Genomic DNA, 144179 nt, shown 5'->3' with positions numbered 1-144179 from the left:
ATCAACACTTTGAAGGTCCACAGATTACAGAATTCCTCCAGATGTGCATCGGTTACTACAACTGGTCTTCCAGGGAACGATCAAAGCGTAGACTGTTTGAGACATAACTCCCATGGAGGAACGTGCGCATTGTGAATGTTGTATTCAATCCCGATGCAATTTCTGTGTTTCATCAACACTCTGATAGTAAACAGACTACAGAATGCCTCTAGATGAGCATCGGAAACTACTACTGGTATTGCAGGGAACGATCAAAGCGTAGATCGTTTGAGACATTACTCCCATGGAGGAAAGTGTGCATGGTGACAGTTGTATTCAATCCCGATGCAATTTCTGTATTTGATCAACACTTTGAAGGTCCACAGATTACAGAATGCCTCCAGATGTGCATCGGAAGCTACTACTGGTCTTCCAGGAAACGATCAAATCGTAGACTGTTTGAGACAATACTCCCATGGAGGAAAGTAAGCATGGTGACTGTTGCATTCAATCCCGATGCAATTTTTGTGTTTCATCAACACTCTGATAGTCCACACATTACAGAATGCCCCCAGATGTGCATCGTAAACTACTACTGGTCTTGCAGGGAACGATCAAAGCGTAGACTATTTGAGACATTACTCCCATGGAGGAAAGTGCGCATGGTCCCTGTTGTATTCAATCCCGATGCAATTTCTGTGTTTCATCAAGACTCTGATAGTCCACACATTAATAATGCCCCCAAATGTGCATCGTAAACTACTACTGGTCTTCCAGGGAACGATCAAAGCGTAAACTGTTTGAGACATTACTCCCATTGAGGAAAGTGCGCATGATGAATGTTGTTTTCAATCCCGACTCAATTTCTGTGTTTCATCAGCATTCTGATATTCCACAGATTAGAGAATGCCTCCAGATGTCCATCGGAAACTACAATTTGTCTTCCAGGGAACGATCAAAGCGTAGACTGTTTGAGACATTACACCCATGGAGTAACATGCGCATGGTGACTGTTGTATTCAATCCCGATGCAATTTCAGTGTTTCATCAACACTCTGATAGTCCACAGATTACAGAATGCCTCCAGATGTGCATCGGAAACTACTACTGGTCTTGCAGGGAAAGATCAAAGCGTAGACTGTTTGAGACTTTATTCCCATGGAGGAAAGTACGCATGGTGGCTGTTGTATTCAGTCCCGAGGCATTTTCTGTGTTTCATCAACATTTTGAAGGTCCACAGATCACAGAATTCCTCCAAATGTGCATCATAAACTACTTCTGGTCTTGCAGGGAACGATCAGACCGTAGACTATTTGAGACATTACTCCCATGGAGGAACGTGCGCATGGTGCCTGTTGTATTCAATCCCGATGCAATTTCTGTGTTTCATCAACACTCTGATAGTCCACACATTACTGAATGCCCCCAGATATGCATCGTAAACTACTACTGGTCTTCCAGGGAACGATCAAAGTGTAAACTGTTTGAGACATTACTCCCATGGAGGAAAGTGCGCTTGGTGACTGTTGTATTCAATCCCGATGCAATTTCTGTGTTTCATCAACATTCTGATATTCCACAGATTAGAGAATGCCTCCAGATGTGCATCGGAAACTACAATTGGTCTTCCAGGGAACGATCAAAGCGTTGACTGTTTGAGACATTACACCCATGGAGGACATGCGCATGTTGACTGTTGTATTCTATCCCGATGCAATTTCTGTGTTTCATCAACACTTTGAGGGTCCACAGATTACAGAATTCCTCCAGATGTGCATCGAAAATTACAATTGGTCTTCCAGGGAACGATCAAAGCGTAGACTATTTCAGACATAACTCCCATGGAGGAACGTGCGCATGGTGACTTTTGTATTTAATCCCGATGCAATTTCTGTGTTTCATCAACACTATGAAGGTCCACAGATTACAGAATTATCCAGATGTGCATCGGAAACTACAACTGGTCTTCCAGGGAACGAGCAAAGCGTAGACTGTTTCAGACATAACTCCCATGGAGGAACGTGCGCATGGTGTATGTTGTATTCAACCCCGATGCAATTTCTGTGTTTCATCAACACTCTGATAGTAAACAGACTACAGAATGCCTCTAGATGAGCATCGGAAACTACTACTGGTTTTGCAGGGAACGATCAAAGCGTAGACTGTTTGAGACATTACTCCCATGGAGGAAAGTAAGCATGGTGACTGTTGCATTCAATCCCGATGCAATTTCTGTGTTTCATCAACACTCAGATAGTCCACAGATTACAGAATGCCTCCAGATGTGCATCGGAAACTACTACTGGTCTTGCAGGGAAAGATCAAAGCGTAGACTGTTTGAGACTTTACTCCCATATAGGAAAGTGCGCATGGTGGCTGTTGTATTCAGTCCCGAGTTAATTTCTGTGTTTCATCAACATTTTGAAGGTCCACAGTTTACAGAATTGCTCCAGATGTGCATCGGAAACTACTACTGGTCTTCCAGGGAACGATCAAAGCGTAGACTGTTAGAGACATTACTCCCATGGAGGAAAGTGCGCATGGTGCCTGTTGTATTCAATCCCGATGCAATTTCTGTGTTTCATCAAGACTCTGATAGTCCACACATTACAGAATGCCCCCAGATGTGCATCGTAAACTACTACTGGTCTTCCAGGGAACGATCAAAGCGTAAACTGCTTGAGACATTACTCCCATGCAGGAAAGTGCGCATGGTGACTGTTGTATTCAATCCCGATGCAATTCCTGTGTTTCATCAACATTTCGAAGGTCCACAGATTACAGATTCCTCCAGATGTGCATCGGAAAGTACTACTGGTCTTCCAGGAAACGATCAAAGCGAAGACTGTTTGAGACATTACTCCCATGGAGGAAAGTGCGAATGGTGACTCTTATATTCAATCCCGATGCAATGTCTGTGTTTCATCAACACTTTGAAGGTCCACAGATTATAGAATTCCTCCAGATGTGCATCGGAAACTACTACAGGTCTTGCAGGGAATGATCAAAGCGTAGACTATTTGAGACATTACTCCCATGGAGGAAAGTGCGCATGGTATCTGTTGTATTCAATCCCGATGCAATTTCTGTGTTTCATCAACTCTCTGGCAGTCCACACAATACGGAATGCCCCCAGATGTGCATCGTAAACTACTACTGGTCTTCCAGGGAACGATCAAAGCGTAAACTGTTTGAGACATTACTCCCATGGAGGAAAAAGCGCATGGTGACTGTTGTATTCAATCCAGATGCAATTTCTGTGTTTCATCAACATTCTGGTATTCCACAGATTACAGAATGCCTCCAGATGTGTTTCGGAAACTACTACTGGTCTTCCAGGGAACGATCAAAACGTAGACTGTTTGAGACATTACTGCCATGGAGGAAAGTTTTCATGGTGACTGTTGTATTCAATCCCGATGCAATTTCTGTGTTTCATCAACACTCTGATAGTCCACAGACTACATAATGAGTCCAAATGTGCATCGGAAACTACTACTGGTCTTGCAGGGAACGATCAAAGCGTAGAATATTTGAGACATTACTCGCAAGGAGGAAAGTAAGCATGGTGACTGTTGTATTCAATCCCGATGCAATTTCTGTTTTTCAACAACACTCTGATAGTCCATAGATTACAGAATGCCTCCAGATGTCCATCGGAAACTACAACTGGTCTTAAAGGGAAAGATCAAAGCGTAGACTGTTTGAGACTTTACTCCCGTGGAGGAAAGTGCCAATGGTGACTGTTGTATTCAATCCCGATGCAATTTCTGTGTTTCATCAACACTTTGCAGGTCCACAGATTATTGAATTCCTCCAGATGTGCATCGGAAACTACTACAGGCCTTGCAGAGAATGATCAAAGCGTAGACTGTTTGAGACATTAGTCCCATGGAGGAAAGTGTGAATGGTGACAGTTGTATTCAATCCCGAAGCAATTTCTGTGTTTGATCAACACTTTGAAGGTCCACAGATTACAGAATGCCACCAGATGTGCATCGGAAACTACTACTGGTCTCCCAGGGAACGATCAAAGCGTAGACTGTTTGAGACATTACTCCCATGGAAGGGAAATGCGCATGGTGACTGTTGTATTCTATCCCGATGCAATATCTGTGTTTCATCAACACTTTGAAGGTCCACAGATTACAGAATTCCTCCAGATGTGCATCGGTTACTACAACTGGTCTTCCAGGGAACGATCAAAGCGTAGACTGTTTGAGACATAACTTCCATGGAGGAACGTGCGCATTGTGAATGTTGTATTCAATCCCGATGCAATTTCTGTGTTTCATCAACACTCTGATAGTAAACAGACTACAGAATGCCTCTAGATGAGCATCGGAAACTACTACTGGTATTGCAGGGAACGATCAAAGCGTAGATTGTTTGAGACATTACTCCCATGGAGGAAAGTGCGCATGGTGACAGTTGTATTCAATCCCGATGCAATTTCTGTGTTTGATCAACACTTTGAAGGTCCACAGATTACAGAATGCCTCCAGATGTGCATCGGAAGCTACTACTGGTCTTCCAGGAAACGATCAAATCGTAGACTGTTTGAGACATTACTCCCATGGAGGAAAGTGCGCTTGGTGACTGTTGTATTCAATCCCGATGCAATTTCTGTGTTTCATCAACATTCTGATATTCCACAGATTAGAGAATGCCTCCAGATGTGCATCGGAAACTACAATTGGTCTTCCAGGGAACGATCAAAGCGTTGACTGTTTGAGACATTACACCCATGGAGGACATGCGCATGTTGACTGTTGTATTCTATCCCGATGCAATTTCTGTGTTTCATCAACACTTTGAGGGTCCACAGATTACAGAATTCCTCCAGATGTGCATCGGAAACTACAATTGGTCTTCCAGGGAACGATCAAAGCGTAGACTATTTCAGACATAACTCCCATGGAGGAACGTGCGCATGGTGACTTTTGTATTTAATCCCGATGCAATTTCTGTGTTTCATCAACACTATGAAGGTCCACAGATTACAGAATTCCTCCAGATGTGCATCGGAAACTACAACTGGTCTTCCAGGGAACGATCAAAGCGTAGACTGTTTCAGACATAACTCCCATGGAGGAACGTGCGCATGGTGTATGTTGTATTCAACCCCGATGCAATTTCTGTGTTTCATCAACACTCTGATAGTAAACAGACTACAGAATGCCTCTAGATGAGCATCGGAAACTACTACTGGTATTGCAGGGAACGATCAAAGCGTAGACTGTTTGAGACATTACTCCCATGGAGGAACATGCGCATGGTGACTGTTGTATTCAATCCCGATGCAATTTCTGTGTTTCATCAACACTCTGATAGTAAACAGACTACAGAATGCCTCTAAGTGTGCATCGGAAACTACTACTGGTATTGCAGGGAACGATCAAAGCCAAGACTGTTTGAGACATTACTCCCATGGAGGAAAGTGCGCATGGTGACTGTTGTATTCAATCCCGGTGCAATTTCTGTGTTTGATCAACACTTTGAAGGTCCACAGATTACAGAATGCTTCCAGATGTGCATCGGAAACTACTACTGGTCTTCCAGGAAACGATCAAATCGTAGACTGTTTGAGACATTACTCCCATGGAGGAAAGTACGCATGGTGACTGTTGCATTCAATCCCGATGCAATTTCTGTGTTTCATCAACACTCTGATAGTCCACAGATTACAGAATGCCTCCAGATGTGCATCGGAAACTACTACTGGTCTTGCAGGGAAAGATCAAAGCGTAGACTGTTTGAGTCTTTACTCCCATATAGGAAAGTGCGCATGGTGGCTGTTGTATTCAGTCCCGAGGCAATTTCTGTGTTTCATCAACATTTTGAAGGTCCACAGATTACAGAATTCCTCCAGATGTGCATCGGAAACTACTACTGGTCTTGCAGGGAACGATCAAAGCGTAGACTGTTAGAGACATTACTCCCATGGAGGAAAGTGCGCATGGTGCCTGTTGTATTCAATCCCGATGCAATTTCTGTGTTTCATCAAGACTCTGATAGTCCACACATTACAGAATGCCCCCAGATGTGCATCGTAAACTACTACTGGTCTTCCAGGGAACGATCAAAGCGTAAACTGCTTGAGACATTACTCCCATGGATGAAAGTGCGCATGGTGACTGTTGTATTCAATCCCGATGCAATTCCTGTGTTTCATCAACATTTCGAAGGTCCACAGATTACAGATTCCTCCAGATGTGCATCGGAAACTACTACTGGTCTTATAGGAAACGATCAAAGCGAAGACTGTTTGAGACATTACTCCCATGGAGGAAAGTGCGAATGGTGACTGTTATATTCAATCCCGATGCAATGTCTGTGTTTCATCAACACTTTGAAGGTCCACAGATTATAGAATTCCTCCAGATGTGCATCGGAAACTACTACAGGTCTTGCAGGGAATGATCAAAGCGTAGACTATTTGAGACATTACTCCCATGGAGGAAAGTGCGCATGGTATCTGTTGTATTCAATCCCGATGCAATTTCTGTGTTTCATCAACTCTCTGGCAGTCCACACAATACGGAATGCCCCCAGATGTGCATCGTAAACTACTACTGGTCTTCCAGGGAACGATCAAAGCGTAAACTGTTTGAGACGTTACTCCCATGGAGGAAAAAGCGCATGGTGACTGTTGTATTCAATCCAGATGCAATTTCTGTGTTTCATCAACATTCTGGTATTCCACAGATTACAGAATGCCTCCAGATGTGCTTCGGAAACTACTACTGGTCTTCCAGGGAACGATCAAAGCGTAGACTGTTTGAGACATTACTGCCATGGAGGAAAGTTTGCATGGTGACTGTTGTATTCAATCCCGATGCAATTTATGTGTTTCATCAACACTCTGATAGTCCACAGACTACATAATGAGTCCAAATGTGCATCGGAAACTACTACTGGTCTTGCAGGGAACGATCAAAGCGTAGAATATTTGAGACATTACTCGCTAGGAGGAAAGTAAGCATGGTGACTGTTGTATTCAATCCCGATGCAATTTCTGTTTTTCAACAACACTCTGATAGTCCATAGATTACAGAATGCCTCCAGATGTCCATCGGAAACTACAACTGGTCTTAAAGGGAAAGATCAAAGCGTAGACTGTTTGAGACTTTACTCCCGTGGAGGAAAGTGCCAATGGTGACTCTTGTATTCAATCCCGATGCAATTTCTGTGTTTCATCAACACTTTGCAGGTCCACAGATTATAGAATTCCTCCAGATGTGCATCGGAAACTACTACAGGCCTTGCAGAGAATGATCAAAGCGTAGACTGTTTGAGACATTAGTCCCATGGAGGAAAGTGTGAATGGTGACTGTTGTATTCAATCCCGATACAATTTGTGTGTTTCATCAACACTCTGATAGTCCACACATTACAGAATGCCCCCAGATGTGCATCGGAAACTACTACTGGTCTTCCAGGGAACGGTCAAAGCGTAGACTGTTTGAGACACTACTCCCATGGAGGAAAGTGCGCATGGTGAATGTTGTATTCAATCCCGATGCAATTTCTGTGTTTCATCAACACTTTCAAGGTCCACAGATTACAGAATGCCTCCAGATGTGCATCGGAACCTACTACTGGTCTTCCAGGGAACGATCAAAGCGTAGACTGTTTGAGACATTACACCCATGGAGGAACATGCGCATGGTGACTGTTGTATTCTATCCCGATGCAATTTCTGTTTCATCAACACTTTGAAGGTCTACAGATTACAGAATTCCTCCAGATGTGCATCGAAAAACTACAATTGGTCTTCCAGGGAACGATCAAAGCGTAGACTATTTGAGACATAACTCCCATGGAGGAACGTGCGCATGGTGACTGTTGTATTCAATCCCGATGCAATTTCTGTGTTTCATCAACACTCTGATAGTCCACAGATTACAGAATGCCTCCAGATGTGCATCGGAAACTACTACTGGTCTTGCAGGGAAAGATCAAAGCGTAGACTGTTTGAGACTTTATTCCCATGGAGGAAAGTGAGCATGGTGGCTGTTGAATTCTGTCCCGAGGCAATTTCTGTGTTTCATCAACATTTTGAAGGTCCACAGATTAGACAATGCCTCCAGATGTGCATCGGAAACTACAATTGGTCTTCCAGGGAACGATCAAATCGTAGACTGTTTGAGACATTACTCCCATGGAGGAAAGTAAGCATGGTGACTGTTGCATTCAATCCCGATGCAATTTCTGTGTTTCATCAACACTCTGATAGTCCACAGATTACAGAATGCCTCCAGATGTGCATCGGAAACTACTACTGGTCTTGCAGGGAAAGATCAAAGCGTAGACTGTTTGAGACTTTATTCCCATGGAGGGAAGTGAGCATGGTGGCTGTTGAATTCTGTCCCGAGGCAATTTCTGTGTTTCATCAACATTTTGAAGGTCCACAGATTAGAGAATGCCTCCAGATGTGCATCGGAAACTACAATTGGTCTTCCAGGGAACGATCAAAGCGTTGACTGTTTGGGACATTACACCAATGGAGGACATGCGCATGGTGACTGTTGTATTTTATCCCGATGCAATTTCTGTGTTTCATCAACACTCTGATAGTAAACAGATTACAGAATGCCTCCAGATGTGCATCGGAAACTACTACTGGTCTTCCAGGAAAGGATCAAACCGTAGACTGTTTGAGACATTACTCCCATTGACGGAAGAAAAGCATGGTGACTGTTGTATTCAATCCCGATGCAATTTCTGTGTTTCAACAACACTCTGATAGTAAACAGTTTACAGAATGGCTCCAGATGTGCATCGGAAACTACTACTGGTCTTGTAGGGAAAGATCAAAACGTAGACTGTTTGAGACTTTATTCCCATGGAGGAACGTGCGCATGGTGACTGTTGTATTCAGTCCCGAGGCAATTTCTGTGCTTCATCAACACTTTGAAGGTCCACAGATTACAGAATTCCTCCAAATGTGCATCGGAAACTACTACTGGTCTTGCAGGGAACGATCAGATCGTAGACTATTTGAGACATTACTCCCATGGAGGAAAGTGCGCATGGTGCCTGTTGTATTCAATCCCGATGAAATTTCTGTGTTTCATCAACACCCTGATAGTCCACACATTACTGAATGCCCCCAGATGTGCATCGTAAACTACTACTGGTCTTCCAGGGAACGATCAAAGTGTAAATTGTTTGAGACATTACTCCCATGGAGGAAAGTGCGCATGGTGACTGTTGTATTCAATCCCGATGCAATTTCTGTGTTTCATCAACATTCTGATATTCCACAGATCAGAGAATGCCTCCAGATGTGCATCGGAAACTACAATTGGTCTTCCAGGGAACGATCAAAGCGTTGACTGTTTGAGACATTACACCCATGGAGGACATGCGCATGGTGACTGTTGTATTCTATCCCGAAGCAATTTCTGTGTTTCATCAACACTCTGATAGTAAACAGGTTACAGAATGCCTCCAGATGTGCATCGGAAACTACTACTGGTCTTCCAGGGAACGATCAAAGCGTAAACTGTTTGAGACATTACTACCATGGAGGAAAGTGCGCCTGGTGACTGTTGTATTCAATCCCGAGGCATTTCTGTGCTTCATCAACACTTTAAAGGTGCACAGACTACAGAATGCCTCCAGATGTGCCTCGGAAACTACTACTAGTCGTGCAGGGAACGATCAAAGCGTAGACTGCTTGAGACATTACTCCCATGGAGGAAAGTGCGCATGGTGACTGTTGTATTCAATCCCGATGACATTTCTGTATTCATCAACACTCTGATAGTCCACACATTACAGAAGGCCCCCAGATGTGCATCGGAAACTACTACTGGTCTTGCAATTAAAGATCAAATCGTAGACTCTTTGAGACGTTACTCCAATGGAGGAAAGTGCGCATGGTGACTGTTGTATTCAATCCCGAGGCAATTTCTGTGTTTCATCAACACTTTAAAGGTCCACAGATTACAGAATGCCTACAGATGTGCATCGGAAACTACTACTGGTCGTGCAGGGAACGATCAAAGCGTAGACTGCTTGAGACATTACTCCCATGGAGGAAAGTGCGCATGGTGACTATTGTATTCAATCCCGATGCAATTTCTGTGTTTCATCAAGACTCTGATAGTCCACAGATTACAGAATGACACCAGATGTGCATCGGAAACTACTACTTGTCTTCCAGTGATCGATGAAATTGTAGACTGTTAGAGACATTACTCACATGGAGGAAAGTGAGCATGGTGACTGTTGTATTGAATCCAGATGCAATTTCTGTGTTTCATCAACACTTTGAAGGTCCACAGATTACAGAATGAGTCCAGATATGCATCGGAAACCACTACTGGTCTTCCATGGAACGATCAAAGGGTAGTCTGTTTGAGACATTACTCACATGGAGGAAAGTGCGCATGGTGACTGTTGTATTCAATCCCGATGCAATTTCTGTGTTTCATCAACACTCTGATAGTCCACAGATTACAGAATATCCCCAGATGTGCATCGGAAACTACTACTGGTCTTCCAGGAAACGATCAAAGCGTGGACAGATTGAGACATTACTCCCATGGAGGAAAGTGCGCATGGTGACTGTTGTATTCAATCCCGATGACATTTCTGTATTCATCAACACTCTGATAGTCCACACATTACAGAAGGCCCCCAGATGTGCATCGGAAACTACTACTGGTCTTGCAGTTAAAGATCAAATCGTAGTCTCTTTGAGACATTACTCCCATGGAGGAAAGTGCGCATGGTGACTGTTGTATTCAATCCCGATGCAATTTCTGTGTTTCATCAACACTCTGATAGTCCACAGATTACAGAATGCCCCCAGATGTGCAACGGTAACTACTACTTGTCTTCCAGGGACCGATCATAGCGTAAACTGTTTGAGACATTACTCCCATGGAGGAAAGTGCGCATGGTGACTATTGTATTCAATCCCGATGCACTCTCTGTATTTCATCAACACTCTGATAGTCCACACATTAGCGAATGCACGTACATGTGCATCGGTAACTACTACTGGTCTTCCAGGGAACGATCAAAGCGTAAACTGTTAGAGACATTACTACCATGGAGGAAAGTGCGCCTGGTGACTGTTGTATTCAATCCCGAGGCATTTCTGTGTTTCAGCAACACTTTAAAGGTCCACAGACTCCAGAATGACTTTAGATGTGCATCGCAAACTACTACTGGTCTTCCAGGGAACGATCAAACCGTGATCTGTTTGAGACATTACTAACATGGAGGAAAGTGCGCATGGTGACTGTTGTATTCAATCCCGATGCAATTTCTGTGTTTCAACAACACTCTGATAGTCCACAGATTACAGAATGCCTCCATATGTGCATCGGAAACTACTACTGGTCTTCCAAGGAGTGATCAAATCGTAGACTGTTTGAGACATTACTCTAATGGAAGAAAATTGCGCATGGTGACTGTTCTTTTCAATCCCGAGGCAATTTCTGTTCTTCATCAACACTTTAAAGGTCCACAGGTTACAGAATGCCTCCAGATGTGCATCGGAAACTACTACTGGTCGTGCAGGGAACGATCAAAGCGTAGACTGCTTGAGACATTACTCCCATGGAGGAAAGTGCGCATGGTGACTGTTGTATTCAATCCCGATGACATTTCTGTATTCATCAACACTCTGATAGTCCACACATTACAGAAGGCCCCCAGATGTGCATCGGAAACTACTACTGGTCTTGCTAGGAAAGATCAAATCGTAGACTCTTTGAGACATTACTCCCGTGGAGGAAAGTGCGCATGGTGACTGTTGTATTCAATCCCGATGCAATTTCTGTGTTTCAACAACACTCTGATAGTCCACAGATTACAGAATGCCTCCAGATGTGCATCGGAAACTACTACTGGTCTTCCAGTGAATGATCAAAGCGTAGACTGTTTGAGACATTACTCTTATAGAAGAAAATTGCGCATGGTGACTATACTTTTCAATCCCTATGCAATTTCTGTGTTTCAACAACACATAGATTGTCCACACATTACAGAATGCTTCCAGATGTTCATCGGAAACTACTACTGGTCTTCCAGGGAACGATCAAAGGGTATACTGTTAGAGACATTACTCCCATGGAGGAAAGTGCGCTTGGTGACTGTTGTATTCAATCCCGAGGCAATTTCTGTGTTTCATCAACACTTTAAAGGTCCACAGATTACAGAATGCCTACAGATGTGCATAGGAAACTACTACTGGTCGTGCAGGGAACGATCAAAGCGTAGACTGCTTGAGACATTACTCCCATGGAGGAAAGTGCACATGGTGACTATTGTATTCAATCCCGATGCAATTTCTGTGTTTCATCAAGACTCTGATAGTCCACAGATTACAGAATGACACCAGATGTGCATCGGAATCTACTACTTGTCTTCCAGTGATCGATCAAATTGTACACTGTTAGAGACATTACTCACATGGAGGAAAGTGAGCATGGTGACTGTTGTATTGAATCCCGATGCAATTTCTGTGTTTCATCAACACTTTGAAGGTCCACAGATTACAGAATGAGTCCAGATATGCATCGGAAACCACTACTGGTCTTCCATGGAACGATCAAAGGGTAGTCTGTTTGAGACATTACTCACATGGAGGAAAGTGCGCATGGTGACTGTTGTATTCAATCCCGATGCAATTTCTGTGTTTCATCAACACTCTGATAGTCCACAGATTACAGAATGCCCCCAGATGTGCATCGGAAACTACTACTGGTCTTCCAGGAAACGATCAATGCGTGGACAGATTGAGACATTACTCCCATGGAGGAAAGTGCGCATGGTGACTGTTGTATTCAATCCCGATGACATTTCTGTATTTATCAACACTCTGATAGTCCACACATTACAGAAGGCCCCCAGATGTGCATCGGAAACTACTACTGGTCTTGCAGTTAAAGATCAAATCGTAGACTCTTTGAGACATTACCCCATGGAGGAAAGTGCGCATGGTGACTGTTGTATTCAATCCCGATGCAATTTCTGTGTTTCATCAACACTCTGATAGTCCACAGATTACAGATTGCCCCCAGATGTGCAACGGTAACTACTACTTGTATTCCAGGGAACGATCATATCGTAAACTGTTTGAGACATTACTCCCATGGAGGAAAGTGCGCATGGTGACTATTGTATTCAATCCCGATGCAATTTCTGTGTTTCATCAAGACTCTGATAGTCCACAGATTACAGAATGATACCAGATGTGCATCGGAAACTACTACTTGTCTTCCAGTGATCGATCAAATTGTAGACTGTTAGAGACATTACTCACATGGAGGAAAGTGAGCATGGTGATTGTTGTATTGAATCCCGATGAAATTTCTGTGTTTCATCGACACTTTGAAGGTCCACAGATTACAGAATGAGTCCAGATGTGCATCGGAAACCACTACTGGTCTTCCATGGAACGATCAAAGGGTAGTCTGTTTGAGACATTACTCACATGGAGGAAAGTGCGCATGTTGACTGTTGTATTCAATCCCGATGCAATTTCTGTGTTTCATCAACACTCTGATAGTCCACAGATTACAGAATGCCCCCAGATGTGCATCGGAAACTACTACTGGTCTTCCAGGAAACGATCAAAGCGTGGACAGATTGAGACATTACTCCCATGGAGGAAAGTGCGCATGGTGACTGTTGTATTCAATCCCGATGACATTTCTGTATTTATCAACACTCTGATAGTCCACACATTACAGAAGGCCCCCAGATGTGCATCGGAAACTACTACTGGTCTTGCAGTTAAAGATCAAATCGTACACTCTTTGAGACATTACCCCATGGAGGAAAGTGCGCATGGTGACTGTTGTATTCAATCCCGATGCAATTTCTGTGTTTCATCAACACTCTGATAGTCCACAGATTACAGAATGCCCCCAGATGTGCAACGGTAACTACTACTTGTATTCCAGGGAACGATCATAGCGTAAACTGTTTGAGACATTACTCCCATGGAGGAAAGTGCGCATGGTGACTATTGTATTCAATCCCGATGCAATTTCTGTGTTTCATCAAGACTCTGATAGTCCACAGTTTACAGAATGACTCCAGATGTGCATCGGAAACTACTACTTGTCTTCCAGTGATCGATCAAATTGTAGTCTGTTAGAGACATTACTCACATGGAGGAAAGTGAGCATGGTGATTGTTGTATTGAATCCCGATGAAATTTCTGTGTTTCATCGACACTTTGAAGGTCCACAGATTACAGAATGAGTCCAGATGTGCATCGGAAACCACTACTGGTCTTCCATGGAACGATCAAAGGGTAGTCTGTTTGAGACATTACTCACATGGAGGAAAGTGCGCATGGTGACTGTTGTATTCAATCCCGATGCAATTTCTGTGTTTCATCAACACTCTGATAGTCCACAGATTACAGAATACCCCAGATGTGCATCGGAAACTACTACTGGTCTTCCAGGAAACGATCAAAGCGTGGACAGATTGAGACATTACTCCCATTGCGGAAAGTGCGCATGGTGACTCTTGTATTCAATCCCGATGTAATTTTTGTGTTTCAACAACACTCTGATAGTCCATAGATTACAGAATGCCTCCAGATGTGCATCAGAAGCTACTACTGGTCTTCCAGGGAACGATCAAAGCGTAGTCAGTTTGAGACATTTGTCCCATGGAGGAAAGTGCGCATGGTGAGTGTTGTATTCAATCCCGATGCAATTTCTGTGTTTCATCAACACTCTGATAGTGCATACATTAGACAATGCACCCACATGTGCATCGGAAACAACTTCTGGTCTTCCAGGGAACGATCAAAGAGTAAACTGTTTGAGACATTACTCCCATGGAGGAAAGTGCGCATGGTGACTGTTGTATTCAATCCCGATGCAAGTTCTGTGTTTCAACAACACTCTCATTGTCTACAGATTACAGAATGCCTCCAGATGTGCATCGGAAACTACTACTGGTCTTCCAAGGAATGATCAAAGCGTAGACTGTTTGAGACATTACTCTTATGGAAGGAAATTGCGCATGGTGACTGTTCTTTTCAATCCCGAGGCAATTTCTGTGCTTCATCAACACTTTAAAGGTCCACAGATTACAGAATGCCTCCAGATGTGCATCGGAAACTACTACTGGTCGTGCAGGCACCGATCAAAGCGTAGACTGCTTGAGACATTACTCCCATGGAGGAAAGTGCGCATGGTGACTGTTGTATTCAATCCCGATGACATTTCTGTATTCATCAACACTCTGATAGTCCACACATTACAGAAGGCCCCCAGATGTGCATCGGAAACTACTACTGGTCTTGATAGGAAAGATCAAATCGTTGTCTCTTTGAGACATTACTCCCATGGAGGAAAGTGCGAATGGTGACTGTTGTATTCAATCCCGATGCAATTTCTGTGTTTCATCAACACTCTGATAGTCCACAGAGTACAGAATGCCCACAGATGTGCATCGGAAACTACTACTGGTCTTCCAAGGAACGATCATAGCGTAAACCGTTTGAGACATTACCCCCATGGAGGAAAGTGCGCTTGGTGACTATTGTATTCAATCCCTATGCAATTTCTGTGTTTCATCAACACCCTGATAGTCCACAGATTACAGAATGACACACGATGTGCATCGGAAACTAGTACTAGTCCTCCAGGAAACGATCAAAGCTTAGACTGTTTGAGACATTACTCCCATGGAGGAAAGTGCGCATGGTGACTGTTGTATTCACTCCCGATGCAATTTCTGTGATTCATCAACACTCTGATAGTCCACATATTACAGAATGCCCCCAGATGTGCATCGGTAACTGCTACTGGTCTTCCATGGAACGATCGAAGGGTAGTCTGTTTGAGACATTACTCCCATGGAGGAAAGTGAGCATGGTGACTGTTGTATTTTATCCCCTTGAAATTTCTGTGTTTCATCAACACTCTGATAGTCCACACATTAGAGAATGCACCCACATGTGCATCGGAAACTACTACTGGTCTTCCAGGGAACGATCAAAATGTAAACTGTTTAAGACATTACTCCCATGGAGGAGAGTGCGCATGGTGGCTATTGTATTCAATCCCGATGCAATTTCTGTGTTTCATCAACACCTTGCAGGTCCACAGATATCAGAATGCCTCCAGATGTGTATCAGAAACTTCTACTAGCCTTCCAGGAAACGATCAAAGCGTAGACTGTATGAGACATTACTCCCATGGAGGAAAGCGCGTATTGTGACTGTTGTAACCAATCCCGATGCAATGTATGTGTTTCAACAACACTCTGATAGTCCACAGATTACAGAATGCCTCCAGATGTGCATCGCAAACTACTACTGGTGTTCCAGGGAACAACCAAAAGCGTAGACTGTTTGAGACATTACTCCCATGGAGCAAAGTGCGCATGGTGACTGTTGTATTCAATCCCGATGCAATTTCTGTGTTTCAACAACACTCTGATAGTCCACAGATTACAGAATGCCTCCAGATGTGCATCGGAAACTACTACTGGTCTTCCAGGGAATGATCAAAGTGTAGACTGTTTGAGACATTACCCTTATGGAAGAAAATTGCGCATGGTGACTGTACTTTTCAATCCCTATGCAATTTCTGTGTTTCAACAACACATGGATAGTCCACACATTGCAGAATGCCTCCAGATGTTCATCGGAAACTACTACTGGTCTTCCAGGGAACGATCAAATCGTAAACTGTTAGAGACATTACTCCCATGGAGGAAAGTGCGCTTGGTGACTGTTGAATTCAATCCCGAGGCAATTTCTGTGTTTCATCAACACTTTAAAGGTCCACAGATTACAGAATGACACCAGATGTGCATCTGAAACTACTACTGGTCGTGCAGGGAACGATCAAAGCGTAGACTGCTTGAGACATTACTCCCATGGAGGAAAGTGCGCATGGTGACTCTTGTATTCAATCCCAATGAAATTTCTGTATTCATCAACACTCTGATAGTCCACACATTACAGAAGGCCCCCACATGTGCATCGGAAACTGCTACTGGTCTTGGAGGGAAAGATCAAATCTTAGACTGTTTGAGACATTACTCCCATGGAGGAAAGAGCGCATGGTGACTGTTGTATTGAATCCCGATGCAATTTCTGTGTTTCATCAACACTCTGATAGTCCACACATTACAGAATGACACCAGATGTGCATCGGAAACTACTACTTGTCTGCCAGGGATCGATCAAATTGTAGACTGTTAGAGACATTACTCACATGGAGGAAAGTGAGCATGTTGACTGTTGTATTGAATCCCGGTGCAATTTCTGTGTTTCATCAACACTATGAAGGTTCACAGATTACAGAATGCCTCCACATGTTCATCGGAAACTACTAGTGGCCATCCACGAAAAGATCAAAGCTTAGACGTTTAGAGACATTATTCCCATGGAGAAAGTGCGCATGGTGACTGTTGTATTCAATCCCTCGGCAATATCTGTGTTTCATCAACACATTGATTGTCCACACATTACAGAATGCTTCCAGATGTTCATCGGAAACTACTACTGGTCTTCCAGGGAACGATCAAAGCGTAAACTGTTAGAGACATTACTACCATGGAGGAAAGTGCGCCTGGTGACTGTTGTATTCAATCCCGATGCAATTTCTGTGTTTCATCAACACTCTGATAGTCCACAGATTACAGAAAGAAACCAGATGTGCATCGGAAACTACTACTGGTCTTCCAGGGAACAACCAAAGCGTAGACTGTTTGAGACATTACTCAAATGGAGGAAAGTGCGCATGGTGACTGTTGTATTCAATCGCGATGCAATTTCTGTGTTTCAACAACACTCTGATAGTCCACAGATTACAGAATGCCTCCATATGTGCATCGGAAACTACTACTGGTCTTCCAAGGAATGATCAAATCGTAGACTGTTTGAGACATTACTCTAATGGAAGAAAATTGCGCATGGTGACTGTTCTTTTCAATCCCGAGGCAATTTCTGTTCTTCATCAACACTTTAAAGGTCCACAGGTTACAGAATGCCTCCAGATGTGCATCGGAAACTACTACTGGTCGTGCAGGGAACGATCAAATCGTAGACTGCTTGAGACATTACTCCCATGGAGGAAAGTGCGCATGGTGACTGTTGTATTCAATCCCGATGACATTTCTGTATTCATCAACACTCTGATAGTCCACACATTACAGAAGGCCCCCAGATGTGCATCGGAAACTACTACTGGTCTTGCTAGGAAAGATCAAATCGTAGACTCTTTGAGACATTACTCCCGTGGAGGAAAGTGCGCATGGTGACTGTTGTATTCAATCCCGATGCAATTTCTGTGTTTCAACAACACTCTGATAGTCCACAGATTACAGAATGCTTCCAGATGTTCATCGGAAACTACTACTGGTCTTCCAGGGAACGATCAAAGGGTATACTGTTAGAGACATTACTCCCATGGAGGAAAGTGCGCTTGGTGACTGTTGTATTCAATCCCGAGGCAATTTCTGTGTTTCATCAACACTTTAAAGGTCCACAGATTACAGAATGCCTACAGATGTGCATAGGAAACTACCACTGGTCGTGCAGGGAACGATCAAAGCGTACACTGCTTGAGACATTACTCCCATGGAGGAAAGTGCACATGGTGACTATTGTATTCAATCCCGATGCAATTTCTGTGTTTCATCAAGACTCTGATAGTCCACAGATTACAGAATGACACCAGATGTGCATCGGAATCTACTACTTGTCTTCCAGTGATCGATCAAATTGTACACTGTTAGAGACATTACTCACATGGAGGAAAGTGAGCATGGTGACTGTTGTATTGAATCCCGATGCAATTTCTGTGTTTCATCAACACTTTGAAGGTCCACAGATTACAGAATGAGTCCAGATATGCATCGGAAACCACTACTGGTCTTCCATGGAACGATCAAAGGGTAGTCTGTTTGAGACATTACTCACATGGAGGAAAGTGCGCATGGTGACTGTTGTATTCAATCCCGATGCAATTTCTGTGTTTCATCAACACTCTGATAGTCCACAGATTACAGAATGCCCCCAGATGTGCATCGGAAACTACTACTGGTCTTCCAGGAAACGATCAATGCGTGGACAGATTGAGACATTACTCCCATGGAGGAAAGTGCGCATGGTGACTGTTGTATTCAATCCCGATGACATTTCTGTATTTATCAACACTCTGATAGTCCACACATTACAGAAGGCCCCCAGATGTGCATCGGAAACTACTACTGGTCTTGCAGTTAAAGATCAAATCGTAGACTCTTTGAGACATTACCCCATGGAGGAAAGTGCGCATGGTGACTGTTGTATTCAATCCCGATGCAATTTCTGTGTTTCATCAACACTCTGATAGTCCACAGATTACAGAATGCCCCCAGATGTGCAACGGTAACTACTACTTGTATTCCAGGGAACGATCATATCGTAAACTGTTTGAGACATTACTCCCATGGAGGAAAGTGCGCATGGTGACTATTGTATTCAATCCCGATGCAATTTCTGTGTTTCATCAAGACTCTGATAGTCCACAGATTACAGAATGACACCAGATGTGCATCGGAAACTACTACTTGTCTTCCAGTGATCGATCAAATTGTAGACTGTTAGAGACATTACTCACATGGAGGAAAGTGAGCATGGTGATTGTTGTATTGAATCCCGATGAAATTTCTGTGTTTCATCGACACTTTGAAGGTCCACAGATTACAGAATGAGTCCAGATGTGCATCGGAAACCACTACTGGTCTTCCATGGAACGATCAAAGGGTAGTCTGTTTGAGACATTACTCACATGGAGGAAAGTGCGCATGTTGACTGTTGTATTCAATCCCGATGCAATTTCTGTGTTTCATCAACACTCTGATAGTCCACAGATTACAGAATGCCCCCAGATGTGCATCGGAAACTACTACTGGTCTTCCAGGAAACGATCAAAGCGTGGACAGATTGAGACATTACTCCCATGGAGGAAAGTGCGCATGGTGACTGTTGTATTCAATCCCGATGACATTTCTGTATTTATCAACACTCTGATAGTCCACACATTACAGAAGGCCCCCAGATGTGCATCGGAAACTACTACTGGTCTTGCAGTTAAAGATCAAATCGTAGACTCTTTGAGACATTACCCCATGGAGGAAAGTGCGCATGGTGACTGTTGTATTCAATCCCGATGCAATTTCTGTGTTTCATCAACACTCTGATAGTCCACAGATTACAGAATGCCCCCAGATGTGCAACGGTAACTACTACTTGTATTCCAGGGAACGATCATAGCGTAAACTGTTTGAGACATTACTCCCATGGAGGAAAGTGCGCATGGTGACTATTGTATTCAATCCCGATGCAATTTCTGTGTTTCATCAAGACTCTGATAGTCCACAGTTTACAGAATGACTCCAGATGTGCATCGGAAACTACTACTTGTCTTCCAGTGATCGATCAAATTGTAGTCTGTTAGAGACATTACTCACATGGAGGAAAGTGAGCATGGTGATTGTTGTATTGAATCCCGATGCAATTTCTGTGTTTCATCGACACTTTGAAGGTCCACAGATTACAGAATGAGTCCAGATGTGCATCGGAAACCACTACTGGTCTTCCATGGAACGATCAAAGGGTAGTCTGTTTGAGACATTACTCACATGGAGGAAAGTGCGCATGGTGACTGTTGTATTCAATCCCGATGCAATTTCTGTGTTTCATCAACACTCTGATAGTCCACAGATTACAGAATACCCCAGATGTGCATCGGAAACTACTACTGGTCTTCCAGGAAACGATCAAAGCGTGGACAGATTGAGACATTACTCCCATTGCGGAAAGTGCGCATGGTGACTGTTGTATTCAATCCCGATGTAATTTTTGTGTTTCAACAACACTCTGAAAGTCCATAGATTACAGAATGCCTCCAGATGTGCATCAGAAGCTACTACTGGTCTTCCAGGGAACGATCAAAGCGTAGTCAGTTTGAGACATTTGTCCCATGGAGGAAAGTGCGCATGGTGAGTGTTGTATTCAATCCCGATGCAATTTCTGTGTTTCATCAACACTCTGATAGTGCATACATTAGACAATGCACCCACATGTGCATCGGAAACAACTACTGGTCTTCCAGGGAACGATCAAAGAGTAAACTGTTTGAGACATTACTCCCATGGAGGAAAGTGCGCATGGTGACTGTTGTATTCAATCCCGATGCAAGTTCTGTGTTTCAACAACACTCTCATTGTCTACAGATTACAGAATGCCTCCAGATGTGCATCGGAAACTACTACTGGTCTTCCAAGGAATGATCAAAGCGTAGACTGTTTGAGACATTACACTTATGGAAGGAAATTGCGCATGGTGACTGTTCTTTTCAATCCCGAGGCAATTTCTGTGCTTCATCAACACTTTAAAGGTCCACAGATTACAGAATGCCTCCAGATGTGCATCGGAAACTACTACTGGTCGTGCAGGGAACGATCAAAGCGTAGACTGCTTGAGACATTACTCCCATGGAGGAAAGTGCGCATGGTGACTGTTGTATTCAATCCCGATGACATTTCTGTATTCATCAACACTCTGATAGTCCACACATTACAGAAGGCCCCCAGATGTGCATCGGAAACTACTACTGGTCTTGATAGGAAAGATCAAATCGTTGTCTCTTTGAGACATTACTCCCATGGAGGAAAGTGCGCATGGTGACTGTTGTATTCAATCCCGATGCAATTTCTGTGTTTCATCAACACTCTGATAGTCCACAGATTACAGAATGCCCACAGATGTGCATCGGAAACTACTACTGGTCTTCCAAGGAACGATCATAGCGTAAACCGTTTGAGACATTACCCCCATGGAGGAAAGTGCGCTTGGTGACTATTGTATTCAATCCCTATGCAATTTCTGTGTTTCATCAACACCCTGATAGTCCACAGATTACAGAATGACACCAGATGTGCATCGGAAACTAGTACTAGTCCTCCAGGAAACGATCAAAGCTTAGACTGTTTGAGACATTACTCCCATGGAGGAAAGTGCGCATGGTGACTGTTGTATTCACTCCCGATGCAATTTCTGTGATTCATCAACACTCTGATAGTCCACATATTACAGAATGCCCCCAGATGTGCATCGGTAACTGCTACTGGTCTTCCATGGAACGATCGAAGGGTAGTCTGTTTGAGACATTACTCCCATGGAGGAAAGTGAGCATGGTGACTGTTGTATTTAATCCCCTTGAAATTTCTGTGTTTCATCAACACTCTGATAGTCCACACATTAGAGAATGCACCCACATGTGCATCGGAAACTACTACTGGTCTTCCAGGGAATGATCAAAGCGTAGACTGTTTGAGACATTACCCTTATGGAAGAAAATTGCGCATGGTGACTGTACTTTTCAATCCCTATGCAATTTCTGTGTTTCAACAACACATGGATAGTCCACACATTGCAGAATGCCTCCAGATGTTCATCGGAAACTACTACTGGTCTTCCAGGGAACGATCAAATCGTAAACTGTTAGAGACATTACTCCCATGGAGGAAAGTGCGCTTGGTGACTGTTGAATTCAATCCCGAGGCAATTTCTGTGTTTCATCAACACTTTAAAGGTCCACAGATTACAGAATGACACCAGATGTGCATCTGAAACTACTACTGGTCGTGCAGGGAACGATCAAAGCGTAGACTGCTTGAGACATTACTCCCATGGAGGAAAGTGCGCATGGTGACTCTTGTATTCAATCCCAATGAAATTTCTGTATTCATCAACACTCTGATAGTCCACACATTACAGAAGGCCCCCACATGTGCATCGGAAACTGCTACTGGTCTTGCAGGGAAAGATCAAATCTTAGACTGTTTGAGACATTACTCCCATGGAGGAAAGAGCGCATGGTGACTGTTGTATTGAATCCCGATGCAATTTCTGTGTTTCATCAACACTCTGATAGTCCACACATTACAGAATGCCCCCAGATGTGCATCGGTAACTACTACTTGTCTTCCAGGGAACGATCATAGCGTAAGCTCTTTGAGACATTACTCCCATGGAGGGAAGTGCGCATGGTGACTATTGTATTCAATCCCTATGCAATTTCTGTGTTTCATCAACTCTCTGATAGTCCACAGATTACAGAATGACACCAGATGTGCATCGGAAACTACTACTTGTCTGCCAGGGATCGATCAAATTGTAGACTGTTAGAGACATTACTCACATGGAGGAAAGTGAGCATGTTGACTGTTGTATTGAATCCCGGTGCAATTTCTGTGTTTCATCAACACTATGAAGGTTCACAGATTACAGAATGCCTCCACATGTTCATCGGAAACTACTAGTGGCCATCCACGAAAAGATCAAAGCTTAGACGTTTAGAGACATTATTCCCATGGAGAAAGTGCGCATGGTGACTGTTGTATTCAATCCCTCGGCAATATCTGTGTTTCATCAACACTTTGAAGGTCCACAGATTACAGAATGAGTGCAGATGTGCATCGGTAACAACTACTGGTCTTCCATTTAACGATCAAAGGGTAGTCTGTTTGAGACATTACTCACATTTAGGAAAGTGCGCATGGTGACTGTTGTATTCAATCCCGATGCAATTTCTGTGTTACATCAACACTCTGATAGTCCACAGATTACAGAATGCCCCCAGATGTGCATCGGAAACTACTACTGGTCTTCCAGGAAACGATCAAAGCGTGGACAGATTGAGACATTACTCCCATGGTGGAAAGTGCGCATGGTGACTGTTGTATTCAATCCCGATGAAATTTCTGTATTCATCAACACTCTGATAGTCCACACATTAGAGAATGCACCCACATGTGCATCGGAAACTACTACTTGTCTGCCAGGGATCGATCAAATTGTAGACTGTTAGAGACATTACTCACATGGAGGAAAGTGAGCATGTTGACTGTTGTATTGAATCCCGATGCAATTTCTGTGTTTCAACAACACTCTGATAGTCCACAGATTACAGAATGCCTCCAGATGTGCATCGCAAACTACTACTGGTGTTCCAGGGAACAACCAAAAGCGTAGACTGTTTGAGACATTACTCCCATGGAGGAAAGTGCGCATGGTGATTGTTGTATTCAATCCCGATGCAATTTCTGTGTTTCAACAACACTCTGATAGTCCACAGATTACAGAATGCCTCCAGATGTGCATCGGAAACTACTACTGGTCTTCCAGGGAATGATCAAAGCGTAGACTGTTTGAGACATTACCCTTATGGAAGAAAATTGCGCATGGTGACTGTACTTTTCAATCCCTATGCAATTTCTGTGTTTCAACAACACATTGATAGTCCACACATTGCAGAATGCCTCCAGATGTTCATCGGAAACTACTACTGGTCTTCCAGGGAACGATCAAAGCGTAAACTGTTAGAGACATTACTCCCATGGAGGAAAGTGCGCTTGGTGACTGTTGTATTCAATCCCGAGGCAATTTCTGTGTTTCATCAACACTTTAAAGGTCCACAGATTACAGAATGCCTACAGTTGTGCATCGGAAACTACTACTGGTCGTGCAGGGAACGATCAAAGCGTAGACTTCTTGAGACATTACTCCCATGGAGGAAAGTGCGCATGGTGACTGTTGTATTCAATCCCGATGAAATTTCTGTATTCATCAACACTCTGATAGTCCACACATTACAGAAGGGCCCCACATGTGCATCGGAAACTGCTACTGGTCTTGCAGGGAAAGATCAAATCGTAGACTGTTTGAGACATTACTCCCATGGAGGAAAGAGCGCATGGTGACTGTTGTATTCAATCCCTCGGCAATATCTGTGTTTCATCAACACTTTGAAGGTCCACAGATTACAGAATGAGTCCAGATGTGCATCGGTAACAACTACTGGTCTTCCATGGAACGATCAAAGGGTAGTCTGTTTGAGACATTACTCACATGGAGGAAAGTGCGCATGGTGACTGTTGTATTCAATCCCGATGCAATTTCTGTGTTACATCAACACTCTGATAGTCCACAGATTACAGAATGCCCCCAGATGTGCATCGGAAACTACTACTGGTCTTCCAGGAAACGATCAAAGCGTGGACAGATTGAGACATTACTCCCATGGAGGAAAGTGCGCATGGTGACTGTTGTATTCAATCCCGATGACATTTCTGTATTTATCAACACTCTGATAGTCCACACATTACAGAAGGCCCCCAGATGTGTATCGGAAACTACTACTGGTCTTGCAGTTAACGATCAAATCGTAGACTCTTTGAGACATTACCCCATGGAGGAAAGTGCGCATGGTGACTGTTGTATTCAATCCCGATGCAATTTCTGTATTTCATCAACACTCTGATAGTCCACAGATTACAGAATGCCCCCAGATGTGCAACGGTAACTACTACTTGTATTCCAGGGAACGATCATAGCGTAAACTGTTTGAGACATTACTCCCATGGAGGAGAGTGCGCATGGTGACTATTGTATTCAATCCCGATGCAATTTCTGTGTTTCATCAAGACTCTGATAGTCCACAGTTTACAGAATGACTCCAGATGTGCATCGGAAACTACTACTTGTCTTCCAGTGATCGATCAAATTGTAGTCTGTTAGAGACATTACTCACATGGAGGAAAGTGAGCATGGTGATTGTTGTATTGAATCCCGATGCAATTTCTGTGTTTCATCGACACTTTGAAGGTCCACAGATTACAGAATGAGTCCAGATGTGCATCGGAAACCACTACTGGTCTTCCATGGAACGATCAAAGGGTAGTCTGTTTGAGACATTACTCACATGGAGGAAAGTGCGCATGGTGACTGTTGTATTCAATCCCGATGCAATTTCTGTGTTTCATCAACACTCTGATAGTCCACAGATTACAGAATACCCCAGATGTGCATCGGAAACTACTACTGGTCTTCCAGGAAACGATCAAAGCGTGGACAGATTGAGACATTACTCCCATTGCGGAAAGTGCGCATGGTGACTGTTGTATTCAATCCCGATGTAATTTTTGTGTTTCAACAACACTCTGATAGTCCATAGATTACAGAATGCCTCCAGATGTGCATCAGAAGCTACTACTGGTCTTCCAGGGAACGATCAAAGCGTAGTCAGTTTGAGACATTTGTCCCATGGAGGAAAGTGCGCATGGTGAGTGTTGTATTCAATCCCGATGCAATTTCTGTGTTTCATCAACACTCTGATAGTGCATACATTAGACAATGCACCCACATGTGCATCGGAAACAACTACTGGTCTTCCAGGGAACGAACAAAGAGTAAACTGTTTGAGACATTACTCCCATGGAGGAAAGTGCGCATGGTGACTGTTGTATTCAATCCCGATGCAAGTTCTGTGTTTCAACAACACTCTCATTGTCTACAGATTACAGAATGCCTCCAGATGTGCATCGGAAACTACTACTGGTCTTCCAAGGAATGATCAAAGCGTAGACTGTTTGAGACATTACTCTTATGGAAGGAAATTGCGCATGGTGACTGTTCTTTTCAATCCCGAGGCAATTTCTGTGCTTCATCAACACTTTAAAGGTCCACAGATTACAGAATGCCTCCAGATGTGCATCGGAAACTACTACTGGTCGTGCAGGGAACGATCAAAGCGTAGACTGCTTGAGACATTACTCCCATGGAGGAAAGTGCGCATGGTGACTGTTGTATTCAATCCCGATGACATTTCTGTATTCATCAACACTCTGATAGTCCACACATTACAGAAGGCCCCCAGATGTGCATCGGAAACTACTACTGGTCTTGATAGGAAAGATCAAATCGTTGTCTCTTTGAGACATTACTCCCATGGAGGAAAGTGCGCATGGTGACTGTTGTATTCAATCCCGATGCAATTTCTGTGTTTCATCAACACTCTGATAGTCCACAGATTACAGAATGCCCACAGATGTGCATCGGAAACTACTACTGGTCTTCCAAGGAACGATCATAGCGTAAACCGTTTGAGACATTACCCCCATGGAGGAAAGTGCGCTTGGTGACTATTGTATTCAATCCCTATGCAATTTCTGTGTTTCATCAACACCCTTATAGTCCACAGATTACAGAATGACACCAGATGTGCATCGGAAACTAGTACTAGTCCTCCAGGAAACGATCAAAGCTTAGACTGTTTGAGACATTACTCCCATGGAGGAAAGTGCGCATGGTGACTGTTGTATTCACTCCCGATGCAATTTCTGTGATTCATCAACACTCTGATAGTCCACATATTACAGAATGCCCCCAGATGTGCATCGGTAACTGCTACTGGTCTTCCATGGAACGATCGAAGGGTAGTCTGTTTGAGACATTACTCCCATGGAGGAAAGTGAGCATGGTGACTGTTGTATTTAATCCCCTTGAAATTTCTGTGTTTCATCAACACTCTGATAGTCCACACATTAGAGAATGCACCCACATGTGCATCGGAAACTACTACTGGTCTTCCAGGGAATGATCAAAGCGTAGACTGTTTGAGACATTACCCTTATGGAAGAAAATTGCGCATGGTGACTGTACTTTTCAATCCCTATGCAATTTCTGTGTTTCAACAACACATGGATAGTCCACACATTGCAGAATGCCTCCAGATGTTCATCGGAAACTACTACTGGTCTTCCAGGGAACGATCAAATCGTAAACTGTTAGAGACATTACTCCCATGGAGGAAAGTGCGCTTGGTGACTGTTGAATTCAATCCCGAGGCAATTTCTGTGTTTCATCAACACTTTAAAGGTCCACAGATTACAGAATGACACCAGATGTGCATCTGAAACTACTACTGGTCGTGCAGGGAACGATCAAAGCGTAGACTGCTTGAGACATTACTCCCATGGAGGAAAGTGCGCATGGTGACTCTTGTATTCAATCCCAATGAAATTTCTGTATTCATCAACACTCTGATAGTCCACACATTACAGAAGGCCCCCACATGTGCATCGGAAACTGCTACTGGTCTTGCAGGGAAAGATCAAATCTTAGACTGTTTGAGACATTACTCCCATGAAGGAAAGAGCGCATGGTGACTGTTGTATTGAATCCCGATGCAATTTCTGTGTTTCATCAACACTCTGATAGTCCACACATTACAGAATGCCCCCAGATGTGCATCGGTAACTACTACTTGTCTTCCAGGGAACGATCATAGCGTAAGCTCTTTGAGACATTACTCCCATGGAGGGAAGTGCGCATGGTGACTATTGTATTCAATCCCTATGCAATTTCTGTGTTTCATCAACTCTCTGATAGTCCACAGATTACAGAATGACACCAGATGTGCATCGGAAACTACTACTTGTCTGCCAGGGATCGATCAAATTGTAGACTGTTAGAGACATTACTCACATGGAGGAAAGTGAGCATGTTGACTGTTGTATTGAATCCCGGTGCAATTTCTGTGTTTCATCAACACTATGAAGGTTCACAGATTACAGAATGCCTCCACATGTTCATCGGAAACTACTAGTGGCCATCCACGAAAAGATCAAAGCTTAGACGTTTAGAGACATTATTCCCATGGAGAAAGTGCGCATGGTGACTGTTGTATTCAATCCCTCGGCAATATCTGTGTTTCATCAACACTTTGAAGGTCCACAGATTACAGAATGAGTGCAGATGTGCATCGGTAACAACTACTGGTCTTCCATTTAACGATCAAAGGGTAGTCTGTTTGAGACATTACTCCCATGGAGGGAAGTGCGCATGGTGACTGTTGTATTCAATCCCGATGCAATTTCTGTGTTACATCAACACTCTGATAGTCCACAGATTACAGAATGCCCCCAGATGTGCATCGGAAACTACTACTGGTCTTCCAGGAAACGATCAAAGCGTGGACAGATTGAGACATTACTCCCATGGTGGAAAGTGCGCATGGTGACTGTTGTATTCAATCCCGATGAAATTTCTGTATTCATCAACACTCTGATAGTCCACACATTAGAGAATGCACCCACATGTGCATCGGAAACTACTACTTGTCTGCCAGGGATCGATCAAATTGTAGACTGTTAGAGACATTACTCACATGGAGGAAAGTGAGCATGTTGACTGTTGTATTGAATCCCGATGCAATTTCTGTGTTTCAACAACACTCTGATAGTCCACAGATTACAGAATGCCTCCAGATGTGCATCGCAAACTACTACTGGTGTTCCAGGGAACAACCAAAAGCGTAGACTGTTTGAGACATTACTCCCATGGAGGAAAGTGCGCATGGTGATTGTTGTATTCAATCCCGATGCAATTTCTGTGTTTCAACAACACTCTGATAGTCCACAGATTACAGAATGCCTCCAGATGTGCATCGGAAACTACTACTGGTCTTCCAGGGAATGATCAAAGCGTAGACTGTTTGAGACATTACCCTTATGGAAGAAAATTGCGCATGGTGACTGTACTTTTCAATCCCTATGCAATTTCTGTGTTTCAACAACACATTGATAGTCCACACATTGCAGAATGCCTCCAGATGTTCATCGGAAACTACTACTGGTCTTCCAGGGAACGATCAAAGCGTAAACTGTTAGAGACATTACTCCCATGGAGGAAAGTGCGCTTGGTGACTGTTGTATTCAATCCCGAGGCAATTTCTGTGTTTCATCAACACTTTAAAGGTCCACAGATTACAGAATGCCTACAGTTGTGCATCGGAAACTACTACTGGTCGTGCAGGGAACGATCAAAGCGTAGACTTCTTGAGACATTACTCCCATGGAGGAAAGTGCGCATGGTGACTGTTGTATTCAATCCCGATGAAATTTCTGTATTCATCAACACTCTGATAGTCCACACATTACAGAAGGGCCCCACATGTGCATCGGAAACTGCTACTGGTCTTGCAGGGAAAGATCAAATCGTAGACTGTTTGAGACATTACTCCCATGGAGGAAAGAGCGCATGGTGACTGTTGTATTCAATCCCTCGGCAATATCTGTGTTTCATCAACACTTTGAAGGTCCACAGATTACAGAATGAGTCCAGATGTGCATCGGTAACAACTACTGGTCTTCCATGGAACGATCAAAGGGTAGTCTGTTTGAGACATTACTCACATGGAGGAAAGTGCGCATGGTGACTGTTGTATTCAATACCGATGCAATTTCTGTGTTACATCAACACTCTGATAGTCCACAGATTACAGAATGCCCCCAGATGTGCATCGGAAACTACTACTGGTCTTCCAGGAAACGATCAAAGCGTGGACAGATTGAGACATTACTCCCATGGAGGAAAGTGCGCATGGTGACTGTTGTATTCAATCCCGATGCAATTTCTGAGTTTCATCAACACTCTGATGGTCCACAGATTACAGAATGCCTCCAGATGTGCATCGGAAGCTACTACTGGTCTACCAGGGAACGATCAAAGCATAGTCAGTTTGAGACATTAGTCCCATGGAGGAAAGTGCGCATGGTGACTGTTGTATTCAATCCCGATGCAATTTCTGTGTTTCATCAACACTCTGATAGTCCACACATTACAGAATGCGCCCAGACGTGCATCGGAAACTACTACTGGTCTTCCAGGGAACAACCAAATCGTAGAATGTTTGAGTCATTACTCCCATGGAGGAAAGTGCGCATTGTGACTGTTGTATTCAATCCCGATGCAATTTCTGTGTTTCAACAACACTCGGATAGTGCACAGATTACAGAATGCCTCCAGATGTGCATCGGAAACTACTACTGGTCTTCCAGGGAACGATCAAAGCGCAAACTGTTTGAGGCATTACTCCCATGGAGGAAAGTGCGCATGGTGACTGTTGTATTCACTCCCGTTGCAATTTCTGTGTTTCATCAACACTCTGATAGTCCACAGATTACAGAATGCCCCCAGATGTGCATCGGAAACTACTACTGGTCTTCCAGGGAACGATCAAAGCGCAAACTGTTTGAGGCATTACTCCCATGGAGGAGAGTGCGCATGGTGGCTATTGTATTCAATCCTGATGCAATGTCTGTGTTTCATCAACACCTTGAAGGTCCACAGATTACAGAATGCCTCCAGATGTATATCGGAAACTACTACTGGCCTTCCAGGAAACGATCAAAACGTAGACTGTTTGAGACATTACTCCCATGGAGGAAAGCGCGCATTGTGACTGTTGTAATCAATCCCGATGCAATGTATGTGTTTCAACAACTCTCTGATAGTCCACAGATTACAGATGCCTCCAGATGTGCATCGGAAACTACTACTGGTCTTCCAGGGAACAACCAAAGCGTAAACTGTTTGAGACATTACTCCCATGGAGGAAAGTGCGCATGGTGACAGTTGTATTCAATCACGATGCAATTTCTGTGTTTCAACAACACTCTGATTGTCCACAGATTACAGAATGCCTCCAGATGTGCATCGGAAACTACTACTGGTCTTCCAAGGAATGATCAAAGCGTAGACTGTTTGAGACATTACTCTTATGGAAGAAAATTGCGCATGGTGACTGTTCTTTTCAATCCCGATGCAATTTCTGTGTTTCATCAACACTCTGATAGTCCACAGATTACAGAATGCCCCCAGATGTGCATCGGAAACTACTACTGGTCCTCCAGGAAACGATCAAATCATAGTCTTTTAGAGTCATTACTCCCATGGAGGAAAGTGCGCATGGTGACTGTTGTATTCAATCCCTCGGCAATATCTGTGTTTCATAAACACTTTGAAGGGCCACAGATTACAGAATAAGTCCAGATGTGCATCGGAAACAACTACTGGTCTTCCTTGGAACGATCAAATTGTAGTCTGTTTGAGACATTACTCCCATGGAGGTAAGTGCGCATGGTGACTGCTGTATTCAATCCCGATGCAATTTCTGTGTTTCATCTACACTCTGATAGTCCACAGATTACAGAATGCTCCGAGATGTGCATCGGAAACAATACTGGTATTCAAGGGAACGTTAAAAGCGTAAACTGTTTGAGACATTTCTCCCATGGGGAAAAGTGCGCATGGTGACTGTTGTATTCACTCCCAATGCAATTTCTGTGTTTCATCAACACTTTGAAGGTCCACAGATTACAGAATGACACCAGATGTGCGTAGGAAACTACTACTGGTCCTCCAGGAAACGATCAAAGCTTAGACAGTTTGAGACATTACTCCCATGGAGGAAAGTGCGCATGGTTAATGTTGGATTCACTCCCGATGCAATTTCTGAGTTTCATCAACACTCTGATAGTCCACAGATTACAGAATGCCCCCACATGTGCATCGGAAACTACTACTGGTCTTGCAGGGAAAGATCAAATCGTAGACTCTTTGAGACATTACTCCCATGGCGGAAAGTGCGCATGGTGACTGTTGTATTCAATCCCGATGCAATTTCTGTGTTTCATCAACACTCTGATAGTCCACAGATTACAGAATGCCCCCAGATGTGCATCGGTAACTACTACTTGTCTTCCAGGGAACGATCATAGCGTAAACTGTTTGAGACGTTACTCCCATGGAGGAAAGTGCGCATGGTGACTATTGTATCCAATCCCGATGCAATTTCTGTGTTTCTTCACCACTCTGATAGTCCACAGATTACAGAATGACACCAGATGTGCATCGGAAACTACTACTTGTCTTCCAGGGATCGATCAAATTGTAGACTGTTTGAGACATACTCCCATGAAGGGAAGTGCGCATGGTGACTGTTGTATTGAATCCCGATGCAATTTCTGTGTTTCAACAACACTCTGATAGTCCACAGATTACAGATTGCCTCCAGATGTGTATCGGAAACTACTACTGGTCTTCCAGGGAACGATGAAAGCGTAGTCTGTTTGAGACATTAGTCCCATGGAGGAAAGTGTGCATGTGGACTGTTGTATTCAATCCTGATGCAGTTTCTGTGTTTCATCAACACTCTGATAGTCCACACATAAGAGAATGCACCCACATGTGCAACGATAACTACTACTGGTCTTCCAGGGAGCGATCAAAGCGTAAACTGTTTGAGACATTACTACCATGGTGGAAAGTGCGCCTGGTGACTGTTGTATTCAATCCCGAGGCAATTTGTGTGTTTCATGAACACTTTAAAGGTCCACAGACTACAGAATGCATTTAGATGTGCATCGGAAACTACTACTGGTCTTGCAGGGAACGATCAAAGCGTAGACTGTTTGAGACATTACTCCCATGGAGTAAAGTGCGTATGGTGACTGTTGTATTCAATCCCGATGCAATTTCTGTGTTTCATCAACACTCTGATAGTCCACAGATTACAGAATGCCCCCAGATGTGCATCTTAAACTACTACTTGTCTTCCATCGAACGATCATAGCGTTAACTGTTTGAGACATTACTCCCATGGAGGAAAGTGCGCATGGTGACTATTGTATTCAGTCCCGATGCAATTTCTGTTTTTCATCAACACTCTGATAGTCCACAGATTACAGAATGACACCAGATGTGCATCGGAAACTACTACTAGTCCTCCAGGAAACGATCAAAGCTTAGACTGTTTGAGACATTACTCCCATGGAGGAAAGTGCGCATGGTGACTGTTGTATTCACTCCCGATGCAATTTCTGTGTTTCATCAACACTCTGATTGTCCACAGATTACAGAATGCCCCCAGATGTGCATCGGAAACTACTACTGGTCTTCCAGGGAGCGATCAAAGCGCAAACTGTTTGAGACATTATTCCCATGGAGGCGAGAGCTCAAGGTGACTATTGTTTTCAATCCCGATGCAATTTCTGTGTTTCATCAACACTCTGACAGTCCACAGATGACAGAATGACACCAGATGTGCATAGGATACTACTACTTGTCTTACTGGGAACGATCAAAGCGTAGACTGTTTGAGACATTACTCCCATGGAGGAAAGTGATCATGCTGACTGTTGTATTGAATCCCGATACAATTTCTGTGTTTCATCAAAACTTTGAAGGTCCACAGATTACAGAATTCTTCCAGATGTGCATCGGAAACTACTACTGGTCCTCCAGGGAACGATCAAAGCGTAGACTGTTTGAGACATTACTTCCATGGAGAAAAGTGCGCATGGTGATTGTTGAATTAAATCCCAATGCAATTTCTGTGTTTCATCAACACTTTGTAGGTCCACAGATTACAGAATTTTTCCAGATGTGCATCGGTAACTACTACTGGCCTTCCAGGAAACGATCAAAGCGTAGACTGTTTGAGACATAACTCCCGTGGAGGAAAGTGCGCATGGTGACTGTTGTATCCAATCCCGATGCAATTTCTGTGTTTCATCAACACTCTGATAGTTCACACATTGCAGAATGCACCCAGATGTCCATCGTAAACTACTACTGGTCTTCCAGGGAACGTTAAAAGCGTAAACTGTTTGAGACGTTACTCCCATGGAGAAAAGTGCGCATGGTGACAGTTGTATTCACTCCCAATGCAATTTCTGTGTTTCATCAACACTTTGAAGGTCCACAGATTACAGAATGCCTACAGATGTGCATCAGAAACTACTACTGGTCTTCCAGGAAACGATCAAAGGGTAGACTGTTTGAGACTTTACTCCCATCGAGGAAAGTGCGCATGGTGACTGTTGTATTCAATCCTTATGCAATTTCTGAGTTCCATCAACACTCTGATAGTCCACACATTACAGAATGCCTCCAGATGTGCATCGGAAACTACTACTGGTCTTCCAGGGAACGATCAAAGCGTAGACTGTTTGAGACATTACACACATGGAGTAAACTGCGCATGGTGAATGTTGTATTCAATCCCGAATCAATTTCTGTGTTTCATCAACACTTTGAATGTCCACAGATGACAGAATTCTTCCAGATGTGCATCGGAAACTACTACTGGTCTTCCAGGAAACGATCAAAGCGTAGTCAGATTGAGACATTACTCCCATGGAGGAAAGTGCGCATGGTGACTGTTTTATTCAATCCCGATGCAATTACTGTGTTTCAACAACACCCAGATAGTCCACAGATTACAAAATGCCCCCAGATGTGCATCGCAAACTACTACCGGTCATCCAGGGAACGATCAAAGCGTAGCCTGTTTGAGACATTAGTCTCATGAAGGAAAGTGTGCATGGTGACTGTTGTACTCGATCCCGAAGCAGTTTCTGTGTTTCATCAACACTCTGATAGTCCACACGTTAGAGAATGCCTCCACATGTGCATCGGAAAATACTACTGGTCTTCCAGGGAACGATCAAAGCGTAAACTGTTTGAGACAATACTCCCATGGAGGAAAGTGCGCATGGTGACTGTTGTATTCAATCGCGATACAATTTCTGTGTTTCATCAACACTCTGATAGTCCACATATTACAGATTGCCCCCAGATGTTAATCGGAAACTACTACTGGTCTTCCAGGGAACGATCAAAGCGTAGCCTGTTTGAGACATTAGTCCCATGGAGGAAAGTGCGTATGGTGACTATTGTATTCAATCCCTGATGCACTTTCTGTGTTTCATCAACACTCAGATATTCCACACATTACAGAATGCACCCAGATGTGCATCGGAAACTATTACTATTCTTCCAGTTTACGCTTTGATCGTTCCCTGGAAGACCAATTGCAGTTTCCGATGCATATCTGGGGGCATTCTGTAATTTGTGGATTATCAGAGTGTTTATGAAACACAGAAATTGCATCGGGATTGAATACAACAGTCACCATGCGCACTTTCTTCCAAGGGTGTAATGTCTCAACACTCTATGCTTTGATCGTTTCCTGGAAGACCAGTAGTAGTTTCCGATGCACATCTGTTGGCATTCTGTAATCTGTGGACTATCAGAGTGCTGATGAAACACAGAAATTGCATCGGGATTGAATACAACAGTCACCATGCGCAGTTTCCTCCATGGGAGTAATGTCTCAAAGAGTCTACGCTTTGATCTTTCCCTGCAAGACCAGTAGTAGTTTCTGATGCACATCTGGGGGCCTTCTGTATTGTGTGGACTATCAGAGTGTTGATGAAACACAGATATTTCATCGGGATTGAATACAACAGTCACCATGCGCACTTTCCTCCATGGGAATAATGTCTCAAACAGTCTACGCTTTGATCGTTCCCTGCAAGACCAGTAGTAGTTTCCGATGCACATCTGGAGGCATTCTGTAATCTGTGGACTATCAGAGTATTGGTGAAAGACAGAAATTGCATCGGGATTGAATACAACAGTCACCATGCGCAGTTTCGTCCATGGGAGTAATTTCTCAAACAGTTTACGCTTTGATCGTTCTGTGGAAGACCAGTAGTATTTTCCGATGCACTTCTTTGGGTATTCTGTAATGTGTAGACAATCAAAGTGTTGATGAAACACAGAAATTGCATCAGGATTGAATACAACAGTCACCATGCGCACTTTCCTCCATGGGAGTAATGTCTCAAGCAGTCTACGATTTGATCGTTCCCTGCAAGACCAGTAGTAGTTTCCGATGCACATCTGGGGGCATTCTGTAATCTGTGGACTATCAGAGTGTTGATGAAACACAGAAATTGCATCGGGATTGAGTACAACAGTCACCATGCGCACTTTCCTCCATGGGAGTAATGTCTCAACCTGTTTAAACTTTGATCGTTTCCTGGAAGACCAGTAGTAGTTTCCGATGCATATCTGGAAGAATTCGGTAATCTGTGGACCTTCAAAGTGTTGATGAAACACAGAAATTGTATCGGGATTCAATACAACAGTCACCATGCGCACTTTCCTCCATGGGAGTAATGTCTCAAACAGTCTACGCTTTGATCGTTCCCAGTAAGACAAGTAGTAGTATCCTATGCACGTCTGGTGTCATTCTTTCATCTGTGGACTGTCAGAGTGTTGATGAAACACAGAAATTGCATCGGGATTGAATACAATAGTCACCTTGAGCACTCGCCTCCATGAGAATAATGTCTCAAACAGTTTGCGCTTTGATCGTTCCCTGGAAGACCAGTAGTAGTTTCCGATGCACATCTGGGGGTATTCTGTAATCTGTGGACTATCAGAGTGTTGATGAAACACAGAAATTGCATCGTGATTGAATACAACAGTCACCATGCGCACTTTCCTCCATGGGAGTAATGTCTCAAACAGTCTACGCTTTGATCGTTCCCTGCAAGACCAGTAGTAGTTTCCGATGCACATCTAAAGGCATTCTGTAGTCTGTGGACGTTTAAAGTGTTGATGAAACACACAAATTGCCTCGGGATTGAATACAACAGTCACCAGGCGCACTTTCCACCATGGTAGTAATGTCTCAAACTGACTACGATTTGATCGTTCCCTGGAAGACCAGTAGTAGCTTCCGATGCACATCTGGACGCATTCTGTTATCAGTGGACTATCAGAGTGTTGTTGAAACACAGAAATTGCATCGGGATTGAATACAACTATCACCATGCGCACTTTCCTCCATGGGAGTAATGTCTCAATATGGTGACTGTTGTATTCACTCCCGATGTAATTTCTGTGTTTCATCAACACTTCGAAGGTTCACAGATTACAGAATGATTCCAGATGTGCATCGGAAACTACTACTGGTCTTCCAGGGAACGATCAAAGTGTAGACCGTTTCAGACATTACTCCCATGGAGGAAAGTGCGCATGGTGACTGTTGTATTCAATACCGAGGCAATTTCTGTGTTTCATCAACACTTTGAAGGGCCACAGGTTACAGAATGCCTCCAGATGTGCATCGGAAACTACTACTGGTCTTCCAGGGAACCATCAAAGCGTAGACTGTTTGAGAATTACTCCCACGGAGGAAAGTGCGCATGGTGACTGTTGTATTCAATCCTAAAGCAATTTCTGCGTTCCTAAACACTCTGATAGTCCACAGATTACAGAATGCCTCCAGATGTGCATCGGAAGCTACTACTGGTCTTCCAGGGATCGATCAAACCGTAAACTCTTTGAGTCATTAATCCCATGGGAGAAAGTGCCCATGGAGACTGTTGTATTCAATCCCGATGCATTTTCTGTGTTTCATCAACACTCTGATAGTCCACAGATTACAGAATGCCTCCAGATGTGCATCGTAAACTACTACCGGTCTTCCAGGGAACGATCAAAACGTAGACTGTTTGAGGCATTACTCCCATTGAGGAAAGTGCGCTTGGTGACTATTGTATTCAATCCCGATGCAATTTCTGTGTTTCATCAACACTCTGACAGTCCACAGATTACAGAATGCCTCCAGATGTGGATCGGAAACTACTACTGGTCTTCCAGGGAACGATCAAAGCATAGACTGTTTGAGACATTACTCCCATGGAGGAAAGTTCTCATGGTGGCTGTTGTGTTCAATCCCGTTGCAATATCTGTGTTTCATCAGCACTCTGAGAGTCCACAGATTACAGAATACCTCCAGAAGTGCATCGGAAACTACTACTGGTCTTCCTGGGAGCGATCAAAGCGTAGACTGTTTCAGACATTACTCCCATGGAGGAAAGTGGGCATGGTGACTGTTGTATCCTATCCCGATGCAATTTCTGTGATTCAGCAACACTTTGAAGGTCCACAGATTACAGAATGCCACCAGATGTGCATCGGAAACTACTACTGGTCTTCCAGGGAACGATCAAAGCGTAGACTGATTCAGACATTACAGGTCGTCATATTTGCCATTCTTCTCTCTCTAACTACTGTATTTATCGTGTGCAAAGCTATGTCGCATGCTGTGGTATGTGGAGACACTCTACGCACCATAGTAGAACACAGAAGAAGCTTCTAAATTGATGTAGTAGCCAGTAAGTGGCAGCACAACTCATGTTGTAGTTATCGATTATTGACTTTTTAGACGGCATTGGTGCCTTGGACAAGAGCTAGGACCTTACCATTCTGCATGAAGTGAGGTTTAGCACCCACGTGGCATGGGAGAATGTGAAAAGTGTTCATATGTAGTAATATCCTGAGAAATCCGCACATTGTCGTCATTTGTATCTAATCAACTTCATGCCAGGTCGTCACATTTACCGCTCTTATCTCTGAAACTATCATATTTATCGTGTGCAAAGCTATGTCGCGTGCTGTGGTATGCGGAGACACTATACGCACCATAGTGGAACACAGAAGAAGCTTCTAAGTTGACGTAATAGCTAGTAAGAGGCAGTACAATTCAAGTTTTAGTTATCGATTATTGACTTTTGAGCCGGCTATGGCTTCTTTGACATCAGCTAGGAACTTACGAATTTGCATGAAGGGAGGTATAGAAGCCACGTTGCATGGGAGAATGTGAAAAGTGTTTACTTGTAGTAAAAACCTCAGAAATCCACACGTTTTCGACATTTGCTATCGAATCAACTTCATGCAAGATCGCCACATTGGCCGCTCTTCTCTCTGAAACGTTTATATTTATCGTGTGCAAGGCTATGTCGCGTGCTGTGGGATGAGAAGACACGACACGCACCATAGTAGAACACAGAAGAAGCTTCTAAGTTGATGTAATAGCCAGTAAGCAGCAGTACAATTCATGTTTTAGTTATCGATGGTTGACTTTTTAGACGGCATCGGTGCCTTGGACATGAGCTAGGACCTTACGATTTTGCATGAAGTGAGGTATAGCACCCAGGTTACGGGAGAATGTGAAAAGTATTTACTTGCAGAAAAAACCTGAAAAATCCGCTCGTTTTCGTCATTTGCTATCGAATCAACATCATGCCAGGTCGTGACATTTGCCGCTCTTCTCTCTGAAACGATTATATATATCGTGTGCAAAGCTATGTCGCGTGCAGTGGAATGCGGACACACTATACACACTATAGCAAAACACAGAAGAAGCTCCTAAGCTGATGTAATAGCCAGTAAGCAGCAGTACAATTCATGTTTTAGTTATCTATTATGTTATTTTTAGACGGCTATGGAGTCTTGGACATTTGCTAGGACATTAAGATTCTGCTTGAACGGAGGTCTAGCACCCAAGCATCATGGGAGAATGTGAAAAGTGTTTATATGTAGTGAAAACCAGAGAAATCCGCATGTTTTCGTCGTTTGCTGTCGAATCAACTTAATGACTGATCGTCACATTTGCCGCTCTTCTCGCTCAAACTATTATATTTATGGGTTGCAAAGCTATGTCGCGTGCTGTGGTATGCGAAGACACTATACGCACCATAGTAGAACACAGAAGAAGCTTCTAAGTTGATGTAATAGCTAGTAAGCAGCAGTACAAATCAAGTTTTAGATATCGATTATTGAATCGTTATACGGCTTTGGTGCCTTGGACATTAGCTAGGACCTTAAGATTTTGCATGAAGGGAGGTCAAGCACCCACGTTGCATGGGAGAATGTGGAAAGTGTTCATATGTAGTAAAAACCTGAGAAATCCTCACGGTTTCCTCATTTGCTATCGAATCAACTTCCTGCCAAGTCGTCACATTTGCCACTCTTCTCTTTGAGACGATTATATTTATCGTGTTCCAAGCTATGTCGCATTTGGGGTATGCGGAGACACTATAGGCACAGTAGTACAACACAGAAGAAGCTCTAAGTTTAGGTAATAGCCAATAAGAGGCACTACAATTGAAGTTTTAGTTGTCGTTTATTGAATTTTTTGCAGGGTTTGGTGCCTTTGACATGAGCTAGGACCTTACGATTTTGCATGAAGGGAAGTCTAGCTCAAACGTTCCACGGGAGAATGTGAAAAGTGTTCATATGTAGTAAAAACCTGAGAAATCCGCACGTTTTCGTCATTTGCTATCGAATCAGCTTCCTGCCAGGTCGTCACATTTGCCGCTACTCTCACTAAAATAAATTATATTTATCGTGTGCAAAGCTATGTCGCGTGCTGTGCTATGCGGAGACACTATTCGCACCATAGTAGAAAACAGAAGAAGCTTCTAAGTTGATGTAAGATCCAGTAAGCAGCAGTTCAATTCAAGTTTAAGCTATCGATTATTGACTTTTTAGACGGCTTTGGTGCATTGGACATGAGCTAGGACCTTAAGATTTTGCATGAAGTGAGGTCTAGTACCCACGTTGCATGTGAGAATGTGAAAAGTGTTCATATGTAGTAAAAACCTGAGAAATCTGCTCGTTTTCGTCATTTGCTATGGAATCAGCTTCCTGCCAGGTCGTCACGTTTGCCGCTCCTCTCACTAAAATGATTATATTTATCGTGTGCAAAGCTATGTCGCGTGCTGTGCTATGCGGAGACACTTTACGCACCATAGTAGAACCCAGAAGAAGCTTCTAGGTTGATGTAATAGACATTAAGCAGCAGTAGAATTCAAGTTTTAGTTATCGATTATTGACTTTTTAGACGGCTTTGGTGCCTTGGACATTAGCTACAACCTTAAGATTTTGCATGAAGTGAGGTCTAGCACAAACGTTTCACTGGAGAATGTGAAAAGTGTTAACTTGTAATAGAAACCTGAGTAATCCGCACGTTTTCGTCATTTGCTATCGGATCAACTTCATGCCAGGTCGTCACAATTGCCGCTCTTCTCTCTGAAACAATTATATCTGTCGTGTACAAAGCTATGTCGCGTGCTGTGGTATGCGAAGACACTATACCCACCATAGTAGAACATAGATGAAGCTCTAAGTTGATGTAATAGAAAATAAGTGGCAGTACAACTGAAGTTTTAGTTGTCGATTATTGACTTTTTTGCAGGCTTTGGTGCCTTGGACATGAGCTACGACCTTACGATTTTGCATGAGGGGAGGTTTAGCACCAACGTTGCATGGGAGAATGCGAAAAGTATTCATATGTTGTAAATACCTAAGAAATCCGCACGTTTTCGTCATTTGTATCGAATCAACTTCCTGCCAGGTCGTCACATTTGCCGCTCCTCTCACAAAAAAGATTATATTTATCCTGTACAAAGCTATGTCGTTTGCTGTGGTATGCGGAGACACCAACACACCGTAGTAGAACCCAGAAGAAGCTTCTAAGTTGATGTAATTGACAGTAAGCAGCAGTACAATTCAAGTTTAAGATATCGTTTATTGACTTTTTAGACGCCTATGGTCCTTGGACATGAGCTAGGACCTTAAGATTTTGCATGTAGGGAGGTCTAGCACCTTCGTTGCACGGGAGAATGTGAAAAGTGTTCATATGTAGTAAAAACCTGAGAAATCCTCAAGTTTTCGTCATTTGCTATCGAATCAACTTCATGCCAGGTCGTCACATTTGCCGCTCTTCTTTTTGAAACGATTATATTTATCTTGTGCAAAGCTGTGTCGCATGCTGTGGTATGCGGAGACACTATACGCACCATAGTTGAACACAGAAGAAGCTTCTAAGTTTAAGTAAGATCCAGTAAGCAGCAGTACGATTCAAGTTTTAGTTATCGATTATTGACTCTTTAGATGGCTTTGGTGCCTTGGACATGAGATAGGACCTTAAGATTTTGCATCAAGGGAGGACTAGTACCCACGTTGCATGAGAGAATGAGGAAAGTGTTCATATGTAGTAAAAACCTGAGAAATCCGAACGTTTTCGTCATTTGATATCGAATCAACTTCCTGCCAGGTCGTGACATTTGCCGCTCTTCTCTTTGAGACGATTATATTTATCGTGTTCCAAGCTATGTCGCATTTGGGGTATCCGGAGACACTATACTCACCATAGTAGAACACAGAAGAAGCTTCTAAGTTGAAGTAAGATCCAGTAAGCAGCAGTACGATTCAAGTTTTAGTTATCGATTAATGACTTTTTAGACGGCTTTGGTGCCTTGGACATGAAATAGGACCTTAACAATTTGCATGAAGGGAGTTCTAGCGCCCACGTTGAACGGGCGAATGTGAAAAGTGTTCATATGTACCAAAAAACTTGAGTAAAACGCACGTTTTCGTCACTTGCTATCGAATCAACTTCATAACATTTCGCCATATTTGCCGCTCTTCTCACTGAAACGATTATATTTATCGTGTGCAAAGCTATGTCCCGTGCTGTGGTATGTGGAGACACTATACGCACCATAGTAGAAGACAGAAGAAGCTTCTAAGTTGATGTAATAGCCAGTAAGCCGCAGTAAAGTTCAAGTTTTAGTTATCGATTATTGAATTTTTAGACGGCGTTGGTGCCTTGGACATAAGCCAGGATCCTAAGTTTTTGCATAAAGTGAGGTCTAGCGCATACGTTGCATAGGAGAATGTGAAAGGTGTTCATATGTAGCAAAAACTTGAGAAATACGCACGTCTTCGTCATTTGCTATCGAATCAACTTCATGCCAGATCGCCACATTTCCCGCTCTTCTCTTTGAAACGATTATATTTATCGTGTGCAAAGCTATGTCGCGTGCTGTGGTATGCGGAGACACTATACGCACCATAGTAGAACACTGAAGATACTTCAAAGTTGATGTAATATAAAGTAAGAGGCAGTACAATTCAAATTTTAGTAATCGATTATTGACTTTTTACACGGCTTTGGTGCTTTGGACATGAGCTAGGACCTAAAGATATTGCATGAACGCAGGTCTAGCACCCACGTTGCATGGGAGAATGTGAAAAGTGTACATATGTAGTGAAAACCTGAGAAATCCCCACGTTTTCGTCATTTTCTATCGAATCACCTTCATGCCAGATCGTCACATATGCCGCTCTTCGCTCTGAAACGATTATATTTATCGTGTGCAAAGCTATGTCGCGTGCTGTGGTATGGGGAGACACTATACGCACCATAGTAGAACACAGAAGAAACTTCTAAGTTGAGTTGATGTAATAGCCAGTAAGCAGCCGTACAATTCAAGTTTTAGTTATCGGTATTGAGTTTTTAGACGGCTTTGGTGGCTTTGACATGAGCTAGGACCTTACGATTTTTGATTAAGGGAGGTCTAGCACACACGTTGCACGGAAGATTGTGAAAGTGTTCGTATTTAGTAAAAACCTGAGAAACCCGCACGTTTTCGTCATTTCCTGTCGAATCAACTTCATGCCAGATCGTCACATTTGCCGCTTGTCACTCTGAAACGATTATATTTATCGTGTGCAAAGATATGTCGCGTGCTGTGGTATGCGGAGACACTATACGCACCATAGTAGAACACAGAAGCTTCTAAGTTGACGTAATAGCTAGTAAAATGCAGTACAATTCAAGTTTTAGTTATCGATTATTGACGTTTTAGCCGGCTTTGGTGCCTTGGACATGAGCTAGGGCCTCAAGATATTGCATCAAGGGAGGTCTTGCGCCCACGTTACATGGGAGAATGTGAAAAGTTTTCATACGTAGTAAAAACCTGAGAAATACGCACGTTTTCGACATTTGCTCTCGAATCAACTTGATGCCAGGTCGTCACATTTGCCGCTCCTCTCACTGAAACGATTGTATTTATCGTGTGCAAAGCTATGTCGCGCGCTGTGTTATGCGGAGACACTATACGCACCATAGTAGAACACAGAAGAAGCTTCTAAGTTGACGTAGTAGATAGTAAGCAGCAGTATAATTCAAGTTATAGTTTTCGATTATTGACTTTTTAGAAAGCTTTTCTGTCTTGGACATGAGCTAGGACCTTACGATTTTCCATGAATGGAGGTCTAGCACCCACGTTGCATGGGAGAATGTGAAAGGTGTTCATATGTCGTAAAAATCTGAGAAATCCGCACGTTTTCGTCATTTGCTATCGCATCAACTTCATGCAAGGTCGCTACATTTGCCGCCCTTCTCCCTGAAACGATTATATTTATCGTGTGCAAAGCTATGTCGAGTGATGTGGTATGCGGAGACACCATACGCCCCATTGTAGAACACACTAGAAGCTTGTAAGTTGATGTAATAGCCAGTAAGCAGCAGTACAATTCAAGTTTTAGTTATCGATTGTTGACTTTTTAGACGGCTTTGGTGATTTGGACATGAGCTAGGACCTAAAGATATTGCATGATGGCAGGTATAGCACCCACGTTGCATGGGAGAATGTGAAATGTGTTCATATGTAGTAAAAACCTCAGAAATCCGCACATCTTCGTCACTTGCAGTCGAATCAACATCATGCCTGATCGCCACATTTGAAGCTCTTCTCTCTGAAACGATTATATTTATGGTGTTGAAAGCTATGTCGGGTGCTGTGGTATGCGGAGACACTATACGCACCATAGTAGAACACAGAAGAAACTTCTAAGTTGACGTAATAGCTAGTAAAATGCAGTACAATTCTAGTTTTACTTATCGATTATTGACTTTTTAGCCGGCTTTGGTGCCTTGGACATGAGCTAGGACCTTAGGATTTTGCATCAAGGGAGGTCTAGCGCCCACGCTACATGGGAGAATGTGAAAAGTGTTCATATGTCGTACAAAACCTGAGAAATCCGCACGTTTTCGTCATTTGCTATCGAATCAACTTCATGCCAGGTCGTCACAATTGAAGCTCTCCTCTCTGAAACGATTATATCTGTCGTGTACAGAGCTATGTCGCGTGCTGTGGTATGCGGAGACCTATACGGACCATAGTAGAACACACTAGAAGCTTGTAAGTTGATGTAATAGCCAGTAAGCAGCAGTACAATTCAAGTTTTAGTTATCGATTATTGACTTTTTAGACGCCTTTGGGCCTTGGACATGAGCTAGGACCTGACGATTTTGCATGTAGGGAGGTCTAGCGGCCACGTTGCACGGGAGAATGTGAAAAGTGTTCATATGTCGAAAAAACCTGTGAAAAAGGCACGTTTTCGTCGTTTGCTATCAAATCAACTTCATGCCAGGTCGTACCATTTGACGCTGCTCTCACTGAAACGATTATATTTATCGTGTGCAAAGCTATGTCGCTTGCTGTGGTATTCGGAGACACTGTACGCAAAATAGTAGAACACACTAGAAGCTCATAAGTTGATGAAATAACTAGTAAGCAGCAGTACAATTCAAGTTTTAGTTATCGATTATTGACTTTTTAGACGGCTTTGGTGCCTTAAACATTAGCTAGAACCTTAAGATTTTGCATGAAGTGAGGTCTAGCACAAACGTTTCACTGGAGAATGTGAAAAGTGTTCACTTGTAGTAGAAACCTGGGTAATCCGCATGTTTTCGTCATTTGCTATCGGATCAACTTCATGCCAGGTCGTCACAATTGAAGCTCTCCTCTCTGAATCGATTATATCTGTCGTGTACAAAGCTATGTCGCGTGCTGTGGTATGCGGCGACACTATACGCACCATAGTAGAGCACAAAAGAAGCTCTAAGTTGATGTAATAGCCAATAAGAGGCAGTACAATTGAAGTTTTAGTTGTCGATTATTGACTTTTTTGCCGGCTTTGGTGCCTTGAACATGAGCTAGGACCGTACGATTTTGCATGAGGCGACGTCTAGCACCAATGTTGCATGGGAGAATGTGAAAAGTGTTCATATGTAGTAAAAACCTCAGAAATACTCTCGTTTTCGTCATTTGCTGCCGAATCAACTTAATGGCAGGTCGTCAAATTTGCCGCTCTTCTCTCTGAAACGATTATATTTATCGTGTGCAAAGCTATTTCGCGTGCTGTGGTATGCGGAGACACTATACGCACCATAGTAGAACACAGAAGAAGCTTCTAAGTTAATGTAATAGACGGTAAGCAGCTGTACAATTAAAGTTTTAGTGATCGATTATTGAGTTTTTAGACGGCTTTCGTGCCTTGGACATGAGCTAGGACCTTAAGATTTTGCATGAAGGGAGGTCCAGCACCCGTGTTGCCAGGGAGCATGTGAAAAGTGTTCATATGTAGTAAAAACCTGAGAAATCCGCACGTTTTCGTCACTTGCTATCGAATCAACTTCATGCCAGATCGTCACATTTGTCGCTCATCTCTCTGAAACGATTATATTTATCGTGTGCAACGCTACGTCGCGTGCTGTGGTATGCGGAGACACTATACCCACCGTAGTAGAACACAGAAGAGGCTTCTAAGTTGATGTAATAGCCAGTAAGAGGCAGTACAATTCAAGTTTTAGTTATCGGTTATTGAATTTTTAGACAAGTTCGGTGGCTTGGACATGAGCTAGGACCGTAAGATTTTGCATCAAGGAAGGTCTAGCGCCCACGTTGCCCGGGAGAATGTGAAAAGTGTACATATGTAGTAAAAACCTGAGAAATCCGCACTTTTTCGTCATTTGCTATCGAATCAACTTCATGCCAGGTCGTCACATTTGCCGCTCCTCTCACTGAAACGAATATATTTATCGTGTGCAAAGCTATGTCGCGTGCTGTGGTATGCGGAGACACTATACGCACCATAGTAGAACACAGACGAAGCTTCTAAGTTAATGTAATAGACAGTAAGCAGCTGTACAATTAAAGTTTTAGTGATCGATTATTGAGTTTTTAGACGGCTTTCGTGCCTTGGACATGAGCTAGGACCTTAAGATTTTGCATGAAGGGAGGTCCAGCACCCGTGTTGCCAGGGAGCATGTGAAAAGTGTTCATATGTAGTAAAAACCTGAGAAATCCGCACGTTTTCGTCACTTGCTATCGAATCAACTTCATGCCAGGCCGTTAAATTTGCAGCTCTTCTCTCAGAAACGATTATATTTATCGTGTGCAAAGCTATGTCCCGTGCTGTAGTATGCGGAGTCACTATACGCACCATAGTAGATCACAGAAGAAACTTCTAAGCTGATGTAATAGCCAGTAGACAGCAGTACAATTCAAGTTTTAGATGTAGATTATTGACTTTTTAGAAGGCGTTGGTGCCTTGGACATAAACCAGGACCTTATGTTTTTGCATGAAGGGAGGTCTAGCACCCACGTTGCACGGGAGAATGTGAAAAGTGTTCATATGTAGTAAAAACCTGAGAAATCCGCAAGTTTTAGTCACTTGCTATTGAATCAACTTCATGCCAGGCCGTTAAATTTGCCGCTCTTCTCTCTGAAACGATTATATTTATCATGTGCAAAGGTATGTCGCGTGCTGTGGTGTGTGGAGAACACTATACGAACCATAGTAGAACACAGAAGATGTTCTAAGTTGATGTAATAGCCAGTAAGAGGCACTACAATTCAGGTTTTACCTATCGATTATTGACTTTTTAGACGGCTTTGGTGCCTTGGACATAAGCTAGGACGTTAAGATTTTGCATGAAGTGAGGTCTAGCACAAACGTTTCACTGGAGAATGTGAAAAGTGTTCACTTGTAGTAGAAACCTGGGTAATCCGCATGTTTTCGTCATTTGCTATCGGATCAACTTCATGCCAGGTCGTCACAATTGAAGCTCTCCTCTCTGAATCGATTATATCTGTCGTGTACAAAGCTATGTCGCGTGCTGTGGTATGCGGAGACACTATACGCACCATAGTAGAGCACAAAAGAAGCTCTAAGTTGATGTAATAGCCAATAAGAGGCAGTACAATTGAAGTTTCAGTTGTCGATTATTGACTTTTTTGCCGGCTTTGGTGCCTTGAACATGAGCTAGGACCGTACGATTTTGCATGAGGCGAGGTCTAGCACCAATGTTGCACGGGAGAATGTGAAAAGTGTTCATATGTAGTAAAAACCTCAGAAATACTCTCGTTTTCGTCATTTGCTGCCGAATCAACTTAATGGCAGGTCGTCAAATTTGCCGCTCTTCTCTCTGAAACGATTATATTTATCGTGTGCAAAGCTATTTCGCGTGCTGTGGTATGCGGAGACACTATACGCACCATAGTAGAACACAGAAGAAGCTTCTAAGTTAATGTAATAGACGGTAAGCAGCTGTACAATTAAAGTTTTTGTGATCGATTATTGAGTTTTTAGACGGCTTTCGTGCCTTGGACATGAGCTAGGACCTTAAGATTTTGCATGAAGGGAGGTCCAGCACCCGTGTTGCCAGGGAGCATGTGAAAAGTGTTCATATGTAGTAAAAACCTGAGAAATCCGCACGTTTTCGTCACTTGCTATCGAATCAACTTCATGCCAGATCGTCACATTTGTCGCTCATCTCTCTGAAACGATTATATTTATCGTGTGCAACGCTACGTCGCGTGCTGTGGTATGCGGAGACACTATACCCACCGTAGTAGAACACAGAAGAGGCTTCTAAGTTGATGTAATAGCCAGTAAGAGGCAGTACAATTCAAGTTTTAGTTATCGGTTATTGAATTTTTAGACAAGTTCGGTAGCTTGGACATGAGCTAGGACCCTAAGATTTTGCATCAAGGAAGGTCTAGCGCCCACGTTGCCCGGGAGAATGTGAAAAGTGTACATATGTAGTAAAAACCTGAGAAATCCGCACTTTTTCGTCATTTGCTATCGAATCAACTTCATGCCAGGTCGTCACATTTGCCGCTCCTCTCACTGAAACGAATATATTTATCGTGTGCAAAGCTATGTCGCGTGCTGTGGTATGCGGAGACACTATACGCACCATAGTAGAACACAGAAGAAGCTTCTAAGTTAATGTAATAGACAGTAAGCAGCTGTACAATTAAAGTTTTAGTGATCGATTATTGAGTTTTTAGACGGCTTTCGTGCCTTGGACATGAGCTAGGACCTTAAGATTTTGCATGAAGGGAGGTCCAGCACCCGTGTTGCAAGGGAGCATGTGAAAAGTGTTCATATGTAGTAAAAACCTGAGAAATCCGCACGTTTTCGTCACTTGCTATCGAATCAACTTCATGCCAGGCCGTTAAATTTGCAGCTCTTCTCTCAGAAACGATTATATTTATCGTGTGCAAAGCTATGTCGCGTGCTGTAGTATGCGGAGTCACTATACGCACCATAGTAGATCACAGAAAAAAATTCTAAGCTGATGTAATAGCCAGTAGACAGCAGTACAATTCAAGTTTTAGATGTAGATTATTGACTTTTTAGAAGGCGTTGGTGCCTTGGACATAAACCAGGACCTTATGTTTTTGCATGAAGGGAGGTCTAGCACCCACGTTGCACGGGAGAATGTGAAAAGTGTTCATATGTAGTAAAAACCTGAGAAATCCGCAAGTTTTAGTCACTTGCTATTGAATCAACTTCATGCCAGGCCGTTAAATTTGCCGCTCTTCTCTCTGAAACGATTATATTTATCATGTGCAAAGGTATGTCGCGTGCTGTGGTGTGTGGAGAACACTATACGAACCATAGTAGAACACAGAAGATCTTCTAAGTTGATGTAATAGCCAGTAAGAGGCGCTACATTTCAGGTTTTACCTATCGATTATTGACTTTTTAGACGGCTTTGGTGCCTTGGACATAAGCTAGGACGTTAAGGTTTTGCATGAAGTGAGGTCTAGCACAAACGTTTCACTGGAGAATGTGAAAAGTGTTCACTTGTAGTAGAAACCTGGGTAATCCGCATGTTTTCGTCATTTGCTATCGGATCAACTTCATGCCAGGTCGTCACAATTGAAGCTCTCCTCTCTGAATCGATTATATCTGTCGTGTACAAAGCTATGTCGCGTGCTGTGGTATGCGGAGACACTATACGCACCATAGTAGAACACAGAAGAATCTTCTAAGTTAATGTAATAGACGGTAAGCAGCTGTACAATTAAAGTTTTAGTGATCGATTATTGAGTTTTTAGACGGCTTTCGTGCCTTGGACATGAGCTAGGACCTTAAGATTTTGCATGAAGGGAGGTCCAGCACCCGTGTTGCCAGGGAGCATGTGAAAAGTGTTCATATGTAGTAAAAACCTGAGAAATCCGCACGTTTTCGTCACTTGCTATCGAATCAACTTCATGCCAGATCGTCACATTTGTCGCTCATTTCTCTGAAACGATTATATTTATCGTGTGCAACGCTACGTCGCGTGCTGTGGTATGCGGAGACACTATACCCACCGTAGTAGAACACAGAAGAGGCTTCTAAGTTGATGTAATAGCCAGTAAGTGGCAGTACAATTCAAGTTTTAGTTATCGGTTATTGAATTTTTAGACAAGTTCGGTGGCTTGGACATGAGCTAGGACCGTAAGATTTTGCATCAAGGGAGGTCTAGCAACCAAGTTGCCCTTGAGAATGTGAAAAGTGTACATATGTAGTAAAAACCTGAGAAATCCGCACTTTTTCGTCATTTGCTATCGAATCAACTTCATGCCAGGTCGTCACATTTCCGCTCCTCTCACTGAAACGAATATATTTATCGTGTGCAAAGCTATGTCGCGTGCTGTGGTATGCGGAGACACTATACCCACCGTAGTAGAACACAGAAGAGGCTTCTAAGTTGATGTAATAGACAGTACGTGGCAGTACAATTCGAGTTTTAGTTATCGGTTTTTGAATTTTTAGACAAGTTCGGTGGCTTGGACATGAGCTAGGACCGTAAGATTTTGCATCAAGGGAGGTCTAGCGCCCACGTTGCCCGGGAGAATGTGAAAAGTGTACATATGTAGTAAAAACCTGAGATATCCGCACTTTTTCGTCATTTGCTATCGAATCAACTTCATGCCAGGTCGTCACATTTGCCGCTCCTCTCACTGAAACGAATATATTTATCGTGTGCAAAGCTATGTCGCGTGCTGTGGTATGCGGAGACACTATACGCACCATAGTAGAACACAGAAGAAGCTTCTAAGTTAATGTAATAGACGGTAAGCAGCTGTACAATTAAAGTTTTAGTGATCGATTATTGAGTTTTTAGACGGCTTTCATGCCTTGGACATGAGCTAGGACCTTAAGATTTTGCATGAAGGGAGGTCCAGCACCCGTGTTGCAAGGGAGCATGTGAAAAGTGTTCATATGTAGTAAAAACCTGAGAAATCCGCACGTTTTCGTCACTTGCTATCGAATCAACTTCATGCCAGGCCGTTAAATTTGCAGCTCTTCTCTCAGAAACGATTATATTTATCGTGTGCAAAGCTATGTCGCGTGCTGTAGCATGCGGAGTCACTATACGCACCATAGTAGATCACAGAAGAAACTTCTAAGCTGATGTAATAGCCAGTATACAGCAGTACAATTCAAGTTTTAGATGTCGATTATTGACTTTTTAGAAGGCGTTGGTGCCTTGGACATAAACCAGGACCTTATGTTTTTGCATGAAGGGAGGTCTAGCACCCACGTTGCACGGGAGAATGTGAAAAGTGTTCATATGTAGTAAAAACCTGAGAAATCCGCAAGTTTTAGTCACTTGCTATTGAATCAACTTCATGCCAGGCCGTTAAATTTGCCGCTCTTCTCTCTGAAACGATTATATTTATCGTGTGCAAAGGTATGTCGCGTGCTGTGGTGTGTGGAGAACACTATACGAACCATAGTAGAACACAGAAGATGTTCTAAGTTGATGTAATAGCCAGTAAGAGGCACTACAATTGAGGTTTTACCTATCGATTATTGACTTTTTAGACGGCTTTGGTGCCTTGGACATAAGCTAGGACCTTAAGATTTTGCATGAAGGGAGGTCTAGCACAAACGTTTCACTGGAGAATGTGAAAAGTGTTCACTTGTAGTAGAAACCTGGGTAATCCGCATGTTTTCGTCATTTGCTATCGGATCAACTTCATGCCAGGTCGTCACAATTGAAGCTCTCCTCTCTGAATCGATTATATCTGTCATGTACAAAGCTATGTCGCGTGCTGTGGTATGCGGAGACACTATACGCACCATAGTAGAGCACAAAAGAAGCTCTAAGTTGATGTAATAGCCAATAAGAGGCAGTACAATTGAAGTTTCAGTTGTCGATTATTGACTTTTTTGCCGGCTTTGGTGCCTTGAACATGAGCTAGGACCGTAAGATTTTGCATGAGGCGAGGTCTAGCACCAATGTTGCACGGGAGAATGTGAAAAGTGTTCATATGTAGTAAAAACCTCAGAAATACTCTCGTTTTCGTCATTTGCTGCCGAATCAACTTAATGGCAGGTCGTCAAATTTGCCGCTCTTCTCTCTGAAACGATTATATTTATCGTGTGCAAAGCTATTTCGCGTGCTGTGGTATGCGGAGACACTATACCCACCGTAGTAGAACACAGAAGAGGCTTCTAAGTTGATGTAATAGCCAGTAAGAGGCAGTACAATTCAAGTTTTAGTTATCGGTTATTGAATTTTTAGACAAGTTCGGTGGCTTGGACATGAGCTAGGACCGTAAGATTTTGCATCAAGGAAGGTCTAGCGCCCACGTTGCCCTTGCGAATGTGAAAAGTGTACATATGTAGTAAAAACCTGAGAAATCCGCACTTTTTCGTCATTTGCTATCGAATCAACTTCATGCCAGGTCGTCACATTTCCGCTCCTCTCACTGAAACGAATATATTTATCGTGTGCAAAGCTATGTCGCGTGCTGTGGTATGCGGAGACACTATACCCACCGTAGTAGAACACAGAAGAGGCTTCTAAGTTGATGTAATAGCCAGTACGTGGCAGTACAATTCGAGTTTTAGTTATCGGTTTTTGAATTTTTAGACAAGTTCGGTGGCTTGGACATGAGCTAGGACCGTAAGATTTTGCATCAAGGGAGGTCTAGCGCCCACGTTGCCCGGGAGAATGTGAAAAGTGTACATATGTAGTAAAAACCTGAGAAATCCGCACTTTTTCGTCATTTGCTATCGAATCAACTTCATGCCAGGTCGTCACATTTGCCGCTCCTCTCACTGAAACGAATATATTTATCGTGTGCAAAGCTATGTCGCGTGCTGTGGTATGCGGAGACACTATACGCACCATAGTAGAACACAGAAGAAGCTTCTAAGTTAATGTAATAGACGGTAAGCAGCTGTACAATTAAAGTTTTAGTGATCGATTATTGAGTTTTTAGACGGCTTTCATGCCTTGGACATGAGCTAGGACCTTAAGATTTTGCATGAAGGGAGGTCCAGCACCCGTGTTGCAAGGGAGCATGTGAAAAGTGTTCGTATTTAGTAAAAACCTGAGAAACCCGCACGTTTTCGTCATTTCCTGTCGAATCAACTTCATGCCAGATCGTCACATTTGCCGCTTGTCACTCTGAAACGATTATATTTATCGTGTGCAAAGATATGTCGCGTGCTGTGGTATGCGGAGACACTATACGCACAATAGTAGAACACAGAAGCTTCTAAGTTGACGTAATAGCTAGTAAAATGCAGTACAATTCAAGTTTTAGTTATCGATTATTGACGTTTTAGCCGGCTTTGGTGCCTTGGACATGAGCTAGGGCCTCAAGATATTGCATCAAGGGAGGTCTTGCGCCCACGTTACATGGGAGAATGTGAAAAGTTTTCATACGTAGTAAAAACCTGAGAAATACGCACGTTTTCGACATTTGCTCTCGAATCAACTTGATGCCAGGTCGTCACATTTGCCGCTCCTCTCACTGAAACGATTGTATTTATCGTGTGCAAAGCTATGTCGCGCGCTGTGTTATGCGGAGACACTATACGCACCATAGTAGAACACAGAAGAAGCTTCTAAGTTGACGTAGTAGATAGTAAGCAGCAGTATAATTCAAGTTATAGTTATCGATTATTGACTTTTTAGAAAGCTTTTCTGTCTTGGACATGAGCTAGGACCTTACGATTTTCCATGAATGGAGGTCTAGCACCCACGTTGCATGGGAGAATGTGAAAGGTGTTCATATGTCGTAAAAATCTGAGAAATCCGCACGTTTTCGTCATTTGCTATCGCATCAACTTCATGCAAGGTCGCTACATTTGCCGCCCTTCTCCCTGAAACGATTATATTTATCGTGTGCAAAGCTATGTCGAGTGATGTGGTATGCGGAGACACCATACGCCCCATAGTAGAACACACTAGAAGCTTGTAAGTTGATGTAATAGCCAGTAAGCAGCAGTACAATTCAAGTTTTAGTTATCGATTGTTGACTTTTTAGACGGCTTTGGTGATTTGGACATGAGCTAGGACCTAAAGATATTGCATGATGGCAGGTATAGCACCCACGTTGCATGGGAGAATGTGAAATGTGTTCATATGTAGTAAAAACCTCAGAAATCCGCACATCTTCGTCACTTGCAGTCGAATCAACATCATGCCTGATCGCCACATTTGAAGCTCTTCTCTCTGAAACGATTATATTTATGGTGTTGAAAGCTATGTCGGGTGCTGTGGTATGCGGAGACACTATACGCACCATAGTAGAACACAGAAGAAACTTCTAAGTTGACGTAATAGCTAGTAAAATGCAGTACAATTCTAGTTTTACTTATCGATTATTGACTTTTTAGCCGGCTTTGGTGCCTTGGACATGAGCTTGGACCTTAGGATTTTGCATCAAGGGAGGTCTAGCGCCCACGCTACATGGGAGAATGTGAAAAGTGTTCATATGTCGTACAAAACCTGAGAAATCCGCACGTTTTCGTCATTTGCTATCGAATCAACTTCATGCCAGGTCGTCACAATTGAAGCTCTCCTCTCTGAAACGATTATATTTGTCGTGTACAGAGCTATGTCGCGTGCTGTGACCTATACCTGTGCGGAGACCTATACGGACCATAGTAGAACACAGAAAAAGCTTCTAAGTTGATGTAATAGCCAGTAAGCAGCAGTACAATTCAAGTTTTAGTTATCGATTATTGACTTTTTAGACGCCTTTGGGCCGTGGACATGAGCTAGGACCTGACGATTTTGCATGTAGGGAGGTCTAGCGGCCACGTTGCACGGGAGAATGTGAAAAGTGTTCATATGTCGAAAAAACCTGTGAAAAAGGCACGTTTTCGTCGTTTGCTATCAAATCAACTTCATGCCAGGTCGTACCATTTGACGCTGCTCTCACTGAAACGATTATATTTATCGTGTGCAAAGCTATGTCGCTTGCTGTGGTATTCGGAGACACTGTACGCAAAATAGTAGAACACACTAGAAGCTCATAAGTTGATGAAATAACTAGTAAGCAGCAGTACAATTCAAGTTTTAGTTATCGATTATTGATTTTTAGACGGCTTTGGTGCCTTAAACATTAGCTAGAACCTTAAGATTTTGCATGAAGTGAGGTCTAGCACAAACGTTTCACTGGAGAATGTGAAAAGTGTTCACTTGTAGTAGAAACCTGGGTAATCCGCATGTTTTCGTCATTTGCTATCGGATCAACTTCATGCCAGGTCGTCACAATTGAAGCTCTCCTCTCTGAATCGATTATATCTGTCATGTACAAAGCTATGTCGCGTGCTGTGGTATGCGGAGACACTATACGCACCATAGTAGAGCACAAAAGAAGCTCTAAGTTGATGTAATAGCCAATAAGAGGCAGTACAATTGAAGTTTTAGTTGTCGATTATTGACTTTTTTGCCGGCTTTGGTGCCTTGAACATGAGCTAGGACCGTACGATTTTGCATGAGGCGACGTCTAGCACCAATGTTGCACGGGAGAATGTGAAAAGTGTTCATATGTAGTAAAAACCTCAGAAATACTCTCGTTTTCGTCATTTGCTGCCGAATCAACTTAATGGCAGGTCGTCAAATTTGCCGCTCTTCTCTCTGAAACGATTATATTTATCGTGTGCAAAGCTATTTCGCGTGCTGTGGTATGCGGAGACACTATACGCACCATAGTAGAACACAGAAGAAGCTTCTAAGTTAATGTAATAGACGGTAAGCAGCTGTACAATTAAAGTTTTAGTGATCGATTATTGAGTTTTTAGACGGCTTTCGTGCCTTGGACATGAGCTAGGACCTTAAGATTTTGCATGAAGGGAGGTCCAGCACCCGTGTTGCCAGGGAGCATGTGAAAAGTGTTCATATGTAGTAAAAACCTGAGAAATCCGCACGTTTTCGTCACTTGCTATCGAATCAACTTCATGCCAGATCGTCACATTTGTCGCTCATCTCTCTGAAACGATTATATTTATCGTGTGCAACGCTACGTCGCGTGCTGTGGTATGCGGAGACACTATACCCACCGTAGTAGAACACAGAAGAGGCTTCTAAGTTGATGTAATAGCCAGTAAGAGGCAGTACAATTCAAGTTTTAGTTATCGGTTATTGAATTTTTAGACAAGTTCGGTGGCTTGGACATGAGCTAGGACCGTAAGATTTTGCATCAAGGAAGGTCTAGCGCCCACGTTGCCCGGGAGAATGTGAAAAGTGTACATATGTAGTAAAAACCTGAGAAATCCGCACTTTTTCGTCATTTGCTATCGAATCAACTTCATGCCAGGTCGTCACATGCCGCTCCTCTCACTGAAACGAATATATTTATCGTGTGCAAAGCTATGTCGCGTGCTGTGGTATGCGGAGACACTATACGCACCATAGTAGAACACAGAAGAAGCTTCTAAGTTAATGTAATAGACAGTAAGCAGCTGTACAATTAAAGTTTTAGTGATCGATTATTGAGTTTTTAGACGGCTTTCGTGCCTTGGACATGAGCTAGGACCTTAAGATTTTGCATGAAGGGAGGTCCAGCACCCGTGTTGCAAGGGAGCATGTGAAAAGTGTTCATATGTAGTAAAAACCTGAGAAATCCGCACGTTTTCGTCACTTGCTATCGAATCAACTTCATGCCAGGCCGTTAAATTTGCAGCTCTTCTCTCAGAAACGATTATATTTATCGTGTGCAAAGCTATGTCGCGTGCTGTAGTATGCGGAGTCACTATACGCACCATAGTAGATCACAGAAGAAACTTCTAAGCTGATGTAATAGCCAGTAGACAGCAGTACAATTCAAGTTTTAGATGTAGATTATTGACTTTTTAGAAGGCGTTGGTGCCTTGGACATAAACCAGGACCTTATGTTTTTGCATGAAGGGAGGTCTAGCACCCACGTTGCACGGGAGAATGTGAAAAGTGTTCATATGTAGTAAAAACCTGAGAAATCCGCAAGTTTTAGTCACTTGCTATTGAATCAACTTCATGCCAGGCCGTTAAATTTGCCGCTCTTCTCTCTGAAACGATTATATTTATCATGTGCAAAGGTATGTCGCGTGCTGTGGTGTGTGGAGAACACTATACGAACCATAGTAGAACACAGAAGATGTTCTAAGTTGATGTAATAGCCAGTAAGAGGCACTACAATTCAGGTTTTACCTATCGATTATTGACTTTTTAGACGGCTTTGGTGCCTTGGACATAAGCTAGGACGTTAAGATTTTGCATGAAGTGAGGTCTAGCACAAACGTTTCACTGGAGAATGTGAAAAGTGTTCACTTGTAGTAGAAACCTGGGTAATCCGCATGTTTTCGTCATTTGCTATCGGATCAACTTCATGCCAGGTCGTCACAATTGAAGCTCTCCTCTCTGAATCGATTATATCTGTCGTGTAAAGGCTATGTCGCGTGCTGTGGTATGCGGAGACACTATACGCACCATAGTAGAGCACAAAAGAAGCTCTAAGTTGATGTAATAGCCAATAAGAGGCAGTACAATTGAAGTTTCAGTTGTCGATTATTGACTTTTTTGCCGGCTTTGGTGCCTTGAACATGAGCTAGGACCGTACGATTTTGCATGAGGCGAGGTCTAGCACCAATGTTGCACGGGAGAATGTGAAAAGTGTTCATATGTAGTAAAAACCTCAGAAATACTCTCGTTTTCGTCATATGCTGCCGAATCAACTTAATGGCAGGTCGCCAAATTTGCCGCTCTTCTCTCTGAAACGATTATATTTATCGTGTGCAAAGCTATTTCGCATGCTGTGGTATGCGGAGACACTATACCCACCGTAGTAGAACACAGAAGAGGCTTCTAAGTTGATGTAATAGCCAGTAAGTGGCAGTACAATTCGAGTTTTAGTTATCGGTTATTGAATTTTTAGACAAGTTCGGTGGCTTGGACATGAGCTAGGACCGTAAGATTTTGCATCAAGGGAGGTCTAGCGCCCACGTTGCCCGGGAGAATGTGAAAAGTGTACATATGTAGTAAAAACCTGAGAAATCCGCACTTTTTCGTCATTTGCTATCGAATCAACTTCATGCCAGGTCGTCACATTTGCCGCTCCTCTCACTGAAACGAATATATTTATCGTGTGCAAAGCTATGTCGCGTGCTGTGGTATGCGGAGACACTATACGCACCATAGTAGAACACAGAAGAAGCTTCTAAGTTAATGTAATAGACGGTAAGCAGCTGTACAATTAAAGTTTTAGTGATCGATTATTGAGTTTTTAGACGGCTTTCATGCCTTGGACATGAGCTAGGACCTTAAGATTTTGCATGAAGGGAGGTCCAGCACCCGTGTTGCAAGGGAGCATGTGAAAAGTGTTCGTATTTAGTAAAAACCTGAGAAACCCGCACGTTTTCGTCATTTCCTGTCGAATCAACTTCATGCCAGATCGTCACATTTGCCGCTTGTCACTCTGAAACGATTATATTTATCGTGTGCAAAGCTATGTCGCGTGCTGTGGTATGCGGAGACACTATACGCACCATAGTAGAACACAGAAGCTTCTAAGTTGACGTAATAGCTAGTAAAATGCAGTACAATTCAAGTTTTAGTTATCGATTATTGACGTTTTAGCCGGCTTTGGTGCCTTGGACATGAGCTAGGGCCTCAAGATATTGCATCAAGGGAGGTCTTGCGCCCACGTTACATGGGAGAATGTGAAAAGTTTTCATACGTAGTAAAAACCTGAGAAATACGCACGTTTTCGACATTTGCTCTCGAATCAACTTGATGCTAGGTCGTCACATTTGCCGCTCCTCTCACTGAAACGAATATATTTATCGTGTGCAAAGCTATGTCGCGTGCTGTGGTATGCGGAGACACTATACGCACCATAGTAGAACACAGACGAAGCTTCTAAGTTAATGTAATAGACAGTAAGCAGCTGTACAATTAAAGTTTTAGTGATCGATTATTGAGTTTTTAGACGGCTTTCGTGCCTTGGACATGAGCTAGGACCTTAAGATTTTGCATGAAGGGAGGTCCAGCACCCGTGTTGCCAGGGAGCATGTGAAAAGTGTTCATATGTAGTAAAAACCTGAGAAATCCGCACGTTTTCGTCACTTGCTATCGAATCAACTTCATGCCAGGCCGTTAAATTTGCAGCTCTTCTCTCAGAAACGATTATATTTATCGTGTGCAAAGCTATGTCCCGTGCTGTAGTATGCGGAGTCACTATACGCACCATAGTAGATCACAGAAGAAACTTCTAAGCTGATGTAATAGCCAGTAGACAGCAGTACAATTCAAGTTTTAGATGTAGATTATTGACTTTTTAGAAGGCGTTGGTGCCTTGGACATAAACCAGGACCTTATGTTTTTGCATGAAGGGAGGTCTAGCACCCACGTTGCACGGGAGAATGTGAAAAGTGTTCATATGTAGTAAAAACCTGAGAAATCCGCAAGTTTTAGTCACTTGCTATTGAATCAACTTCATGCCAGGCCGTTAAATTTGCCGCTCTTCTCTCTGAAACGATTATATTTATCATGTGCAAAGGTATGTCGCGTGCTGTGGTGTGTGGAGAACACTATACGAACCATAGTAGAACACAGAAGATGTTCTAAGTTGATGTAATAGCCAGTAAGAGGCACTACAATTCAGGTTTTACCTATCGATTATTGACTTTTTAGACGGCTTTGGTGCCTTGGACATAAGCTAGGACGTTAAGATTTTGCATGAAGTGAGGTCTAGCACAAACGTTTCACTGGAGAATGTGAAAAGTGTTCACTTGTAGTAGAAACCTGGGTAATCCGCATGTTTTCGTCATTTGCTATCGGATCAACTTCATGCCAGGTCGTCACAATTGAAGCTCTCCTCTCTGAATCGATTATATCTGTCGTGTACAAAGCTATGTCGCGTGCTGTGGTATGCGGAGACACTATACGCACCATAGTAGAGCACAAAAGAAGCTCTAAGTTGATGTAATAGCCAATAAGAGGCAGTACAATTGAAGTTTCAGTTGTCGATTATTGACTTTTTTGCCGGCTTTGGTGCCTTGAACATGAGCTAGGACCGTACGATTTTGCATGAGGCGAGGTCTAGCACCAATGTTGCACGGGAGAATGTGAAAAGTGTTCATATGTAGTAAAAACCTCAGAAATACTCTCGTTTTCGTCATTTGCTGCCGAATCAACTTAATGGCAGGTCGTCAAATTTGCCGCTCTTCTCTCTGAAACGATTATATTTATCGTGTGCAAAGCTATTTCGCGTGCTGTGGTATGCGGAGACACTATACGCACCATAGTAGAACACAGAAGAAGCTTCTAAGTTAATGTAATAGACGGTAAGCAGCTGTACAATTAAAGTTTTAGTGATCGATTATTGAGTTTTTAGACGGCTTTCGTGCCTTGGACATGAGCTAGGACCTTAAGATTTTGCATGAAGGGAGGTCCAGCACCCGTGTTGCCAGGGAGCATGTGAAAAGTGTTCATATGTAGTAAAAACCTGAGAAATCCGCACGTTTTCGTCACTTGCTATCGAATCAACTTCATGCCAGGCCGTTAAATTTGCAGCTCTTCTCTCAGAAACGATTATATTTATCGTGTGCAAAGCTATGTCCCGTGCTGTAGTATGCGGAGTCACTATACGCACCATAGTAGATCACAGAAGAAACTTCTAAGCTGATGTAATAGCCAGTAGACAGCAGTACAATTCAAGTTTTAGATGTAGATTATTGACTTTTTAGAAGGCGTTGGTGCCTTGGACATAAACCAGGACCTTATGTTTTTGCATGAAGGGAGGTCTAGCACCCACGTTGCACGGGAGAATGTGAAAAGTGTTCATATGTAGTAAAAACCTGAGAAATCCGCAAGTTTTAGTCACTTGCTATCGAATCAACTTCATGCCAGATCGTCACATTTGTCGCTCATCTCTCTGAAACGATTATATTTATCGTGTGCAACGCTACGTCGCGTGCTGTGGTATGCGGAGACACTATACCCACCGTAGTAGAACACAGAAGAGGCTTCTAAGTTGATGTAATAGCCAGTAAGAGGCAGTACAATTCAAGTTTTAGTTATCGGTTATTGAATTTTTAGACAAGTTCGGTGGCTTGGACATGAGCTAGGGCCCTAAGATTTTGCATCAAGGAAGGTCTAGCGCCCACGTTGCCCGGGAGAATGTGAAAAGTGTACATATGTAGTAAAAACCTGAGAAATCCGCACTTTTTCGTCATTTGCTATCGAATCAACTTCATGCCAGGTCGTCACATTTGCCGCTCCTCTCACTGAAACGAATATATTTATCGTGTGCAAAGCTATGTCGCGTGCTGTGGTATGCGGAGACACTATACGCACCATAGTAGAACACAGAAGAAGCTTCTAAGTTAATGTAATAGACAGTAAGCAGCTGTACAATTAAAGTTTTAGTGATCGATTATTGAGTTTTTAGACGGCTTTCGTGCCTTGGACATGAGCTAGGACCTTAAGATTTTGCATGAAGGGAGGTCCAGCACCCGTGTTGCAAGGGAGCATGTGAAAAGTGTTCATATGTAGTAAAAACCTGAGAAATCCGCACGTTTTCGTCACTTGCTATCGAATCAACTTCATGCCAGGCCGTTAAATTTGCAGCTCTTCTCTCAGAAACGATTATATTTATCGTGTGCAAAGCTATGTCGCGTGCTGTAGTATGCGGAGTCACTATACGCACCATAGTAGATCACAGAAGAAACTTCTAAGCTGATGTAATAGCCAGTAGACAGCAGTACAATTCAAGTTTTAGATGTAGATTATTGACTTTTTAGAAGGCGTTGGTGCCTTGGACATAAACCAGGACCTTATGTTTTTGCATGAAGGGAGGTCTAGCACCCACGTTGCACGGGAGAATGTGAAAAGTGTTCATATGTAGTAAAAACCTGAGAAATCCGCAAGTTTTAGTCACTTGCTATTGAATCAACTTCATGCCAGGCCGTTAAATTTGCCGCTCTTCTCTCTGAAACGATTATATTTATCATGTGCAAAGGTATGTCGCGTGCTGTGGTGTGTGGAGAACACTATACGAACCATAGTAGAACACAGAAGATGTTCTAAGTTGATGTAATAGCCAGTAAGAGGCGCTACAATTCAGGTTTTACCTATCGATTATTGACTTTTTAGACGGCTTTGGTGCCTTGGACATAAGCTAGGACGTTAAGGTTTTGCATGAAGTGAGGTCTAGCACAAACGTTTCACTGGAGAATGTGAAAAGTGTTCACTTGTAGTAGAAACCTGGGTAATCCGCATGTTTTCGTCATTTGCTATCGGATCAACTTCATGCCAGGTCGTCACAATTGAAGCTCTCCTCTCTGAATCGATTATATCTGTCGTGTACAAAGCTATGTCGCGTGCTGTGGTATGCGGAGACACTATACGCACCATAGTAGAGCACAAAAGAAGCTCTAAGTTGATGTAATAGCCAATAAGAGGCAGTACAATTGAAGTTTCAGTTGTCGATTATTGACTTTTTTGCCGGCTTTGGTGCCTTGAACATGAGCTAGGACCGTACGATTTTGCATGAGGCGAGGTCTAGCACCAATGTTGCACGGGAGAATGTGAAAAGTGTTCATATGTAGTAAAAACCTCAGAAATACTCTCGTTTTCGTCATTTGCTGCCGAATCAACTTAATGGCAGGTCGCCAAATATGCCGCTCTTCTCTCTGAAACGATTATATTTATCGTGTGCAAAGCTATTTCGCATGCTGTGGTATGCGGAGACACTATACCCACCGTAGTAGAACACAGAAGAGGCTTCTAAGTTGATGTAATAGTCAGTAAGTGGCAGTACAATTCGAGTTTTAGTTATCGGTTATTGAATTTTTAGACAAGTTCGGTGGCTTGGACATGAGCTAGGACCGTAAGATTTTGCATCAAGGGAGGTCTAGCGCCCACGTTGCCCGGGAGAATGTGAAAAGTGTACATATGTAGTAAAAACCTGAGAAATCCGCACTTTTTCGTCATTTGCTATCGAATCAACTTCATGCCAGGTCGTCACATTTGCCGCTCCTCTCACGGAAACGAATATATTTATCGTGTGCAAAGCTATGTCGCGTGCTGTGGTATGCGGAGACACTATACGCACCATAGTAGAACACAGAAGAATCTTCTAAGTTAATGTAATAGACGGTAAGCAGCTGTACAATTAAAGTTTTAGTGATCGATTATTGAGTTTTTAGACGGCTTTCGTGCCTTGGACATGAGCTAGGACCTTAAGATTTTGCATGAAGGGAGGTCCAGCACCCGTGTTGCCAGGGAGCATGTGAAAAGTGTTCATATGTAGTAAAAACCTGAGAAATCCGCACGTTTTCGTCACTTGCTATCGAATCAACTTCATGCCAGATCGTCACATTTGTCGCTCATCTCTCTGAAACGATTATATTTATCGTGTGCAACGCTACGTCGCGTGCTGTGGTATGCGGAGACACTATACCCACCGTAGTAGAACACAGAAGAGGCTTCTAAGTTGATGTAATAGCCAGTAAGAGGCAGTACAATTCAAGTTTTAGTTATCGGTTATTGAATTTTTAGACAAGTTCGGTGGCTTGGACATGAGCTAGGACCGTAAGATTTTGCATCAAGGGAGGTCTAGCAACCAAGTTGCCCTTGAGAATGTGAAAAGTGTACATATGTAGTAAAAACCTGAGAAATCCGCACTTTTTCGTCATTTGCTATCGAATCAACTTCATGCCAGGTCGTCACATTTCCGCTCCTCTCACTGAAACGAATATATTTATCGTGTGCAAAGCTATGTCGCGTGCTGTGGTATGCGGAGACACTATACCCACCGTAGTAGAACACAGAAGAGGCTTCTAAGTTGATGTAATAGACAGTACGTGGCAGTACAATTCGAGTTTTAGTTATCGGTTTTTGAATTTTTAGACAAGTTCGGTGGCTTGGACATGAGCTAGGACCGTAAGATTTTGCATCAAGGGAGGTCTAGCGCCCACGTTGCCCGGGAGAATGTGAAAAGTGTACATATGTAGTAAAAACCTGAGAAATCCGCACTTTTTCGTCATTTGCTATCGAATCAACTTCATGCCAGGTCGTCACATTTGCCGCTCCTCTCACTGAAACGAATATATTTATCGTGTGCAAAGCTATGTCGCGTGCTGTGGTATGCGGAGACACTATACGCACCATAGTAGAACACAGAAGAAGCTTCTAAGTTAATGTAATAGACGGTAAGCAGCTGTACAATTAAAGTTTTAGTGATCGATTATTGAGTTTTTAGACGGCTTTCATGCCTTGGACATGAGCTAGGACCTTAAGATTTTGCATGAAGGGAGGTCCAGCACCCGTGTTGCAAGGGAGCATGTGAAAAGTGTTCATATGTAGTAAAAACCTGAGAAATCCGCACGTTTTCGTCACTTGCTATCGAATCAACTTCATGCCAGGCCGTTAAATTTGCAGCTCTTCTCTCAGAAACGATTATATTTATCGTGTGCAAAGCTATGTCGCGTGCTGTAGCATGCGGAGTCACTATACGCACCATAGTAGATCACAGAAGAAACTTCTAAGCTGATGTAATAGCCAGTAGACAGCAGTACAATTCAAGTTTTAGATGTCGATTATTGACTTTTTAGAAGGCGTTGGTGCCTTGGACATAAACCAGGACCTTATGTTTTTGCATGAAGGGAGGTCTAGCACCCACGTTGCACGGGAGAATGTGAAAAGTGTTCATATGTAGTAAAAACCTGAGAAATCCGCAAGTTTTAGTCACTTGCTATTGAATCAACTTCATGCCAGGCCGTTAAATTTGCCGCTCTTCTCTCTGAAACGATTATATTTATCGTGTGCAAAGGTATGTCGCGTGCTGTGGTGTGTGGAGAACACTATACGAACCATAGTAGAACACAGAAGATGTTCTAAGTTGATGTAATAGCCAGTAAGAGGCACTACAATTCAGGTTTTACCTATCGATTATTGACTTTTTAGACGGCTTTGGTGCCTTGAACATGAGCTAGGACCGTAAGATTTTGCATGAGGCGAGGTCTAGCACCAATGTTGCACGGGAGAATGTGAAAAGTGTTCATATGTAGTAAAAACCTCAGAAATACTCTCGTTTTCGTCATTTGCTGCCGAATCAACTTAATGGCAGGTCGTCAAATTTGCCGCTCTTCTCTCTGAAACGATTATATTTATCGTGTGCAAAGCTATTTCGCGTGCTGTGGTATGCGGAGACACTATACCCACCGTAGTAGAACACAGAAGAGGCTTCTAAGTTGATGTAATAGCCAGTAAGAGGCAGTACAATTCAAGTTTTAGTTATCGGTTATTGAATTTTTAGACAAGTTCGGTGGCTTGGACATGAGCTAGGACCGTAAGATTTTGCATCAAGGAAGGTCTAGCGCCCACGTTGCCCTTGCGAATGTGAAAAGTGTACATATGTAGTAAAAACCTAAGAAATCCGCACTTTTTCGTCATTTGCTATCGAATCAACTTCATGCCAGGTCGTCACATTTCCGCTCCTCTCACTGAAACGAATATATTTATCGTGTGCAAAGCTATGTCGCGTGCTGTGGTATGCGGAGACACTATACCCACCGTAGTAGAACACAGAAGAGGCTTCTAAGTTGATGTAATAGCCAGTACGTGGCAGTACAATTCGAGTTTTAGTTATCGGTTTTTGAATTTTTAGACAAGTTCGGTGGCTTGGACATGAGCTAGGACCGTAAGATTTTGCATCAAGGGAGGTCTAGCGCCCACGTTGCCCGGGAGAATGTGAAAAGTGTACATATGTAGTAAAAACCTGAGAAATCCGCACTTTTTCGTCATTTGCTATCGAATCAACTTCATGCCAGGTCGTCACATTTGCCGCTCCTCTCACTGAAACGAATATATTTATCGTGTGCAAAGCTATGTCGCGTGCTGTGGTATGCGGAGACACTATACGCACCATAGTAGAACACAGAAGAAGCTTCTAAGTTAATGTAATAGACGGTAAGCAGCTGTACAATTAAAGTTTTAGTGATCGATTATTGAGTTTTTAGACGGCTTTCATGCCTTGGACATGAGCTAGGACCTTAAGATTTTGCATGAAGGGAGGTCCAGCACCCGTGTTGCAAGGGAGCATGTGAAAAGTGTTCGTATTTAGTAAAAACCTGAGAAACCCGCACGTTTTCGTCATTTCCTGTCGAATCAACTTCATGCCAGATCGTCACATTTGCCGCTTGTCACTCTGAAACGATTATATTTATCGTGTGCAAAGATATGTCGCGTGCTGTGGTATGCGGAGACACTATACGCACCATAGTAGAACACAGAAGCTTCTAAGTTGACGTAATAGCTAGTAAAATGCAGTACAATTCAAGTTTTAGTTATCGATTATTGACGTTTTAGCCGGCTTTGGTGCCTTGGACATGAGCTAGGGCCTCAAGATATTGCATCAAGGGAGGTCTTGCGCCCACGTTACATGGGAGAATGTGAAAAGTTTTCATACGTAGTAAAAACCTGAGAAATACGCACGTTTTCGACATTTGCTCTCGAATCAACTTGATGCCAGGTCGTCACATTTGCCGCTCCTCTCACTGAAACGATTGTATTTATCGTGTGCAAAGCTATGTCGCGCGCTGTGTTATGCGGAGACACTATACGCACCATAGTAGAACACAGAAGAAGCTTCTAAGTTGACGTAGTAGATAGTAAGCAGCAGTATAATTCAAGTTATAGTTATCGATTATTGACTTTTTAGAAAGCTTTTCTGTCTTGGACATGAGCTAGGACCTTACGATTTTCCATGAATGGAGGTCTAGCACCCACGTTGCATGGGAGAATGTGAAAGGTGTTCATATGTCGTAAAAATCTGAGAAATCCGCACGTTTTCGTCATTTGCTATCGCATCAACTTCATGCAAGGTCGCTACATTTGCCGCCCTTCTCCCTGAAACGATTATATTTATCGTGTGCAAAGCTATGTCGAGTGATGTGGTATGCGGAGACACCATACGCCCCATAGTAGAACACACTAGAAGCTTGTAAGTTGATGTAATAGCCAGTAAGCAGCAGTACAATTCAAGTTTTAGTTATCGATTGTTGACTTTTTAGACGGCTTTGGTGATTTGGACATGAGCTAGGACCTAAAGATATTGCATGATGGCAGGTATAGCACCCACGTTGCATGGGAGAATGTGAAATGTGTTCATATGTAGTAAAAACCTCAGAAATCCGCACATCTTCGTCACTTGCAGTCGAATCAACATCATGCCTGATCGCCACATTTGAAGCTCTTCTCTCTGAAACGATTATATTTATGGTGTTGAAAGCTATGTCGGGTGCTGTGGTATGCGGAGACACTATACGCACCATAGTAGAACACAGAAGAAACTTCTAAGTTGACGTAATAGCTAGTAAAATGCAGTACAATTCTAGTTTTACTTATCGATTATTGACTTTTTAGCCGGCTTTGGTGCCTTGGACATGAGCTTGGACCTTAGGATTTTGCATCAAGGGAGGTCTAGCGCCCACGCTACATGGGAGAATGTGAAAAGTGTTCATATGTCGTACAAAACCTGAGAAATCCGCACGTTTTCGTCATTTGCTATCGAATCAACTTCATGCCAGGTCGTCACAATTGAAGCTCTCCTCTCTGAAACGATTATATCTGTCGTGTACAGAGCTATGTCGCGTGCTGTGGTATGCGGAGACCTATACGGACCATAGTAGAACACAGAAAAAGCTTCTAAGTTGATGTAATAGCCAGTAAGCAGCAGTACAATTCAAGTTTTAGTTATCGATTATTGACTTTTTAGACGCCTTTGGGCCTTGGACATGAGCTAGGACCTGACGATTTTGCATGTAGGGAGGTCTAGCGGCCACGTTGCACGGGAGAATGTGAAAAGTGTTCATATGTCGAAAAAACCTGTGAAAAAGGCACGTTTTCGTCGTTTGCTATCAAATCAACTTCATGCCAGGTCGTACCATTTGACGCTGCTCTCACTGAAACGATTAAATTTATCGTGTGCAAAGCTATGTCGCTTGCTGTGGTATTCGGAGACACTGTACGCAAAGTAGTAGAACACACTAGAAGCTCATAAGTTGATGAAATAACTAGTAAGCAGCAGTACAATTCAAGTTTTAGTTATCGATTATTGACTTTTTAGACGGCTTTGGTGCCTTAAACATTAGCTAGAACCTTAAGATTTTGCATGAAGTGAGGTCTAGCACAAACGTTTCACTGGAGAATGTGAAAAGTGTTCACTTGTAGTAGAACCTGGGTAATCCGCATGTTTTCGTCATTTGCTATCGGATCAACTTCATGCCAGGTCGTCACAATTGAAGCTCTCCTCTCTGAATCGATTATATCTGTCGTGTACAAAGCTATGTCGCGTGCTGTGGTATGCGGAGACACTATACGCACCATAGTAGAGCACAAAAGAAGCTCTAAGTTGATGTAATAGCCAATAAGAGGCAGTACAATTGAAGTTTTAGTTGTCGATTATTGACTTTTTTGCCGGCTTTGGTGCCTTGAACATGAGCTAGGACCGTACGATTTTGCATGAGGCGACGTCTAGCACCAATGTTGCACGGGAGAATGTGAAAAGTGTTCATATGTAGTAAAAACCTCAGAAATACTCTCGTTTTCGTCATTTGCTGCCGAATCAACTTAATGGCAGGTCGTCAAATTTGCCGCTCTTCTCTCTGAAACGATTATATTTATCGTGTGCAAAGCTATTTCGCGTGCTGTGGTATGCGGAGACACTATACGCACCATAGTAGAACACAGAAGAAGCTTCTAAGTTAATGTAATAGACGGTAAGCAGCTGTACAATTAAAGTTTTAGTGATCGATTATTGAGTTTTTAGACGGCTTTCGTGCCTTGGACATGAGCTAGGACCTTAAGATTTTGCATGAAGGGAGGTCCAGCACCCGTGTTGCAAGGGAGCATGTGAAAAGTGTTCATATGTAGTAAAAACCTGAGAAATCCGCACGTTTTCGTCACTTGCTATCGAATCAACTTCATGCCAGATCGTCACATTTGTCGCTCATCTCTCTGAAACGATTATATTTATCGTGTGCAACGCTACGTCGCGTGCTGTGGTATGCGGAGACACTATACCCACCGTAGTAGAACACAGAAGAGGCTTCTAAGTTGATGTAATAGCCAGTAAGAGGCAGTACAATTCAAGTTTTAGTTATCGGTTATTGAATTTTTAGACAAGTTCGGTGGCTTGGACATGAGCTAGGACCGTAAGATTTTGCATCAAGGAAGGTCTAGCGCCCACGTTGCCCGGGAGAATGTGAAAAGTGTACATATGTAGTAAAAACCTGAGAAATCCGCACTTTTTCGTCATTTGCTATCGAATCAACTTCATGCCAGGTCGTCACATGCCGCTCCTCTCACTGAAACGAATATATTTATCGTGTGCAAAGCTATGTCGCGTGCTGTGGTATGCGGAGACACTATACGCACCATAGTAGAACACAGAAGAAGCTTCTAAGTTAATGTAATAGACAGTAAGCAGCTGTACAATTAAAGTTTTAGTGATCGATTATTGAGTTTTTAGACGGCTTTCGTGCCTTGGACATGAGCTAGGACCTTAAGATTTTGCATGAAGGGAGGTCCAGCACCCGTGTTGCAAGGGAGCATGTGAAAAGTGTTCATATGTAGTAAAAACCTGAGAAATCCGCACGTTTTCGTCACTTGCTATCGAATCAACTTCATGCCAGGCCGTTAAATTAGCAGCTCTTCTCTCAGAAACGATTATATTTATCGTGTGCAAAGCTATGTCGCGTGCTGTAGTATGCGGAGTCACTATACGCACCATAGTAGATCACAGAAGAAACTTCTAAGCTGATGTAATAGCCAGTAGACAGCAGTACAATTCAAGTTTTAGATGTAGATTATTGACTTTTTAGAAGGCGTTGGTGCCTTGGACATAAACCAGGACCTTATGTTTTTGCATGAAGGGAGGTCTAGCACCCACGTTGCACGGGAGAATGTGAAAAGTGTTCATATGTAGTAAAAACCTGAGAAATCCGCAAGTTTTAGTCACTTGCTATTGAATCAACTTCATGCCAGGCCGTTAAATTTGCCGCTCTTCTCTCTGAAACGATTATATTTATCATGTGCAAAGGTATGTCGCGTGCTGTGGTGTGTGGAGAACACTATACGAACCATAGTAGAACACAGAAGATGTTCTAAGTTGATGTAATAGCCAGTAAGAGGCACTACAATTGAGGTTTTACCTATCGATTATTGACTTTTTAGACGGCTTTGGTGCCTTGGACATAAGCTAGGACGTTAAGATTTTGCATGAAGTGAGGTCTAGCACAAACGTTTCACTGGAGAATGTGAAAAGTGTTCACTTGTAGTAGAAACCTTGGTAATCCGCATGTTTTCGTCATTTGCTATCGGATCAACTTCATGCCAGGTCGTCACAATTGAAGCTCTCCTCTCTGAATCGATTATATCTGTCGTGTACAAAGCTATGTCGCGTGCTGTGGTATGCGGAGACACTATACGCACCATAGTAGAGCACAAAAGAAGCTCTAAGTTGATGTAATAGCCAATAAGAGGCAGTACAATTGAAGTTTCAGTTGTCGATTATTGACTTTTTTGCCGGCTTTGGTGCCTTGAACATGAGCTAGGACCGTACGATTTTGCATGAGGCGAGGTCTAGCACCAATGTTGCACGGGAGAATGTGAAAAGTGTTCATATGTAGTAAAAACCTCAGAAATACTCTCGTTTTCGTCATATGCTGCCGAATCAACTTAATGGCAGGTCGCCAAATTTGCCGCTCTTCTCTCTGAAACGATTATATTTATCGTGTGCAAAGCTATTTCGCATGCTGTGGTATGCGGAGACACTATACCCACCGTAGTAGAACACAGAAGAGGCTTCTAAGTTGATGTAATAGCCAGTAAGTGGCAGTACAATTCGAGTTTTAGTTATCGGTTATTGAATTTTTAGACAAGTTCGGTGGCTTGGACATGAGCTAGGACCGTAAGATTTTGCATCAAGGGAGGTCTAGCGCCCACGTTGCCCGGGAGAATGTGAAAAGTGTACATATGTAGTAAAAACCTGAGAAATCCGCACTTTTTCGTCATTTGCTATCGAATCAACTTCATGCCAGGTCGTCACATTTGCCGCTCCTCTCACTGAAACGAATATATTTATCGTGTGCAAAGCTATGTCGCGTGCTGTGGTATGCGGAGACACTATACGCACCATAGTAGAACACAGAAGAAGCTTCTAAGTTAATGTAATAGACGGTAAGCAGCTGTACAATTAAAGTTTTAGTGATCGATTATTGAGTTTTTAGACGGCTTTCATGCCTTGGACATGAGCTAGGACCTTAAGATTTTGCATGAAGGGAGGTCCAGCACCCGTGTTGCAAGGGAGCATGTGAAAAGTGTTCGTATTTAGTAAAAACCTGAGAAACCCGCACGTTTTCGTCATTTCCTGTCGAATCAACTTCATGCCAGATCGTCACATTTGCCGCTTGTCACTCTGAAACGATTATATTTATCGTGTGCAAAGATATGTCGCGTGCTGTGGTATGCGGAGACACTATACGCACCATAGTAGAACACAGAAGCTTCTAAGTTGACGTAATAGCTAGTAAAATGCAGTACAATTCAAGTTTTAGTTATCGATTATTGACGTTTTAGCCGGCTTTGGTGCCTTGGACATGAGCTAGGGCCTCAAGATATTGCATCAAGGGAGGTCTTGCGCCCACGTTACATGGGAGAATGTGAAAAGTTTTCATACGTAGTAAAAACCTGAGAAATACGCACGTTTTCGACATTTGCTCTCGAATCAACTTGATGCCAGGTCGTCACATTTGCCGCTCCTCTCACTGAAACGATTGTATTTATCGTGTGCAAAGCTATGTCGCGCGCTGTGTTATTCGGAGACACTATACGCACCATAGTAGAACACAGAAGAAGCTTCTAAGTTGACGTAGTAGATAGTAAGCAGCAGTATAATTCAAGTTATAGTTATCGATTATTGACTTTTTAGAAAGCTTTTCTGTCTTGGACATGAACTAGGACCTTACGATTTTCCATGAATGGAGGTCTAGCACCCACGTTGCATGGGAGAATGTGAAAGGTGTTCATATGTCGTAAAAATCTGAGAAATCCGCACGTTTTCGTCATTTGCTATCGCATCAACTTCATGCAAGGTCGCTACATTTGCCGCCCTTCTCCCTGAAACGATTATATTTATCGTGTGCAAAGCTATGTCGAGTGATGTGGTATGCGGAGACACCATACGCCCCATAGTAGAACACACTAGAAGCTTGTAAGTTGATGTAATAGCCAGTAAGCAGCAGTACAATTCAAGTTTTAGTTATCGATTGTTGACTTTTTAGACGGCTTTGGTGATTTGGACATGAGCTAGGACCTAAAGATATTGCATGATGGCAGGTATAGCACCCACGTTGCATGGGAGAATGTGAAATGTGTTCATATGTAGTAAAAACCTCAGAAATCCGCACATCTTCGTCACTTGCAGTCGAATCAACATCATGCCTGATCGCCACATTTGAAGCTCTTCTCTCTGAAACGATTATATTTATGGTGTTGAAAGCTATGTCGGGTGCTGTGGTATGCGGAGACACTGTACGCACCATAGTAGAACACAGAAGAAACTTCTAAGTTGACGTAATAGCTAGTAAAATGCAGTACAATTCTAGTTTTACTTATCGATTATTGACTTTTTAGCCGGCTTTGGTGCCTTGGACATGAGCTTGGACCTTAGGATTTTGCATCAAGGGAGGTCTAGCGCCCACGCTACATGGGAGAATGTGAAAAGTGTTCATATGTCGTACAAAACCTGAGAAATCCGCACGTTTTCGTCATTTGCTATCGAATCAACTTCATGCCAGGTCGTCACAATTGAAGCTCTCCTCTCTGAAACGATTATATCTGTCGTGTACAGAGCTATGTCGCGTGCTGTGGTATGCGGAGACCTATACGGACCATAGTAGAACACAGAAAAAGCTTCTAAGTTGATGTAATAGCCAGTAAGCAGCAGTACAATTCAAGTTTTAGTTATCGATTATTGACTTTTTAGACGCCTTTGGGCCTTGGACATGAGCTAGGACCTGACGATTTTGCATGTAGGGAGGTCTAGCGGCCACGTTGCACGGGAGAATGTGAAAAGTGTTCATATGTCGAAAAAACCTGTGAAAAAGGCACGTTTTCGTCGTTTGCTATCAAATCAACTTCATGCCAGGTCGTACCATTTGACGCTGCTCTCACTGAAACGATTATATTTATCGTGTGCAAAGCTATGTCGCTTGCTGTGGTATTCGGAGACACTGTACGCAAAATAGTAGAACACACTAGAAGCTCATAAGTTGATGAAATAACTAGTAAGCAGCAGTACAATTCAAGTTTTAGTTATCGATTATTGACTTTTTAGACGGCTTTGGTGCCTTAAACATTAGCTAGAACCTTAAGATTTTGCATGAAGTGAGGTCTAGCACAAACGTTTCACTGGAGAATGTGAAAAGTGTTCACTTGTAGTAGAAACCTGGGTAATCCGCATGTTTTCGTCATTTGCTATCGGATCAACTTCATGCCAGGTCGTCACAATTGAAGCTCTCCTCTCTGAATCGATTATATCTGTCGTGTACAAAGCTATGTCGCGTGCTGTGGTATGCGGAGACACTATACGCACCATAGTAGAGCACAAAAGAAGCTCTAAGTTGATGTAATAGCCAATAAGAGGCAGTACAATTGAAGTTTCAGTTGTCGATTATTGACTTTTTTGCCGGCTTTGGTGCCTTGAACATGAGCTAGGACCGTACGATTTTGCATGAGGCGAGGTCTAGCACCAATGTTGCACGGGAGAATGTGAAAAGTGTTCATATGTAGTAAAAACCTCAGAAATACTCTCGTTTTCGTCATATGCTGCCGAATCAACTTAATGGCAGGTCGCCAAATTTGCCGCTCTTCTCTCTGAAACGATTATATTTATCGTGTGCAAAGCTATTTCGCATGCTGTGGTATGCTGAGACACTATACCCACCGTAGTAGAACACAGAAGAGGCTTCTAAGTTGATGTAATAGCCAGTAAGTGGCAGTACAATTCGAGTTTTAGTTATCGGTTATTGAATTTTTAGACAAGTTCGGTGGCTTGGACATGAGCTAGGACCGTAAGATTTTGCATCAAGGGAGGTCTAGCGCCCACGTTGCCCGGGAGAATGTGAAAAGTGTACATATGTAGTAAAAACCTGAGAAATCCGCACTTTTTCGTCATTTGCTATCGAATCAACTTCATGCCAGGTCGTCACATTTGCCGCTCCTCTCACTGAAACGAATGTATTTATCGTGTGCAAAGCTATGTCGCGTGCTGTGGTATGCGGAGACACTATACGCACCATAGTAGAACACAGAAGAAGCTTCTAAGTTAATGTAATAGACGGTAAGCAGCTGTACAATTAAAGTTTTAGTGATCGATTATTGAGTTTTTAGACGGCTTTCGTGCCTTGGACATGAGCTAGGACCTTAAGATTTTGCATGAAGGGAGGTCCAGCACCCGTGTTGCCAGGGAGCATGTGAAAAGTGTTCATATGTAGTAAAAACCTCAGAAATACTCTCGTTTTCGTCATTTGCTGCCGAATCAACTTAATGGCAGGTCGTCAAATTTGCCGCTCTTCTCTCTGAAACGATTATATTTATCGTGTGCAAAGCTATTTCGCGTGCTGTGGTATGCGGAGACACTATACCCACCGTAGTAGAACACAGAAGAGGCTTCTAAGTTGATGTAATAGCCAGTAAGTGGCAGTACAATTCGAGTTTTAGTTATCGGTTATTGAATTTTTAGACAAGTTCGGTGGCTTGGACATGCGCTAGGACCGTAAGATTTTGCATCAAGGGAGGTCTAGCGCCCACGTTGCCCGGGAGAATGTGAAAAGTGTACATATGTAGTAAAAACCTGAGAAATCCGCACTTTTTCGTCATTTGCTATCGAATCAACTTCATGCCAGGTCGTCACATTTGCCGCTCCTCTCACTGAAACGAATATATTTATCGTGTGCAAAGCTATGTCGCGTGCTGTGGTATGCGGAGACACTATACCCACCGTAGTAGAACACAGAAGAGGCTTCTAAGTTGATGTAATAGCCAGTACGTGGCAGTACAATTCGAGTTTTAGTTATCGGTTTTTGAATTTTTAGACAAGTTCGGTGGCTTGGACATGAGCTAGGACCGTAAGATTTTGCATCAAGGGAGGTCTAGCGCCCACGTTGCCCGGGAGAATGTGAAAAGTGTACATATGTAGTAAAAACCTGAGAAATCCGCACTTTTTCGTCATTTGCTATCGAATCAACTTCATGCCAGGTCGTCACATTTGCCGCTCCTCTCACTGAAACGAATATATTTATCGTGTGCAAAGCTATGTCGCGTGCTGTGGTATGCGGAGACACTATACGCACCATAGTAGAACACAGAAGAAGCTTCTAAGTTAATGTAATAGACGGTAAGCAGCTGTACAATTAAAGTTTTAGTGATCGATTATTGAGTTTTTAGACGGCTTTCATGCCTTGGACATGAGCTAGGAACTTAAGATTTTGCATGAAGGGAGGTCCAGCACCCGTGTTGCAAGGGAGAATGTGAAAAGTGTACATATGTAGTAAAAACCTGAGAAATCCGCACGTTTTCGTCACTTGCTATCGAATCAACTTCATGCCAGGCCGTTAAATTTGCAGCTCTTCTCTCAGAAACGATTATATTTATCGTGTGCAAAGCTATGTCGCGTGCTGTAGTATGCGGAGTCACTATACGCACCATAGTAGATCACAGAAGAAACTTCTAAGCTGATGTAATAGCCAGTAGACAGCAGTACAATTCAAGTTTTAGATGTCGATTATTGACTTTTTAGAAGGCGTTGGTGCCTTGGACATAAACCAGGACCTTATGTTTTTGCATGAAGGGAGGTCTAGCACCCACGTTGCACGGGAGAATGTGAAAAGTGTTCATATGTAGTAAAAACCTGAGAAATCCGCAAGTTTTAGTCACTTGCTATTGAATCAACTTCATGCCAGGCCGTTAAATTTGCCGCTCTTCTCTCTGAAACGATTATATTTATCGTGTGCAAAGGTATGTCGCGTGCTGTGGTGTGTCGAGAACACTATACGAACCATAGTAGAACACAGAAGATGTTCTAAGTTGATGTAATAGCCAGTAAGAGGCACTACAATTCAGGTTTTACCTATCGATTATTGACTTTTTAGACGGCTTTGGTGCCTTGGACATAAGCTAGGACCTTAAGATTTTGCATGAAGGGAGGTCTAGCACAAACGTTTCACTGGAGAATGTGAAAAGTGTTCACTTGTAGTAGAAACCTGGGTAATCCGCATGTTTTCGTCATTTGCTATCGGATCAACTTCATGCCAGGTCGTCACAATTGAAGCTCTCCTCTCTGAATCGATTATATCTGTCGTGTACAAAGCTATGTCGCGTGCTGTGGTATGCGGAGACACTATACGCACCATAGTAGAGCACAAAAGAAGCTCTAAGTTGATGTAATAGCCAATAAGAGGCAGTACAATTGAAGTTTCAGTTGTCGATTATTGACTTTTTTGCCGGCTTTGGTGCCTTGAACATGAGCTAGGACCGTAAGATTTTGCATGAGGCGAGGTCTAGCACCAATGTTGCACGGGAGAATGTGAAAAGTGTTCATATGTAGTAAAAACCTCAGAAATACTCTCGTTTTCGTCATTTGCTGCCGAATCAACTTAATGGCAGGTCGTCAAATTTGCCGCTCTTCTCTCTGAAACGATTATATTTATCGTGTGCAAAGCTATTTCGCGTGCTGTGGTATGCGGAGACACTATACCCACCGTAGTAGAACACAGAAGAGGCTTCTAAGTTGATGTAATAGCCAGTAAGTGGCAGTACAATTCGAGTTTTAGTTATCGGTTATTGAATTTTTAGACAAGTTCGGTGGCTTGGACATGCGCTAGGACCGTAAGATTTTGCATCAAGGGAGGTCTAGCGCCCACGTTGCCCGGGAGAATGTGAAAAGTGTACATATGTAGTAAAAACCTGAGAAATCCGCACTTTTTCGTCATTTGCTATCGAATCAACTTCATGCCAGGTCGTCACATTTGCCGCTCCTCTCACTGAAACGAATATATTTATCGTGTGCAAAGCTATGTCGCGTGCTGTGGTATGCGGAGACACTATACGCACCATAGTAGAACACAGAAGAAGCTTCTAAGTTAATGTAATAGACGGTAAGCAGCTGTACAATTAAAGTTTTAGTGATCGATTATTGAGTTTTTATTCGGCTTTCGTGCCTTGGACATGAGCTAGGACCTTACGATTTTGCATGAAGGGAGGTCCAGCACCCGTGTTGCCAGGGAGCATGTGAAAAGTGTTCATATGTAGTAAAAACCTGAGAAATCCGCACGTTTTCGTCACTTGCTATCGAATCAACTTCATGCCAGATCGTCACATTTGTCGCTCATCTCTCTGAAACGATTATATTTATCGTGTGCAACGCTACTTCGCGTGCTGTGGTATGCGGAGACACTATACCCACCGTAGTAGAACACAGAAGAGGCTTCTAAGTTGATGTAATAGCCAGTAAGAGGCAGTACAATTCAAGTTTTAGTTATCGGTTATTGAATTTTTAGACAAGTTCGGTGGCTTGGACATGAGCTAGGACCGTAAGATTTTGCATCAAGGGAGGTCTAGCGCCCACGTTGCCCTTGAGAATGTGAAAAGTGTACATATGTAGTAAAAACCTGAGAAATCCGCATTTTTTCGTCATTTGCTATCGAATCAACTTCATGCCAGGTCGTCACATTTGCCGCTCCTCTCACTGAAACGAATATATTTATCGTGTGCAACGCTACGTCGCGTGCTGTGGTATGCGGAGACACTATACCCACCGTAGTAGAACACAGAAGAGGCTTCTAAGTTGATGTAATAGCCAGTACGTGGCAGTACAATTCGAGTTTTAGTTATCGGTTATTGAATTTTTAGACAAGTTCGGTGGCTTGGACATGAGCTAGGACCGTAAGATTTTGCATCAAGGGAGGTCTAGCGCCCACGTTGCCCGGGAGAATGTGAAAAGTGTACATATGTAGTAAAAACCTGAGAAATCCGCACTTTTTCGTCATTTGCTATCGAATCAACTTCATGCCAGGTCGTCACATTTGCCGCTCCTCTCACTGAAACGAATATATTTATCGTGTGCAAAGCTATGTCGCGTGCTGTGGTATGCGGAGACACTATACGCACCATAGTAGAACACAGAAGAAGCTTCTAAGTTAATGTAATAGACGGTAAGCAGCTGTACAATTAAAGTTTTAGTGATCGATTATTGAGTTTTTAGACGGCTTTCGTGCCTTGGACATGAGCTAGGACCTTAAGATTTTGCATGAAGGGAGGTCCAGCACCCGTGTTGCAAGGGAGCATGTGAAAAGTGTTCATATGTAGTAAAAACCTGAGAAATCCGCACGTTTTCGTCACTTGCTATCGAATCAACTTCATGCCAGGCCGTTAAATTTGCAGCTCTTCTCTCAGAAACGATTATATTTATCGTGTGCAAAGCTATGTCGCGTGCTGTAGTATGCGGAGTCACTATACGCACCATAGTAGATCACAGAAGAAACTTCTAAGCTTATGTAATAGCCAGTAGACAGCAGTACAATTCAAGTTTTAGATGTCGATTATTGACTTTTTAGAAGGCGTTGGTGCCTTGGACATAAGCCAGGACCCTATGTTTTTGCATGAAGGGAGGTCTAGCACCCACGTTGCACGGGAGAATGTGAAAAGTGTTCATATGTAGTAAAAACCTGAGAAATCCGCAAGTTTTAGTCACTTGCTATTGAATCAACTTCATGCCAGGCCGTTAAATTTGCCACTCTTCTCTCTGAAACGATTATATTTATCGTGTGCAAAGGTATGTCGCGTGCTGTGGTGTGTGGAGAACACTATACGAACCATAGTAGAACACAGAAGATGTTCTAAGTTGATGTAATAGCCAGTAAGAGGCAGTACAATTCAGGTTTTACCTATCGATTATTGACTTTTTAGACGGCTTTGGTGCCTTGGACATAAGCTAGGACCTGACGATTTTGCATGAAGGGAGGTCTAGCACCCACGTTGCACGGGAGAATGTGAAAAGTGTTCATATGTAGTAAAAACCTGAGAAATACGCACGTTTTCGTCACTTGCTATTGAATCAACTTCATGCCAGGCCGTTAAATTTGCCGCTCTTCTCTGAGAACCGATTATATTTATCGTGTGCAAAGCTATGTCGCGTGCTGTGGTATGCGGAGACACTATACGCACCATAGTAGAACACAGAAGCTTCTAAGTTGGTGTAATGGCCGGTAAGTGGCAGTACTACTCAATGTTTAGTTATCCATTATAGACTTTTTATTCGTCTTTGGTGCCTTGGACATGAGCTAGGACCTAAAGATATTGCATGATGGCAGGTCTACCGCCCACGTTGCCCGCGAGAATGTGAAAAGTGTTCATATGTAGTAAAAACCTGAGAAATCCGCACGTTTTCGTCACTTGCTATCGAATCAACTTCATGCCAGGCCGTTAAATTTGCCGGTCTTCTCTCTGAAACGATTATATTTATCGCGTGCAAAGGTATGTCGCGTACTGTGGTGTGTGGAGAACACTATACGAACCATAGTAGAACACAGAAGATGTTCTAAGTTGATGTAATAGCCAGTAAGAGGCAGTACAATTCAGGTTTTAGATATCGATTATTGACTTTTTAGAAGGCGTTGGTGCCTTGGACATGATCTAGGACCTTAATATTTTTCATGAAGGGAGGTCTAGCGCCTACGTTGCGCGGGAGAATTTGAAAAGTGTTTATATGTAGTAAAAACCTGACAAAAACGACACGTTTTCGACACTTGCTATGGAATTAATTTCATGCCAGGTCGTCAAATATGCAGCTCTTCTCTCAGAAACGATTATATTTATCGTGTGCAAAGCTATATCGCGTGCTGTAGTATGCGGAGTCACTATACGCACCATAGTAGATCACAGAAGAAACTTCTAAGCTGATGTAATAGCCAGTAGACAGCAGTACAATTCAAGTTTTAGATATCGATTATTCACTTTTTAGAAGGCGTTGGTGCCTTGGACATAAGCCAGGACCTTATGTTTTTGCATGAAGGGAGGTCTAGCACCCACGTTGCACGGGAGAATGTGAAAAGTGTTCATATGTAGTAAAAACCTGAGAAATCCGCACGTTTTAGTCACTTGCTATTGAATCAACTTCATGCCAGGCCGTTAAATTTGCCGGTCTTCTCTCTGAAACGATTATATTTATCGCGTGCAAAGGTATGTCGCGTGCTGTGGTGTGTGGAGAACACTATACGAACCATAGTAGAACACAGAAGATGTTCTAAGTTGATGTAATAGCCAGTAAGAGGCAGTACAATTCAGGTTTTACCTATCGATTATTGACTTTTTAGACGGCTTTGGTGCCTTGGACATAAGCTAGGACCTTACGTTTTTGCATGAAGGGAGGTCTAGCACCCACGTTGCATGGGAGAATGTGAAAAGTGTTCATATGTATTAAAAACCTGAGAAATCCGCACGTTATCGTCATTCGCTATCGAATCAACTTGATGCCAGGTCGTCACATTTGCTGCTCTTCTCTCTGAAACGATTATATTTGTCGTGTGCAATGCTATGTCGCGTGCTGTGGTATGTGGATACACTATACGCACCATAATAGAACACAGAAGAAGATACTACGTTGTTGTAATAGCCAGTAAGAGGCAGTACAATTCAAGCTTTAGTTATCGATTATTGAAATTTTGACTGCTTTGGTGCCTTGGACATGAGCTAGGATCTTAAGAATTTGCGTGAATTGAGGTCTAGCACCCACGTTGCACGCGAGAATGTGAAAAGTGTTCATATGTAGTAAAAACCTGAGAAATCCCCACGTTTTCGTCATTTGCTATCGAATCAACTTCATGCTATATCGTCACATTTGACGATCTTCTCTCTGAAACGATTACATTTATCGTGTGCAAAGCTATGTCGCTTGCTGTGGGATGCGGAGACACTATTCGCACCATAGTAGAACACAGAAGAAGCTTCTACGCTGATGTAATAGCCTGTAACAGGCAGTACAATTCAAGTTTTAGTTATCGATTATTGACTGTTTAGACGGCTTTGGTGCCTTTGACATGAGCTTGGACATTAAGAGTTTGCATGAAGGGTGGTCTAGCACCGACGTTGCAAAGGAGATTGTGAAAAGTGTTCATTTGTAGTAAAAATATGAGAAATCGGCACGTTATCGTCATTTGCTAGCGAATCAACTTCATGCCATCTCGTCACATATGCCTCTCTTCTCTCTGAAACGATTATATTTATGGTGTGGAAAGCTATGTCGCGTGGTGTGGTATGTGGATACACTATACGCACCATAATAGAACACAGAAGAAGATCCTACGTTGATGTTATAGCCAGTAAGAGGCAGTACAATTCAAGCTTTAGTTATCGATTGTTGAAATTTTAAACAGTTTTAGGCGCTTGGTCATGAGCTAGGACCTTACGATTTTGCATGAAGGGAGGTCTAGCACCCACGTTGCACGGGAGAATGTGAAAAGTATTTATATGTAGTAAAAACCTGAAAAATCCGCACGTTTTCATGATTTGCTATCGAATCAACTTCATGCCAGGTAGTCACATTTGCCGCTCTTCTCTCTGGAACGATTATATTTATCGTGTGCAAAGCTATGTCGCGTGCTGTGGTATGCGGAGACACTATACGCAGCATAGTAGAACACATAGATTTAGGAACCAGGTTTTAAGTTGTAAGACATTTCCAGGGGCAGATGTGGACTCTGACCAAAATCTATTGGTTATGACCTGTAGATTAAAACTGAAGAAACTGCAAAAATGTGGGAAATTAAGGAGATGGGACCTGGATAAACTGAAAGAACCAGAGGTTGTACAGAGTTTCAGAGAGACCGTAAGGGAACAATTGACAGGAATAGGGGAAAGAAATACAGTAGAAGAAGAATGGGTAGCTCTGAGGGATGTAGTAGTGAAGGCAGCAGAGGATAAAGTAGGTACAAAGACGAGGGCTGCTAGAAATCCTTGGGTAACAGAAGAAATATTGAATTTAATTGATGAAAGGAGAAAATATAAAAATGCAGTAAATGAAGCAGGCAAAAAGGAATACAAACGTCTCAAAAATGATATCGACAGGAAGTGCAAAATGGCTAAACAGGGATGGCTAGAGGACAAATGTAAGGATGTAGAGGCTTATCTCACTAGGGGTAAGATAGATACTGCCTACAGGATAATTAAAGAGACCTTTGGAGAGAAGAGAACCACGTGTATGAATATCAAGAGCTCAGATGGAAGCCCAGTTCTACGCAAAGAAGGGAAGGCAGAAAGGTGGAAGGAGTATATAGAAAGTTTATACAAGGGCGATGTACTTGAGGACAATATTATGGAAATAGAAGAGGATGTAGATGAAGACGAAATGGGAGATACGATACTGCGTGAAGAGTTTGACAGAGCACTGAAAGACCTGAGTCGAAACAAGGCCCCCGGAGAACTACTGACGGCCTTGGGAGAGCCAGTCATGACAAAACTCTACCAGCTGGTGAGCAAGATGTATGAGACAGGCGAAATACCCTCAGACTTCAAGAAGAATATAATAATTCCAATCCCAAAGAAAGCAGGTGCTGACAGATGTGAAAATTACCGAACTATCAGTTTAATAAGCCACGGCTGCAAAATACTAACGCGAATTCTTTACAGACGAATGGAAAAACTGGTAGATGCAGACCTCGGGGAGGATCAGTTTGGATTCCGTCGAAATGTTGGAACACGTGAGGCAATACTGACCTTACGACTTATCTTAGAAGAAAGATTAAGAAAAGGCAAACCTACGTTTCTAGCATTTGTAGACTTAGAGAAAGCTTTTGACAATGTTGACTGGAATACTCTTTTTCAAATTCTAAAGGTGGCAGGGGTAAAATACAGGGAGCGAAAGGCTATTTATAATTTGTACAGAAACCAGATGGTAGTAATAAGAGTCGAGGGGCATGAAAGGGAAGCAGTGGTTGGGAAAGGAGTGAGACAGGGTTGTAGCCTCTCCCCGATGTTATTCAATCTGTATATTGAGCAAGCAGTAAAGGAAACAAAGGTAAATTTGGAGTAGGTATTAAAATTCATGGAGACGAAGTAGAAACTTTGAGGTTCGCCGATGACATTGTAATTCTGTCAGAGACGGCAAAGGACTTGGAAGAGCAGTTGAACGGAATGGACAGTGTCTTGAAAGGAGGATATAAGATGAACATTAACAAAAGCAAAACGAGGATAATGGAATGTAGTCAAATTAAATCCGGTGATGCTGAGGGAATTAGATTAGGAAATGAGACACTTAAAGTAGTAAAGGAGTTTTGCTATTTAGGAAGTAAAATAACTGATGATGGTCGAAGTAGAGAGGATATAAAATGTAGACTGGCAATGGCAAGGAAGGCGTTTCTGAAGAAGAGAAATTTATTAACATCGAATATAGATTTATGTATTAGGAAGTCGTTTCGGAAATTATTTGTTTGGAGTGTAGCCATGTATGGAAGTGAAACATGGACGATAACTAGTTTGGACAAGAAGAGAATAGAAGCTTTCGAAATGTGGTGCTACAGAAGAATATTGAAGATAAGGTGGATAGATCACGTAACTAATGAGGAGGTATTGAATAGGATTGGGGAGAAGAGAAGTTTGTGGCACAACTTGACTAGAAGAAGGGATCGGTTGGTAGGACATGTTTTGAGGCATCAAGGTATCAAAAATTTAGCATTGGAGGGCAGCGTGGAGGGTAAAAATCGTAGAGGGAGACCGAGAGATGAGTACACTAAACAGATTCAGAAAGATGTAGGTTGCAGTAGGTACTGGGAGATGAAGCAGCTTGCACAGGATAGAGTAGCATGGAGAGCTGCATCAAACCAGTCTCAGGACTGAAGACAACAAAAACAACAGTAGAACACAGAAGAAGCTTCTAAGTTGATGTAATAGCCAGTAAGAGGCAGTACTATTCAAGTTTTAGTTATCGATTATTGACTTTTAAGACGGCTTTGGTGCCTTGGACATGAGCTAGGACCTTAAGAGTTAGCATGAAGGGAGGTCTAGCACCCACGTTGCACGCGAGAATGTGAAAAATGTTCATATGTAGTAAAAACCTGAGAAATCCGCATGTTTTCGTCATTTGTTATCGAATCAACTTCATGCCAGGTCGTCCCATTTGCCGCTCTTCTCTCTGAAACGATTATATTTATGGTGTGCAAAGCTATGTCGCGTGCTGTGGTATGCGGAGACACTATAAGCACCATAGTAGAACACAGAAGAAGCTTCTAAGTTGATGTAATGGCCAGTAAGTGGCAGTACTACTCAAAGTTTAGTTATCCATTATAGACTTTTTAGACGGCTTTGGTGCCTTGGACATAAGCTAAGACCTTACGATACTGCATGAAGGGAGGTCTAGCACCCACGTTGCATGGGAGAATGTAAAAAGTGTTCATATGTATTAAAAACCTGAGAAATCCGCACATTATCGTCATTTGCTATCGAATTAACTTCATGCCAGGTCATCACATTTGCCGCTCTTCTCTCTGAAACGATTATATTTATGGTGTGCAAAGCTCTGTCGCGTGCTGTGGTATGTGCATACACTATACGCACCAAAATTGAACACAGAAGAAGATCCTACGTTGATGTAATATCCAGTAAGAAGCAGTACTATTCAAGTTATAGTTATCGATTATTGACTTTTTTGACGGCTTTGGTGCCTTGGACATGAGCTAGGACCTTACGATTTTGCATGAAGGGAGGTTTAGCACCCACGTTGCACGGGAGAATGTGAAAAGTGTTCATATATATTAAAAACCTGAGAGATCCGCAGGTTTTCGTCATTAGCTATCGAATCAACTTCATGCCAGATCGCCACAGTTCCCGCTCTTCTCTCTGAAACGATCATATTTATTAAGTGCAAAGCTATGTCGCGTGCTGTGGTATGCGGAGACTCTACACGCACCATAGTAGAACACAGAAGAAGCTTCTAAGTTGATGTAATAGCCAGTAAGAGGCAGTTTTAGTTATCGATTATTGACTCCTTAAACGTCTTTGATGCCTTTGACACGAGCTAGGACATTAAGAGTTTGCATGAAGGGAGGTGAAAAACCCACGTTGCATGGGAGAATGTAAAAGTGTTAATATGTAGTAAAAACCTGAGAAATCCGCACGTTTTCGTCATTAGCTATCGAATAAACTTCATTCCAGATCGCCACATTTCCCGCTCTACTCTCTGAAACGATCGTATTTATCGTGTGCAAAGCTATGTCGCGTGCTGTGGTATGCGGAGACAATATACGCACCATAGTAGAACACAGAAGAAGCTTCTACGTTGATGTAAAGCCAGTAAGACGCAGTACAATTCAAGTTTTAGTTATAGATTATTGACTTTTTAAACGGCTATGGTGCCTCTGACATGAGCTAGGACATTGAGAGTTTGCATGAAGGGAGGTCTGGCACCCACGTTGGAAGGGAGAATGTGCAAAGTGTTCATTTGTAGTAAAAACCTGAGAAATCGGCACGTTTTCGTCATTTGCTATCGAATCAACTTCATACCAGATCGTCACATTCCTCTCTTCGCTCTGAAACGATTATATTTATCGTGTGCAAAGCTACGTCGCGAGCTGTGGGAGCACGGGCGAATGTGAAAAGTGTTCATATGTAGTAAAAACCTGAGAAATCCGCACGTTTTCGTCATTTGCTATCGAATAAACTTCATGACAGGTCGCAACATTTGCCGCTCATCTCTCTGAAACGATTATTTTTATCATGTGCAAAGCTTTGACGCGTGCTGTGGTATGCGGAGACACTATACGCACCATATTAGAACACAGAAGAAACTTCTAATTTGATGTAATAGCCAGTAAGAGGCAGTACTATTCAAGTTTTAGTTCTCGATTTTTGACTTTTTAGTCGGCTTTGATGCCTTGGACATAAGCTAGGACCTTACGATTTTGCATGAAGGGAGGTCTAGCACCCACGTTGCACGCGAGAATGTGAAAAGTGTTCATATGTAGTAAAAACCTGAGAAATCCGCACGTTTTCGTCATTAGCTATAGAATCAACTTCGTGCCAGATCGTCACATTTGCCGTTCTACTCTCTGAAACGATTATATTAATCGTGTGCAAAGCTATGTCGCGTGCTGTGGTATGCGGAGACACTACAGACACCATAGTAGAACACAGAATAAGCTTCTAAGTTGATGTAATAGCCAGTAAAAGGCACTACTATTCAAACTTCAGTTATCGCTCATTGAAATTTTAGACAGCTTTGGTGCCTTGGACATCAGCTAGGACCTTACGATTTAGCATGAAGGGAGGTCTAGCACCCACGTTGCACGGGAGAATGTGAAAAGTGTTCATATGTAATAAAAACCTGAGAAATCCTCACGTTTTCGTCATTTGCTATCGAATAAAACTTCATGCCAGGTCGTCACATTTGCCGCTCTTCTCTCTGAAACGATCATAATAATCTCGTGTAAAGCTATGTCGCGTGCTGTGGTATGCAGAGACACTATACGCACAATAGTAGAACACAGAATAAGCTTCTAAGTTGATGTAATAGGGAGTAAGACACAGTACAATTAAAGTAATAGTTATACGTTATTGACTTTTTAGACGGCTTTGGTACCTTGGACATGAGCTAGGACCTTACGGTTTTCCATGACTGGAGGTCTAGCACCCACGTTGCACGGCAGAATGTGAAATGTGTTCATATATAGTAAAAACCTGAGAAATCCTCACGTTTTCGTCATTTGGTATCGAATGAACTTCATGCCAGATCGTCACATTAGCCGCTCATCTCCCTGAAACGATTATTTTTATTGTGTGCAAAGCTATGTGGCGTGCTGTAGTATGCGGAGACACTATACGCTCCATAGTAGAACACAGAAGAAACTTCTAAGTTGATGTAATAGCCAGTAAGGGACAGTACAATTCAAGTAATAGTTATCGATTATTACTTTTTAGACGTCTTTGGTGCCTTGGACATGAGCTAAGACCTTAAGAGTTTGCAGTAATGGAGGTCTACCACCCACGTTGCACGGGAGAATGTGACAAGCGTTCATATGTAGTAAAAACCTGAGCAATCCGCAAGTTTTCGTCATTTGCTATCCAATCAACTTCTACCAGATTTTCACATTTGCCGCTATTCTCACAGAAACGCCTATATATTAATGGTGTGCAAAGTACTGTCGCGTGCTGTGGTATGCGGAGACACTATACGCACCATTGTAGAGTACAGAAGAAGCTTCTAAGTTGATGTAATAGCCAGTAAGAGGCAGTACAATTCAAGTTTTAGTTATGTATTATTGACTTTTTAGACGGCTTTTTTGGATTGGACATAAGTAGGACCTTAAGATTTTGCATGAAGGGAGGTCTAGCACGCACGTTGCACGGGAGAATGTGTAAAGTGTTCCTATGTAGTAAAAAGCTGAGAAATCAGCACGTTTTCGTCATTTGCTATCGAATCTACTTCATGCCAGATCGCCACATTTCCCGCTCTTCTCTCTGAAACGATTATATTTATCGTGTGCAAAGCCATATCGCGTGCTGTGGTATGCGGAGATACTATACGCACCATAGTAGAACACAGAAGAAGCTTCTATGTCAATGTGATAGTCAGAAATAGGCAGGACAACTCAAGTTTTGGTTATCGATTATTGACTTTTAAGACGGCTTTGGTGCCTTGGACATGACCTAGAACCTTAAGAGTTTCCATGAAAGGAGGTCTAGCACCCACGATACATGGGAGAATGTGAAAAGTGTTCGTATATAGTAAAAACCTGAGAAATCTTTACGTTTTCGTCATTTGGTATCGAATCAACTTCATGCCAGATCGTCACATTTGCCGCTCTTCTCTCCGAAGCGATTATATTTATCGTGTGTAAAGCTATGTCACGTGCTGTAGTATGCGGAGACACTATACGCACCATAGAACAACACAGAAGAAACTTTTAAGTTGATGTAATAGCCAGTAAGAGACAGTACAATTCAAGTAATAGTTATCGATTATTGACTTTTTAGACGGCTTTGGTGCCTTGGATATGAGATAGTACCATAAGAGTTTGCAATAAGGGAGGTCTACCATCCACGTTGCACGGGGGAATGTGACAAGCGTTCATATGTAGTAAAAACCTGAGCAATCCACAGGCTTTCGTCATTTGCCATCGAATCAACTTCATGGCAGATCGTCATATTTGCTCTCTTCTCTCTGAAACGATTATATTTATCGTGTGCAAAGCTATGTCGCGTACTGTGGTATGTAGAGACACTATACGCACCGTAGTAGAACAGAAGAAGCTTCTAAGTTGATGTAATTGCCAGTAAGAGGCAGTACAATTGTAGTCTTAGTTATCGATTATTGACTTTTTAGAATGCTTTCGTGACTTGGACAAGAGCTAGGTCCTTACGATTTTGCATGAAATGAGGTCTAGCACCCACGTAGATCGGGAGAATGTGAAAAGTGTTGATATGAAGTAAAAACCTGTGAAATCTGCACGTTTTCATCATTTGCTATAGAATCAACTTCATGCCAGGTTGTCACATTTGCCGCTCTTCTTTCTGAAACGATTTAATTTATCGTGTGCAGAGCTATGTCGCCTGCTGTGGGATGTGGAGACACTATGCGCAACATAGTTGAAAACAGAAGAAGCTTCTAAGTTGATGTAATAGGCAGTAAGAGGCAGTACAATTCACGTTTTAGTTATCGATTAATGACTTTTTAGTCGGCTTTTTTGGCTTGGACACGATCTAAGACCTAACGATTTAGCATGAAGGGAGATTTAGCACCCACGTTGTACGGGAGAATGTCAAAAGTGTTCATATGTAGTAAAAACCTGAGAAGTCCGCGCTTTTTCTTCATTTGCTATCGTATCATTTTCATGCCAGATCGTCACATTTGCCGCTCTTCTCTCTGAAACGATTATATTTATCGTGTGCAAAGCTATGTCGAGTACTGTGGTATGCGGAGACACTATACGCACCATAGTACAACGGAAGAAGCTTCTAAGTTGATGTAATAGCCAGTAAGACGCAGTACAATTCAAGTTTTAGTTATCGATTATTGACTTTAAAGACGGCTTTGGTGATTTGGACATGAGGTACTACCTTAAGATTTTGCATGAAGGGAGGTCTAGCACCTACGTTGCACGGGAAAATGTGAAAAGTGTTCATATGTAGTAAAAACCTGAGAAATCCTCACGTTTTCGTCTTTTGCTATCGAATCAACTTCATTCCAGATTTTCACATTGGCCGCTCTTTTCTCTGAAACGATTACATTAATCGTGTGCAAAGCTATGTAGCGTGCTGTGGTATTCGGAGACACTATACGCACCATACTGAACACAGAAGAAGCTTCTACGTTGATTTAATAGCCAGTAAGAGGCAGTACAATTCAAGTTTTGTTTACCAATTATTGACTTTTAGACGGCTTTTTGGCTTGGACATGAGCTAGGACCTTAAGGTTTTCTATGAAGGGAGGTCTAGCACCCACATTGCATGGGAGAATGTGAAAAGTGTTCATAGGTAGTAAAAACCTGAGAAATCCGCACGTTTCCGTTATTTGCTATCGAATCAACTTCATGCCAGATCGTCACATTTGCCGCTCTTCTCTCTGAAACGATTATATTTATCGTGTGCAAAGCTATGTGGCGTGCTGTGGTATGCGGAGACACTATACGCAGCATAGTAGAACACACAAGAAGTTTCTAAGTTAATGTAATAGATAGTAAGAGGCAGTCCAATTAAAGTTTTAGTTATCGATTAATGACTTTTTAGTCGGCTTTTTTTCCTTGGACATGAGCTAGGACCTAAAGATTTTGCATGAAGGGAGGTGTACTACCCACGTTGCATGGGAGAAAGTGAAATGTGTTCATATGTAGTAAAAACCAAAGAAATCGGCTCGTTTTCTTCATTCGCTATGCAATCAACTTCATGCCAGATCGTCACATTTGCCGCTCTTCTCTCTGAAACCATTATATTTATCGTGTGTAAAGCTATGTCGCGTGCTGTGGTATGCAGAGACACTATACGCAATAAAGTAGAATACAGAAGAAGCTTTTAAGTTGATGCGATAGCCAGAAACAGGCAGTACAACTCAAGTTTGGTTATCGATTATTGACTTTTTAGACGGCTTTGGTGCCTTGGACATGAACTACGACCTTAAGATTTTGCGTGAAGGGAGGTCTAGCACCCACGTTGCACAGAAGAATGTAAAAAGTGTTCATATGTAGTAAAAACCTGAGAAATCCGAACGTTTTCGTCATTTGCTATCGAATCAACTTTATGTCAGGTAGTCACATTTCCCGCTCTTCTCTCTGGAACCATTATATTTATCGTGTGCAAAGCTATGTCGATTGCTGTGGTTTGCGGAGACACTATACGCACCATAGTAGAACACAGAAGCTTCTAAGTTGATGTAATAGCCAGTAAGAGGCAGTCCAATTCAAGTTTTAGATATCGATTATTGGTTTTTGGACGGCTCTGGTGCCTTGGACATGAGCTAGGAGCTTAAGGTATTGCATGAAGGAAGGTCTAACACCCACGTTGCATGGGAGAATGTGAAAAGTGTTCATATGTAGTAAAAACCTGAGAAATCCTCACGTTTTCGTCATTTGCTATCGTATTAACTTCATGCCAGATCGTCACATTTGCCGTTCATCTCTTTGAAACGATTATATTTATCGTATGCAAAGCTATGTCGCGTATTGTGGGATGTGGAGACACTACACGCACCATAGTAGAACGGAAGAAGCTTCTAAGTTGATGTAATAGCCAGGAACAGAAAGTACAATTCAAGTTTTAGTTATCGATTATTGACTTTTTAGACGGCTTTGGTGCCTTGAACATGAGCTAGGACCTTACGGTTTTCCATGACGGGAGGTCTAGCCCCCACGTTGCACGGGAGAATGTGAAAAGTGTTCATATGTAGTAAAACCTGATAAATCCTCACGTTTTCGTCATTTGCTATGGATTCAACTTCATGCCAGATCGTCACATTTGCCGCTCTTCTCTCTGAAACCATAATATTTATCGTGTTCAAAGCTATCTCGCGTGCTGTAGTATGCGGAGATGTATAGCCAGTAAGAAGCAGTAAAATTCAAGTTTTAGTTATCGATTATTGACTTTATAGACAACTTTGGTGCCTTGGACATGAGCTAGGTCCATACGATTTTGCATGAAGGGAGGTGTAGCACCCACGTTGCATGGGAGAATGTGAAAACTGCTCATATGTACTAAAAACCTGAGAAATCCGCACGTTTTCGTCATTTGCTATCGAATCAACTTCATGCCAGGTCGTCACATTTGCCGCTCTTCTATCTGAAACGATTATACACTCCTGGAAATTGAAATAAGAACACCGTGAATTCATTGTCCCAGGAAGGGGAAACTTTATTGACACATTCCTGGGGTCAGATACATCACATGATCACACTGACAGAACCACAGGCACATAGACTCAGGCAAGAGAGCATGCACAATGTCGGCACTAGTACAGTGTATATCCACCTTTCGCAGCAATGCAGGCTGCTGTTCTCCCATGGAGACGATCGTAGAGATGCTGGATGTAGTCCTGTGGAACGGCTTGCCATGCCATTTCCACCTGGCGGCTCAGTTGGACCATCGTTCGTGCTGGACGTGCAGACCGCGTGAGACGACGCTTCATCCAGTCCCAAACATGCTCAATGGGGGACACATCCAGAGATCTTGCTGGCCAGGGTAGTTGACTTACACCTTCCAGAGCACGTTGGGTGGCACGGGATACATGCGGACGTGCATTGTCCTGTTGGAACAGCAAGTTCCCTTGCCGGTCTAGGAATGGTAGAACGATGGGTTCGATGACGGTTTGGATGTACCGTGCACTATTCAGTGTCCCCCTCGACGATCACCAGAGGTGTACGGCCAGTGTAGGAGATCGCTCCCCACACCATGATGCCGGGTGTTGGCCCTGTGTGCCTCGGTCGTATGCAGTCCTGATTGTGGCGCTCACCTGCACGGCGCCAAACAAGCATACGACCATCATTGGCACCAAGGCAGAAGCGACTCTCATCGCTGAAGACGACACGTCTCCATTCGTCCCTCCATTCACGCCTGTCGCGACAACACTGGAGGCGGGCTGCACGATGTTGGGGCGTGAGCGGAAGACGGCCTAACGGTGTGCGGGACCGTAGCGACAACATCGATGTACTGTGGAGACCTGACGCCCCACGTGTTGAGCAATTCGGCGGTACGTCCACCCGGCCTCCCGCATGCCCACTATACGCCCTCGCTCAAAGTACGTCAACTGCACATAGGGTTCACGTCCACGCTGTCGCAGCATGCTACCAGTGTTAAAGACTGCGATGGAGCTCCGTATGCCACGGCAAACTGGCTGACACTGACGGCGGCGGTGCACAAATGCTGCGCAGCTAGCGCCATTCGACGGCCATCACCACGGTTCCTGGTGTGTCCGCTGTGCCGTGCGTGTGGTAATTGCTTGTATAGCCCTCTCGCAGTGTCCGGAGCAAGTATGGTGGGTCTGACACACTGATGTCAATGTGTTCTTTTTTCCATTTCCAGGAGTGTATTTATCGTTTGCAAAGCCATGTCGCGAGCTGTGGTATGCGTAGACACCATGCCCACCATAGTAGAACACAGAAAAATCTTCTAAGTTGATGTAATAACCGGTAAGAGGCAGTACAATTCAAGTTTCAGTTATCGGTTGTTGACTTGTTAGCCGGTTTGGTGCCTCGGACATAGCTATGACCTTAAGATTTTGCATGAAGGGAGGCCTAGCACCCATGTTGCATGGGAGAATGTGAAAAGTGTTCATTTGTAGTAAAAACCTGAGAAAGCCGCACGTTTTCGTCATTTGCTATCGAATCAACCTCATGCCAGATCGTCACATTTGCTGATCTTCTCTTTGAAACGATTATATTTAACGGGTGCCAAGTTATGTCGCGTTTTGTGGTATGCGGAGACACCTTACGCACCATAGTAGAACGCAGAAGAAGCTTCCAAGCTGATCTAAAATTTAGTAAGAGGCAGTACAATTCAAGTTTTAGTTATCGATTATTGACTTTTTAGACGGCTTCGGTGCCTTGGACATCAGCTAGGACCTTACGATTTAGCATGAAGGGAGGTCTAGCACCCACGTTGCATGGGAGAATGTGAAAAGTGTTCATATGTATTAAAAACCTGAGAAATCCGCACGTTCTCGTCATTTGCTATCGAATCAATTTCATGCCAGGTCGTCACATTTGCCGCTCTTCTCTCTCAAACGATTACATTGATGGTGTGCAAAGCTATGTTGCATGCTGTGGTATGCGGAGACACTATACGCACCATAGTAGAACACAGAAGAAGCTTCTAAGTTGATGTAATAGCCAGTAAGAGGCAGTACAATTCAAGTTTTAGCTATCGATTATTGACTTTTTAGCTGGTTTTAGTGCTTTGGACATTGGCTAGGACCTTTGGATATTGCGTGAAGGGAGATCTAGCACCCACGTTGCAAGGGAGAATGTGAAAAGTGTTCATATATAGTAAAAACCTGAGAAATCCGCAAGTTTTCGTCATTTGCTATCGAATCAACTTCATGCCACTTCGTCACAATTTCCGTTCTTCTCTCTGACACGATTATATTTATAGTGTGCAAAGCTATGTCGAGTGCTGTGGTATGCGGATACACTATACGCACCATAGTAGAACACAGAAGAAGGTTCTAAGTTTAAGTAATAGCCAATTAGAGGCAGTACAATTCAAGTTTTAGTTATCGATTATTGACTTTCTAGACGGCTTAGATGCCTTGGACATGAGCTAGGACCATAAGATGTTGCATGAAGTGGGGTCTAACACCCACGTGGCATGGGAGAATGTGAAAAGTGTTCTTATGTAGTAAAAACCTGCGAAATCCGCACGTCTTCGTCATTTGATATCGAATCAACTTCATGCCAGATCGTCACATTTGCCGCTCTTCTCTTTGAAACGATTATATTTATCGTGTGCCAAGCTATGTCGCGTGCTGTGGTATGCGGAGACACTATACGCACCACAGTAGACACAGAAGAAGCTTCTAAGATGAAGTAATAGACAGTAAGAGGCAGTACCTTCAAGTTTCAGTTATCGATTATTGACTTTTTAGACGGCTTTGGTGCCTTAACCATGAGGTAGGATCTTACGATTTTGCATGAAGGGAGGTGTAGCACCCACGTTGCATGAGATAATGTGAAAAGTGTTCACATGTTGTAAAACCAGAGAAATCAGCATATTTTCGTCATTTGCTATCGATTCAACTTTATGCCAGGTTGTCACATCTGCCACTCTTCTCTTTGAAACGATTATATTTATCGTGTGCCAAGCTATGTCAGGTGCTGTGGTATGCAGAGACATTATACGCACCATAGTAGAACACAGAAGAAGATTCTAAGTTGATGTAATAGCCAGTAAGAGGCAGTACAAATCAAGTTTTAGTTATCAATTACTGACTTTTTAGACAGCTTTAGTGCCTTGGACATGAGCTAGGACCATAAGATTTTGCATGAAGGGAGGTCTAGCACCCACGTTGCATGGGAGAATGTGAAAAGTGTTCATATGTAGTAAAAACCTGAGAAACCCGCACGTTTTCATCATTTGTTATCGATTAAACGTCATGCCAGATCGTCACATTTGCCGCTCTTCTTTCTGAAACGAATATATTTATCGTGTGCAAAGCTATGTCGCGTACTGTGGTGTGCGGAGTCACTATACTCACCATAGTAGAACACAGAAGAAGCTTCTAAGTTGATGTAATAGAAAGTAAGAGGCACTACAGTTAAAGTTTTAGTTATCGATTATTGACTTTCTAGACGGTTACGGTGCCTTGGACATGAGGTAAGACCTTAGGATTTTGCATGAAGGGAGGTCTAGCACCCACGTTGCACGAGCTAATGTGAAAAGTGTTCATATGTAGTAAAAACCTGAGAAATCGGCAACTTTTCGTCATTTGCAATCGAATCAACACCTTACCAGGTCGTCATATTTGCCGCTCTTTTCTTTGAAACGATTATATTTGTCGTGTGCCAAGCTATGTCGCGTGCTGTGGTATGCGGAGACACTATACGCACCATAGTAGAACACTGAAGAATCTACTAAGTTGATGTAATAGCCAGTAAGTGGCAGCACAATGCAAGTTTTAGTTATCGATTATTGGCTTTTTAGACGGCTTTGGTGCCTTGGACAAGAGCTAGGACGTTAGGATTGTGCATAAAGTGAGGTCCAGAGCCCACGTTGCACGGGAGAATGTAGAAAGTGTTCATATGTAGTAAAAACCTGACACATCCGCCCGCTTTCGTCATTTCCTTTCGAATCAACTTTATGCCAGGTCATCACATTTGCCGCTCTTCTCTTTGAAACGATTATATTTATCGTGTGGAAAGCTACGTCGCGTGCTGTTGTTTGCGGAGACACTGTACAAACCATAATAGAACACAGAAGAAGCTTCTAAGTTGATGTAATAGCCAGTAAGAAACACTACAATTCAAGTTTGAGTTATCGATTATTGACTTTGTAGACAACTTTGGTGCCTTGGACATGAGCTAGGACCTTACGATTTAGCATGAAGTGAGGTGTAGCACCCACGTTGCATGGGAGAATGTGAAAACTGTTCATATGTAGTAAAAACCTGAGAAATCCGCAAGTTTTCGTCATTTGCTATCGAGTCAACTTCATGACAGATCGTCACATTTGAAGCTCTTCTCTCTGAAACGTTTATATTTATCGTGTGCAAAGCAAAGTCGCGTGCTGTGGTATGCGGAGACACTATACGCACCACAGTAGAACACAGAAGAAGCTTCTAAGTTGATGTAGTAGCCAGTAAGAGGCAGTAAAATTCAAGTTTTAGCTATCGATTATTGACTTTTTTGCCGGCTTTAGTGCGTTGGACATTGGCTAGGACCTTTGGATATTGCGTGAAGGGAGATCTAGCACAAACGTTGCATGGGAGAATATGAAACAAGTTCATATGTAGTAAAAACCTGAGATATCCGCACGTTTTCGTCAGTTGCTATCGAATCAACATCATGCCAGATCGTCACATTTTCCGCTCTTGTCTCTGAAACGACTATATTTATCGTGTGCAAAGCTATGTCGCGTGCTGTGGTATGCGGAGACACTGCACGCACCATAGTAGAACACAGAAGAAGCTTCTAAGTTGATGTAATAGCCAGTTAGATGCAGTACAATTCAAGTTTTAGTTATCAATTACTGACTTTTTAGACAGCTTTAGTGCCTTGGACATGAGCTAGGACCATAAGATTTTGCATGAAGGGAGGTCTAGCACCCACGTTGCATGGGAGAATGTGAAAAGTGTTCATATATAGTAAAAACCTGAGAAATCCGCAAGTTTTCGTCATTTGCTATCGAATCAACTTCATGCCACTTCGTCACAATTTCCGTTCTTCTCTCTGACACGATTATATTTATAGTGTGCAAAGCTATGTCGAGTGCTGTGGTATGCGGATACACTATACGCACCATAGTAGAACACAGAAGAAGGTTCTAAGTTTAAGTAATAGCCAATTAGAGGCAGTACAATTCAAGTTTTAGTTATCGATTATTGACTTTCTAGACGGCTTAGATGCCTTGGACATGAGCTAGGACCATAAGATGTTGCATGAAGTGGGGTCTAACACCCACGTGGCATGGGAGAATGTGAAAAGTGTTCTTATGTAGTAAAAACCTGCGAAATCCGCACGTCTTCGTCATTTGATATCGAATCAACTTCATGCCAGATCGTCACATTTGCCGCTCTTCTCTTTGAAACGATTATATTTATCGTGTGCCAAGCTATGTCGCGTGCTGTGGTATGCGGAGACACTATACGCACCACAGTAGACACAGAAGAAGCTTCTAAGATGAAGTAATAGACAGTAAGAGGCAGTACCTTCAAGTTTCAGTTATCGATTATTGACTTTTTAGACGGCTTTGGTGCCTTAACCATGAGGTAGGATCTTACGATTTTGCATGAAGGGAGGTGTAGCACCCACGTTGCATGAGATAATGTGAAAAGTGTTCACATGTTGTAAAACCAGAGAAATCAGCATATTTTCGTCATTTGCTATCGATTCAACTTTATGCCAGGTTGTCACATCTGCCACTCTTCTCTTTGAAACGATTATATTTATCGTGTGCCAAGCTATGTCAGGTGCTGTGGTATGCAGAGACATTATACGCACCATAGTAGAACACAGAAGAAGATTCTAAGTTGATGTAATAGCCAGTAAGAGGCAGTACAAATCAAGTTTTAGTTATCAATTACTGACTTTTTAGACAGCTTTAGTGCCTTGGACATGAGCTAGGACCATAAGATTTTGCATGAAGGGAGGTCTAGCACCCACGTTGCATGGGAGAATGTGAAAAGTGTTCATATGTAGTAAAAACCTGAGAAACCCGCACGTTTTCATCATTTGTTATCGATTAAACGTCATGCCAGATCGTCACATTTGCCGCTCTTCTTTCTGAAACGAATATATTTATCGTGTGCAAAGCTATGTCGCGTACTGTGGTGTGCGGAGTCACTATACTCACCATAGTAGAACACAGAAGAAGCTTCTAAGTTGATGTAATAGAAAGTAAGAGGCACTACAGTTAAAGTTTTAGTTATCGATTATTGACTTTCTAGACGGTTACGGTGCCTTGGACATGAGGTAAGACCTTAGGATTTTGCATGAAGGGAGGTCTAGCACCCACGTTGCACGAGCTAATGTGAAAAGTGTTCATATGTAGTAAAAACCTGAGAAATCGGCAACTTTTCGTCATTTGCAATCGAATCAACACCATACCAGGTCGTCATATTTGCCGCTCTTTTCTTTGAAACGATTAAATTTGTCGTGTGCCAAGCTATGTCGCGTGCTGTGGTATGCGGAGACACTATACGCACCATAGTAGAACACTGAAGAAACTACTAAGTTGATGTAATAGCCAGTAAGTGGCAGTACAATGCAAGTTTTAGTTATCGATTATTGGCTTTTTAGACGGCTTTGGTGCCTTGGACAAGAGCTAGGACGTTAGGATTGTGCATAAAGTGAGGTCCAGAGCCCACGTTGCACGGGAGAATGTAGAAAGTGTTCATATGTAGTAAAAACCTGACACATCCGCCCGCTTTCGTCATTTCCTTTCGAATCAACTTTATGCCAGGTCATCACATTTGCCGCTCTTCTCTTTGAAACGATTATATTTATCGTGTGGAAAGCTACGTCGCGTGCTGTTGTTTGTGGAGACACTGTACAAACCATAATAGAACACAGAAGAAGCTTCTAAGTTGATGTAATAGCCAGTAAGAAACACTACAATTCAAGTTTGAGTTATCGATTATTGACTTTGTAGACAACTTTGGTGCCTTGGACATGAGCTAGGACCTTACGATTTAGCATGAAGTGAGGTGTAGCACCCACGTTGCATGGGAGAATGTGCAAACTGTTCATATGTAGTAAAAACCTGAGAAATCCGCAAGTTTTCGTCATTTGCTATCGAGTCAACTTCATGACAGATCGTCACATTTGAAGCTCTTCTCTCTGAAACGTTTATATTTATCGTGTGCAAAGCAAAGTCGCGTGCTGTGGTATGCGGAGACACTATACGCACCACAGTAGAACACAGAAGAAGCTTCTAAGTTGATGTAGTAGCCAGTAAGAGGCAGTAAAATTCAAGTTTTAGCTATCGATTATTGACTTTTTTGCCGGCTTTAGTGCGTTGGACATTGGCTAGGACCTTTGGATATTGCGTGAAGGGAGATCTAGCACAAACGTTGCATGGGAGAATATGAAACAAGTTCATATGTAGTAAAAACCTGAGATATCCGCACGTTTTCGTCAGTTGCTATCGAATCAACATCATGCCAGATCGTCACATTTTCCGCTCTTGTCTCTGAAACGACTATATTTATCGTGTGCAAAGCTATGTCGCGTGCTGTGGTATGCGGAGACACTGCACGCACCCTAGTAGAACACAGAAGAAGCTTCTAAGTTGATGTAATAGCCAGTTAGATGCAGTACAATTCAAGTTTTAGTTATCAATTACTGACTTTTTAGACAGCTTTAGTGCCTTGGACATGAGCTAGGACCATAAGATCTTGCATGAAGGGAGGTCTAGCACCCACGTTGCATGGGAGAATGTGAAAAGTGTTCATATATAGTAAAAACCTGAGAAATCCGCAAGTTTTCGTCATTTGCTATCGAATCAACTTCATGCCACTTCGTCACAATTTCCGTTCTTCTCTCTGACACGATTATATTTATAGTGTGCAAAGCTATGTCGAGTGCTGTGGTATGCGGATACACTATACGCACCATAGTAGAACACAGAAGAAGGTTCTAAGTTTAAGTAATAGCCAATTAGAGGCAGTACAATTCAAGTTTTAGTTATCGATTATTGACTTTCTAGACGGCTTAGATGCCTTGGACATGAGCTAGGACCATAAGATGTTGCATGAAGTGGGGTCTAACACCCACGTGGCATGGGAGAATGTGAAAAGTGTTCTTATGTAGTAAAAACCTGCGAAATCCGCACGTCTTCGTCATTTGATATCGAATCAACTTCATGCCAGATCGTCACATTTGCCGCTCTTCTCTTTGAAACGATTATATTTATCGTGTGCCAAGCTATGTCGCGTGCTGTGGTATGCGGAGACACTATACGCACCACAGTAGACACAGAAGAAGCTTCTAAGATGAAGTAATAGACAGTAAGAGGCAGTACCTTCAAGTTTCAGTTATCGATTATTGACTTTTTAGACGGCTTTGGTGCCTTAACCATGAGGTAGGATCTTACGATTTTGCATGAAGGGAGGTGTAGCACCTACGTTGCATGAGATAATGTGAAAAGTGTTCACATGTTGTAAAACCAGAGAAATCAGCATATTTTCGTCATTTGCTATCGATTCAACTTTATGCCAGGTTGTCACATCTGCCACTCTTCTCTTTGAAACGATTATATTTATCGTGTGCCAAGCTACGTCAGGTGCTGTGGTATGCAAAGACATTATACGCACCATAGTAGAACACAGAAGAAGATTCTAAGTTGATGTAATAGCCAGTAAGAGGCAGTACAAATCAAGTTTTAGTTATCAATTACTGACTTTTTAGACAGCTTTAGTGCCTTGGACATGAGCTAGGACCATAAGATTTTGCATGAAGGGAGGTCTAGCACCCACGTTGCATGGGAGAATGTGAAAAGTGTTCATATGTAGTAAAAACCTGAGAAACCCGCACGTTTTCATCATTTGTTATCGATTAAACGTCATGCCAGATCGTCACATTTGCCGCTCTTCTTTCTGAAACGAATATATTTATCGTGTGCAAAGCTATGTCGCGTACTGTGGTGTGCGGAGTCACTATACTCACCATAGTAGAACACAGAAGAAGCTTCTAAGTTGATGTAATAGAAAGTAAGAGGCACTACAGTTAAAGTTTTAGTTATCGATTATTGACTTTCTAGACGGTTACGGTGCCTTGGACATGAGGTAAGACCTTAGGATTTTGCATGAAGGGAGGTCTAGCACCCACGTTGCACGAGCTAATGTGAAAAGTGTTCATATGTAGTAAAAACCTGAGAAATCGGCAACTTTTCGTCATTTGCAATCGAATCAACACCATGCCAGGTCGTCATATTTGCCGCTCTTTTCTTTGAAACGATTATATTTGTCGTGTGCCAAGCTATGTCGCGTGCTGTGGTATGAGGAGACACTATACGCACCATAGTAGAACACTGAAGAAACTACTAAGTTGATGTAATAGCCAGTAAGAAACACTACAATTCAAGTTTGAGTTATCGATTATTGACTTTGTAGACAACTTTGGTGCCTTGGACATGAGCTAGGACCTTACGATTTAGCATGAAGTGAGGTGTAGCACCCACGTTGCATGGGAGAATGTGAAAACTGTTCATATGTAGTAAAAACCTGAGAAATCCGCAAGTTTTCGTCATTTGCTATCGAGTCAACTTCATGACAGATCGTCACATTTGAAGCTCTTCTCTCTGAAACGTTTATATTTATCGTGTGCAAAGCAAAGTCGCGTGCTGTGGTATGCGGAGACACTATACGCACCACAGTAGAACACAGAAGAAGCTTCTAAGTTGATGTAGTAGTCAGTAAGAGGCAGTAAAATTCAAGTTTTAGCTATCGATTATTGACTTTTTTGCCGGCTTTAGTGCGTTGGACATTGGCTAGGACCTTTGGATATTGCGTGAAGGGAGATCTAGCACAAACGTTGCATGGGAGAATATGAAACAAGTTCATATGTAGTAAAAACCTGAGATATCCGCACGTTTTCGTCAGTTGCTATCGAATCAACATCATGCCAGATCGTCACATTTTCCGCTCTTGTCTCTGAAACGACTATATTTATCGTGTGCAAAGCTATGTCGCGTGCTGTGGTATGCGGAGACACTGCACGCACCATAGTAGAACACAGAAGAAGCTTCTAAGTTGATGTAATAGCCAGTTAGATGCAGTACAATTCAAGTTTCAGTTATCGATTGTTGACTTCTTAGCCGGTTTAATGCCTCGGACATAGCTATGACCTTAAGATTTTGCATGAAGGGAGGTCTAGCCCCCACATTGCATGTGAGAATGTGGAAAGTGTTCATATATAGTAAAAACCTGGGAAATCCGCACGTTTTCGTCATTTGCTATCGAATCAACTTCATGCCTAATCGTCACATTTGCAGCTCTTCTCTCTGAAACGATTATATTTATAGTGTGTAAAGCTATGCCGCGTGCTGTGGTATGCGGAGACACTATACTCACCATAGTAGAACACAGAAGAAGCTTCTATATTGATTTATAGCCAGTAAGAAGCAGTAAAATTCAAGTTTTAGTTATCGATTATTGACTTTATAGACAACTTTGGTGCCTTGGACGTGAGCTAGGTCCATACGATTTTGCATGAATGGAGGTGTAGCACCCACGTTGCATGGGAGAATGTGAAAACTGCTCATATGTACTAAAAACATGAGAAATCCGCACGTTTTCGTCATTTGCTATCGAATCAACTTCATGCCAGGTCGTCACATTTGCCGCTCTTCTATCTGAAACGATTATATTTACGTTTGCAAAGCCATGTCGCGAGCTGTGGTATGCGTAGACACCATGCCCACCATAGTAGAACACAGAAAAATCTTCTAAGTTGATGTAATAACCGGTAAGAGGCAGTACAATTCAAGTTTCAGTTATCGGTTGTTGACTTCTTAGCCGGTTTGGTGCCTCGGTCATAGCTATGACCCTAACATTTTGCATGAAGGGAGGTCTAGCACCCACATTCCATGTGAGAATGTGAAATCTCTTCATATGTAGTAAAAACCTAAGAAAACCGCACGTTTTCGACATTTGCTATCGAATCAACTTCATGCCTAATCGTCACATTTGCCGCTCTTCTTTTGTATGCGGAGACACCTTACGCACCGTAGTTGAACGCAGAAGAAGCTTCTAAGCTGATCTAAAAGCTAGTAAGAGGCAGTACAATTCAAGTTTTAGTTATCGATTATTGACTTTCTAGACGGCTTAGATGCCTTGGACATGAGCTAGGACCATAAGATGTTGCATGAAGTGGGGTCTAACACCCACGTGGCATGGGAGAATGTGAAAAGTGTTCTTATGTAGTAAAAACCTGCGAAATCCGCACGTCTTCGTCATTTGATATCGAATCAACTTCATGCCAGATCGTCACATTTGCCGCTCTTCTCTTTGAAACGATTATATTTATCGTGTGCCAAGCTATGTCGCGTGCTGTGGTATGCGGAGACACTATACGCACCACAGTAGACACAGAAGAAGCTTCTAAGATGAAGTAATAGACAGTAAGAGGCAGTACCTTCAAGTTTCAGTTATCGATTATTGACTTTTTAGACGGCTTTGGTGCCTTAACCATGAGGTAGGATCTTACGATTTTGCATGAAGGGAGGTGTAGCACCCACGTTGCTTGAGATAATGTGAAAAGTGTTCACATGTTGTAAAACCAGAGAAATCAGCATATTTTCGTCATTTGCTATCGATTCAACTTTATGCCAGGTTGTCACATCTGCCACTCTTCTCTTTGAAACGATTATATTTATCGTGTGCCAAGCTATGTCAGGTGCTGTGGTACGCAGAGACATTATACGCACCATAGTAGAACACAGAAGAAGATTCTAAGTTGATGTAATAGCTAGTAAGAGGCAGTACAAATCAAGTTTTAGTTTTCAATTACTGACTTTTTAGACAGCTTTAGTGCCTTGGACATGAGCTAGGACCATAAGATTTTGCATGAAGGGAAGTCTAGCACCCACGTTGCATGGGAGAATGTGAAAAGTGTTCATATGTAGTAAAAACCTGAGAAACCCGCACGTTTTCATCATTTGTTATCGATTAAACGTCATGCCAGATCGTCACATTTGCCGCTCTTCTTTCTGAAACGAATATATTTATCGTGTGCAAAGCTATGTCGCGTACTGTGGTGTGCGGAGTCACTATACTCACCATAGTAGAACACAGAAGAAGCTTCTAAGTTGATGTAATAGAAAGTAAGAGGCACTACAGTTAAAGTTTTAGTTATCGATTATTGACTTTCTAGACGGTTACGGTGCCTTGGACATGAGGTAAGACCTTAGGATTTTGCATGAAGGGAGGTCTAGCACCCACGTTGCACGAGCTAATGTGAAAAGTGTTCATATGTAGTAAAAACCTGAGAAATCGGCAACTTTTCGTCATTTGCAATCGAATCAACACCATGCCAGGTCGTCATATTTGCCGCTCTTTTCTTTGAAACGATTATATTTGTCGTGTGCCAAGCTATGTCGCGTGCTGTGGTATGCGGAGACACTATACGCACCATAGTAGAACACTGAAGAAACTACTAAGTTGATGTAATAGCCAGTAAGTGGCAGTACAATGCAAGTTTTAGTTATCGATTATTGGCTTTTTAGACGGCTTTGGTGCCTTGGACAAGAGCTAGGACGTTAGGATTGTGCATAAAGTGAGGTCCAGAGCCCACGTTGCACGGGAGAATGTAGAAAGTGTTCATATGTAGTAAAAACCTGACACATCCGCCCGCTTTCGTCATTTCCTTTCGAATCAACTTTATGCCAGGTCATCACATTTGCCGCTCTTCTCTTTGAAACGATTATATTTATCGTGTGGAAAGCTACGTCGCGTGCTGTTGTTTGCGGAGACACTGTACAAACCATAATAGAACACAGAAGAAGCTTCTAAGTTCATGTAATAGCCAGTAAGAAACACTACAATTCAAGTTTGAGTTATCGATTATTGACTTTGTAGACAACTTTGGTGCCTTGGACATGAGCTAGGACCTTACGATTTAGCATGAAGTGAGGTGTAGCACCCACGTTGCATGGGAGAATGTGAAAACTGTTCATATGTAGTAAAAACCTGAGAAATCCGCAAGTTTTCGTCATTTGCTATCGAGTCAACTTCATGACAGATCGTCACATTTGAAGCTCTTCTCTCTGAAACGTTTATATTTATCGTGTGCAAAGCAAAGTCGCGTGCTGTGGTATGCGGAGACACTATACGCACCACAGTAGAACACAGAAGAAGCTTCTAAGTTGATGTAGTAGCCAGTAAGAGGCAGTAAAATTCAAGTTTTAGCTATCGATTATTGACTTTTTTGCCGGCTTTAGTGCGTTGGACATTGGCTAGGGCCTTTGGATATTGCGTGAAGGGAGATCTAGCACAAACGTTGCATGGGAGAATATGAAACAAGTTCATATGTAGTAAAAACCTGAGATATCCGCACGTTTTCGTCAGTTGCTATCGAATCAACATCATGCCAGATCGTCACATTTTCCGCTCTTGTCTCTGAAACGACTATATTTATCGTGTGCAAAGCTATGTCGCGTGCTGTGGTATGCGGAGACACTGCACGCACCATAGTAGAACACAGAAGAAGCTTCTAAGTTGAAGTAATAGCCAGTTAGATGCAGTACAATTCAAGTTTTAGTTATCAATTACTGACTTTTTAGACAGCTTTAGTGCCTTGGACATGAGCTAGGACCATAAGATTTTGCATGAAGGGAGGTCTAGCACCCACGTTGCATGGGAGAATGTGAAAAGTGTTCATATATAGTAAAAACCTGAGAAATCCGCAAGTTTTCGTCATTTGCTATCGAATCAACTTCATGCCACTTCGTCACAATTTCCGTTCTTCTCTCTGACACGATTATATTTATAGTGTGCAAAGCTATGTCGAGTGCTGTGGTATGCGGATACACTATACGCACCATAGTAGAACACAGAAGAAGGTTCTAAGTTTAAGTAATAGCCAATTAGAGGCAGTACAATTCAAGTTTTAGTTATCGATTATTGACTTTCTAGACGGCTTAGATGCCTTGGACATGAGCTAGGACCATAAGATGTTGCATGAAGTGGGGTCTAACACCCACGTGGCATGGGAGAATGTGAAAAGTGTTCTTATGTAGTAAAAACCTGCGAAATCCGCACGTCTTCGTCATTTGATATCGAATCAACTTCATGCCAGATCGTCACATTTGCCGCTCTTCTCTTTGAAACGATTATATTTATCGTGTGCCAAGCTATGTCGCGTGCTGTGGTATGCGGAGACACTATACGCACCACAGTAGACACAGAAGAAGCTTCTAAGATGAAGTAATAGACAGTAAGAGGCAGTACCTTCAAGTTTCAGTTATCGATTATTGACTTTTTAGACGGCTTTGGTGCCTTAACCATGAGGTAGGATCTTACGATTTTGTATGAAGGGAGGTGTAGCACCCACGTTGCATGAGATAATGTGAAAAGTGTTCACATGTTGTAAAACCAGAGAAATCAGCATATTTTCGTCATTTGCTATCGATTCAACTTTATGCCAGGTTGTCACATCTGCCACTCTTCTCTTTGAAACGATTATATTTATCGTGTGCCAAGCTACGTCAGGTGCTGTGGTATGCAGAGACATTATACGCACCATAGTAGAACACAGAAGAAGATTCTAAGTTGATGTAATAGCCAGTAAGAGGCAGTACAAATCAAGTTTTAGTTATCAATTACTGACTTTTTAGACAGCTTTAGTGCCTTGGACATGAGCTAGGACCATAAGATTTTGCATGAAGGGAGGTCTAGCACCCACGTTGCATGGGAGAATGTGAAAAGTGTTCATATGTAGTAAAAACCTGAGAAACCCGCACGTTTTCATCATTTGTTATCGATTAAACGTCATGCCAGATCGTCACATTTGCCGCTCTTCTTTCTGAAACGAATATATTTATCGTGTGCAAAGCTATGTCGCGTACTGTGGTGTGCGGAGTCACTATACTCACCATAGTAGAACACAGAAGAAGCTTCTAAGTTGATGTAATAGAAAGTAAGAGGCACTACAGTTAAAGTTTTAGTTATCGATTATTGACTTTCTAGACGGTTACGGTGCCTTGGACATGAGGTAAGACCTTAGGATTTTGCATGAAGGGAGGTCTAGCACCCACGTTGCACGAGCTAATGTGAAAAGTGTTCATATGTAGTAAAAACCTGAGAAATCGGCAACTTTTCGTCATTTGCAATCGAATCAACACCATGCCAGGTCGTCATATTTGCCGCACTTTTCTTTGAAACGATTATATTTGTCGTGTGCCAAGCTATGTCGCGTGCTGTGGTATGCGGAGACACTATACGCACCATAGTAGAACACTGAAGAAACTACTAAGTTGATGTAATAGCCAGTAAGTGGCAGTACAATGCAAGTTTTAGTTATCGATTATTGGCTTTTTAGACGGCTTTGGTGCCTTGGACAAGAGCTAGGACGTTAGGATTGTGCATAAAGTGAGGTCCAGAGCCCACGTTGCACGGGAGAATGTAGAAAGTGTTCATATGTAGTAAAAACCTGACACATCCGCCCGCTTTCGTCATTTCCTTTCGAATCAACTTTATGCCAGGTCATCACATTTGCCGCTCTTCTCTTTGAAACGATTATATTTATCGTGTGGAAAGCTACGTCGCGTGCTGTTGTTTGCGGAGACACTGTACAAACCATAATAGAACACAGAAGAAGCTTCTAAGTTCATGTAATAGCCAGTAAGAAACACTACAATTCAAGTTTGAGTTATCGATTATTGACTTTGTAGACAACTTTGGTGCCTTGGACATGAGCTAGGACCTTACGATTTAGCATGAAGTGAGGTGTAGCACCCACGTTGCATGGGAGAATGTGAAAACTGTTCATATGTAGTAAAAACCTGAGAAATCCGCAAGTTTTCGTCATTTACTATCGAGTCAACTTCATGACAGATCGTCACATTTGAAGCTCTTCTCTCTGAAGCGTTTATATTTATCGTGTGCAAAGCAAAGTCGCGTGCTGTGGTATGCGGAGACACTATACGCACCACAGTAGAACACAGAAGAAGCTTCTAAGTTGATGTAGTAGCCAGTAAGAGGCAGTAAAATTCAAGTTTTAGCTATCGATTATTGACTTTTTTGCCGGCTTTAGTGCGTTGGACATTGGCTAGGACCTTTGGATATTGCGTGAAGGGAGATCTAGCACAAACGTTGCATGGGAGAATATGAAACAAGTTCATATGTAGTAAAAACCTGAGATATCCGCACGGTTTCGTCAGTTGCTATCGAATCAACATCATGCCAGATCGTCACATTTTCCGCTCTTGTCTCTGAAACGACTATATTTATCGTGTGCAAAGCTATGTCGCGTGCTGTGGTATGCGGAGACACTGCACGCACCATAGTAGAACACAGAAGAAGCTTCTAAGTTGATGTAATAGCCAGTTATATGCAGTACAATTCAAGTTTCAGTTATCGATTGTTGACTTCTTAGCCGGTTTAATGCCTCGGACATAGCTATGACCTTAGGATTTTGCATGAAGGGAGGTCTAGCACCCACGTTGCACGAGCTAATGTGAAAAGTGTTCATATGTAGTAAAAACCTGAGAAATCGGCAACTTTTCGTCATTTGCAATCGAATCAACACCATGCCAGGTCGTCATATTTGCCGCTCTTTTCTTTGAAACGATTATATTTGTCGTGTGCCACGCTATGCCGCGTGCTGTGGTATGCGGAGACACTATACTCACCATAGTAGAACACAGAAGAAGCTTCTATGTTGATTTATAGCCAGTAAGAAGCAGTAAAATTCAAGTTTTAGTTATCGATTATTGACTTTATAGACAACTTTGGTGCCTTGGACGTGAGGTAGGTCCATACGATTTTGCATGAATGGAGGTGTAGCACCCACGTTGCATGGGAGAATGTGAAAACTGCTCATATGTACTAAAAACCAGAGAAATCCGCACGTTTTCGTCATTTGCTATCGAATCAACTTCATGCCAGGTCGTCACATTTGCCGCTCTTCTATCTGAAACGATTATATTTACGTTTGCAAAGCCATGTCGCGAGCTGTGGTATGCGTAGACACCATGCCCACCATAGTAGAACACAGAAAAATCTTCTAAGTTGATGTAATAACCGGTAAGAGGCAGTACAATTCAAGTTTCAGTTATCGGTTGTTGACTTCTTAGCCGGTTTGGTGCCTCGGACATAGCTATGACCCTAACATTTTGCATGAAGGGAGGTCTAGCACCCACATTCCATGTGAGAATGTGAAATCTCTTCATATGTAGTAAAAACCTAAGAAAACCGCACGTTTTCGACATTTGCTATCGAATCAACTTCATGCCTAATCGTCACATTTGCCGCTCTTCTTTTGTATGGGGAGACACCTTACGCACCGTAGTAGAACGCAGAAGAAGCTTCTAAGCTGATCTAAAAGCTAGTAAGAGGCAGTACAATTCAAGTTTTAGTTATCGATTATTGACTTTTTAGACGGGTTCGGTGCCTTGGACATCAGCTAGGACCTTACGATTTAGCATGAAGGGAGGTCTAGCACCCACGTTGCATGGGAGAATGTGAAAAGTGTTCATATGTATTAAAAACCTGAGAAATCCGCAAATTCTCGTCATTTGCTATCGAATCAATTTCATGCCAGGTCGTCACATTTGCCGCTCTTCTCTCTCAAACGATTATATTTATAGTGTGCAAAGCTATGTCGCGTGCTGTGGTATGCGGAGACACTATACTCACCATAGTAGAACACAGAAGAAGCTTCTACGTTGATATATTAGCCAGTAAGAGGCAGTACAATTCAAGTTTTAGCTATCGATTATTGCTTTTTAGACGGCTTTGGTGCCTTGGACATGAGCTAGGTCCTTAATATTTTGCATGGAGGGAGGCCTAGCACCCATGTTGCATGGGAGAATGTGAAAAGAGTTCATTTGTAGTAAAAACCTGAGAAAGCCGCACGTTTTCGTCATTTGCTATCGAATCAACCTCACGCCAGGTCGTCACATTTGCTGATCGTCTCTTTGAAACGATTATATTTAACGGGTGCCAAGTTATGTATGCGGAGACACCTTACGCACCGTAGTAGAACGCAGAAGAAGCTTCTAAGCTGATCTAAAAGCTAGTAAGAGGCAGTACAATTCAAGTTTTAGTTATCGATTATTGACTTTTTAGACGGGTTCGGTGCCTTGGACATCAGCTAGGACCTTACGATTTAGCATGAAGGGAGGTCTAGCACCCACGTTGCATGGGAGAATGTGAAAAGTGTTCATATGTATTAAAAACCTGAGAAATCCGCAAATTCTCGTCATTTGCTATCGAATCAATTTCATGCCAGGTCGTCACATTTGCAACTCTTCTCTCTCAAACGATTACATTTATGGTGTGCAAAGCTATGTTGCATGCTGTGGTATGCGGAGACACTATACGCACCATAGTAGAACACAGAAGAAGCTTCTAAGTTGATGTAATAGCCAGTAAGAGGCAGTACAATTCAAGTTTTAGCTATCGATTATTGACTTTTTAGCTGGCTTTAGTGCTTTGGACATTGGCTAGGACCTTTGGATATTGCGTGAAGGGAGATCTAGCACCCACGTTGCAAGGGACAATGTGAAAAGTGTTCATATGTAGTAAAAACCTGAGAAATTCGAAAGTTTTCGTCATTTGCTATCGAATCAACTTCATGCCAGGTCGTCACATTTGCCGCTCTTCTATCTGAAACGATTATATTTACGTTTGCAAAGCCATGTCGCGAGCTGTGGTATGCGTAGACACCATGCCCACCATAGTAGAACACAGAAAAATCTTCTAAGTTGATGTAATAACCGGTAAGAGGCAGTACAATTCAAGTTTCAGTTATCGGTTGTTGACTTCTTAGCCGGTTTGGTGCCTCGGACATAGCTCTGACCCTAACATTTTGCATGAAGGGAGGTCTAGCACCCACATTCCATGTGAGAATGTGAAATCTCTTCATATGTAGTAAAAACCTAAGAAAACCGCACGTTTTCGACATTTGCTATCGAATCAACTTCATGCCTAATCGTCACATTTGCCGCTCTTCTTTTGTATGCGGAGACACCTTACGCACCGTAGTAGAACGCAGAAGAAGCTTCTAAGCTGATCTAAAAGCTAGTAAGAGGCAGTACAATTCAAGTTTTAGTTATCGATTATTGACTTTTAAGACGGGTTCGGTGCCTTGACATCAGCTAGGACCTTACGATTTAGCATGAAGGGAGGTCTAGCACCCACGTTGCATGGGAGAATGTGAAAAGTGTTCATATGTATTAAAAACCTGAGAAATCCGCAAATTCTCGTCATTTGCTATCGAATCAATTTCATGCCAGGTCGTCACATTTGCAACTCTTCTCTCTCAAACGATTACATTTATGGTGTGCAAAGCTATGTTGCATGCTGTGGTATGCGGAGACACTATACGCACCATAGTAGAACACAGAAGAAGCTTCTAAGTTGATGTAATAGCCAGTAAGAGGCAGTACAATTCAAGTTTTAGCTATCGATTATTGACTTTTTAGCTGGCTTTAGTGCTTTGGACATTGGCTAGGACCTTTGGATATTGCGTGAAGGGAGATCTAGCACCCACGTTGCAAGGGACAATGTGAAAAGTGTTCATATGTAGTAATAACCTGAGAAATTCGAAAGTTTTCGTCATTTGCTATCGAATCAACTTCATGCCACTTCGTCACAATTTCCGTTCTTCTCTCTGGCACGATTATTTTTATAGTGTGCAAAGCTATGTCGAGTGCTGTGGTATGCGGATACACTATACGCACCATAGTAGAACACAGAAGAAGGTTCTAAGTTTAAGTAATAGCCAATTAGAGGCAGTACAATTCAAGTTTTAGTTATCGATTATTGACTTTCTAGACGGCTTAGATGCCTTGGACATGAGCTAGGACCATAAGATGTTGCATGAAGTGGGGTCTAACACCCACGTGGCATGGGAGAATGTGAAAAGTGTTCTTATGTAGTAAAAACCTGCGAAATCCGCACGTCTTCGTCATTTGATATCGAATCAACTTCATGCCAGATCGTCACATTTGCCGCTCTTCTCTTTGGAACGATTATATTTATCATGTGCCAAGCTATGTCGCGTGCTGTGGTATGCGGAGACACTATACGCATCACAGTAGACACAGAAGAAGCTTCTAAGATGAAGTAATAGACAGTAAGAGGCAGTACCTTCAAGTTTCAGTTATCGATTATTGACTTTTTAGACGGCTTTGGTGCCTTAACCATGAGGTAGGATCTTACGATTTTGCATGAAGGGAGGTGTAGCACCCACGTTGCATGAGATAATGTGAAAAGTGTTCACATGTTGTAAAACCAGAGAAATCAGCACATTTTCGTCATTTGCTATCGATTCAACTTTATGCCAGGTTGTCACATTTGCCACTCTTCTCTTTGAAACGATTATATTTATCGTGTGCCAAGCTATGTCAGGTGCTGTGGTATGCAGAGACACTCTACGCACCATAGTAGAACACAGAAGAAGATTCTAAGTTGATGTAATAGCCAGTATGAGGCAGTACAAATCAAGTTTTAGTTAGCAATTACTGACTTTTTAGACAGCTTTAGTGCCTTGGACATGAGCTAGGACCATAAGATTTTGCATGAAGGGAGGTCTAGCACCCACGTTGCATGGGAGAATGTGAAAAGTGTTCATATGTAGTAAAAACCTGAGAAACCCGCACGTTTTCATCATTTGTTATCGATTAAACGTCATGCCAGATCGTCACATTTGCCGCTCTTCTCTCTGAAACGAATATATTTATCGTGTGCAAAGCTATGTCGTGTACTGTGGTGTGCGGAGTCACTATACTCACCATAGTAGAACACAGAAGAAGCTGCTAAGTTGATGTAATAGAAAGTAAGAGGCAGTACAATTAAAGTTTTAGTTATCGATTATTGATTTTCTAGACGGTTACGGTGCTTTGGACATGAGGTAAGACCTTAGGATTTTGCATGAAGGGAGGGCTAGCACCCACGTTGCACGAGCCAATGTGAAAAGTGATCATATGTAGTAAAAACCTGAGAAATCGGCAACTTTTCGTCATTTGCAATCGAATCAACACCATGCCAGGTCGTCATATTTGCCGCTCTTTTCTTTGAAACGATTATATTTGTCGTGTGCCAAGCTATGTCGCGTGCTGTGGTATGCGGAGACACTATACGCACCATAGTAGAACACTGAAGAAACTACTAAGTTGATGTAACAGCCAGTAAGTGGCAGTACAATGCAAGTTTTAGTTATCGATTATTGCCTTTTTAGACAGCTTTTGTGCCATTAACATGAGCTATTACCTTAGGATTTTGCATGAAGGGAGGTCTAGCACACACGTTGCGCGGGAGAATGTGAAAAGTGCTCATATGTAGTATAAACCTGAGAAATCCGCCCGTTTTCTTCATTTTCTATCGAATCAACTTCATGCCAGGTCGCCAAATTTGCCGCTCTTCTCTCTGAAACGAATATATTTATGGTGTGCAAAGCTATGTAGCGTGCTGTGGTATCCGTAGTTAATAAATGTACCATAGTAGAACACAGAAGAAGCTTCTAATTTGATGTAATACCAAATATGAGGCAGTACAATTCAAGTTTTAGTTATCGATTATTGACTTTTAAGACGGCTTTGGTGCCTTGGACATTAGGTAGGACCTTAAGGTTTTGCATGAATGGAGGTCTTGCACCCACGTTGCACGGGAGAATGAAAGGTGTTCATATGTTGTAAAAACCTGAGAAATCCGCACGTTTTCGTCATTTGCTATCGAATGAACTTCATGCTAGGTCGTCACATTTGCCGCCCTTCTCTTTGAAACGATTGTATTTATCGTGTGCCATGCACTGTCGGGTGCTGTGGTATGCGGAGACACTATCCGCACCATTGTAGAACACAGAAGAAGCTTCTAAGTTGATATAATAGCCAGTAAGAGGCAGTACAATTCAAGTTTTAGTTATCGATTATTGACTTTTTAGATACCTTTGTTGCCTTGGACATTAGCGAGGACCATAAGATTTTGCATGAAAGGAGGTCTAGCACCCACGTTGCACTGGAGAATGTGAAAAGTGTTCATATGTAGTATAAACCTGACAAATCCGCACGTCTTCGTCATTTGCTATCGAATCAACTTCATGCCAGATCGTCACATTTGCCGCTCCTCTCTCTGAAACGATAATATTTACCGTGTGCAAAGTTATGTCACGTGCTGTGGTATGCGGAGACACTACACGCACCAAAGCAGAACAAAGAAGAAGCTTCTAAGTTGATGTAATAGCCAGTAAGAGGAAGTACAATTCTAGTTTTAGTTATCGATAATTGACTTTTTAGATGGCTTTGGTGCCTTGGACATGAGCTAGGACCATAAAATTTTGCATGAAGGGAGGTCTAGCACCCACATGGCATGGGAGAATGTGAAAAGTGTTCACATGTAGTAAAAACCGGAGAAATCCGCACGTTTTCGTCATTTGCTATCGAATGAACTTCATGCTAGGTCGTCACATTTGCCGCCCTTCTCTTTGAAACGATTGTATTTATCGTGTGCCATGCACTGTCGGGTGCTGTGGTATGCGGAGACACTATACGCACCACAGTAGACACAGAAGAAGCTTCTAAGTTGATGTAATAGACAATAAGAGGCAGTACCATTCAAGTTTCAGTTACCGATTATAAACTTTTTAGACGGCTTTGGTGCCTTAACCATGAGGTAGGATCTTACGATTTTGCATTAAGGGAGGCCTAGCACTCACGTTGCATGGGAGAATGTGAAAAGTGTTCATATGTAGCAAAAACGTGAGAAATCCGTCCGTTTTCTTCATTTGCTATCGAATCAACTTCATGCCAGAACGTCACATTTGCCGCTCTTCTCTCTGAAACGATTATATTGATGGTGTGCAAAGCTATGTTACGTGCTGTGGTATTCGGATTTAATATATGCATCACAGTAGAACAAAGAAGAAGCTTCTAAGTTGATGTAATAGCCAGTATAAGGCAGTACTATTCAAGTTTTAGTTATCGATTATAGACTTTCTAGACGACAACGGTGCCTTGGACATCAGCTAGGACCTTAGGATTTTGCATGAAGGGAGGTCTACCACCCACGTTGCACGGGAGAATGTGAAAAGTGTTTATATGTAGTGAAAACCTGAGAAAACAGCACGTTTTCGTCATTTGCTATCGAATCAACTTCATGCAAGGTCGTCACATTTGCCGCTCTTCTCTTTCAAACGCTTATATTTATCGTGTGCCAAGCTATGTCGCGTGCTGTGGTATGAGGAGACGCTATACGCACCATAGTAGAACACAGAAGAAGCTTCTAAGCTGATATAATAGCCAGCAAGGGGCAGTACAATTTAAGTTTTAGTTATCGATTATTGACTATGTAGAAGGCTTTGGTGCCTTGGACATGAGCTAGGACCTTAGGATATTGCATGAAGGGAGGTCTAGCACCCACGTTGCACGAGACAATGTGAAAAGTGTTCATATGTAGTAAAAATCTGAGAAATCGGCAACTTTTCGTCATTTGCAATCGAATCAACACCATGCCAGGTCGTCATATTTGCCGCTCTTTTCTTTGAAACGATTATATTTGTCGTGGGCCAAGCTATGTCGCGTGCTGTGGTATGCGGAGACACTATACGCACCATAGTAGAACACTGAAGAAACTACTAAGTTGATGTAATAGCCAGTAAGTGGCAGTACAATGCAAGTTTTAGGTATCGGTTATTGACTTTTTAGACACCTTTTGTGCCATTAACATGAGCTAGGACCTTAGGATTTTGCATGAAGGGAGGTCTAGCACCCACGTTGCACGGGAGAATATGAAAGGTGTTCATATGTAGTAAAAACCTGAGAAAACCGCACGTTTTCGTCATTTGCTATCGAATCAACTTCATGCCAGGTCGTCACATTTGCCGCCCTTCTCTTTGAAACGATTATATTTATCGTGTGCCAACATCTGTCGGGTGCTGTGGTATGCAGAGACAATATACGTACCATTGTAGAACACAGAAGAAGCTTCTAAGTTGATATAATAGCCAGTAAGAGGCAGTACAAATCAAGTTTTAGTTATCGATTACCGACTTTTTAGACAGCTTTGGTGCCTTGGACATGAGCTAGGACCATAAGATTTTGCATGAAGTGAGGTCTGGCACCCACGTTGCACTGGAGAATGTGAAAAGTGTTCATATGTAGTATAAACCTGAGAAATCTGCACGTCTTCGTCATTTGCTAACGAATCAACTTCATGATACATCGTCACATTTGCCGCTCATCTCTCTGAAACGATTATATTTACCGTGTGCAAAGTTATGTCGCGTGCTGTGGTATGCGGAGACACTACACGCACCAAAGCAGAACACAGAAGAAGCTTCTAAGTTGATGTAATAGCCAGTAAGTGGCAGTACAATTCAAGTTTTAGTTATCGATTATTGACTTTCTAGACGGCTACGGTGCCTTGGACATGAGCTAAGACCTTAGGATTTCGCATGAAGGGAGGTGTAGCACTCACGTTGCACGAGCCAATGTGAAAAGTGTTCATATGTAGTAAAAATCTGAGAAATCGGCAACTTTTCGTCATTTGCAATCGAATCAACACCATGCCAGGTCGTCATATTTGCCGCTCTTTTCTTTGAAACGATTATATCTGTCGTGGGCCAAGCTATGTCGCGTGCTGTGGTATGCGGAGACACTATACGCATCATAGTAGAACACTGAAGAAACTACTAAGTTGATGTAATAGCCAGTAAGTGGCAGTACAATGCAAGTTTAAGGTATCGGTTATTGACTTTTTAGACACCTTTTGTGCCATTAACATGAGCTAGGACCTTAGGATTTTGCATGAAGGGAGGTCTAGCACCCACGTTGCACGGGAGAATATGAAAGGTGTTCATATGTAGTAAAAACCTGAGAAAACCGCACGTTTTCGTCATTTGCTATCGAATCAACTTCATGCCAGGTCGTCACATTTGCCGCCCTTCTCTTTGAAACGATTATATTTATCGTGTGCCAAGTTCTGTCGGGTGCTGTGGTATGCAGAGACACTATACGCACCATTGTAGAACACAGACGAAGCTTCTAAGTTGATATAATAGCCAGTAAGAGGCAGTACAAATCAAGTTTTATTTATCGATTACCCACTTTTTAGACAACTTTGGTGCCTTGGACATGAGCTAGGACCATAAGATTTTGCATGAAGTGAGGTCTGGCACCCACGTTGCACTGGAGAATGTGAAAAGTGTTCATATGTAGTATAAACCAGAGAAATCTGCACGTCTTCGTCATTTGCTAACGAATCAACTTCATGATACATCGTCACATTTGCCGCTTATCTCTCTGAAACGATTATATTTACCGTGTGCAAAGTTATGTCGCGTGCTGTGGTATGCGGAGACACTACACGTACCAAAGCAGAACACAGAAGAAGCTTCTAAGTTGATGTAATAGCCAGTAAGTGGCAGTACAATTCAAGTTTTAGTTATCGATTATTGACTTTCTAGACGGCTACGGTGCCTTGGACATGAGCTAAGACCTTAGGATTTCGCATGAAGGGAGGTCTAGAACTCACAATGCACGAGGCAATGTGAAAAGTGTTCATATGTAGTAAAAAATCTGAGAAATCGGCAACTTTTCGTCATTTGCAATCGAATCAACACCATGCCAGGTCGTCATATTTGCCGCTCTTTTCTTTGAAACGATTATATTTGTCGTGTGCCAAGCTATGTCGCGTGCTGTGGTATGCGGAGACACTATACGCACCATAGTAGAACACTGAAGAAACTACTAAGTTGATGTAATAGCCAGTAAGTGGCAGTACAATGCAAGTTTTAGGTATCGATTATTGGCTTTTTAGACAGCTTTTGTGCCATTAACATGATCTAGGACCTTAGGATTTTGCATGAAGGGAGGTCTAGCACACACGTTGCACGGGAGAATGTGAAAAGTGCTCATATGTAGTATAAACCTGAGAAATCCGCCTGTTTACTTCATTTTCTATCGAATCAACTTCATGCCAGGTCGCCACATTTGCCGCTCTTCTCTCTGAAACGATTATATTTATGGTGTGCAAAGCTATGTTGCGTGCTGTGGTATCCGGAGTTAATATATGCACCATAGTAGAACACAGAAGAAGCTTCTGAGTTGATGTAATAGCCAATATGAGGCAGTAGAATTCAAGTTTTAGTTATAGATTATTGACTTTTAAGACGGCCTTGGTGCCTTGGACATTAGCTAGGACCTTAAGGTTTTGCATGAAGGGAGGTCTAGCACCCACGTTGCACGGGAGAATGAAAGGTGTTCGTATGTAGTAAAAACCTGAGTAATCCGCACGTTTTCGTCATTTGCTATCGAATCAACTTCATGCCAGGTCGTCACATTTGCCGCCCTTCTCTTTGAAACGATTATATTTATCGTGTGCCAAGCTCTGTCGGGTGCTGTGGTATGCAGAGACACTATACGCACCATTGTAGAACACAGAAGAAGCTTCTAACTTGATATAATAGCCAGTAAGAGGCAGTACAATTCAAGTTTTAGTTATCGATTACTGACTTTTTAGACACCTTTGGTGCCTTGGACATTAGCTAGGACCATAAGATTTTGCATGAAAGGAGGTCTAGCACCCACGTTGCACTGGAGAATGTGAAAAGTGTTCATATGTAGTATAAACCTGAGTAATCCCCACGTCTTGGTCATTTGCTATCGAATCAACTTAATGCCAGATCGTCACATTTGCCGCTCATCTCTCTGAAACGATAATATTTACCGTGTGCAAAGTTATGTCGCGTGCTGTGGTATGCTGAGACACTACACGCACCAAAGGAGAACACAGAAGAAGCTTCTAAGTTGATGTAATAGCCAGTAAGATGCAGTACAACTCAAGTTTTAATTATCTTTTATTGACATTTTAGACGGCGTTAGTGCCTTGGACATGAGATAGGACCTTACCATTTAGCATGAAGGGAGGTCTAACACCCACGTTGCATGCGAGAATGTTAAAAGTGTTCATATGTAGAAGAAACCTAAGAAACAAGCGTGTTTTCGTCCTATGCTATCGAATCAACTTCATGCCAGGTCGTCACATTTGCCGCTCTTCTCTCTGAAACGATTATATTTATAGTGTGCAGGGCTATGTCGCATGCTGTGGTATGCGGAGTCGTTAAACGCACCATAGTAGAACACAGAAGAAGCTTCTAAGTTGATGTAATAGCCAGAAAGAGGCAGTACAATTCAAGTTTTAGTTATCGATTATAGACTTTCTAGACGACTACGGTGCCTTGGACATCAGCTAGGACCTTAGGATTTTGCATGGAGGGAGGTCTAGCACCCACGTTGCACGGCAGAATGTGAAAAGTGTTTATATGTAGTAAAAACCTGAGAAAACAGCACGTTTTCGTCATTTGCTATCGAATCAACATCACGCAAGGTCGTCACATTTGCCGGTCTTCTCTTTCAAACGCTTATATTTATCGTGTGCAAATATATGTCGCGTGCTGTGGTATGAGGAGACGCTATACGCACCATAGTAGAACACAGCAGAAGCATCTAAGCTGATGTAATAGCCAGTAAGGGACAGTACAATTTAACTTTTAGTTATCGATTATTGACTATGTAGACGGCATTGGTGCCTTGGACATGAGCTAGGACCTTACGATATTGCTTTAAGGGAAGTCTAGCACCCAAGTTGCATGGGAGAATGTGAGAAGTGTTCACATGTAGTAAAAACCTGAGAAATCCGCACGTTCTCGTCATTGGCTTTCGAATCAACTTCATGCCAGGTCGTCACATTTGCCGCTCTTCTCTTTGAAACGATTATATTTATCGTGTGCCAAGCTATGTCGCGTGCTGTGGTATGCGGAGACACTATACGCACCACAGTAGAACACAGAAGAAGCTTCTAAGTTGATGTAATAGCCAGTATAAGGCAGTACTATTCAAGTTTTAGTTATCGATTATTGACTTTTAAGACGGCTTTGGTGCCTTAGACATTAGCCAGGACCTTAAGGTTTTGCATGAAGGGTGGTCTAGCACACACGTTGCATGGGAGAATGAAAGGTGTTCATATGTAGTGAAAACCTGAGAAATCCGCACGTTTTCTTCATTTGCTATCGAATCAACTTTATGCCAGAACGTCACATTTGCCGCTCTTCTCTCTGAATCGATTATATTGATGGTGTGCAAAGCTATGTTACGTGCTGTGGTATCCGGAGTTAATATATGCATCATAGTAGAACACAGAAGAAGCTTCTAAGTTGATGTAATAGCCAGTATAAACCAGTACTATTCAAGTTTTAGTTATCGATTATAGACTTTCTAGACGACAACGGTGCCTTGGACATCAGCTAGGACCTTAGGATTTTGCATGAAGGGAGGTCTAGCACCCACGTTGCACGGGAGAATGTGAAATGTGTTTATATGTAGTAAAAACCTGAGAAAACAGCACGTTTTCGTCATTTGCTATCGAATCAACTTCATGCCAGGTCGTCACATTTGCCGCCCTTCTCTTTGAAACGATTATATTTATCGTGTGCCAAGTTCTGTCGGGTGCTGTGGTATGCAGAGACACTATACGCACCATTGTAGAACACAGAAGGAGCTTCTAAGTTGATATAATAGCCAGTAAGAGGCAGTACAAATCAAGTTTTAGTTATCGATTACCGACTTTTTAGACAGCTTTGGTGCCTTGGACATGAGCTAGGACCATACGATTTTGCATGAAGTGAGGTCTGGCACCCACGTTGCACTGGAGAATGTGAAAAGTGTTCATATGTAGTATAAACCTGAGAAATCTGCACGTCTTCGTCATTTGCTAACGAATCAACTTCATGATACATCGTCACATTTGCCGCTCATCTCTCTGAAACGATTATATTTACCGTGTGCAAAGTTATGTCGCGTGCTGTGGTATGCGGAGACACTACACGCACCAAAGCAGAACACAGAAGAAGCTTCTAAGTTGATGTAATAGCCAGTAAGTGGCAGTACAATTCAAGTTTTAGTTATCGATTATTGACTTTCTAGACGGCTACGGTGCCTTGGACATGAGCTAAGACCTAAGGATTTCGCATGAAGGGAGGTCTAGCACTCACGTTGCACGAGCCAATGTGAAAAGTGTTCATATGTAGTAAAAAATCTGAGAAATCGGCAACTTTTCGTCATTTGCAATCGAATCAACACCATGCCAGGTCGTCATATTTGCCGCTCTTTTCTTTGAAACGATTATATTTGTCGTGTGCCAAGCTATGTCGCGTGCTGTGGTATGCGGAGACACTATACGCACCATAGTAGAACACTGAAGAAACTACTAAGTTGATGTAATAGCCAGTAAGTGGCAGTACTATGCAAGTTTTAGGTATCGATTATTGGCTTTTTAGACAGCTTTTGTGCCATTAACATGATCTAGGACCTTAGGATTTTGCATGAAGGGAGGTCTAGCACACACGTTGCACGGGAGAATGTGAAAAGTGCTCATATGTAGTATAAACCTGAGAAATCCGCCCGTTTACTTCATTTTCTATCGAATCAACTTCATGCCAGGTCGCCACATTTGCCGCTCTTCTCTCTGAAACGATTATATTTATGGTGTGCAAAGCTATGTTGCGTGCTGTGGTATCCGGAGTTAATATATGCACCATAGTAGAACACAGAAGAAGCTTCTGAGTTGATGTAATAGCCAATATGAGGCAGTAGAATTCAAGTTTTAGTTATAGATTATTGACTTTTAAGACGGCCTTGGTGCCTTGGACATTAGCTAGGACCTTAAGGTTTTGCATGAAGGGAGGTCTAGCACCCACGTTGCACGGGAGAATGAAAGGTGTTCGTATGTAGTAAAAACCTGAGTAATCCGCACGTTTTCGTCATTTGCTATCGAATCAACTTCATGCCAGGTCGTCACATTTGCCGCCCTTCTCTTTGAAACGATTATATTTATCGTGTGCCAAGCTCTGTCGGGTGCTGTGGTATGCAGAGACACTATACGCACCATTGTAGAACACAGAAGAAGCTTCTAACTTGATATAATAGCCAGTAAGAGGCAGTACAATTCAAGTTTTAGTTATCGATTACTGACTTTTTAGACACCTTTGGTGCCTTGGACATTAGCTAGGACCATAAGATTTTGCATGAAAGGAGGTCTAGCACCCACGTTGCACTGGAGAATGTGAAAAGTGTTCATATGTAGTATAAACCTGAGTAATCCCCACGTCTTGGTCATTTGCTATCGAATCAACTTAATGCCAGATCGTCACATTTGCCGCTCATCTCTCTGAAACGATAATATTTACCGTGTGCAAAGTTATGTCGCGTGCTGTGGTATGCTGAGACACTACACGCACCAAAGGAGAACACAGAAGAAGCTTCTAAGTTGATGTAATAGCCAGTAAGATGCAGTACAACTCAAGTTTTAATTATCTTTTATTGACATTTTAGACGGCGTTAGTGCCTTGGACATGAGATAGGACCTTACCATTTAGCATGAAGGGAGGTCTAACACCCACGTTGCATGCGAGAATGTTAAAAGTGTTCATATGTAGAAGAAACCTAAGAAACAAGCATGTTTTCGTCCTATGCTATCGAATCAACTTCATGCCAGGTCGTCACATTTGCCGCTCTTCTCTCTGAAACGATTATATTTATAGTGTGCAGGGCTATGTCGCATGCTGTGGTATGCGGAGTCGTTAAACGCACCATAGTAGAACACAGAAGAAGCTTCTAAGTTGATGTAATAGCCAGAAAGAGGCAGTACAATTCAAGTTTTAGTTATCGATTATAGACTTTCTAGACGACTACGGTGCCTTGGACATCAGCTAGGACCTTAGGATTTTGCATGGAGGGAGGTCTAGCACCCACGTTGCACGGCAGAATGTGAAAAGTGTTTATATGTAGTAAAAACCTGAGAAAACAGCACGTTTTCGTCATTTGCTATCGAATCAACATCACGCAAGGTCGTCACATTTGCCGGTCTTCTCTTTCAAACGCTTATATTTATCGTGTGCAAATATATGTCGCGTGCTGTGGTATGAGGAGACGCTATACGCACCATAGTAGAACACAGCAGAAGCTTCTAAGCTGATGTAATAGCCAGTAAGGGACAGTACAATTTAACTTTTAGTTATCGATTATTGACTATGTAGACGGCATTGGTGCCTTGGACATGAGCTAGGACCTTACGATATTGCTTTAAGGGAAGTCTAGCACCCAAGTTGCATGGGAGAATGTGAGAAGTGTTCATATGTAGTGAAAACCTGAGAAATCCGCCCGTTTTCTTCATTTGCTATCGAATCAACTTCATGCCAGGTCGTCATATTTGCCACTCTTCGCTCTGAAATGATTATATTTCTCGTGTGCAAAGCTATGTCGCGTGCTGTGATATGCGGGGAACACTATACGAACCATAGTAGAACACAGAAGATGTTCTAAGTTGATGTAATAGAAAGTAAGAGGCAGTACAATTCAAGTTTTAGTTATCGATTATTGACTTTCTAGACGGCTACGGTGCCTTGGACATGAGCTAGGACCTTAGGATGTTGCATGAAGGGAGGTGTAGCACCCACGTTGCACGAGACAAAGTGAAAAGTGTTCATATGTAGTAAAAACCTGAGCAATCCGCAACTTTTCGTCATTTGCAATCGAATCAACACCATGCCAGGTCGTCATATTTGCCGCTCTTTTCTTTGAAACGATTATATTTGTCGTGTGCCAAGCTATGTCGCGTGCTGTGGTATGCGGAGACACTATACGCACCATAGTATAACACTGAAGAAACTAATAAGCTGATGTAATGGCCAGTAAGTGGCAGTACAATGCAAGTTTTAGTTATCGGTTATTGACTTTTTAGACAGCTTTTGGTTGATTAACATGAGCTAGGATCTTAGGATTTTGCATGAAGGGAGGTCTAGCACACACGTTACACGGGAGAATGTGAAAAGTGCTCACAGTTAGTATAAACCTGCGAAATCCGCCCGTTTTCTTCATTTTCTATCGAATCAACTTCATGCCAGGTCGTCACATTTGCCGACCTTCTCTTCGAAACGATTATATTTATCGTGTGCAAAGCCATGTCAGGTGCTGCGGTATGCAGACACACTATACGTACCATAGTAGAACACAGAAGAAGCTTCTAAGTTGATGTAATGGCCAGTAAGAGGCAGTACAAATCAAGTTTTAGTTATCGATTACTGACTTTTTAGACAGCTTTGGTGCCTTGGACATGAGCTAGGACCATAAGATTTTGCATGAAGTGAGGTCTAGCACCCACGTTGCACTGGAGAATGTGAAAAGTGTTCATATGTTGTATAAACCTGAGAAATCTGCACGTCTTCGTCATTTGCTATCGAATCAACTTCATGCCAGGTCGTCACATTTGCCATTCTACTCTCTGAAACGATTATATTTAGCTTGTGCCAAGCTATGTCGTGTACTGTGGTATGCGGTGACACTATACGCACCATAGTAGAACACAGAAGAAGGTTCTATGTTTAAGTAATAGCAAATAAGAGGCAGTACAATTCAAGTTTTAGTTATCGATTACTGACTTTTTAGACAGCTTTGGTGCCTTGGACATGAGCTATTACCATAAGATGTTGCATGAAGGGGGTTCCAACACCCACGTGGTATGGGAGAATGTGAAAAGTGTTCTTATGTAGTAAAATCCTGCGAAATCCGCACGTCTTCGTCATGTGATATCGAATCAACTTCATGCCTGATCGTCACATTTGCCGCTCTTCTCTTTGAAACGATTATATTTATCGTGTGCCAAGCTATGTCGCGTGCTGTGGTATGCGGAGACTCTATACGCACCATAGTAGATCACAGAAGAAGCTTCAAGGTTGATGTAATAGACAGTAAGAGGCAGTAACATACAAGATTTAGTTATCGATTATTGACTTTTTAGACGGCTTTGGTGCCTTAACCATGAGGTAGGATCTTACAATTTTGCATGAATTGAGGCCTTGCACCCACGTTGCATGGTAGAATGTGAAAGTTTTCACATGTAGTAAAAACCTGAGAAATCCGCGCGTTTTCTTCATTTGCTATCGAATTAACTTCATGCCAAGTCGTGCCATTTGCCGCTCTTCTCTCTGAAACGATTGTATTTATCGTGTGCAAATCAATGTCGCCTGCTGTGGTATGCGGAGCCACTATACGGACCATACTACAACACAAAAGAAGCTTCTATGTTTATGTAATACCCAGTAAGAGGCAGTACAATTCAAGTTTTAGTTATCGATTATTGACTTTCTAGTCGGCTTTCGTGTCTTGGAGATTAGCTCGGACATTAGGATTTTGCATGAACGGAGGTGTAGCACCCACGTTGCATGCGAGAATGTGAAAAGTGCTCATATGTAGAAGAAACCTAAGAAATAAGCACGTTTTCGTCATTTGCTATCGAATCAACTTCATGCCAGATCGTCACATTTGCCGCTCTTCTCTCTGAAACATATTTATAGTGTGCAGGGCTATGTCGCGTGCTGTGGTATACGGGGTCACTACACGCACCATAGTAGAACACAGAAGAAGCTTCTAAGTTGATGTAATAGCCAGTAAGAGGCAGTACAATTCAAGTTTTAGTTGTCGATTATCGACTTTCTAGACGACTACGGTGCCTTGGTCATCAGCTAGGACCTTAGGATTTTGCATGAAGGGGTTCTAGCACCCACGTTGCACGGGAAAATGTGAAAAGTATTCATATGTAGTAAAAACCTGAGAAATCAGCACGTTTTCGTCATTTGCTATCGAATCAACTTCATGCAAGGTCGTCACATTTGCCGTTCTTCTCTTTCAAACGGTTATATTTATCGTGTGCCAAGCTATGTCGCGTGCTGTGGTATGAGAACACACTATACGCACCATAGTAGAACACAGAAGAAGCTTCTAAGTTGATGTAATAGCCAGTAAGGGGCAGTACAATTCAAGTTTTAGATATCGATTATTGACTTTGTAGACGGCTTTGGTGCCTTGGACATGAACTAGGACCATACGATTTTGCATGAAGGGAGGTCTAGCACCCACCACCCACGTGGCATGGGAGAATGTGATAAGTGTTCACATGTAGTAAAAACCTGAGAAATCCGCACGTTCTCGTCATTGGCTATCGAATCTGCTTCATCCCAGGTCGTCAGGTTTGCCGCTCTTCTCCTTGGAACGATTATATTTATCGTGTGCCAAGCTATGTTGCGTGCTGTGGTATGCGGAGACACTATACGCACTACAGTAGACACAGAAGAAGCTTCTAAGTTGATGTAATAGACAGTAAGAGGCAGTACCATTCAAGTTCAGTTATCGATTATTGACTTTTTAGACGGCTTTGGTGCCTTAACCATGAGGTAGGATCTTACGATTTTGCTTTAAGGGAGGCCTAGCACCCACGTTGCATGGGATAATGTGAAAAGTGTTCATATGTAGTAAAAACGTGAGAAATCCGCCCGTTTTCTTCATTTGCTATCGAATCACCTTTGTGCCAGGTCGTCACATTTACCGCTCTTCTCTCTGAATCGATTATATTTATCGTGTGCAAATCTAAGTCGCGTGCTGTGGTATGCGAAGACAGTATTCACATTATAGTAGAACACAGAAGAAGCTTTTAAGTTGATGTAATTGCCAGTAAGAGGCAGTACAATATATGTTTTAGTTATGGATTATTGACATTTTAGACGGCTTTGGTGCCTTGGACATGAGTCAGGACCTTAAGATTTCGCATGAAGGGAGGTCTAGCAAGCACGTAGCATGCGAGAATGTGAAAAGTGTTCATATGTAGAAGAAACCTAAGAAATAAGCACGTTTTCGTCATTTGCTATCGAATCAACTTCATGCCAGATCGTCACATTAGAAGCTCTTCTCTCTGAAACGATTATATTTATCATGTGCAAAGCTAAGTCGCGTGCTGTGGTATGCGGACACACTATAAGCACCATAGTAGAACACAGAAGAAGCTTCTAAGTTGATGTAATAGCCTGTAAGAAGCAGTATAATTCAAGTTTTAGTTATCGATTATTTACTTTTTAGACGGCTTTGGTGCCTTGTACATGAGCTAGGATCTTACGATTTTGCATGAAGGGAGGTCTAGTACCCACTTTGCTTGGGAGAATGTGAAAAGTGTTCATATGTAGTAACAACCTGAGAAATCCGCATGTTTTCGTCATTTGCTATCGAATCAACTTCATTCCAGGTCGTCTCATTTGCTGCTCTTCTCTCTGAAACGATTATATTTATCGTGTGCAAATCTATGTCGCGTGCTGTGGTTTGCGGAGAAACTATACGCACCATACAACAACACAGAAGAAGCTTCTAAGTTGATGTAATAGCCAGTAAGAGGCAGTACAATTCAAGTTTTAGTTATCGATTATTGACTTTCGAGACGACTACAGTGACTTGGGCATGAGGTAGGACCTTAGGATTTTGCATGAAGGGAGGCCTAGCACCCACGTTGCACGGGAGAATGTGAAAAGAGATCATATGTAGTAAAAACCTGAGAAATCCGCACGTTCCGTCATTTGCTATCGAATCAACTTCATGCCAGATCGTCACATTTGCTGCTATTCTCTCTGAAACGATTATATTTATGGTGTGCCAAGCTATGTCGCGTGCTGTGGTGTGTGGAGAACACTATACGCACCATAGTAGAACACAGAAGATGTTCTAAGTTGATGTAATAGCCAGTTAGAGGCAGTAAAATTCAAGCTTTAGTTATCGATTATTTACTTTTTAGACGGCTTTGGTGGCTTGGTCATGAGTTCGGACCTTAAGATTTTGCATGAAGGGAGGTCTAGTACCCATGTTGCTTGGGAGGATGTGAAAAGTGTTCATATGTAGAAAAAACCTGAAAAATCTGCATGTTTTCTTCATTTTCTATCGAATCAGCTTCATGCCAGAACGTCACATTTGAAGCTCTTCTCTCTGAAACGATTATATTTTTCATGTGCAAAGCTATATCGCGTGCTGTGGTTTGCGGACACACTATACGCACCATAGTACAACACAGAAGAAGCTTCTAAGCTGATGTAATAGCCAGTAAGAGGCAGTACAATTCAAGTTTTAGTTATCGATTATTGACTTTCTAGACGGCTTTGGTGCCTTGGACATGAGCTAGGACCTTACGATTTTGCATGAAGGGAGGTCTAGCCCCACGTTGCACGGGGGAATGTGAAAAGTGTTCATATGTAGTAAATACCTGAGAAATCCGCACGTTTTTTTCATTTGCTATCGGATCAACTTCATGCCAGATCGTCACATTTGCTGCTCTTCTCTCTGAAACGATTATATTTATCGTGTGCAAAGCTATGTCGCGTGCTGTGGTATGCGGAGACACTATACGCACCGTAGTAGAACACAGAAAAAGCTTCTAAGTTGATGTAATGGCCAGTAAGTGGCAGTACAATTCTAGTTTTAGTTATCGATTATTGACTTTTTAGACGGCATAGGTGCCTTGGACATGAGCTAGGACCTTACGATTTTGCATGAAGGGAGGTCTAGCACCCACGTTGCACGGAAGAACGTGAATAGTGTTCATATGTAGTTAAAACCGTAGACATCCGCCCGTTTTCTTATTTTGCTATCGAATCAACTTCATGCCAGGTCACCACATTTGAACCTCTTCTCTCTGAAACGATTATATTTATCGTATGCAATGCTAAGTCGCGATTTGTGGTATGCGGAGAACACTATACGAACCATAGTAGAACACAGACGATGCTCTAAGTTGATGTAATAGACAGTAAGAGGCAGTACAATTCAAGTTTTAGCTATCGATTATTGACTTTTTAGACGGCTTTGGTGCCTTGGACATGAGCTAGGACCTTACGATTTTGCATGAAGGGAGGTCTAACCCCACGTTGCTCGGGGGAATGTGAAAAGTATTCATATGTAGTAAATACCTGAGAAATCGGCAAGTTTTTGTCATTTGCTATCGAATCAACTTCATGCCAGATCGTCACATTTGCAGCTCTTCTCTCTGAAACGATTATATTTATCGTGTGCTAAGATATGTCGCGAGCTGTGGTATGCGGAGACACTATAAGCATCATAGTAGAACACAGAAGAAGCTTCTAAGCTGCTGTAAAAGCCAGTAAGAGGCAGTATAATTCAAGTTTTAGGAATCGATTATTCACATTTTAGTCGGCTTTGGTGCCTTGGACATGTGTTAGGACCTTACGATTTTGCATGAAGGGAGGTCTAGCCCCCACGTTGCACGGGAGAATGTGAAAAGTGTTCATATGTAGTAAATACCTTAGAAATCCGCACGTTTTGGTCATTTGCTATCGAATCAACTTCATGCCAGATCGTCACATTTGCAGCTCTTCTCTCTGAAACGATTATATTTATCGTGTGCAAAGCTATGTCGCGAGCTGTGGTATGCGGAGATAATATAAGCACCATGGTAGAACACAGAAGAAGCTTCTAAGCTTATGTAATAGCCAGTAAGAGGCAGAATAATTCAAGTTTTAGCTATCGATTATTGACTTTTTAGACGGCTTTGGTGCCTTGGACATGAGCTAGGACCATACGATTTTGCATGAAGGGAGGTCTAACCCCACGTTGCTCGGGGGAATGTAAAAAGTGTTCATATGTAGTAAATACCTGAAAAATCCGCACGTTTTTGTCATTTGCTATCGAATCAACTTCATGCCAGATCGTCACATTTGCAGCTCTTCTCTCTGAAACGATTATATTTATCGTGTGCTAAGATATGTCGCGAGCTGTGGTATGCGGAGACACTATAAGCACCATAGTAGAACACAGAAGATGCTTCTAAGCTAATATAATAGCCAGTAAGAGGCAGTATAATTCAAGTTATAGTTACCGATTATTGTCATTTTAGACGGCTTTGGTGCCTTGGACATGAGCTAGGACCTTAAGATTTTGCATTAAGGGAGATCTAGCCCCCACGTTGCACGGGAGAATGTGAAAAATGTTAATATGTAGTAAATACCTGAGAAAACCGCACGTTCCGTCATTTGCTATCGAATCAACTTCATGCCAGATTGTCACATTTGCTGCTATTCTCTCTGAAACGATTATATTTATCGTGTGCAAAGCTATGTCGCGAGCTGTGTTATGCGGAGACACTATACGCACCATAGTAGAACACAGAAGAAGCTTCTAAGTTGATGTAATAGCCAGTAAGAGGCAGTAAAATTCAAGTTTTAGTTATCGATTATTTACTTTTTAGACGGCTTTGGTGGCTTGGTCATGAGTTCGGACCTTAAGATTTTGCATGAAGGGAGGTCTAGTACCCATGTTGCTTGGGAGGATGTGAAAAGTGTTCATATGTAGAAAAAACCTGAAAAATCTGCATGTTTTCTTCATTCTCTATCGAATCAACTTCATGCCAGAACGTCACATTTGAAGCTCTTCTCTCTGAAACGATTATATTTTTCATGTGCAAAGCTATATCGCGTGCTGTGGTTTGCGGACACACTATACGCACCATAGTACAACACAGAAGAAGCTTCTAAGCTGATGTAATAGCCAGTAAGAGGCAGTACAATTCAAGTTTTAGTTATCGATTATTGATTTTCTAGACGGCTTTGGTGCCTTGGACCTGAGCTAGGACCTTACGATTTTGCATGAAGGGAGGTCTAACCCCACGTTGCTCAGGGGAATGTGAAAAGTGTTCATATGTAGTAAATACCTGAGAAATCCGCACGTTTTTGTCATTTGCTATCGGATCAACTTCATGCCAGATCGTCACATTTGCTGCTCTTCTCTCTGAAACTATTATATTTATCGTGCGCAAAGCAATGTCTCGTGCTGTGGTATGCGGAGACACTATACGCACCGTAGTAGAACACAGAAGAAGCTTCTAAGTTGATGTAATGGCCAGTAAGAGGCAGTACAAATCTAGTTTTAGTTATCGATTATTGACTTTTTAGACGGCATAGGTGCTTTCGACATGAGCTAGGACCTTACGATTTTGCATGAAGGGAGGTCTAGAACCCACGTTGCACGGAAGAACGTGAATAGTGTTCATATGTAGTAAAAACCGTAGACATCCGCCCGTTTTCTTATTTTGCTATCGAATCAACTTCATGCCAGGTCACCACATTTGAAGCTCTTCTCTCTGAAACGATTATATTTATCGTATGCAATGCTAAGTCGCGATTTGTGGTATGCGGAGAACTATATACGAACCATAGTAGAACACAGAAGATGCTCTAAGTTGATGTAATAGACAGTAAGAGGCAGTACAATTCAAGTTTTAGCTATCGATTATTGACTTTTTAGACGGCTTTGGAGCCTTGGACATGAGCTAGGACCTTACGATTTTGCATGAAGGGAGGTCTAACCCCACGTTGCTCGGGGGAATGTGAAAAGTGTTCATATGTAGTAAATACCTGAGAAATCGGCAAGTTTTTGTCATTTGCTATCGAATCAACTTCATGCCAGATCGTCACATTTGCAGCTCTTCTCTCTGAAACGATTATATTTATCGTGTGCTAAGATATGTCGCGAGCTGTGGTATGCGGAGACACTATAAGCACCATAGTAGAACACAGAAGAAGCTTCTAAGCTGCTGTAAAAGCCAGTAAGAGGCAGTATAATTCAAGTTTTAGGAATCGATTATTCACATTTTAGACGGCTTTGGTGCCTTGGACATGAGTTAGGACCTTACGATTTTGCATGAAGGGAGGTCTAGCCACCACGTTGCACGGGAGGATGTGAAAAGTGTTCTTATGTAGTAAATACCTTAGAAATCCGCACGTTTTGGTCATTTGCTATCGAATCAACTTCATGCCAGAACGTCACATTTGCAGCTCTTCTCTCTGAAACGATTATATTCATCATGTGCAAAGCTATGTCGCGTGCTGTGGTATGCGGAGACACTAAACGAACCATAGTAGAACACAGACGATGCTCTAAGTTGATGTAATAGACAGTAAGAGGCAGTACAATTCAAGTTTTAGCTACCGATTATTGACTTTTTAGACGGCTTTGGTGCCTTGGACATGAGCTAGGACCTTAAGATTTTGCATTAAGGGAGGTCTAGTACCCACGTTGTTTGGGAGAATGTGAAAAGTGTTCATATGTAGAAAACACCTGAGGAATCCGTATGTTTTTTTCATTTGCTATCGAATCAACTTCATGCCAGAACGTCACATTTGAAGCTTTTCTCTCTGATACGATTATATTTATCATGTGCAAAGCTATGTGGCGTGTTGTGGTATGCAAAGAACACCATACGAACCATAGTACAACACAGAAGATGTTGTAAGTTGATGTAATAGCCAGTAAGAGGCAGTACAATTCAAGTTTTAGCTATGGATTATTGACTTTTTAGACGGCTTTGGTGCCTTGGACATTTGCTAGGACCTTACGATTTTGCATGAAGGGAGGTCTAGCCCCCACGTTGCACGGGAGAATGTGAAAAGTGTTCATATGTAGTAAAAACCTGAGAAATACGCTTGTTTTCGTCATTTGCTATCGAATCAACTTCATGCCAGAACGTCACTTTTGAAGCTCTTCTCTCTGAAACGGTTATATTCATCATGTGCAAACCATGTCGTGTGCTGTGGTATGCGGAGACACTATATGCACCATAGTAGAACACAGAAGAAGCTTCTAAGTTGATGTAATAGTAAGCAAGAGGCAGTACAATTCTAGTTTTAGTCATCGGTTATTGACTTTTTAGACGGCATAGGTGCCTTGGACATGAGCTAGGACAATACGATTTTGCATGAAGGGAGGTCTGGCACCCACGTTGCACGGGAGGATGTGAAAAGTGTTCTTATGTAGTAAATACCTGAGAAATCCGCACGTTTTCGTCATTTGCTATCGAATCAACTTCATGCCAGATCGTCACATTTGCAGCTCTTCTCTCTGAAACAATTATATTTATCGTGTGCAAAGATATGTCGCGAGCTGTGGTATGCGGAGACAATATAAGCACCATTATAGAACACAGAAGTAGCTTCTAAGCTTATGTAATAGCCAGTAAGATGCAGAATAATTCAAGTTTTAGCTATCGATTATTGACTTTTTAGACGGCTTTGGTGTCTTGGACATGAGCTAGGACCTTACGATTTTGCATGAAGGGATGTCTAGTACCCATGTTGCTTGGGAGCATGTGAAAAGTGTTCATATGTAGAAAAAACCTGAGAAATCCGCATGTTTTCTTCATTTGCTATCGAATCAACTTCATGCCAGAACGTCACTTTTGAAGCTCTTCTCTCTGAAACGGTTATATTCATCATGTGCAAACCATGTCGTGTGCTGTGGTATGCGGAGACACTATATGCACCATAGTAGAACACAGAAGAAGCTTCTAAATTGATGTAATAGCCAGTAAGAGGCAGTACAATTCAAGTTTTAGTTATCGATTATTGACTTTCTAGAAGACTACGGTACCTTGGTTATGAGGTAGGACCTTAGGATTTTGCATGAAGGGAGGCCTAGCACCCACGTTGCACGGGAGAATGTCAAAAGTGTTCATATGTAGTAAAAACCTGAGAAATCCGCTTGTTTTCGTCATTTGCTATCGAATCAACTTCATGCAAGGTCGTCACATTTGCAGCTCTTCTCTCTGAAACGATTATATTTACCGTGTGCAAAGCTATGTCGCGAGCTGTGGTATGCGGAGACAATATAAGCACCATAGTAGAACACAGAAGAAGCTTCTAAGCTGATGTAATAGCCAGTAAGAGACAGTATAATTCAAGTTTTAGTTGTCGATTATTGACTTTCTAGACGACTACGGTGCCTTGGACATGAGGTAGGACCTTACGATTTCGCATGAAGGTAGGTCTAGCACCCACGTTGCTCGGGGGAATGTGAAAAGTGTTCATATGTCGTAAAAACCTGAGAAATCCGCACGTTTTCTTCATTTGCTATCGAATCAACTTCATGCCAGATCGTCACATTTGCCGCTCTTTTCTCTGTCACGTTTATATTTATCGTATGCAAAGCTATGTCGCGTGCTGTGGTATGCGGAGACACTATATGCACCATAGAAGAACACAGAAGAAGCTTCTAAGTTGATGTAATAGTTAGTAAGCAGCAGTACAATTCAAGTTTTAGGTATCGATTATTGATTTGTTAGACGGCGTTGGTGCCTTGGACATGAGCTAGATCCTTACGATTTTCATGAAGTGAGGTCTAGCACACACGTTGCACGGGAGAATGTGAAAAGTATTTACTTGTAGTAAAAACCTGCGAAATCCGCACGTTTTCGTCATTTGCTATCGAATCAACTTCATGCCAGGTCGTCACATTTACCGCCCTTCTCTCTGAAACGAATATATTTATCGTGTGCAAAGCTATGTCGCGTGATGTGGTATGCAGAGACACTATACGCACCATAGTAGACACAGAAGTTGATGTATTAGTTAGCAAGACGCAGTACAATTCAAGTTTTAGTTATCGATTATATCTTTTTAGCCGGCTTTGGTGGTTTGGACATGAGCTTGGAACTTACGATTTTGCATCAAGGGAGGTCTACCACCCACGATTCATGGGAGAATGTGAAAAGTGTACATATGTAGTACAAACCTGAGAAATCCGCACGTTTTCGTCATTTGCTATCGAATCAACTTCATGTCAGGTCGTCACAATTGCCGCTCTTCTCTCTGAAACGTTTACATTTTTGTGCGCAATACTATATTGTGTGCTGAGCGATGCGTAGACACTATACTCACCATAGTAGAACACAGAAGAAGCTTCTAAGTTGACGTAATAGCCAGTAAGCAGCAGTACAATTCAAGTTTTAGAGATCGTTATTGACTTTTAGGACTGCTTTGGTGCATTGGGCACGAGCTAGAACGTTACGATTTTGCATGAAGTGAGGTCTGCCACCCACGTTGAACGGCAGAATGTGATAAGTCTTCAAATGTATTAAAAAGCTGAGAGATTCGCACGTTTTCATCGTTTGCCATCGAATCAATTTCATGCCAGGGCGTCTCATTTGCTACTCTTCTCACTGAAACAATTATATTTATCGTATGCAAAGGTATGTCGCGTGCTCTGGTATGCGGAGACACTATACGCACCATATTAGAACACAGAAGAAGCTTCTAAGTTGATGTAATAGTAAGACGCAGTAAAATTCAAGTTTTACTTATCGATTATTGACTTTTTAGCTGGCTTTGGTGCCTTGGACATGAGCAAGAACATTAAGATTATGCATGAAGTGAAGTCTAACACCCACGTTGTACGGGAGAAAGTGAAAAGTGTTCACTTGTATTAAAAACCCGAGAAATTTGCACGTTTTCGCCATTTGCTATCGTATCAACTTCATGCCAGGTCGTCACATTTGCCGCTCTTCCCTCTGGAACGATTATATTTATCCTGTGCAAAGCTATGTCGCGTGCTGTGGTATGTGGAGACACTGTACGCACTAGAGTAGAACACAGAAGAAGCTTTTAACTTGATGTAATAGCCAGGAAGCAGCAGTACAATTCAAGCTTTAGTTATCGCTTATCGACTTTTTAGACGGATATTGTGCCTTGGGCGTGAGCTAGGACCTTACGATTCTGCATGAAGGGATGTTTAGCACCCACGTTGCACGGGAGAATGTGAAAAGTATTTACTTGTAGTCAAAACCTGCGAAATGCGCACGTTTTCGTCATTTGCTTTCGAATCAACTTCGTGCCAGGTCGTCACATTTGCCGCCCTTCTCTCTGAAACGAATATATTTATCGTGTGCAAAGCTATGTCGCTTGATGTGTTATACGGAGACACCATACGCACCATAGTAGACACAGAAGAAGCTTGTAAGTTGTTGTAATAGTTAGCAAGACGCAGTACAATTCAAGTTTTAGTTATCGGTTATTGACTTTTTAGCCGGGTAGTTGCATTGTACATGAACTAGGAACTTACGATTTTTCATGAAGGGGGGCCTAGCACCCACGTTGCATGCGAGAATGTGAAACGTGTTCATATGTAGTAAAAACCTGAGAAATCCGCACGTATTCTTTATTTGCTATCGAATCAACTTCATGCCAGGTAGTCACATTTGCCGCCCTTCTCTCTGAAACGAATATATTTATCGTGTGCAAAGCTATGTCGAGTGATTTAGTACGCGGAGAAACTGTACGCACCATAGTACAACACAGAAGAAGCTTCTAAGTTGATGTAATAGCCAGTAAACAGCAGTACAATTCAAGTTTTAGCTACCGATTATCGACTTTTTAGACGGATATTGTGCCTTGGGCGTGAGCTAGGACGTTACGATTCTGTATGAAGGGGGGTCTAGCACCCACGTTGCACGGGAGAAAGTGAAAAGTGTTCACTTGTATTAAAAACCCGAGAAATTTGCACGTTTTCGCCATTTGCTATCAAATCAACTTCATGCCAGGTCGTCACATTTGCCGCTCTTCTCTTTGAAACGATTATATATATCGTGTGCAAAGCTATGTCGCGTGCAGTGGCAAGCGGACACACTATACGCACTATAGTAGAACACAGAAGAAGCTCCTAAGTTGATGTAGTAGCCAGAAAGCAGCAGTACAATTCCTGTTTAGTTATCTGTTATGGAATTTTTAGACGACTATGGTGTCTTGGACATGAGCTAGGACCTTAAGGTTCAGCATGAAGGGAGGTCTAGCAGCCACGTATCATGGGAGAATGTGAAAAGTGTTCATATGTAGTGAAAACCTGAGAAATCCGCACGTTTTCGTCATTTGCTGCCGAATCATCTTAATGCCTGACCGTCACATTTACCGCTATTCTCTCTGAAACGATTATATTAATCGTGTGCAAAGCTATGTCGCGTGCTGTGGATTGCGGAGACACTATACGCACCATAGTAGAACACAGAAGAAGCTTCTAAGTTGATGTAATAGACAGTAAGCTGCAGTACAATTCATGTTTTGGTTATCGATTGTTGACTTTTTAGACGGCATCGGTGTCTTGGACAAGAGCTAGTACCTTACGATTTTGCATGAAGTGAGGTCTAGCAACCACGTTACGGGAGAATGTGAAAAGTATTTACTTGCAGTAAAAACTGAAAAATCGGCTCGTTTTCGTCATTTGCTATCGAATCAACTTTATGCCAGGTCGTCACATTTGCCGCTGTTCTCTCTGAAACGATTATATATATCGTGTGCAATGCTATGTCACGTGCAGTGGCATGCGGACACACTATACACACTATAGCAGAACACAGAAGAGGCTGCTAAGTTGATGTAATAGCCAGTAAGCAGTAGTACAATTCATGTTTCAGTTATCTGTTATGGAATTTGTAGACGGCTATGGAGTCTTGGACATTTGCTAGGACATTAAGATTCTGCTTGAAGGGAGGTCTAGCACCCAAGTATCATGGGAGAATGTGAAAAGTGTTCATATGTAGTGAAAACCTGAGAAATCCGCATGTTTTCGTTATTTGCTGTCGAATCAACTTCATGCCTGATCGTCACATTTGCCGCTCTTCTCTCTTAAACGTTTATATTTATCGTGTGCAAAGCTATGTCGCGTGCTGTGGTATGCGGAGACACTATACGAACCATAGTAGAGCACAGAAGAAGCTTATAAGTTGATGTAATAGTTAGTAACACGGAGTACAATTGAATTTTTTGTTAGCGATTATTGACTTTTTAGCCGACTTTGTGGCCTTGGACATGAGCTAGGTACTTACGATTTTACATGAAGGGAGGTCTAGCACCCACGAGTCATGGGAGAACGTGAGAAGTATTCATATGTTGTAAAAACTTGTGAAATCCGCACGTTCTCCTCATTTGCTATCGAAAGAACCTCATGCCAGGTCGTCACATTTGCCGCTCTTCTCTCTGAAACAATTATCTTTATCGTGTGCGAAGCTATGTCGCGTGCTGTGGTATGCGAAGACACTATACGCACCATAGTAGAACACAGAAGAAGCTTCTAAGCTGATGTAATAGACAGTAAGATGCAGTACAATTCATGTTTTAGTTATCGATTGTTGACTTTTTAGACGGCATCGGTGTCTTGGACAAGAGCTAGGACCTTACGATTTTGCATGAAGTGAGGTCTAGCACCCACGTTACGGGAGAATGTGAAAAGTATTTACTTGCAGTAAAAACCTGAAAAATCCGCTCGTTTTCGTCATTTGCTATCGAATCAACTTTATGCCAGGTCATCACATTTGCCGCTCTTATCTCTGAAACGATTATATATATCGTGTGCAAAGCTATGTCGCATGCTGTGGTATGTGGAGACACTCTACGCACCATAGTAGAACACAGAAGAAGCTTCTAAATTGATGTAGTAGCCAGTAAGTGGCAGCACAAATCATGTTGTAGTTATCGATTATTGACTTTTTAGACGGCTTTGGTGCCTTGGACAAGAGCTACGAACTTACAATTTTGCATGAAGTGGCGTTTAGCACCCACGTGGCATGGGAGAATGTGAAAAGTGTTCATATGTAGTAAAAGCCTGAGAAATCCGCACGTTTTCCTCATTTGTTATCTAATCAACTGCATGCCAGGTCGTCACATTTGCCGCTCTTCTCTCTGAAACGATTATATTTATCGTGTGCAAAGCTATGTCGCGTGCTGTGGTATGCGGAGACACTATACGCACTATAGTAGAACACAGAAGAAGCTTCTAAGTTGATGTAATAGCCAGTAACCAGCAGTACAATTCATGTTATAGTTATGTATTATGGAATTTTTAGACGGCTATAGTGTCATGGACTTGAGCAAGGACCTTACGATTGTGCATGAAGAAAGTTCTAGCACCCACGTTGCGTGGGAGAATGTGAAAAGTGTTCATATGTAGTAAAAACCTGAGAAATCCTCACGTATTCGTCATTTGCTATCGAATCAACTTCATGCCAGGTCGTCAAATTTACCGCTCTTATCTCTGAAACTATCATATTTATCGTGTGCAAAGCTATGTCGCGTGCTGTGGTATGCGGAGACACTATACGCACCATAGTAGAACACAGAAGAAGCTTCTAAGTTGATGTAATTGCTAGTAAAAAGCAGTACAATTCAAGTTTTACATATCGATTACTGACTTTTTAGCCAGCTTCGGTGCCTTTGACATCAGCTAGGACCTTACGATTCTGCATGTAGGGAGGTCTATCAGCCACGATGCACGGGAAAATGTGAACAGTGTTCATATGCAGTAAAAACCTGAGAAATCCGCACGTTTTCGTCATTTGCTATCGAATCAACTTCATACCAGGTCGTCACATTTACCGCTTTTCTCTCTGAAACGATCATATTTATCGTGTGCAAAGCTATGTCGCGTGCTGTGGTATGCGGAGCAGTATACGCACCATAGTAGAACACAGAAGAAGCATCTAAGTTGACGTAATAGCTAGTAAGAGGCAGTACAATTCAAGTTTTAGTTATCGATTATTGACTTTTGAGCCGGCTATGTCTTCTTGGACATCAGCTAGGAACTTACGAATTTGCATGAAGGGAGGTATAAAAGCCACGTTGCATGGGTGAATGTGAAAAGTGTTTACTTGTAGTAAAAACCGAGAAATCCGCACGTTTTCGTTATTTGCTATCGAATCAACTTCATGCAAGGTCGCCACATTGGCCGCTCTTCTCTCTGAAACGTTTATATTTATCGTGTGCAAGGCTATGTCGCGTGCTGTGGGATGCGGAGACACGACACGCACCATAGTAGAGCACAGAAGAAGCTTCTAAGTTGATTTAATAGCCAGTAAGCAGCAGGACAATTCATTTTTTAGTTATCGATTGTTGACTTTTTAGACGGCTTTGGTGCCTTGGACATGAGCTAGGACAATACGATTTTGCATTAAGTGAGGTCTAGCACCCACGTTACGGGAGAATGTGAAAAGTAGTTACTTGCAGTAAAAACCTGAAAAATCCGCTCGTTTTCGTCATAGTACAACACAGAAGAAATTTCTAAGTTGAGTTGATGTAATAACCAGTAAGCAGCCGTACAATTCAAGTTTTAGTTATCGGTATTGACTTTTTAGACGGCTTTGGTGACTTTGACATGAGCTAGGACCTTACGATTTTGGATGAAGGGAGGTCTAGCACACACGTTGCACGGGAGAATGTGAAAGTGTTCGTATTTAGTAAAAATCTGAGAAATCCGCACGTTCTCGTCATTTCCTGTCGAATCAACTTCGAGCGTGATCGTCACATTTGCCACTCTTCTGCGTGAAATAATTATATTTATCGTGTGCAAAGCTATGTCGCTTGCTGTGGTATGCGGAGACACCATAAGCACCATAGTAGAACACAGAAGAAGCTTCTAAGCTGATGTAATAGCCAGTAAGCAGCAGTACAATTCAAGTTTTAGTTATCGATTATTGACTTCTTTGCCGGCTTTGGTGCCTTGGACATGAGCTAGGACCTTAAGATTTTGCATGAAGGTAGGTCTAGCACCCACGTTGCACGGGAGTATGTGATAAGAGTTCATATGTAGTAAAATCCTCGGAAATCCGCACGTTTTCGTCACTTGCAGTCGAATCAACATCATGCCTGATCGCCACATTTGAATTTCTTCTCTCTGAAACGATTATATTTATGGTGTTCAAAGCTATGTCGGGTGCTGTGGTATGCGGCGACACTATACGCACCATAGTAGAACACAGAAGAAACTTCTATGTTGATGTAATAGTAAGTAAGAGGCAGTACAATTCAAGTGTTAGTTATCAACTATTGAATTTTGAGACGGCTTTGGTGCCTTCGACATGAGCTACGACATTAAGAGCTTGCATGAAGGGTGGTCTAGTACCCATGTTGCACGGCAGAATGTGAAAAGTGTTCATATGTAGTAAAAACCTGAGAAGTACGCACGTTTTCGTCTTTTGCTATCGAATCAACTTCATGCCAGGTCGTCACATTTGCCGCTCTTCTTTCTGAAACGATTATATTTATCTTGTGCAAAGCTGTGTCGCGTGCTGTGGTATGCGGAGATACTATACGCACCATAGTAGAGCACAATAGAAGCTCTAAGTTGATGTATCAGCCAATAAGAGGCAGTAAAATTGAAGTTTTAGTTGTCGATTATTGACTTTTGTGCCGGCTTTGGTGCCTTGAACATGAGCTAGGACCTTACGATTTTGCATGAGGCGAGATCTAGCAATAATGTTGCACGGGAGAATGTGAAAAGTGTTCATATGTAGTAAAAACCTCAGAAATACGCACGTTTTCGTCATTTGCTAACGAATCAACTTCATGCCAGATAGTCACTTTTGCCGCTCTTTTCTCTGAAACGATTATATTTATCGTGTGCAAAGCTATGTCGCGTCGTGTGGTATGCGGATACACTATACACACCCTAGTAGAACACAGAAGAAGCTTCTAAGCTGAAGTAATAGCCAGTAAGAGGCTGTACAAATCAAGTTTTAGTTATCGATTATTGAATTTTTAGACGGCTTTTGTGTCTTGGACATGAGCTAGGACCTTAAGATTTTGCATGAAGGTAGGTCTAGCACCCACGTTGCACGGGAAAACGTGAAAAGTGTTCATATGTAGTAAAAACATCGTCACTTGCAGACGAATCAACATCATGGCTGATCACCACATTTGCCGCTCTTCTCTCGGAAACGATTATATTTATCGTGTGAAAAGCTATGTCGCGTGCTGTGGTATGCGGAGACACTATACGCACCATAGTAGAACACAGAAGAAACTTCTACGTTGATGTAATAGCCAGTAAGCAGCAGTACAATTCAAGTTTTAGCTATCGATTATTGACTTTTTAGACGGCTTTGGTGCCTTGGACATTAGCTAGAACTTAACGATTTTGCATGAAGTGAGGTCTAGCACAAACGCTTCACTGGAGAATGTGAAAAGTGCTCACTTGTAGTAGAAACCTGGGTAATCCGCACGTTTTCGTCATTTGTATCGGATCAACTTCATGCCAGGTCGTCGCAATTGAAGTTCTCCTCTCTGAAACGATTATATCTGTCGTGTACAAAGCTATGTCGAGTGCTGTGGTATGCGGAGACACTATACGCACCATAGTAGAACACAGAAGAAGCTCTAAGTTGATGTAATAGCCAATGAGATGCAGTACAATTGAAGTTTTAGTTGTCGATTATTTACTTTTTTGCCGGTTTGGTGCCTTGGACATGAGCTAGGACATTACGATTTTGCATGAGGGGAAGTCTAGCACTAATGTTGCACGGGAGAATGTGAAAAGTGTTTATATGTAGTAAATACCTCAGAAATACGCACGATATCATCATTTGCTATCGAATCAACTTCATGCCAGATCGTCACATTTGCCGCTCTTCTCTCTGAAACGATTATATTTATCGTGTGCAAAGCTATGTCGCGTGCTGTGCTATGCGGAGACACTATACGTACCATAGTAGAACACAGAAGAAACTTCTAAGTTGACGTAATAGCTAGTAAAATGCAGTACAATTCTAGTTTTACTTATCGATTATTGACTTTTTAGCCGGCTTTGGTGCCTTGGACATGAGCTTGGAAATTAAGATTTTGCATCAAGGGTGGTCTAGCGCCCACGTTACATGGGAGAATGTGAAAAGTTTTTATATGTAGTAAAAACCTGAGAAATCCGCACGTTTTCGTCTTTTGCTATCGAATCAACTTGATGCAAGGTCGTCACATTTGCCACTCTTCTCCCTGAAACAATTATATTTATCGTGTGCAAAGCTATGTCGCACTGTGGTATGCGGAGACACTATACGCACCATAGTAGAACACAGAAGAAGCTTCCAAGTTGACGTAGTAGACAGTAAGCAACTGTATAATTCAAGTTATAGTTATCGATTATTGACTTTTTAGAAAGCTTTTCTGTCTTGGACATGAGCTAGGACCTTACGATTTTCCATGAATGGAGGTCTAGCACCCACGTTGCATGGGAGAATGTGAAAAGTGTTCATATGTAGTAAAAACCTGAGAAATCCTCAAGTTTTCGTCATTTGCTATCGAATCAACTTCATGCCAGGTCGTCACATTTGCCGCTCTTCTTTCTGAAACGATTATATTTATCTTGTGCAAAGCTGTGTCGCGTGCTGTGGTATGCGGAGACACTATACGCACCATAGTAGAACACAGAAGTAGCTTCTAAGTTGAAGTAAGATCCAGTAAGCAGCAGTACGATTCAAGTTTTAGCTATCGATTATTGACTTTTTAGATGGCTTTGGTGGCTTGGACATGAGCTAGGACCTTAAGATTTTGCATGTAGGGAGGTCTAGCGGCCACGTTGCATGGGAGAATGTGAAAAGTGTTCATATGTCGAAAAAACCTGAGAAATCGGCACGTTTTCGTCGTTTGCTATCAAATCAACTTCATGGCAGGTCGTCACATTTGCCGCTCCTCTCACTGAAACGATTATATTTATCGTGCGCAAAGCTAGTTCGCGTGCTGTGGTATGCGGAGACACTATACGCAAAATAGTAGAACACACTAGAAGCTTGTAAGTTGATGTAATAGACAGTAAGCAGCAGTACAATTCAAGTTTTAGTAATCGATTATTGACTTTGTAGACGGCTTAGGTGACTTGGACATTAGCTAGAACCTAAAGATTTTGCATGAAGTGAGGTCTAGTACAATCGTTTCACTGGAGAATGTGAAAAGTGTTCACTTGTAGTAGAAACCTGGTGTAATCCGCACGTTTTCGTCATTTGCTATCGGATCAACTACATGCCAGGTCGTCACAATTGAAGCTCTCCTCTCTGAAACGATTATATCTGTCGTGTACAAAGCTATGTCGCGTGCTGTGGTATGCGGAGACACTATACGCACCATAGTAGAGCACAATAGAAGCTCTAAGTTGATGTAACAGCCATTAAGAGGCAGTTAAATTGAAGTTTTAGTTGTCGATTATTGACTTTTGTGCCGGCTTTGGTGCCTTGAACATGAGCTAGGACCTTACGATTTTGCATGAGGCGAGATCTAGCACCAATGTTGCACGGGAGAATGTGAAAAGTGTTCATATGTAGTAAAAACCTCAGAAATACGCACGTTTTCATCATTTCCTATTGAATCAACTTCACGCCAGGTCGTCACATTTGCCCTTCTTCTCACTGAAACGATTATATTTATCGTGTGCAAAGCTATGTCGCGTGCTGTGGTATGCGGAGACACTATACGCACCATAGCAGAACACAGAAGAAGCTCGAAAGTTGATGTAACAGATAGTATGAGGCAGTAGAATTCAACTTTTAGATATCGATCATTGACTTTTTAGACGGCTTTGGTGCCTTGGTCATGAGCTAGAACCTTACGATTTTGCGTGGAGGAGGTCTAGCACACACGTTGCACGGGAGAATTTGAAAAGTGATTATAAGTAGTAAAAACCTGAGAAATCCGCACGTTTTCGTCAATTGCTATCGAAACAACTTCGTGCCAGGTTGTCACATTTGCCGTTCTTCTCTCTGAAACGATTATATTTATCGTGTGCAAAGCTATGTCGTGTGCTGCGGTATGCGGAGACACTATACCCACCATAGTAGAACACAGAAGAAGCTTCTAAGCTGATGTAGTA

Source organism: Schistocerca gregaria, chromosome 1 (assembly GCF_023897955.1).
Source record: "Schistocerca gregaria isolate iqSchGreg1 chromosome 1, iqSchGreg1.2, whole genome shotgun sequence".
Lineage (NCBI taxonomy): Eukaryota > Metazoa > Arthropoda > Insecta > Orthoptera > Acrididae > Schistocerca > Schistocerca gregaria.
This window is presented reverse-complemented; position numbering follows the sequence as displayed.